Genomic DNA, 144,179 nt, shown 5'->3' with positions numbered 1-144,179 from the left:
AATGGTAATCTCGGCAGATGCACAACATGCAAAACACACCCAATGCTCTATATGCAACATACACAATCTACTCCACATGATCAAAACAAAGGTTGCTCCTCATACACTGATCCCTGGCTTTCCCTAAGATCAAATATTACAAACACAGATTTGCAGGTCCTCCACTTACATCTGGAAATACTCAATTCCAATTTGTGATCTATAATATGACTAATCTCACAAACAAAGACTCTCTGTGTCCACCAATCGATGGTGTTACGACGACCCTTTTCACTATAAAGCACTCTAGTGATCGGTGACAACAATCGTACACAAACACAACAACAAATGAACATTGCTCTTACTAACAAAACAACACACCTACACTAATATATGTGTATAAAATAAAATCTCATGTTTGTTCCATATCTCTGGACCATCCCTTGAGGGATTCAAGTCCATATGGGCTCTAATACCAAGAATGCAATTGAGAGGGAAGACATGCTTACATAAATTACACACAAAAAACAAATCTCTATTAAACTTTTGCATTGAATTACAATACCATTATATAGTCGAACTTAGATCCAACTACTTCTAGCCTTAGAGATAAGAGTTGAGAAAATATGTCAACAACCTCCTACAAATCTCGAACCAATTCCAAACTCAACATGGAAGTGATGGAAGCATTGTTTCCCAGTGTTATGGCTTTTGGGGATGTGGTATTGATAGCCTAGATCCATTTTAACTCTTGATCTACCAAATGATCAAATCTCTTTGAGCTGCAAACTTTTTTAGAGTGAAAAAAGATTTGATCCCTCTTTTTGCTTCCTAGTTAAAGATGGATGTTGTTGAGATTGCAACAAGATGATGGAGCTTAGTGAAAAGAGTCGCCTTCACTAAGTGGGCCCACAGGAAAATTATGGCGCAAGTTCTATTTTTTATCACAGTGTGGATGATCACAGTGTGGGTGACCACAGTGTGAGTGATCACAATGTGGGTGACTAAAGTGTGGGTGACCACAGTGTGGGTGATCAAAGTCTATTTTTAGACTAGCCGTCAAGAATAGAAAAGTCAAATGTTATTGTCTCATAATAATATTTGAACTATAAACTTGATCTTATTCTCTTGGAGCACTTCAGTTTGAGCTACAGATGTGGTCCATGCAGCTGTCAGAAGGAAGTACGCTTTTCTTATGAGTCAGTTGAGTTGTTGCATGCATGACTTCAGTTAGAACTCAATCAGTTGAGTTTGGTGGAGTTGATTGTGGAGTTGATGGAGTTGTGTTCAGTTTGACTTGGTTAAACTAGTTGTAGTTAGTCTAACTGCAAATAGACTAATGATGAGTTGTTAAACTAATTATTAACTCATAATACAACTATAGAATACATCAGTTAACTCAGTTGCATGTCAGTGCATGTTCAGTTCAGTAGGAACAGGTGTTAGAGAATCAGATTGCTATCAGTTGTGACTATAGTTGTGCATCAGATCTTGCACAATCAAGGGATTGAGTATGCCAATGAGTTTGCTCATTTATTTGCCCAGTTCGTAGCTTCTGCTCACATCTTACACATTGTGAGTGATTCTTTGGAGGTGAAATATGAGTTTGGTAGACCATTCTCATTCATTCTTGAGCAGGTATTGAGCAGTGGAGGCAGGCAAGCAGTGGAATAGATTTGGAGATCAGATCTTAGCTGTATTGTGTGTAACAGGTGGAGCTGGTACTGGATTGCTTGTGATAAGCATTGTACTTTGTAATGTTACATGGTCTCAATCATTAATATACAGATAGTGTGGGGTTTTTAGCGAGATGCTTTCACCGGGTTACATACTGTGTTAATGTGTGAATGCTCTTGATGTTTTATTGTTATTGATGCTGCTATATTGATGATCAACGTAGAGGAGCTTATGTATTGTGTATGTATTCCGCAATAGTACATGATTAGGATAATCTCTGTTGAATATGTGTTAAATTATTCAAAATTTCTACAGATGTTGGTTGGTCTTTACCTCTTTAAATAGGCTATATTCCACATGAATACCATGGGTCAATATATTATTTTTATTTTAATGTATGATTATTTTATTAATCTATTATTTATGTTTACATAAAAAACACGATAAGACATTACAACATGTCTTCCATTGTGGGTTGGAGAGCACCCCTTGGTACAATAGACTATTGTATTGTCCCATGGTATTGTAACAAAGACTATTTAAAAATTAAGAATCTTCACAATAAAATTGGAGTTTGATATCCATGATTAAGAATTTTTTTCTATGTTTATTTAAAAGTATATAAGTTCAACTTATATATTAATTATTTGTTATAATTAATAATAATAATAATAATAATAATAATAGAGTTACATATTATATCTATATATATATATATATATATATATATATATATATATATATATATATATATATATAATGTCAAATTTATAATAAAATAAATATTTTAATAGTTATTGTAAATAATAAATTAATTTTTATCAACATTTACTATCTATTGAATTTATTTAATTACACTAATTATATAATGTAATCTTTTATTTTCAATTTAAAAAACCAAAAATTACAATATAAAATTTTACAAATTAAAATTTACGATGCAACTTATCGTAAATAAATAAATCAGAAATATAATTCAAACTCTCACAATCTCATTCATAAACCGTAGTAAATTTAAGTGGTTGGTACATCATAAAAAAGTTTTGACTTGGGAAAATTTAAGAAAAAGAGGCTTAGCTGGTCCATCTAGATGTCAGCTATGTGGCTTGCAAGAAGAAACGATGGATCACTTACTTAACCTCTGCACTTTCACCTCTAGCTTATGGAATTTGGTAGCTTCTATTTTTAGGAAAACTGATAGGGATGAAAGCAACATCACTGGAACTCTGAAGAATTGGAGGAAAGAATTCTCAGAAAATGAGATAGTCCATAGAGCCTGGACTCTGATCCCAGGATTTTTGATCTGGGATGTTTGGAAAGAAGGAAACAATATGATTTCAAGAACAGAACGTTCTCAACCCAAAGCATCATAGCTCAAATTTTAAGACAGCTCAAAGAAATTATTAGCACCCTTATAAAGCAACCCCCCGAGAACCCTCCCTGTAACCAGGATGATCACATTCTTTTGCATTTGGGAATCCAGTCACATGTCCCCTAGGGCATAAGCAAGATAGTAAAACATATAGCAGCGGGGAAGGACTATTGGCAACCACCCCCACATGGCTTTTTGAAATTTATTATAGATGGGGCCTCTAAGGGAAACCCTAGGGTCGCTGGTTATGGAGGAGTCATTAGAGACAAAAAGGGAAGCATAAAATTTATCTTTCATAGTCATTTGGAGAATGCAACAAACAATATGGCGGAGCTCATGGCCCTAGAGTAATGCCTATAATTCTTGATTGAGTATAATTTACACAATACAATCATAGAGGCAGACTTTGAATTAACAATTAATTCGGTCAAAAAGATAGGCAATGGCTCGACACCTGAAAAAGTATCAAAACATTGGCAGTTATTGCAGTTCTATCAATGTATCAACTCCCCTTAAGAGCCCTAAGAACACTCAGATTTGTTCATGTTCGCAGAAATGCCAACAGATTATCAGATCATCTGGCAAATGAGGGTGTGCTTTGTACAAGAGATAACAGGTGCTGTGAGTGTGATGTGACTCCCTCGGTGAAACTGCGCGAGGACTGTCATAGACAGGTGACCGCAGATAGGGATTATCTTCAAAGCATGAAAGACAGGCAGTAATTCGACCTAAGGAGAAAGCAAATAGTGCACCAATGTTAGGAAAGAGGAAAGGAGTAAAGAGTGAGCAGGTTGACGGGCAAACGACATTCGATGGCAACGAGCACCAACATTCGACGGATATAGGGTGGATAGTTGCACAGAAGATAGCCCAAAAAATGGAACCGAAAAATTATAAAGGTGGTTAAGGCCACCCATTGAGTTCGTTTCAAATTTTAATGGGTGTGCATGTTGTGGGCCCAAAATATTTTTAGAATCGTCGGATCGGAGAGGTCCATATCACACAGGAGTCAGGAATTTTAACTAATTGAGAGTTAATTCAGAAAGTGGACCCGAAATTTCTTAGAAAGAAGTTTGGTTTTCATTTCTGGTTTGAATGGGTTTTAATTGGTGGGCATGTTGGTTCATCCGAAATAGTTCATAGCCATCGAATCCTCGAGGGGTAGATGGCTAGTTCTTTGGGCTGACAAGACACTCTGGGCTTTGTGGGCCATTGGATTTTTGGATTGTAGGTTTTGGTGGGCCCTCCTCATTAAGGAGTGGAGGGCTCTTTGTGGCGCGGGACTTCTGATGTATAGTAGACCCTTCAGTGCATTAGAAATTTGATTTTTTCTTTCGGGTTAAGAAGGAAAGAAGGTTTTATAGTGTGAATTTTGATGACTAAGTAGTGCATTGGTGGTGTATGAATTGGTTTTGTATTTTTTTGTTACAGATGCTGCTATGTTTTGGCACTATCTCGCAAAATGTACATTATGTAATATTTTTTCTTGATTAATGGAAGGCCCTACTTTTACTGGATCAAAAAAAATGCATCTTAATTAGTTAGAACTTCATTGCCACCGTGAAAAAAATATCAACGCAAGGAATAAAAACGGTGAATGACAGCCTATGAAACACTATAAAAGTAAATAAATATGAGGACATGATTACCGAGTCTCATTAAAGCTGGACAAGATCCTCTAAGAGCCATAGATGAGAAACAAGCAAGCTAGGTGTCTAGAGAAATGATACAAATAAGGAGGCCCTAGATACGAGAGAGATGATACAAACTAGGAGGCCACTTGAATAGAGGAGAGGGTTAAGAACAATATTTTTCTTTTCTAGTAGACTTTAAGCATGTACGACAAGGGAACCAGATTCAAGGCACAGACTAGTTGAGTAGCGAGAGCTTTACGAAAAAAAATAGAAAAATTACCACAATAAGACAGTCTACATACATGAAAAATTAAAGATCAACAACTTGACATAATCTAGGATTCAGTCCATTTTCTCGACCCACATAAAAAATTAAAGACCATGACTTTGAAATAATCACAAAATAAGTTCTCTTTCTCAACACCTCATGATACAACAAATGAGAATAACAAAACATCAAATGCTAAATGAGGAATAAGCCATAATATCATGTAATTTTAAGCTTTTTTGCTGGAACCTTTTCAGAATTGAAACGTTTGTAAACACTTTCAGTATCCCTACTATGACAAATTCCACATATGATTTTAAAAACCTTTTTAAACATTTTCAATATCCCTACCATGACAAATACCACATATGTTACTTGCACTACTATAATTCATTGTCGTGGAGGTTGCCAAAATAAAGCCTTAAACTAGCTTCATGATGGAAAAGGTTAGATTATTACTTACATGAACCATGCTTAAACCTTGTATGGATCATTAATCTATTGGTACCGTTGGCTATTGTTTTTTTTTAAGAAATGGGTAGCATTTTCATTAGATAAATTGGAAAAGGGTTAGGTCCCATATAATCTTGGAGAGCAAGCTCTGAGACCCTATTGCTACCAACCTTATTTATATATGAGCTTTGTACATAGCATATACTCTAAATTTACTAGAAAACCCCATAATATTCCATAGATTGACAAAACATAGATATAAATCAAAATAAACATCTACCCACTGCTACCAGTGTCTATCTCTCTTGATGCTTCTTCCACAGTCGTAACCAATTCTTTAACATTGAACACTCTAGGTTTCAGGTCCAGAACAAAAGCAATGTATGTAGCACCTTCAGCGTTAGGGACAGAACCGTCCCCAAATCCGAAATCTTCCTTTAACACCCCGACTGTTGCAGTTTCTACACTAATTTTAATGTTCTCCACCTTTTTTTGCAAACTCATCATGTCTATGCATAGGCTCTCCATAGTATTTTGCAGTAGTTCCATGCCTTTGCTGAGTCCCAACAACTCGATGTACAAAACCACCATGTTCTCATTGATATATTTAACAATTTCCTTTACAACCTACTTGCATGAACTCTCAACCAAGTCTTCTATATTCCTGGAGTGTCCCGACCCTATTTCGCCACCACTTCCATTGCTTGCAGAAGCCTTCTTTGTGGCGATTCTACCTTGTATTGACAAAATCCTTTGATTTACCATTCACAGCCAGTTGCTATAAACAATGTCTCAATTAATTCCAACATTCCTTCCAGTCTTGTCCTTGATAAATGCGAAGCGATTCTGCATCATGGTGTAGCAGCTACACTCCATCTTCTCCACCACCAAAACTAGCCTCGAGCGAATTATGATGGTACTTTCCCACCATAAGAGTAGCACTGTATTAAACAACCAGGTAAATAACCAAGGACGCATCACGCGTTTGTCACAACACATGACTTTTGATTTATGACCTCCACATTTGTTCCATAAGTCCTTACCAACCACCTGAGCTCCTAACACACTGCAAAGGGCCATCAAGGATATAACCTTAATAATTGTCAATTTGATGTGTTGCAGACCTGTACCCTATCTATACAACCCCGACCTAGAGTATTTAATATGAATGATGGAATGTGACATATTTTAACAGAGTGATTTATAATTAAGGAGCCTTTCTCCATGGCGTCCAAAAATTTCAATCATATTTTTCAAAAAACATGCCTAAAATACTATATTTTCAAGGAAAAATTATCACCTACTAAGACTACTCTTGAGATTCACCACCATTTTATAATGAAGAATGTTAAACTTAACTTTCTTAGAGTAGCGTTGGCCAATACCATGGTTTATTAATACTAGGTGCCCAAGAAGCCACGACACACTACATATGACACTGTTTCATATGACATTTTTTTAATTAATCAATTTAATTAAATGGAAAAAATAACATAACTATTTTGTAGACAAATCTTAACATTTGATTTGTAAATATTACTAAGAATATTCCAAAATATTGCGAGAAGTTTAAATCTCTACTATCCACCTAATAATTATTGATAATTAAATTAAAATCTTGGAAGCCCTATTACACTCCCGATAACTAGTTAACATAATAATATTAGTAAATATTGTTAAATATTGTTGCCATATGTCGATCACTTTATTTTCAATTTTTTAAAATTAATGAATCTAGCCCAAGCATCCTTTCCATAAATCATTCATTTTGTAAGGCCACATAGTCACATGTTTCCATTTGTTATATGATAATTTGCATGACAATTTCGTAATTGTATTACATAAATGTGATAAGGAAAACATATATTCACGTGATGTCATTTTTTGTTTTATAATTTTCATCGTAACTTCATAGTTGTACTACATAATTGTGAAAGGGTAAATATGTATTCACATGATGTCATTTATTATTTGATAATTTGTATGATAAATCATAATTTTATAAATGTATGAGGTAAATGTGAAATGGAAAACATAGGTTTAGAGATGAGAGAATGCTAATATTTTAAAATTTCATCCTTTGATGTGGAGAACTACTTTCATTTATAACCAGAAGATAAAGACTTTATTAAAAAAAATATTAATATGTCAACATTTAGCGAGTGACAGTTATTCACATAAATATAGGATGTTCCTTTAATGACTATTCACTTGTCACTAGGGAAACCAAACCGATAACATAGGAGGATTTCATTAGACATTATTGCTCCTAATATAAAAAAGAAAATAAGCATTTAACTTTGTCACAAGGGAAACCAAACCAATAACATAAGAGGATTGTGTTTCGCATTATTAAAAAAAATAATAATAAGGATTTAATTAAATGGAGAATCTACCTAAATAGTTCATTTATATTATCTTCAAGGAAGAATTTGAAATCAGCTACCTTCTTTCCCAGCATGAGGACCTTAGAATTGAATATCTAAGTGAAACTACACATCATTAATGTTGATTTCTTATTTATCCTTTAATATTTCCATAAGCACCTTTCGTATAGTTGTTTTTCTTTGCTTGTACAAATCTATGATTTCGTTGTATTTGGTTTTCCTTGAGGACATGTTCTCTGTATTAGGCATTCAACTGTATATATTTTCATCGACTTCAAAATCAATAAGAAATACTTTCCCTATGTCCACTTTCTATTAAAAACTATTAATTTCTTTGTGGATTTCAAGTGGAAAGGTTTTTGAAAATGTTGTGAATTTCAAGTGGAGTGATTTCCCAAAAGGCTGCACTAGAATGTTTGGTGTTTTATCTATATCTGTGTTTTATCTATATCTTAGGCGAGTTGGTTTCTAGTTACCACAACATCCTCATCACATTAAGGGGATGCTCAATAACTACATGATGGAGAACTAGATGATGGAAAAGAGAAGGGGTATAACTTTGAAAAACCTTGTGATGATCCAACCAAAGACGAAGAAAACTACTTTAGGAGATTTCCATCAATGTCAAGACCCACACAGGAAGCAGAGATAAGTTAAATGGGAACCAAATACTTGATAGAAACTAGGAAACCACAAGAGAAGAGAGAACCAAGAATGAGTTGTTCCTGATTAACTATCAGATGAGCCTTAAGCACTTACTGAGAGAGAACCAAATTTGAATAGTAGCTAGCTTAAGAATTATAGTTTTAAGATAAATCAAGAGAAAACCTATCACAATAATACCAAAAATGAGATAAATCAAAAGAAAAACTACCACAATAAGAACAAAACAAGACACATGAATTCTTTCCTGAAATGTGACACAAAAATCACTTGAATAATGAGAATCTACCAGAAGATTATTAAAAGAAAATACCAAACAAATGTAGGCCGTAGGTACGTTCTTCAAATTGGAACCTTCATAAACATTATCTGTATCCTCTATGGTCATATGGAGACCATAAGCAATATAATCTGAATTTGAAATCTATCTTTATATATATAGTAATTTATTGATTTGATATTTTTGTAAATGTTTTTAATTATTTATTTATCTACTAAATTAATAAGATTTATAAAAATTAAAATTCAATGCTAAACAACTAGAATATCAGTTTTTTTATTTATAAATTAAATAAATAATCATTTACTCATTTAATTTTTTATTATTTATTGCTCGATGAGGGTGTTAATGAGGGCAACATTGGGGCTTCTTTATATGATGTGTCTATTCTATAGGTATTTTTATTCGGTTATGCAATGGAAAAGATCCAGTGATGGAGTTGGGACCTGAACTGTAGGTTTATTTGTTATAAATGTGAGGTAAAATGTAGTGGAGGTATATGCATTGTGGGAAAAGAGGTGAAGTTCTATCATCGCTCTCTTTCACCTAGTTTAGCTTGAAGTTGTTTCTTTTGGTTTATATTTTTCATGTTCTAGGGTTTGGTTTTTTTGATGACCTTGCATCCATTCCTTCAACTTTGTCCTATTTGGATAGGTTGTTAAAGGGTGGTGAGGTATTTTGCCTGCTTCTACAACAACTATTTTAGCTTATTGATAACCAAATTCTATTTCAAGTGTCCTTGAATTCAACAAGTTTATTGGTTTGTATATCGAAGTGTTGTATTTAATAACGACTTTGTTGGGTTGTATCTATTTTTTCTTCCAAGAATACTTGGATTTCAACCTGGTTATGTTTTTGTGTTTCTTTGAATATAACAAGGTTATTTCAGAATCTTTTAAAGTTTCATTTTTGTTGAATACTTTGTTGGGTTTTATTTGGTTTATCTTCCTAGATTACTTGGACTCAATGTACTAAGGTTTCTTACAACTTATGTTAGTTGTAATTTGTTTAATTAGTTGGGTTATCACTTTGGGGAGGCCGTTGTGTGTTATGGGGCGAAGAAGTTGTTCTTGTTGAGAGGGTATTGCGATCTTTCATAGTTTGGCATGGTTTTATAGGACTGGGTTTTTTATGTCTTTTTGTTCTCCTCAATTGCGGAATTGGCTTGAATTTGGTCCTCTGGTGTGGCACTTGGGGATGATTTTTTGGTCCTTCGACCAAGGGTTCCAGGGTCAATGGTCTATTCATTTTATTGTTTTGTAGGTCATGGCTCTTGTACTTGTTTTCTGTCTCTCTTACTATAGTCATCATGCCTCCCCATGAGAGAATGATGAGTAGGAGGGGCAGTGTGGGCAATGTTGGATTCAAGAGAATTTGACCTTTTTCCTATGACTCAGTTAGAACATTTTTTGATGGTGTTGTTCTTGATGTGAGGAAATAAATTCTTTTGTTGGAGTCAAAATAGACTAGGGAACGCCCATACCATTTTGATTCAAAGGTACATGTGGCAGGCGCAGATGTGACAGAGGTTATGGATCTGAGTAGATTTCGAAATAGATGACTCCATTTCTTGTACTCTTTGGTTTGCATCAACAGATGGATATAATGTTGCACTTTGTTGTTAAAGAAAAATAAATTAAACTTATAATAATTTTTCCATGTTGGAAGACATTGAATGTATCCTATGAAATTGATGTTTCTATCTTGACATTATTGATTTTAGATTGGCTTCGGTGGAAAGTCTATTGGTGTCGAAATCATCCTCTAGAGATCCTATCAATCCTCTTAGAGATCCTACTAATCCACCAGTAGACAACGTTGAGGACATCACTTTCATCTCATCTAGTTAGGATTAGAATTTGATCTCACATGTTTTTTTGTTGACATTTTGAAAATTTCATTTCAGTGCTCTAGATGTTTCTTTCTTGGCTTTCACAACATGGAATGTGTTGGATATGTGGTGGTATTTAAGTTCTTCCTAGATACTTACATTTTTGGTGTAAGTGAAATGCGCATCATCAATTCTACCAGTTGGTTTTTTACAGTACTTGGAGCATGGTGTATGCACTTTTTCTCTATGGAACGAAGTCCTCGAATCTTGGTGTATGCACTTGTTCTCCGTGGAACGATGGTGTTATTCGTGTTCGCTTTGTGGTTGGTGTGGTTCTAGTTGCATCCTATATCTTTTGTGGGCTTTAGTGATAGCCTAATAATTGATTGTTCCCTAGAAATTCCCCTCTCTCACATTTTGGCTCATGGTTATATGATTGTTCATTGGAAATTCCCCTCTCCAACCTTTTTGGCTCATGGCTACATGTCTATATGACTGTTCCCAAGTTTTGGAGATGACTTTGGCTTGCAACTAGAAAAGCTAGGTCAGTTGGCTACACTTTTAGTAGTTGAATCGGAAATGGAAAATTGATTGCATGTTGTATTATTGTAGCCAGTGTTTTTGGATTGTAAGGAGCAATGTTTGTTTTCACTTTAGGGTTTCTGATGTCATCTCCACTAGTAGAAATTGATTCATCGTTATATGTTGTAGTGAGGAGGAGAAATCCAGTCTCCTGTCTTTGTCTTTTAGACTCTATGGTATACTTCCTTTTTTGCTAATAAAAATCAAAGTGCAACAATTCAAAAACAAAATTATATTATTTATTGTTTATTATTTTTATTTCTTTCTTTTTAAACTAATAATATTAAAAGATTAAAAATTCATACTTTAAATTAATTAATTTTTTTTAACAATTAATGTGGCATAATAAATATATATTTTTATTGATTTTTAAATTTATTGAGACTGTGAAGTGTAAATTAATTAATTTATATGATATTTAATTTCAAATTAAAGAAATATCTCCTATTTTTAGTTTGATGATGACCTCAATCTCTTAGGCCCATTCAAATACTAGAAGTGTGGGTAAGTGCTATAGTTTAAGGGGGCATAATTTTTCTTTAAAGATAACAGAAATTTTGGTAGGATTTTTAAGAAATTCAACATAATTTTTTAAAAATTCTTGTTATAGTTGTCCAGTTTAAGGATTTTTAGTGCTCTAAATTTTTTTATTAGTATTAAATCTATTTCCACCATAAAAAATAATTCAACCACTCTTAAAATTAGATTTTTTATTTTTTTTACTAGATTCTGACTAGAATTTGGCTATCCAACAAAATTGTGCCACAATAGAAAACACTGTTGAGTAAACACATAGACTTCGAGAAAGCAGGGGCATCACAGAATGAAAATGAGTGGTTTCTTAGTTGATCGGATAGGAAAATGATTACACTTTCCCGAAGGCATCGATCTTCTGCTCTCCGTAGTACGGGGTGCTATAAAAACAACCCGATGAGAACGATTAGTCGATTTAACTTTTTGTCATCCATTTTGATTTGATTTGTTGATATTTTGAAGTGTCGAAAACATTTTCTATTTGAAATCAAAAAGTGTGGTTAAGTCTTCCTTTCATTTTGAAAAATAAATTGTCGAAATGTCACTTTGAAGAAAATATTTCAGATCTATACTCAGTTTTCCTTTTTGGAATTTCTCGCATTAAGGGAACAAAAAAAAAATACATGCATTTGCATTTGCATTTAGACTGTGTGTGAAAAATGATTTAGGAAAAGAGCATTTAGTGTGTGCTCTTTTCTATCTGTTTGAAAGAATCGTAACCTTCTTTCCTTAGTAGCTAGGATTTTCATTGCTAAAAATAAACAACGATTGTTTATCATTTTAGATTGCATATTTAGGAATTTTACATCTACATCACGTGGTGAACCTTGAAAGATAAACTTCTAAGCAAGATCAACTCTAAAATAAATTTCAATGAAGTTAACAATGGTTTGGAACCTAACGCAACACATTTAGAGGTCTTGGCTAGAGACGTGTTTTGACGTCATAAAATCTAGTAACTATCGTTTTCATCAAAGGTTGGGTAATTCCTCCTCTTTGATACGACAAGTGCTAGCATAGACTTGTGCTCCCCGTACCATCGAGTATATATTGGGAGACCACAATAGGCTGATATCCTTTATCCATAGGAAGCCATGTTTGCCTCCCTATCGATCGCAATGCACTGAACATAGCATTCGGGAAGATTGACTGTAGTACATAAGTCCTTGGTAATTTCTCTTTAATTTATCACCAAGGTGTATTTTGCAGTTTTGCGATTGGTTTAGTAATCCCTCTGTCTAGATCTTCAGAGTAGTCACTTTCGTTCCTTTTCAACTCCTTAAAAGAAAAGGTCCATCTGAGCACTTGTCACTTCAAGCTCATTAAAAATCAAAGGGGACTAGAGTCATCTTTAGCTTTTCCTCGACTCTTTAAAATTGAAAAAGAAAAGTTGTGTCAAAGCATCATTAAAATCTATTAAATTCGAAATAACATCCCTATTCCTTCATTGATCTTATTTAGAGTTAATGGAGTCTACCAATCATGGAATCCCTCTTGAGGGGATTCCTGGCCCTTTTACATCTTGGGGAAATATTGGTGCACCTCATATGGCCACACTGTCTCTGCCAAGTATGACTATTGGCCTGCCAGTGTGGCTGTTGTCAACCTCTGTGGTTCAAAATAATTTGATTCCTCAGCAATCGAATCAACATCCAGATGATACTGAAGTTGACCCTTCACCTTCCTCTTCGTTTGTTTCTCCCTCCCCTTCTTCATCTTCACTTGGTGAAAACAGTGATGCTAGTAACCAAGTGCCTGAGAAGAAGAAGAAAGGAAAGGAGAAGAAAAAGAAGAAGGCAGTTAAACAAGGGGGCAACCATGAATCATCTAGTGAAAATCCACACACTAAATCTCCAAAATATCCTTGTATAATTTGGAGATAAAACCATTTTCACCGAGATTTTCCTTGCATTCCATGGATCTCGAGAGAATGGTCTCCCCGTTCGCACCATATGGTGTCATCAACCTCTAGTGATCATGTTGACAACACACCATCAACTAGTGAAAATGAAATTGCTGGGTAGAAAGGAAAGGTCAGAACTCCATATGGATTATGTGAAGGGGTTCATCATCTTCCCCATTGTCCTTTTTTGGATGAGGCCAAAAGAGTCTTGCATAACCGTTCTGCTTCACCACAATAACTTCCACCTGGATATAAGAAACTTTCCCCTAGTCCTTTACTAGTTGAAAATATGACTGACTTAACTGAACCGTTGGTTGAAAAACCTATCGTTGGAAGTAAATATTTTGAGTCCACACCGGACCAAAGTCAAAAGGTTGAGATTGCAGTCAACGTTGTCTTGACTTTAGAAGATCCACCTTCAGATGATATCATTCCCAAAGAGATGAGAACGATATTGTTCAAATTCTTTTTGTCAATTTAGAGCCCGATGAAATTGGGGGCAATCCGCCCGTTACTTCACAACAGGAAGAGAATACCCAGTTCCGCTACTCAAAGGGTTATTTCACCCATTTATTCAGTACCCCCTCCAAGCAGTCTAATCACTTTCTTTGATTGGAGTCGACTAGAAAGATATCGCCTTCCTTACAATGTACCATTCTGAATCATAGTACAAGTTTACAAAATGATCATGTCTGGCACTATCATAGATGAAGGGGCTTCAGTGAGTATCCTTTCCTCAACTGTTTGGAAAGCACTTGGTTCACCGTCGCTTATGCCCGGTAAACAAAATTTATCATGCTTTAACAAAGGAACCAGTCGACCGTTAGGGATCCTTCCTAAGTTGTCGATAACTTTGAGGAGGAAAACCGTTCACTTGAACGTGATAGTGGTCCAAGGACCTTTAGATTACAATCTACTCCTTGTATGTGACTATGTTTATAGCATCGAAGCTATTGTTTCCACACTCTTTTGAGTGATGTATTTCCTGCATGAAGGCAAAATTGTCCAGCTTATTGACCAACTTTCATTTCCCAGTTCAAACACAGCACCAAGTCAATCGTCATCCCTAAATGGTCTTTTTGAGTCAAGAGTGTCTCTTCAACCTTCATTCTATCCACCTAATTACTGCAAGTAGTTTAGTGAATGTAACGAATCTTAGGGTGTATTTACCCTTGTCTATTTTGCGGACAAACCCAGCTGTAAAGATAAGTTTCCCTGTAGGTTATGTGATCGGTCTAGGTGACCTTTCACCTTTGTCTATTTGGTGGACAAAGTGCAGGAAGTTTCTTGTCTAAGTATTGATAGAAAATCATCCTGCTTAACCACAGTAAGTTTCCATATGGTTACTAAAGACTTTTTTTTTATGTTGGGGGCATGCAAACCTTTTTATGCAAGAAAAAACGACCAATTTCATTTTTTTAGTTTTTTAGATTTTTAGCTTTCTAGTATTTCAACTTCTTAGGTTAGGTGATTGGTCTGACACACCATCCACCTTCGTCTATTTTGTGTGTGAAGGAAAGGAAGGGTTTTATCTAAACAAGTTGATAAAACCATCTTACCTAACCTCACCAGTTCCTTAGCTTTAATAGTTCTTTTTAGCTTTGTAGTTTGGTCATTCATAGCTTACATAAAAAGGAAACTGAGCATATGTTATTGTAGAGTTAAAGCTCACAAAAAATGAACCTACCAATGAAGAACATCTTTGACTAAATGAGCATACTTTCCGCAAGGTTCGAGCTCGTTAAAAAATGAACCTGCACTCCATGAGCAATGTTATCGTATGGTTCAAGCTCGTTAAAAAATAAACCTACCAATGAGCATACATTCCCCCAGAGTTCAAGCTCGTTAAAAAATGAACCCACCTTCGGTAAATAACCTTTGTGATTGCCACTACATCAGCCTTTTTAGCCTTGGTTGTGTTCCTGCCATCACCTCCATTCTTTTGGCCGATCATTACGCTTCCACTTGATTGTTTACCATTTTGAGGAACAGTTGCGATGAGTGGTCTTGTTAGCCACCCTCTTCGCATCACCATGTCTTGAGAAGTTCCAAGATTACTCAGAACTAGTTGCTACCCCGGATACCACTATTTCCTCAAAAAATGAGTCCACTTTAAACCCTTTTCAGACTCGTTAAAAATGAAAATATTGTCAAGCAATTGGCCTCTCCAGCTCACTAAAGTGATTGGAAGTGCCATCCCTCCTGTGTGTTTTAAAATTTTCAGACCTGAGGGATTATCTCATGAAAAAGTTCGAGCGCTTGTCTTTCTCGGCTCGCTAAAGTGATCGAAAAGTCATCCCTTTTGTATTATTTTAATGTTTTTCGGACTTAAGGGATTATGTTATGGAAAAAAACTACTGGAGTTCTCTTTTCACCCCTTTTCAAACTCTCTAAATATGAAAAGGACTGAGTTGTCTTTGTCGTTAAACTCGTTAAAATAATAGTGACAAAGTTGTCCACCCAGACAAGAACGAGTTTCACTGTCGCTAGGCTCACTAAAACATAGTGACAGGTTTGCCCGAAGGGTAAATTATAGAACAAGCATATGTTATCCTCCTCAAGTTGACAAAAATAAAGAGGTACTGGTCAGAAATTACTGGGAAAAAGGGAAGAAAACTTGAAGAATTTTATGGGAGCAGGTCGCTCTTGAACATGACACTTTCACTCCATCACCATGATTGAGTCGAGTTGGGTTATTCTGTTCACCGGCCATATCACCATTGGTCCTCCATACCATCCATCTTTTGGGGTTAACACTACCAATCCATCTCAGTGTCACCGATATGTTCAAGAGAAGTCACTCAGAGAATTCACCATCCAGCCAATGCCTCATCCAATGCAACACCTTCACCCTCTATTTTTCATGGCCGCCATTCCTAAACCTTGCATCACCAAATCGTTTTCACCTCCAAAAAGTCATTTGCTCTGTTTCGTGTCATAGATGTGGGATACATTAAGACCCTCCTATGATGGGTCACTTCTTGTCGACATCAGCTCATTATCCAAGAAGTTGACTTAGAAAAAACCATTTCAGTACTTTGAAGCTTGCATGCCTCAATGGCAAGTTTCTCACTTCCGGCGAAAGGTTTACATCAATGGCCTTCAACCGAAAGATTTCGCGTGGTGTTGGACATCAAATCATATATTCACACCACATGAATTGTATTGTAGTACCTTGAGGGTCATTATCATTATTGGTGATTCCTCTCATGCCTGTTAACAGCTTACATTATTGGCTGGTAATCAGGCGATGTCTTTCCATGTTCGACTTCAGAACATCTTTTCACATGGATCGACTTGTACATCGGGCGAAGATTGAACGAGTTTTGAAGACCCCGGATCTAGTTTCATCCATCCGGGCTGCGATATATTCAGGAACATAAAGACATCAAATGTACATAGAAGCTACATAGATAGTCATCTAAGCCAGGGAAGATGACTCTTCATATGAAGAATCACCAGTCTGCAATAGCAGACGATTGTTTGTCCTATGTACATGAAAATGAATTTATAAAGCTGAGCATGGGAATGCCCGCCTTAGCTAGATCATGAAAATAATATGATGATGATGTATTTTATTGTATCTTATACAGGTCACCTTCCAGTTCGAATACCTCAGATCCTCATGATAAATCATTTCACCCAACATCAAAAGATTTACGACTTCATGCTTTAGGGGGCAACTGTTATAGACATATTTGGGCACTGCAAACCCAATCTTATATGTCGATAAACCAAGGGCTCTTTAACCCCTAAAAGTGTTGCTTCATACCCTAAAAGGTCATGGTCAGCTAATTACATCATTCCCAAAAAGTTCCACCTGAAAAACCACTCGGAACTGGCCAAACTTGCACCATGCTGACTACCCCACTATCAAGGTGCCATGCATACTGACTTCAACACTAGCCAGGTGTGATGCATACTGAAGAGGCCTTCTATAGGGTGCGATGGGTGAGGATGGAAAAATGTCTAAGACAATTTGCTAAGTGGATGCTCATGGAATCTTCCAGAAACTTCTCCTATGACACTTGCATCTCTGAATTCGCCCAGGGATGAGTAAGAGATCCAAGAAATCTCCAAGTAGAACCAAGAACTTCAAGTGGAATGACACTAATCAAAAACCCAGAGATGACTCACACCCTTGCAGACATCTATAAATGGATCCCTCATCTGAGAGATATAGAGGCTAGAATTTTGTAATTTGTAAGGAAGTGCTGATAGTTTGTCTTTGAGAAAGAGCATTGTATTGTTGGGTGATCTTTCTTTTCATGAGGTGAAGAGGGCTTTGATGCTGGGGGCATGATGCTGGATCATACAACTGGGTTGTAATTCTCCCTTCTACTATTAATAAAGTTCTTTGAGTTTTCCTCCATACAATCATGTATTTGTGAATGTTGTTATTTGTGAATGCCATTGTATTTTCAATGTATTTCTGATTCTGCATTGTTTATGATATAATAGATCAAGATGCTTTGATGGTGTTTTGTTACTTTGTATCTAGAGGTATTCACCGAGCAGGATAAGTAGGAGAAGAGGTGCAAGCTCTATCAAGGGAGAGAGGAATCAAGCAAGGATTCAAGCGGAAGATCTAGGTTGGTACCTTTGCTTCTCTCCTATCTATCATACATAAAGGAAATCACAAATTGCTTTGATTTTTTGTTTCTAGGATAGCTACCAATCCTAGTGGGACTAGCAGATCGAAAAGACACTAATTTTCCTAGAAACACTTTGAGATAAGCACAAAATAAGTCCTCTTTCCCAACACCTGATGATACAACAAACGACAATAACAAAACATCAGATGCTAAATGAGGAATAAGCCAAAAAATAATATAATTGTAAACTTTCTTACTGGAACCTTTTTAAAATTGAAACCTTTCCAAACACTTTTAGTATCCCTACCATGACAAATACCACATTTGTTACTTGCACAACTATGATTCATTGTGGTGGAGGTTGCCAAACTATAGTCTTAAACTAGCCTTATGATGGAAAAGGTCATATTATTCCTTACATAAACCATGCTTAAACCTTGTATGGATTATTAATCCACCGCTTCAGTTGGATATTGTTTTTTTTAAGAAATGTGTAGCATTTTGATTAGATAGATTGGAAAAGGTTCAGGTCCCATATAATTTTGGAGAGAAAGCTCTCAGACCCTATTGTTACCAATCTTATTTACATATGAGCTTTGTACATAGCTTATACTATAAATTTTCCAAAAAACCCTGCAATATTCTATAGATCGACAAAACATAGATATAACTCAAAAGAAACATCTGTTCGCTGCTACCAGGGCCAATTTCTCCTGAAACTTCTTCCACAGTCATAACCAATTCTTCAGCATCGACCATGGTTCTAGGTCCAAAACAAAAGCAATGTATGTAGCACCTTTAGCGTTAGGGACGGAATCACCCCAAATCTGAAAACTTCCTTTAACACCCCGACTGTTACAGTCTCTACTTTAATTTCAATGTTCTCCATGTTTTCTTGAAGACTTATCATCTCTATGCACAGGCTCTCCATAGTCTTTTGTAGTACTCCCATGTCTTTGCCAAGTACGGACAAATGGATGTACAAAACCATCATGTTCTCCTTGATATATTTAAAAATTTCCTTTACAACCTACTCGCATGACTATAAACACGCCTTCTATATTCTTGGAGCATCCTGACCCTATTCTGCCACCACTTCTGTTGCATGCAGAAGCCTTCTTTGTGGTGATTCTACCCTGTATTGACAAAATCCTTTGATTTACCATTCGTAACCAATTGTTATAAACAATTGCCTGGTTAATTCCAACATTCCTTCTCGTCTTGTCATTGATAAATGTGAACCGACTCTGCATCATGGTGTAGAAGCTACCCTCCATCTCCTCCACTACAAAAACTAGCTTTTAGAGAATTGTAATGGTACTTTCCCACCATAAGAGCGGAACTATATTAAAACACAAGCTAAATAAACAAGGATGCATCACCCGCCTGTCACAACAAATGAAATTTGATTTATGACCTCCACATTTGTTCCATAACTCCTTACCAACCACCCGAGCTCCCAACACATTGCAAAGGGCCATCAGTGATATAACCTTCATAACTATCAATTTGATGTGTTGGAGACCTCTACCCCATCTGTACAATGCCAACCTGGAGTTTTTAATACGAATCAAGGAATGTGACATATTTTAATAGAGTGATTGATAATTAAGGAGCCTTTCTCCAAGGGCACCCTAACGTTGGCTTGCACGTCCGCCACCTGGTTGTTAGCCTGCAACACATGGAACATTTTAACATTTTCAAACTTTTTTAATAGATAATTTATCCTGGTAATGATTGGAGAGGATTCAACATTGAGGAGGTTCTTGTTATCACTCAGGTTGTCCCTTTTGACTCCCAAAGGGATACGGCCGAGCTAACCACAAACCAATCTTTGGACTACAGGTCCTAGCCTACCTGCAGTCAGAGAGGGCTCTCTCTTTAGGATTTAGCTTTGTTTAAGGGATGATTTTAGGCTAGATATGATGCACATGGGTTTTGTTTGAGTTTGGTGGGATGGTTGATCTATTCAAGCAGAGTTGGCATACAAAGTGTAAGAAGTACAAACCATTGGGCATGGAGTCAATGAATGTGAACTGAAGGGTGTGTTTTCCTTGGCAAAAGAGGGGAATATGGAGCAGGATAGATACGCATGGCACAATAATTAAATGCTGGAACAAGGATGAAATGGAGGTTAGGGGATGAGAGGCAATTAAGGATCTCTCATCCAACCAAAGAGGGAAAGTGGATGAAGACTATATAGGAGCAATGAAGGATTCCTAAACAACATTCAGAAATGAGAAATAGCTTAAACATGATCAATTAAGTATTCATATTTATCACTAATTCAAAGGAAAACATAGAAAAGTTACAAGAATTGAGCACAGAGGGCATGAAAGCCAGTTCTGATCTATTCCTTTTTCCTGCAACTTAGATTATGATATATAGATGACACTGATACATATAAACTGATAAACAGAGGGAGGAAAGACTTATTGGACCATGAGCAAGCACGAGAATTCCATATCAAGCTCTTCAGCCATTGAAAGCACAACCAGCCAGTTCAGATGCAAATATTCCAGCAATCTTTGATTATAGAAGTTCTTAAGCTTATAGCGCAAGTCTTGAATGAGAAATACAACCAACCCTTTACACTATCCAGAGGGTGGTATAAATAGAGAAAATATCTACAAAATATCTACAACAGCAGATCTGATAGCAGATCTGGAGAAATGAATGCTTCTAACCTAACATTTATTGCAAATAAATGAAAGAATGCCTATCTACCAGCTGCGCAGGGACAACAGCCTCAAGAATGAATTAATATGGTCCTTTGGAGCTCTGCGCTGGCAATTTGCCATAACTGCGCCTTGGGAACTTGCAGCGCTGCTCTCAGGTGTCTTTATACACTGTTCTGGCAATAACTGGGCTTTAAACACTTGAATTGCCTCTTTAGGCGGTTCTGCTACTGCAAAGTGGCTTTAATGCTGGCTTTAATGCTCATAACTGTGATCTGGTGGGCTTTGATGGCTCTGAGCTGCTTTATTGACTTTGATGGGGGCCTCTTTAATGTTCTGCTGCTTTTAGGCTGCTGATGTTTTGAACTGATACTCTTTGACTGTCAAATCGCCCCATTCTGCTCTTTGAATGCAAAATAACTGCTGCAAGTGCTTTCCGTGGCCTTTGGAATGCTATCGGCGCTCTGGCCGATCAAAACTAGCTTTAAACTTTGAAAAATGGTGCAAACAGGAGGAAAAAGTGTTGCCGACTGTGCCGAGGCCGATACTGGCCCCATGGAGCAAAAACAGGGCTTGGAGCGATCTCAAAATAGTTAAGGAAACCATCATTTCCTTTATACCTGGGCGGGCACGGGCGCCGCACACAAAACATTAAAAATGGCCCTTTTATTATGAACAGGCGGAATGCCTTTAAAACATAAATTTCATCAAAATTTGGGGCTAGGCGGACACTGTGCAAAATACTAAATCCTGGCCGTCGAATCCAGCGCGGGCCGATCCAACGGCCCAGATCTCTTCGCAATATCGGCGTCGGGGCGGATCGGGGGGCGGTAAGCGGTATTATTGGACTGCTTTTGGTACGGGCCCGGTTTGTGTCGGAAGCCTCCCGATCCAACAAGAAATTGACACGGGCCTCAGGCCCTACGCCATCCTCTGACACTTTTTGGGCGCTAAAGGACGGCGATCGGGGGCGGTCCGAAATCGCCGATGACCGTCGGATGGGAGGGCTTGGATCCGATGGATGACGGGACGTGGACATGGCAAAGCGATACGGCGTGGCCCAAACCATAATGCCTCTGATGAGCGATGAACCCCGCGGACCCGAAATGCATTATAGACTCCCTTTTGATTTACATCGGGTCCGGCCCATCGGCGAACCCAAATCGGCGGATTTTAATAAAAATGATAAGCGGACCCGAAATCCTTCAAAACTGCATTTTATTGCTTTTTGGGCCCGGTATATGGAAACTACAGTAGCGACCCCTTTCGGACCCGATATTCATTAAGCTCTGCTTTATCGCATTTCGGCTCTGGAATATCGGAGCACTCCCATTTCGTTGTACAAAGGGCTCCTTTCGGACCCGAAACTTTTATATGTCGTGCCTTATTATTATTTCGGCTCCGGAATATCAGAGACCTCCCTTTTCGCTGTGCCCGGGGACCTTACGAACCCGATAGCTTTTACAAAACCCGCCTTTATAATATTTCGGCTCCGAAATATCGAAGCCAAACATAAGGGGTGACCGCCGATTACATATGGGCCGTTGATTTGGTGAGGGTGATGGACGACAGAGATTACGTCGGCATTTCGCTATCGGTGGGGTCAAGGGGCTGCCATATAGAAACGTCAAAACCCATCGAACCCGAAATATATTTATGCCGCGCTTTATTACTTTTTGGCTCCGCTGGTCGGAGCCATATGGGAGCGATGAGATTAAATATGGGCCATTGATCTGGGGCCCAAGAATGGATGGCTGTGATTAATTCGGGACTTCAACAATCAGTGGGGTGGAGGGCACAGCCTTTACATATTGCGATCGCCGAAACACCGAGGACCGTTTGATTTGGGTGGAAAGATGGACGGCCCAGATTTGGTCGGCACTTTCGCTGCTGGAGCCATTATTTATAAAAAAATGCAAGGCAAATGAATTCGGAGGGGCAAGGTAAGTGCTTGGAATGGACTTCTAGGGCATCGGAAGGGGTTCGATGGCCAAAAAGGGAGGATTCATGCCTTGGAAGGATTCCAAAGGCACTTGGGAGGATTTCTATGTGTTTTGAGAGGGGTTTAATGGCCGAAAAGGGGTTTATGCCTTAAAATGGTAAAACAAGGCCAAAAGGATGATTTTTATACATATGAAGGGAAACTATGCAAAGGAATGAGTCCTTATGCATTTGGGAGATGGTTAGAGGGGGTATTGAGGGCTCTTGCTAAGTTTCAGATAAACTTAGCAATTCCCGAGGATGTATAAGGTTATCTTTCAACCAGGGGGAGGGGATAAGTATATAGGGGAGTAATATACATAGTTTTAGTAGGGGAAGGGGAAATAGATAGGGAGCTATGTAGTAAAGTTAATAGTTAATATGATAATGATGAGAAAAAGCGCTAAGAATGATGTCTTAGGCTATCAATGGGGGAAAATGACTGATAGAAGATGTGTGAACATTCCTTGAGTGAAGCAGATCTCCACCAAGGCAAATGATATGGAGAATGATGAAACTAAGAGGTATCAAGCAGATCTTGACTTCTTTAGGGGAAGTTAGTGAGTGACTTGGGGAAAAAGGAAGAAGGGAGGAGTTAGACATGCCTCGCTTGAAGTCCTCCAACTGAAAAGTGCCTCAAACCAAAAACGAATTGCTTATCAAAATTGGAACACAACAGTGGCACTTAGATTAGCACACTTTCAAGGACAGTTCTTTGGCCATCTGTAGCAAATATGGAGCATTGCAGCATGCATAGTACGACATATTTGGCATGCAAAAATGTCGATCATGAAAATTGATTAACCTGCTGCAGCAGGAGGCTAACAGTGGCTCCACTTGGGGATGGCTTTTCCTTGTGAAAAGCCAAGAACAGCAGGTCAGACTGCCTTGTATTCAATTGTTGCTGTGCTCTGCAAAATTCCCTTGGCTGGCTGCCTTATTGATCCTACCTACCTACCTACCCTAACCAACACTTACTTTGCTGTTAGGTGAAGTGAAATAACCAATGCAGCCATTTAAGCAAAATAGACATCAGTGAGCTTTGCTGCTTGTGCTTGCCGGTGAGAAAAACTGAGATCTTGCAATCTGATGTGGCTTTGTTAATCTTTGAGAAGATCAGGAAGCTACTGACCTCCTTTGCTGTGTTTAAACACTGTACAAAACTGTCCTGCAACATATATATACAATTGCTAGGCTGAAATAAAGAACTGTACAAAGGTTCAGGATCGCTACCATGCCTTGGAGTCGGGAGATCATCAACAACTCGATACTGAGCCTTGCAGCCTGCTAATGGAGAAAAGCGTTGATCTCTTTCATCATTCTGCCTGCCAGCAGATAGGTCATTCAAAATTTGCAGAGGTGCTTACAATTTATTACAATCTGGCTCGAATAGGACTTGACTAATCTGCGCAGGCTGCTCCTCTTCTTCTTCTTCGAATAACTCAGATGGCTGAAAACAAAGAGGCAGGGGATCCACTTGGATCATTTGATCATATGCTGCTGCTTCTAAGTCTTCCTCAATCTGATATTCGATGGCTCTTTGGGGCTGCAAAACTAGAGGCAATACCTTTGGAACAATATTTTGATTAACCTCCAGGCGGTCAATAGCAACACAAGGTGACACTTGATCATACACAACATGATGATAAATTGAAAAGACTCAAAACAAAATGGTAAAGTTCCTTCGCTGAAATCAAAATTTTTTGCGCTTTCCTCCTTTACTTCATAGCTGAACTGGGCAAGCTGATCATTACATTCAAGCTGCTGAGCTTGAACTTCGCTTCCTGCCAAAATAGGATCTGATTCCTCTGCAAGGCTGATTTGGTCATTAGGCTCATAATCATCATCATACAGATCATATTTGGGCAGACAGTTGAAAGAAGAGAAGCTATTATATTCACACAGTATATCAGGAGACTCCTCCTTCACATATGGCTCTATGAATATGTCATCTGATTTGTGGTAGGTTTGTTCGTGAATGTCACTACTTTCCTCTTGCACAATAGATGTGTCCTGGCGCTCTAAACTTTCTACTTTCATTGTGATCAACTGCATCATTTCCTCTGTCCTTTGTAACACACTATGAAGTCTCTCTTCTTGCTCTGCTTTGCGCTGTTCCTCCCTCATCTTCAGATTTGCCTCCACGTCCACTGCTATGTCCTGCATTTGTTTCAAAGTGGACGGGCATCTTTCTCTCAAACGGAATTCCATCTCTGGGTCAAAAGCTCTAGGATATTGCAATAGAGCCAAATCAGGGGGAGGTCTTATATTCAAAGGCATAGAAAGATAAACTTGATTGAATCGATCAGAAAATTGCTAAACAAATTCATTTGGACGCCTTTCTAACTGATTATATTCTTCGATGAGTGAGAGGAAATTGATTTTAATCATCCATCTATCAAGGAAGAGCTTGGAACACTGCTGAAGATTAGAGATGCTGGCCTTAGGCAATGCTTTAAACCAAGTCCTAACGTTGCCTTGCAAAGAAAGGGCAAATAGTCTAAGACTGACATCTTCATCTTCTACTTCAAATATATTAAGATAATCTTCAAAACCCTGGATATGTTTCTGGGCAGTAATACCATTTTCTCCATCAAATCTAGGGAGATACTCAGGATGATTTGCAGGCAGAGGATTGAGCACAGGAGGCAAAATGAGAGGCTTATATCTATCAGGAACTTTACGAGACACAGGAGTATATACAGGAACTGTAAGACTGTGCTCTATTTTTGGTTCCTCCTTGGCTGTATGATGATCTTCAACAGCATTTGAAGAGTTCTACTCTAATGTGCAAGGAGGCTTTTCAACAACATTTTCCAAAGGAAAATCATAAAAATCTAATATAGAATCGTCTTTAAAATACAATATACACAACAAAACTTTATGGAGAAAAAACATGACCTCTTGGATAGTAATCCAGGTCAAAAGCCTGATCTGCTCATATATCTCTTTTGGGTTCATTTCTCCAGTGGAGTCTTTATTATGAGGATAATGTGGAGTCACCAAGTGGATGAATTAACCTTGAAGTGCCTGATCTCTGTCCACCGTCACAGATCAAAGCTAAACATGAGAAGCTCTGAAGAAAAGGAAGACTTTCTCCAGAAAACAAGGCAAACTGGTCAAAATTGGGGGTTTACAGTAATAAACAAATGATTCAGGTACCTAGTGGAGTCGCCATTATGTTATCACTCAGGTTGTCCCTTTTGACTCCCAAAGGGATACGACCGAGGTAACCACAAACCAATCTTTGGACTACAGGTCCTAGCCTACCTGCAGTCATAGAGGGCTCTCTCTTTAGGATTTAGCTTTGTTTAAGGGATGATTTTAGGCTAGATATGATGCACATGGATTTTGTTTGAGTTTGGTGGGATGGTTGATCTATTCAAGCAGAGTTGGCATACAAAGTTTAAGAAGTTCAAACCATTGGGCATGGAGTCAATGAATGTGAACTGAAGGGCGTGTTTTCCTTGGCAGAAGAGGGGAATATGGAGCAGGATAGATACGCATGGCACAATGATTAAATGCTGGAACAAGGATGAAATGGAGGTTAGGGGATGAGAGGCAATTAAGGATCTCTCATCCAGCCAAAGAGGGAAAGTGGATGAAGACTATATAGGAGCAATGAAGGATTCCTAAACAACATTCAGAAATGAGAAATAGCTTAAACATGATCAATTAAGTATGCATATTTATCACTAATTCAGAGGAAAACATAGAAAAGTTACAAGAATTGAGCACAGAGGGCATGAAAGCCAGTTCTGATCTATTCCTTTTTCCTGCAACTTAGATTATGATATATAGATGACACTGATACATATAAACTGATAAACAGAGGGAGGAAAGACTTATTGGACCATGAGCAAGCACGAGAATTCCATATCAAGCTCTTCAGCCATTGAAAGCACAACCAGCCAGTTCAAATGCAAATATTCCAGCAATCTTTGATTACAGAAGTTCTTAAGCTTATAGCGCAAGTCTTGAATGAGAAATACAACCAACCCTTTACACTATCCAGAGGGTGGTATAAATAGAGAAAATATCTACAAAATATCTACAACAGCAGATCTGATAGCAGATCTGGAGATATGAATGCTTCTAACCTAACATTTATTGCAAATAAATGAAAGAATGCCTATCTACCAGCTGCGCAGGGACAGCAGCCTCAAGAATCAATTAATATGGTCCTTTGGAGCTCTGCGCTGGCAATTTGCCATAACTGCGCCTTGGGAACTTGCAGCGCTGCTCTCAGGTGTCTTTATACACTATTCTGGCAATAAATGGGCGTTAAACACTTGAATTTCCTCTTTAGGCGGTTCTGCTACTGCAAAGTGGCTTTAATGTTGGCTTTAATGCTCATAACTGTGATCTGGTGGGCTTTGATGGCTCTGAGCTGCTTTATTGACTTTGATGGGGGCCTCTTTAATGTTCTGCTGCTTTTAGGCTACTGATGTTTTGAACTGATACTCTTTAACTATCAAATCGCCCCATTCTGCTCTTTGAATGCAAAATAACTGCTGCAAGTGCTTTCGTGGCCTTTGGGATGCTATCGGCGCTTGGCCGATCAAAACTAGCCTTAAACCTTGAAAATTGGTGCAAACAGGAGGAAAAAGTGTTGCCGACTGTGCCGAGGCCGATACTGGCCCCATGGAGCAAAAACAGGGCTTGGAGCGATCTCAAAATAGTTAAGGAAACCATCATTTCCTTTATACCTGGGCGGGCACGGGCGCCGCACACAAAACATTAAAAATGGCCCTTTTATTATGAACAGGCGGAATGCCTTTAAAACATGAATTTCATCAAAGTTTGGGGCTAGGCGGACACTGTGCAAAATACTAAATCCTGGCCGTCGGATCTGGCGCGGGCTGATCCAACGGCCCAAATCTCATCGCAATATCGGCGTCGGGGCGGACCGGGGGGCGGTAAGCAGTATTATCGGACCGCTTTTGGTACGGGCCCGGTTTGTGTCGGAAGCCGCCCGATCCAACAAGAAATTGACACGCGCCTCAGGCCCTACGTCATCCTCTGACACTTTTCGGGCGCTAAAGGACGGCGATCAGGGCGATCCGAAATCGCCGATGACCGTCGGATTGGAGGGCCCGGATCCGACGGATGACAGGACGCAGACATGGCAAAGCGATACGGCGGGGCCCAAACCATAATGCCTCCGATGAGCGATGAACCCCGCGGACCCGAAATGCATTATAGGCTCCCTTTTGATTTACATCGGGTCCGACCCATCGGCGAACCCAAATCCGCGGATTTTAATAAAAATGATAAGCGGACCCGAAATCCTTCAAAACTGCATTTTATTGCTTTTCGGGCCCGGTATATGGAACCTACAGTAGCGACCCCTTTCGGACCCGATATTCAATAAGCTCTGCTTTATTGCATTTTGGCTCTGGAATATTGGAGACCTCCCTTTTCGCTGTGCCCGGGGACCTTACGGACCCGATAGCTTTTACAAAACCCGCCTTTATAATATTTCGGCTCCGGAATATCGGAGCCAAACATAAGGGGTGACCGCCGATTACATATGGGCTGTTGATTTGGTGAGGGCAATGGACGGCAGAGATTACGTCGGCATTTCGTTATTGGCGGGGTCAAGGGGCTGCCATATAGAAACGCCGAAACCCATCGGACCCGAAATATATTTATGCCGCGCTTTATTACTTTTCGGCTCCGCTGGTCGGAGCCATATGGGAGTGATGCGATTAAATATGGGCCATTGATCTGGGGCCCAAGAATGGATGGCTGTGATTAATTCGGCACTTCGGCAATCGGCGGGGTGGAGGGCATAGCCTTTACATATTGCGATCGCCGAAACGCCGAGGGCCGTTTGATTTGGGCGAAAAGATGGACGGCCCAGATTTGGTCGGCACTTTCGCTGCTGGAGCCATTATTTATAAAAAGATGCAAGGCAAATGAATTCCGAGGGGCGAGGTAAGTGCTTGGAATGGACTTCTAGGGCATCGGAAGGGGTCCGATGGCCAAAAAGGGAGGATTCATGCCTTGGAAGGATTCCAAAGGCACTTGGGAGGATTTCTATGTGTTTTGAGAGGGGTTTAATGGCCAAAAAAGGGGTTTATGCCTTAAAAAGGTAAAACAAGGCCAAAAAGATGATTTTTATACATATGAAGGGAAACTATGCAAAGGAATGAGTCCTTATGCATTTGGGAGATGGTTAGAGGGGGTATTGAGGGCTCTTGCTAAGTTTCAGATAAACTTAGCAATTCCCGAGGATGTATAAGGTTATCTTTCAACCAGGGGGAGGGAATGAGTATATAGGGGAGTAATATACATAGTTTTAGTAGGGGAAGGGGAAATAGATAGGGAGCTATGTAGTAAAGTTAATAGTTAATATGATAATGATGAGAAAAAGCGTTAAGAATGATGTCTTAGGCTATCAATGGGGGAAAATGACTAATAGAAGAAGTGTGAACATTCCTTGAGTGAAGCAGATCTCCACCAAGGCAAATGATATGGAGAATGATGAAACTAAGAGGTATCAAGCATATCTTGACCTCTTTAGGGGAAGTTAGTGAGTGACTTGGGGAAAAAGGAAGAAGGGAGGAGTTAGACATGCCTCGCTTGAAGTCCTCCAACTGAAAAATGCCTCAAACCAAAAATGAATTGCTTATCAAAATTGGAACACAGCAGTGGCACTTAGATTAGCACACTTTCAAGGACAGTTCTTTGGCCATCTGTAGCAAATATGGAGCATTGCAACATGCATAGCACGACATATTTGGCATGTAAAAATGTCGATCATGAAAGATGATTAACCTGCTGCAGCAGGAGGCTAACAGTTGTCATTCTCGGAGAGCTTTAAATATTTTTGGATTATCGTCATAGAATCACCAATGATAATCAAGTTTTTGATACCATTAGCTATGCTAATATTCAAACCATGCCAAAGAGAGAGAGCTTCCGCTTAATTGTTTGTGGCGGTGCCTACTCCCCATGCAAACTTTATTTATGTCTTTTCTTCAAGGTTTACTATTACCCCTCCTGGTCCAGCCTCCCCATTTCTATTGGCTATTGTTAGCCTTCATGATGATAAGGAGATTGTAAGCATGAATGATATCCTTCGTGATCATAAGGAAATTGTAAGGAAGAGTGTTATTCTTCATGTTTCAGATAAACATTGTAAGAAGTCTCATTTGCTGAATTTAAAATATATCAAGTTATATATGGAAATTTATTTATTTAATTTATTTATTACTTTAAATTAATAATATGTATAAAAATATTAAAATTTATTTAGTTTACATATGTATATATTTTTTAATTTAATTATTTAATTATTAACATTTATAAGAAAATAAAAATTCTTCGATTTTTTTAAATAAATATGAAATGAATTATCTTTATCAATACTTTCATTAATATTATTATTTCTTATTTTATTTTATTTTGGTTATAAGCTTGATTTATGACTTGAGAAATCACCAAACTTATGCTATCAAAATCACTACTTCAGAAACGGGGATCATGGTTTTTATGACTTGGGAAATTGCTACTCAAAGGTATCTAATTTGTTAAAATCATGACTTAAGAAACCTTGACCGAGTGGCTTCTAAGCCGTCAAAATCACTCGGCCACACCAAACCTAAACATGGTTGGATATTTGCCCATACAATTTTGAATGAGTAAACTTCACATCACAAAATGACTTAACAACACACCTTGTAAACATTATTATTTGTTAAATTACTATAAGCCAATATATTTATTGATTAATTTATTTATTTACAACCTGACATCAAAATTAATTAAGTTTTATGAGATTTAATTTCCATTAAATTAAGGGCATATGTCATCGGCTCAGTAGATGGCTCCTATCTCATCGCCTGTAGTCTAACGAGACTCCTTTCTTGCCTATGCGATCATATTTTGAAAAAATCTAGTATGGATTTTTGTAAATCCGAGTTATAGTTGTCAAACTTCAAGATTTTAGGTACCCCAAAATTTTTTGAAGGCGCTGAATCTATTTCCACCAGAAAAAATATGATTCAAACACTATCTCTACAAGATTTTTTTTTTTTTTTACCCAAATTCCAATGCATTTTACCATGTTACAATTCCTCAACCTCTATATCCAACTCTTATATCATCTTCACAGCTTAATGATTGCAAAATGATCGTGAGCTAATTCAAACCTCATAAATGCTGGATGTCGAGCAAAGTAATAGCGTACGGAAAAAGCAGGCGCATCACCCACGGACACGGTTTAATTTGACAAGCAAAATGTCCCAATGATCTGTTCGTCCATTATAATAATAAAAACGGCCATTAGAGTTGCAGGAACCATATTCACAAATACAATTTGAAATTCTTAAAATTCTTACCTTGCCCACATAGTCAAAGGCAGTGCTTTCACCCGTGAGCAGATGGGAAAATGATGGCCCATTCCCAAATGCATGGATCTTGTGGGGTCGATCGTAGGGACTGTGATTAAAAAAATCCGATGCGAACAATAGGGGGAAGGGGTGCAGCTCCGGGTAAGAGACTGTACAGATAGGAACGGTTGCATTATGTGGCAACTTCGCCTCCCAAATATTCGGTTAACATTTATTAAAAAACATCGAAACACTAACTAATTTAAATGTAATTTAATATATAAATAAAAAAACTTATAATTTGAGTATAAGGTTTGAATGTGAAAATATATAAATTTTATTTTTAATAATAGAAAATTTTATAATTTTATAATTATATAAATTAATTGACTAGTAAATATTGATAAACATCAATTCATCATAAATATTAAAATACTTATTTTATAATATATTTTCTATTTTAAAGTTAGAAAATTCATAAAAATTAATTAAATTATAATTTTATTTTAAATTATAAAGATTATTATTAATTATAAAAATAATTAATATATAAGTCTAGAGTAATAATTTCTTTGAGACAGTAATTTTTTTATCAGAATGAGTTGTTTTTTTAATTTTACAAAATCTTGATTTAGAAGTGTTCTAATCTAGATTTTGAAGGTAGAAATAGATTTAACACCCTAGAAACCCCCACCACACCTAAAATTTTATACTTTGATGATTATAAATTGGATTTCCAAAAATGTCAATCATATTTTTCCAAAAGCATGCCTAAAAATCTATAATTTCAAGGCAAAAATTGTCACCCACTTAGATATATATATATATATATATATATAACCGTTGAGATTCACCGCCATTTTACAATGAAGATTGTTAAACTTGACTTTCTTAGAGTAGTGTTGGTCAATACCATGGTTTGTCAATACCGTACGGCCAAGAAACCACAACTCATTACATATGACACTTGTTCATATGGCATTTTTTTTATGTATCAATTTAATTAAATGACAAAAATTAACATAACTATTTTGTAGACAAATCTCAACCTTTGATTTCTAAATATTACTAAGAATATTCCAAAATATTGTGAAGAGTTTAAGTCTTTACTATCCACCTAATAATTATTGATAATTAAATTAAAAATTTGGAAGCCCTATTATACTCCCTATGACTAACTAACATAATAATATTAGTAAATATTGTTAAATATTGTTGACATATGACGATCACTTCATTTTCTATTTTTTAAAATTAATGGATCTAGCTCCAGCATCCTTTTCATAAATCATTCATTTTATAAGGCCACATAGTCACATGTTGTCATTTGTTATGTGATAATTTGCATGACAATTTCATAATTTTGTTACATAAATGTGATAAGGAAAACATATATTCACACGATGTCATTTTTTATTTTATAATTTGCATCGTAATTTCATAATTGTGTAAATATGTATTCACATGATGTCATTTATTATTTGATAATTTGTATGATAAATCATTATTTTATAAATGTATTAGGTAAATGTGAAATGGTAAACATAGAATTAGAGATGAGAGAAAGCTAATGTTTTAAAATCTCATCCATTGATGTGGAGAAAAATTTTCATTTATAACCATAAGATGAACACTTTGATTAAAAAATATATTAATATGTCAACACACCTATTCACATAAATATAGGATGTTCCTTTAATGACTATTCATATATCACTAGGGAAACTAAACCAATAACATAAGAAGATTGTATTTTGCATTATTGCTCCTAATATAGAAAAAATAATAATAAGAATTTAACTAAATGGAAAATCTACCTTAGGTAGTTCACTTATGCTATTTTCAAGGAATAATTTAAAATCAGCTACCTTCTTTGCAAGCATGAGGACCTTAGAATTGAATTTCTTCAAGTAAAACTACATATCATTAATGCCAAGTATGATTTCTTATTTATCCTTTAACATTTCCATAAGCACCTTACATAAAATCTATGGTTTCGTTGTATTTGGTTTTCCTTGTGAACATGTTCTCTATATTAGGCATTCAACTATCTATATTTTCATCGACTTCAACATCAATAAGAAATATTTGCCCATGTCCACTTCCTATTCAAAATTTTTAATTTCTTTGTCGATTTCAAGTGGGAAGTTTTTTGAAAATGTTGTGAATTTCAAGTGGAGTGCTTCTCCAAAAGGCTACACTAGAATGTTTAGTTTTCTATCTATATCTTAGGCAAGGAAGGTTTCTAGTTACCACGTCATCCTCGTCACCTTAAGGGGATGCTCAATAGCTACATCATGGAAAGGAGAAGGGTATAACTTTGACGATCCTTGTGATGATCCAACCAAAGACGAAGACAAATACTTTAGGAGATTTCTAAAAATGTCAAGAACCACAAGGGAAGCAGAGATAAGTGAAATGGGAACCAAATAGTTGATAGAAACTAGTAAACCACAAGAGAAGAGAAGAGAGGACAAAGAATGAGTTGTTCCTGGTTAACTATCAGATAAGCCTTAAGCACTTAGCTTAAGAACTTTTAAGATAAATCAAGAGAAAAACTACCACAATAAAAACAAAAACAAGACACATGAATTCTTTCTGAAATGTGATAGAAAAATCACTTCAATAATGAAAAGATGCTAGAAGAGTATTAAAAGAAAATACTGAAGAAATGTAGGCCGTAGGTATCTTCTTCAAATTGGAACCTTCATAAACATTATATGTATCCTCTATGGCCATATGGAGAACATAAGCAATATAATCTGAATTTGAAATCTATCTTTATACATATAGTAATTTATTGATTGAATCTTTTTGTAAATGCTTTTAATTATTTATTTATTCACTAAATTAATAAGATTTATAAAAATAAAAATTCAATGCTAAACAATTAAAAGATCCTTTTTTTTTTATTTTTATAAATTAAATAAATAATCATTTACTTATTTAATATTTTATTATTTATTATTTATTCCTTGATGAGGGTATTAATGAGGGAAACATTGGGGCCTTTTTATATGTTGTGTCTATTCTACACGTGATTTTATTCAGTTATGGCATGGAAAAAATATAATGATGGGGTTGGGGCTTGAACTGTAGGTCTATTTGTTATAAATGTGAGGTAAAAGGTGGTGGAGGTACATGCATTGTGGGAAAAGAGGTGAGGTTCCATCATCACTATCTTTTTCCTAGTCTAGCTTGAAGTTGTTTCTTTTGGATTATCTTCTTCATATTGTAGGGTTTAGTTTTCTTGATGACCTTGCATCCATTCCTTCAACTTTGTTCTATTTGGATGGTCAGTTAAAGCATGGTGAGGTATTTCATCTCCTTCTACAACCACTGTTTTTGCTTATTGATAACCCGATTCTATTTCAAGTGTCCTTGAATTTAGCAAGTTTATTGGTTTGTATATCGAAGTGTTGTATTTCATAAGTGCTTTGTTGGGTTGTATCTGGTTTTTTCCAAGAATACTTGGATTTCAACCTTGTTATGTTTTTGTGTTTCTTTGAATATAACAAGATTATTTCTCATGAGAATACTTGGATTTCAACCTAGTTATGTTTTTTTGTTTCTTTGAATACAACAAGATTATTTCTCAGTCTTTTAAAATGTCATTTTTCTTCAAGAGTTTTTGGGTTTTATTTGGTTTATGTTCCTAGATTACTTGGACTCAATGTACTAGGGTTTCTTACATCTTATGTTAGTTCTACTTTGTTTAATTAGTTTGGTTCTCACTTTGGGGAGGCCGTTTTGTGTTATGGACGAAGGAGTTGTTCTTGTTGAGAGTTTGGGTTTTGCGATCTTTCATAGTTTGGCATGGTTTTATAGGATTGGGTTTTCTATGTCTTTGTGTTCTCCTCAATTGGGCAATTGGTTTGAATTTGGTCCTCTGGTGTGGCACTTCAGGGACGATTTGTTAGTCCTCTAACCAGTGGTTCAAGGGTCGATGTTCTATTGATTTTCTTGTTTCATAGGTCATGGTTCTTGTACCTGTTTTCCATCTCCCTTACTATAGTCATCGTGCCTCCTCATCAGAGAATAATGAGCAGGAGGGTTAGTGTGGGCAATGTTGGATTCAAGAGAATTTGAGTTTTTTCCTATGACTCAATTGGAACATTTTTTGATGTTTCTCCTCTTGATCTGAGGAAATAAATTCTTTTGTTGGAGTCAAAATAAACTATTGAATGCCCATACCATTTTGATTCAGAGTGATCCAGGAGGCTCGAGAGAGACAAAATGGAAAAAGATGGCTCAAAAATCAAAGTATTTGGATTATGCTCAAACCGGGATCAGATCGAAGACCTCGTCGTCCTGATCGTGGAGGTGCAAACAAATCATCAAACCGAGCTCGTATCCGAAAGATAGAGCTCTTTAAAGTTTGACATGACAGAGGAAAAGTGAGACCCATAGTGTGCCACATGGCATCCCAGTAGGAAAGTGGGACCCTCATGGTATCCCGTCAGCCATTGACACATGGCATTCTCTCATTTGTCTCCTAAACTTGCATAAGAGACAAAATCATGGGAAATGGTTAAATAAATAATCATATAACGAAATGTTTCAATAGTTATTAAAATAACTATATCAAACAATACAACACATGGTTTCAGGATCGGCAATAATAAACCCCACCGAACCCTTTAAAACCACCTCATCGCAGTAATAAACACATTTATTTATGGGATCGGGATCAGCGGAAATAACCCATGCTGAACCCTTCTCCACACATCCTGCACATATGTCTGACTATATATATATATATATATATATATATATATATATATATATATATATATATATATATATATATATATATATATATATATATATATATATATATATGTATGTATGTATATATATGTATATATATATGTATATATATGCACTGATTTATATGTTATATGCCACATAACATATATCGCCCCGACTCGAAATATATGTCGCCCATATAATATTGTCGATATGTATATCGGCGAAGCCCCGATAAAAGAGCCAATAATAATGTCGCGTCGATCGCCGATTGTAATATCGCTGATATAAATATTGGTGACATCTCAGGAATCGCACCGATAAACACGATCAGTGCCCATGTCAATCGTTGATACCTACTGCCGACCACCGATTGCGATAAGCGTCCAAAGGCAGACCCAATAGGGTCTGTAGGGCTGATTTAAATGTTTTGAAGTCCAGATTTTGTTAGATTTATCAGTTTTTCAGTGTATTTGTATGTTTAACATAAAAAGGCATTCTTGTGATTTTGTTACACCAGTCGATCTTTCCATTCAACAACATTCTATTCTGAACAAAACTGGCCTCCGATTTTTAAGCGCGGCTTTGATCCAAACGTGTTATAACACACGATGGTGACAGAGAGTCGGGGGGGGGGGGCGAAATTCTGTGAAACAGAGAGCGAGAGCGGTGTAACAGAGAACTAGAGAGATTGTGTGGAGAGGCTGCGTGGAGAGAGGCCCGAGAGCCTAAGTACGCAAAGAAGCATGAAGCTAGAGTAGCACTTCAAATCCACAGAGCCGCAGAGCTACATAGAAGCATGGAAGCCAGAGGGCACTTGAAATACTAATAGATCGCAGAGCTACAGTGACATAAGCTGAAGCAATACAGAGCCAAATAGCCAGCGAGCTATGTAGAAATTTTGAATAATATCACACTTATTCACAGAAATTAGCCCGATTATACACTATTGCGGAATACATGCATAATACATAACCTCCTCTACGTTGATCATCAATTTAGCAGCATTAAAATCAATGAAACATCAATCGCATGCACACATTAACACAATATGTAACCTGGGGAAAGAATATAGCTGAAAACCCCACACTATCTGTATATTATATTGATTGAGAACATGTAACAATACATAGTACAATACTCCTCACAAGTACTCAGTACTATCTCCACCTGTTACACACAAACTAGCTTAGATCTGATGCCTCAAATCTCCTCCACTGTTTGCCTACCTCCACTGCGCAATCCTGCAAGAGAATAATGATGAATGGCTGAAGAAAACTTGTATTTCCTTGGCTGAACCATGCAATCCTCATTGGCATTACTCAATCCCACTGATTGTGAAAGATCTCATGCACAACTATAGTCACAACTGATAGCAATCTCAACCTCTAACACCTGTCTCCACTGAACTGTCCATGCACTAAGTTAGTTGATGTATTCTTTAGTTGCTTTATGAATTAATAATTAGTGAATTAATTTAACAATTAATTCACATCACTCATCACTAGTGTATTCTGCAGTTAGACTAAATACAACTAGTTCAAGATAGAGAAAGATTTCGGCGAAAATCACATGGAATCTCATTTGTCGACGCGCTTCGAACCAACCAGTGTGGTTCATCGTCAGGACAAGTTGAAGAAACAGATCCAGCTTAGCATGTTAAATAGACCGAGCAGAGCCTCCAACGGCTAGTTTGACCAACCGTAAATATTGACTAATGGACCGGGATCAAAACATTTTTAATAAAAAGGAGATAAGTTATATAGGAGACCAATAAATCATTTAAATTAGTGATAATAGTTTATTAATAAATAGTTAAAAATTATAGGTTAATTATTTTTAAAAGGAAAATTAGTTGCAAAGGACCGCTTCTATGAATAAATTAAATGTGAATACGAGTTAAATGGGAATAAAAATAACTAAATGAATAAAATAAAAATAATAATAAATAAATAATAAATAAATAATAATAAAAATAATAACAAAACAAGTAACAATAAAATAAATAAATAACTAAATGAATAAAATAAATACAAATAAAAATATAAAATAAATTAAAAATAAAATAAATAAAAATAAAATAAATAAAAATAAAAATAAAAATAAATAAATAAATAAAAATAAAATAAAATGTGAATACGAGTTGAATGGGAATAAAAATAACTAAATGAATAAAAATAAAATAAAAATAATAAATAAATAAATAATAAAAATAATAACAAAATAAATAACAATGAAATAAATAAATAAATGAATAAAATCAACACAAATAAAAATATAAAATATAAAATAAAAATAAAATAAATAAATAAATAAATAAAAATAAAATAAATAAAAATAAAAATAAATAAATAAAAATAAAATAAAAATATAAATAAATAAATAAAAATAAAATAAAAATAGATAAATAAATAAATAATATATATATATATATATATATATATATATATATATATATATATATATATATATATATATATATATAATAAAATAAATAAAATAAATAAATAAAGAAAAATAATAATAATAAAGGAAAAAATAGATGTATAGAGTAATGTATAAAATTAATTTTATTTAAAAATATTATAAAAATTGTGTGTTAATAAAGGTAATAAAGAACATCAAAGGATGATATGATAGATCGGAAATTAGTTAAAAATATAAGCAGTAAAGAATTAGAAAGGAAAATAGTTATACGGAGGCCCTTAAATAAAATAATCAATAAAATAATAGGAATGGAAAAAAAGGCATCAGAAGAAATAGGTTGCTATATACACGATTAAAAAAAAAAAAAACTAGTTCAACCAAGTCAAACTGAACACAACTCCATCAACTCCACAATCAACTCCACCAAGCTCAACCACATGAGTTCTAACTAAAGCCCTGCATGCAATAGCTCAATTGACCCACAAGGAAAGCATATTTCCTTCTGACAGCTGCATGTGCCACATCTGTAGCTCAAAATGAAGTGCTCCAAGAGGATAAGATAATGTTTATAGTCCAAATATTATTATGAGCTAATAATATTTGACTATTCTATTTTTAGCCTAGCAGTCTAAAAATAGAAACCGCCCATATGTCTAAAAATAGAAGTCCATCTATTTTTACCAACATCACCAATCATCCACAAATAGCATCCTGCAACTCATAGACCATGATCCATATGTCTAAAAATAGACATAGTCTAAAAATAGACTTTGCGCCAAAAATAGTCTGTGGGCCCACTTAGTGAAGGCAACTTCTTTCCACTAAGCTCTGTCATCTTCTTGCATTCTCAACACTCCCTCTAAACAAGATATGGATTATCAGCAACCCCTATCCTGCCTCAGTGGTATTCGAGTTTGCTCTTGGTGAGCGCCTTCATCAAGATATCAGCATCCTGATCCTCCGTTGGAATGTACGAAAGTAACATGATTCTCCGCTGCACACAATCTTTGATATGATGGTACCTGATGTCAATGTGCTTAGATCTATCATGAAATACTGGATTAGCTGAGAGTTTAATGCAACTTTGGTTATCACAGTAAATCATAGTAGGCTCCAAGTATGAACCGAACAACCCGACGAGGATCTTCCTCATCCATACAGCCTCGCATGCAGCCAAACTTGTTGCCATATACTCGGCCTCTTTTGAACTGAGTGCCACGGATCTCTGCTTCCTGTTGTACCAAGAAACTGTTGTCGATCCGATACTGAAGACCCCTCCAGATGTGCCCTTTCTGTCCGTTGGGCTACCCGCCCAATCTGCATCTGTGAAGCCACATAGCTTCACCTCATCCTCCTATCTGTACCACAATCCATATCCCGATTTGCCTCTGAGAGAACGCAATACATGCTTGCTTTCCTTCCAGAAGAGCTTGGTTGGCTTAACCATAGCTTGTGAATGCCGGTTAACAGCATAGCATATAGCGGGTCGTGTATTGACCAGATACATAAGTGATCCCACAAACTGTCGATAAACAGTGGCATCCACTACTTCCGCCGACGTAGCATCCTCCTTCCTCCAACCTCCAGGAAAAGGAGTATCAACAGGCTTGCAGCCATGCATGTTGAACTTCTCCAGTATCTCCCGAGCATACTTACCCTAAGAAACAAATAGTCCATCACTGCGGTGCCAGATTTCCAATCCCAGGAAATAATGAAGGAGGCCTAAGTCCTTCATCTCAAACTCCTTATCAAGATCATCCTTGCATGAAAGTATCAACAACTCATCACCTGTTAGAATCAAATCATCTACATAAAGTACAATGATAAGCAACTTACCCTCCACCACAATCTGGTATAGGTTAGGATCAGCCTCACTCTTGGAGAATCCAAGTTCGGTGAAATAACTGTCTATCCGTGTGTACCAAGCACGTGGTGCTTGTTTCAACCCATACAACACTCTGTTGGGCCTGCACATATGTGACTTGCTGCTGAAGATCTCGAAACCTTCGGGCTGCTCTATGTACACCTCCTCCTCAATGACTCCGTTGAGGAACGCAGTCTTCACATCCATCTGATGAATGTGCCACCCCATCTACGCTGAGAGAGCAAGAATCATCTGTATAGAAGAATGCCTTGCGATAGGTGCAAAGGTCTCCTCATAATCGATCCCCTCTATCTGCGAAAAGCCTTGGGAAACAAATCTTGCCTTGTACTTCTCCACACTCCTATTATCTGCCCGCTTAACTTTGTAGATCCATCTCAAACCCACCACTGATTTCCCTTCCGGTCTTGGGACAATCTCCCATGCACTGTTTCTGACAATCGAATCATACTCTTCCACCATGGCATCTACCCATGCGGGATCCTCCACAGCTTCCTCAAAAGAGGATGGCTCAGTGACAACACATTTGCTCACAAGAGCCATGTATCAAATTTACCGATCGGGTGACTGTCTCTGTCTATGTTAAGCTGTAGGTGGTCCTACAACCTTCTCTACTTCTTGAGCCAGTCGCTCAGCTTCTGTCAAGTGCTTTCGCCCTCTGATGGCTGGTGTTGCATGAGTGGTCTCTTCCACTCCATGAACTTCGTCCTGTGGCTGATCCACGTCTTGAAGCTCATCCTTAGGAACTAATAGCTCCTCATCTACATGCAAGTGTGGCTCCCTCTCAAGCGAACACTTCATGGCTTTCTCCTCCTGAAATTTTATATCCCGTCGCACAACAATCTTGCCACTGTCTGGAAAATACACATGATAGTTGTGGGGCATATCAGTGTACCCCAAAAATATCCCAACCTCTGCAGTCGGCTCCAGCTTCTTTCTCACATCCTTCGTCACATGCATATAAATGTTAGCACCAAAAATCCTCAAATGAGAAAGATCAGGCTTCTTACCAGAATAAGCCTCCTCGGATGTACTCATGCCAAGTATCCTGTGAGGACAACGGTTATACACATATACTGCAGTATTGCATGCTTCCACCCACAAGTGAAGGGGTAGGCCCTGATCATGCAACATCACCCATGTAGCACCCACGATCGTTCTGTTCTTCTGCTCAGAAACCTCGTTCTGCTGTGGGTTATGGGGAGCTATGAGCTCTCTTCGAATCCCTTCTGCACTGCAGAAGTCCTTGAACTCACCAGAGATGTATTCACCACCATTGTCACTCCTAAGGGCCTTCTCCTTCTTCCCCGACTACTTCTCGACCAATGCTTTGAATTCACAGAACTTTGAGTATGTCTCGCTCTTCTTCTACATGAAGAAGATCCAGCACTTTCGAGAGAAATCATCAACAAAGATCACATAATACATGTGCTTTGTTGTTGAAGCTACTGAGAAAGGTCCACACATGTCTGTGTGAATTCTCTCAAGGATCATCGTGGCACGACTATCCTTCTCGTGAAAGGTGGCTTTCACAAACTTTCCCAAAGTACACCCCCTTGCACTGATCTGGTTGCGCAAGAGTGCCTTTAGGAAGCCCTGTAGTAATCTGTTGCGATATCTTCAAGGCTCCATGGTGAAGGTGACCCAATCTCCTGTGCCACAGCTCGCCATCATCCCGGCTCACCAATCCTTCTGCCTTGCAGGCCATTACTGTGCAGCCATCTACATGCAACTGATAAAGGTTCCTGACTCGAACCCCTATCTGCTGGGTTTCTCCAGTTGTCTTGCTGCGCAGGAAAGCCTTTCCCTCGCTAAAAACAACATCATATCCCTTGTCTTCTAACATCGCCACAGAGATAAGATTCTTCTTCAATCCTGGAACATGCATCACTTCCTCCAATACGAAGGGTTTACCAGACTCCCTCTCAAAGGAAATGGTATTGATACTGGTCGCATTGTATCTAACATCATCGTCCATCTCGATGTGCACTCCAAGATCTTTCTCCTCGAGATGAGAAAACAAATCTCGATCTCCTGTCATGTGAAAAGACTCACCACTGTCCAAGAACCATACCGATCCCATCACACTTGAAACCAAGCATGCGATCAATGAAAAATCAAGCTCAAACTGCAAGGTTAAGGTCTCTCCCGCTGCAGATCCAGCAGCTTGCTTATTCTTCTTCTTCTGTGGACAATTAGTGGCACAGTGTCCGTGCTGGTGACAGTGGAAGCACTTCACCTTCGACATGTCCTGCTTGTTTCCTTTCGCACAAGAATGAGAAGATTTCTTGTTCTTCCCCTTCTTTGCTTTGGCAGCTAAAGTTCAATTTTCTTCATCAGGTCCCTTTGATGAAGATTCGTCCCTGGTATTCCGCCTGATCTCCTCCTGCACAAGATCTGACCAAAGTCTCTCCCATCCTGGCAATTTCTCCCGACCATTGACAGAGTCCTAATAGGAATGCCAACTCTTTGGAAGACCAAGGAGAGTCAAGCTCACCAAGTCCTCATCATTGACAGTCACCCCCACACTTCCCAGCTCATCCCTGCACTGAGTGAGCTTCGTGACATACTTGGGCATACTATCTCCCTTCTCGCACTTAATGTTTCTGAGTTTATCCTTGAGTGCCAGCTTCCTCTGATCGCTCTTGCTTTGGAATAGATCTGTCAATGCTTTCCACATCAATTATGGAGAAGCCTTTCCATGCAGGCTGGACACAATCTGATCCTTCACGCCCTCCAACAGAATCCTTCGACACTTTTCTGTCTTCTTTTGCCAAGCATCAGCTTGCGCAGTATCAGTAGGCTTTGGGACCTCAGCCTCTATGAACTCCTTCAGCCCATTATCATTTAACACCGCCTCCATCCTGTCCTTCCATGCAATATAGTTTGAGCTGCCCTCAAGACCATACTTCAATCGCAATCCATTGAAAGACATTGTAACATTGACACCAAGAAAACACTGCTGCAAATTCGAATTCCACCAACTCAAAACTCAACTGCCTCTGATCTAAAATTCATGAGAACATATTATTTCTCATACAGAGATTGACTGTAAGGGCTTTTACCGGATATCTCACCTTCCAAAGGAAGGATGAATCCAGAGGCTACCTGGCCTGATTACAGACTATGCCTGAAGAAATAAAATGTAAACACTTTCTGAATAATAGATCTCACGATCAACTGCTCTGATACCATGTAGAAATTTTGAATCATATGACACTTATTCACAGAGATTATCCCGATTATACACTATTGCAGAATACATGCATAATACATAACCTCCTCTACGTTGATCATCAATTTAGCAGCATTAAAATCAATGAAACATCAATCGCATGCACACATTAACACAGTATGTAACCCAGGGAAAGCATACAGCTAAAAACCCCACACTATCTGTGTATTATATTGATTGAGAACATGTAACAATACATAGTACAATACTCCTCACAAGTACTCAGTACTATCTCCACTGTTACACACAAACTAGCTCAGATCTGATGCCTCAAATCTCCTCCACTGTTTGCGTACCTCCACTGCGCAATCCTGCAAGAGAATAATGATGAATGGCTGAAGCAAAATCGTATTTCCTTGGCTGAACCATGCAATCCTCATTAGAATTACCCAATCCCACTAATTGTGCAGATCTCATGCACAACTATAGTCACAACTGATAGCAATCTCAACCTCTAACACCTGTCTCCACTGAACTGTCCATGCACTGAGTTAACTGATGTATTCTTTAGTTGCTTTATGAGTTAAGAATTAGTGAATTAATTTAACAATTAATTCACATCACTCATCACTAGTATATTCTGCAGTTAGACCAAATACAACTACTTCAACCAAGTCAAACTGAACACAACTCCATCAACTCCACCAAACTCAACCACATGAGTTCTAACTGAAGTCCTGCATGCAATAGCTCAACTGACCCACAAGGAAAGCATATTTCCTTCTGACAGCTGCATGTGCCACATCTGTAGCTCAAACTGAAGTGCTCCAAGAGGATAAGATATTTTTTATAGTCCAAATATTATTATGAGATAATAATATTCGACTATTCTATTTTTAGCCTGGCAGTCTAAAAATAGAAACTGCCCATATGTCTAAAAATAGAAGTCCATCTATTTTTACTAACATGACCAATCATCCACAAATAACATCCTGCAACTCATAGACCATGATCCATATGTCTAAAAATAGACATAGTCTAAAATATACTTTGCGCCAAAAATAACCTGCTGGCCCACTTAGTGAAGGCGACTTCTTTCCACTAAGCTCGATCATCTTGTTGCATTCTCAGCAAGCTATAGAGACAAGAGTCCAAAGAAGTTATTCTATTTATGATCGATTCTTCTTCTTTGATCGATTCTTATCCTTATGATATATTCTTCTTGATCGATGTTGTGGGAATCGATGTGTTAGCAAGCTTCAGCTTTTTATTGAATAGCTATGTGTCAGATGTCCACATTCCTGTGAGAGTAGCCATCTCCTATCATCGATGCCTTAAGATTGACGATCAGAGCAGCTTCTGCAATGAGACATCCACTTCTTCAGATGGCTCGTGGTGTGAGATATATGGTTATTGTCCATGTATTTCTTCTTTTACATTATGTTGCATGGATCCTTGATTGATATTGATGCAGGATCTTGTTTTTTTCATGTTGTCATGATTACTTGCTTCATGTTATGGAGATCTTTTATATGATGTACTTGCTGTCATAAATTTTCATGTTATGCTTTGAGATTCCTTGTTGTATGTTGTTGGGATACTCTTGTTGTCGTCATGCATGTGTTTTGTTTTGACATCCCTTTTGTGCCATGTTGGGGGATGCTCACCATGCATGTTTTTGTATCATACTAATAGGAGTCTTTTGATTGAGAGTTCTAGTTGTGGAACATCTCTTAGAGCCACTCCTGTGTGAGGGCATTTTTCCTTGTATGATCGAGACATCATCTCTATGTACATCACCATTATTGATAGCACTTAATGTAGCAGCCTACACCATCTTGACACTAGAGCTTTGAGACGTAATCCCTCCTGGACAAACTCCATTATCAACGCTTATGTTTTCATGTGCCGATGATTGTTATGTTCCTCTTCTTTTCCGCATACAGATGTATTCATTAATGTTCTTTTAAAAAGAAATTTTAACACATCAGGAATGTAAAATGTCTTGGAAGGGTGCTTCTTCACACCCAGACCTAGATCAAGTGGTATCAGAGTCATCTTTACATGTATGTGAATTGCAGCATGGACAATGGAATGTGTAATGAGAGAGGATGAAAGAGCAATATGCGAGACCATGCTTGACATCTCGAAGAAAGTGGAAATTGTGTATGAAACTCTACAAAATGAAACAGAGGAAAAGGAGCGGTTATAGCTTCAGTCGAAAGCCACAGAAGAGGCCATGGAGGAACTAAAGCAAAAAAAACGTAATCTTCAAACAGAGAATGATGAATTGAATATGCGCTTACATGAAGAGAAAGAGCAAAAACAAAGTTTGCTACGACAGCTGCAAGCAAAGGACGAGGCCTTGGAAAAGCTACAGCGTAACCCATGTGAGGTAAAAAGTAGTTCTCCATCTTCATGTATGCTTCTTGATGATGATTTCGCTGTTTTTGAAAATCATACCACGGGGATTGGCTCTAATCTGTTGAAGAGAATGGGATATGAAGGAAAAGGATTGGGCGTTAATGACCAAGGCATTGTCAATCCCATCCAAGTAGAGGAATTACCATGTCGAGCAGGACTTGGGTATGTCCAGAAAGAAGTTGGGGAAGGCATTGAGATAGTTAGAAAACCACGAACAACGGATGATGAGCAGCCCTCATCAGTTCTTGCCAAATCAAAAGAGAAGGTAAAAGATGTTGATTTCCTTTTAGTTCATCTTCTCATAGTATGATGTCTGTTGGAGATTTGGAGACCCCGATTATAGGGACAAACATGAGGCTCCTTACAAAGAAAATACATGAGGAGAAAGAACTTGGTGTTAATAATCAGGGCATCACTCAACCTTTGGAGGTTTTGCATGAGCATAGATTTGCAAGCTCGAGATATTCTAGGGGATAGTGCTCAAAGGTGTCAGATTTGTCCGAGACTTCGTTGAGGAAAGAGAATGATGGGAAAGCATCCCCATCATCACATCGCAGTTTCCATTGTAGGGAGAGAGCTGAGGCAAGCTCTCATCACCATAATGACATCAGAACGAGAAAAGAAAGGTATAACCACTTTTGATTTTTGAATGTTCCTTTTGATCATGTTGTTAATAATGAACGAAGACTAAGGCATCGAAAAACATGCACCTTTTGTGGTTTATCTAACCATACCTTTTCTAAGTGTTGGAAAAGGATGGCAGAACTCATGAGGCATGAAAGACCCTCTCAACAACATGAAAAGAAACAAGTTAAGTAGGTATGGAGGAAGAAAACCTACTGCAGTCATTGCGACAGAAATGGCCATGAAAGAGCCACTTGCTGGAAGCTCCATCCATAGCAGCGCCTTAAAGACAAAGCGTCGGTGTGTGAACTAGGAAGAGCAATTGTTCAACAAGCAAAACCACCTCAGGGAGATGACCTGTTCACATTGATCAATGAAAAGTGGGTTTTTTGACATGATGTCGTTTCATGGTCATTATTTGTAAATCATTTGTTACATTTTTTAAGTGTAAAAGTGATGATGTGTTTCCCATCACTTGGTCAACAACAATGATGTCTGGTCATGTTTTGAGTCATATTTTGAGTTGCATGTTAAAACTCTGAAAGTGATGTTATGTTTCCGTCACTTGTCAAAACAATAGTGTTTGGCCTTATGTATGTAAATCACGTCTTGCAGTGATGATGTGTTTTTCCATCACTTTTTGAAGCAACCATGATAGGTTGGCCTTGTTGTCATAGCTGGGGTATTACGTCCATCTTGTTGTAAACTTGACCATTGAGTATGTGTTATAAACTCAGGGCAAGTATGAGACGTTTGGGTCTTTATTTGGGTCATGTTATTCAAAGCATGTGATTTGTAAACAATGTACTACAGGTTGCAGAAGTAGTAAGTGTCGACTCGTCACTCAAGGCTCTGAAGAACAAAGGTGAAGGAGATTGAAGCGAGACCTTTCCAGGACGCTTGTGATGTGGATAGGGTACAAATAGAGATGCAGATTTTTTTCATGCTTTTGGAGGACCAGAAGCTCCTTAGTGGGGAGGATTGATCTAGGTGGCTCCAGAGAGACACACAGGACAAAGATGGCTCAAAAATCAAAGTGTCTGGATTGAGGACGAACCAGGACCAGATCGAAGACCTCATTGTCCTAATCGTGGAGGTGTAAACGGCTCATCAAACCGAGCTCGTATGCAAAAGATAGAGCTCTTTAAATTTTGACATGACAGGGGAAAAGTGGGGCCCACAGTGTGCCACATGGCATCCCAGTAAGCAGGTGGGACCCTCATTGTATCCCATTAGCCATTGACACTTGGCATTCTCTCATTTGTCTCCTAAGCTTGCATAAGAGACAAAATCATGGGAAATGGTTAAATAAATAATCATATAATGAAATGTTTCAATAGTTATTAAAATAAATATATCAAACAATACAACACATGGTTTCGGGATCGGGCGGCAACAAATCCCGCCTAACCCTTTAAAACCACCTCATTGCAGCAATAAATGCATTTATATATGGGATAGGGATTGGCGACAATAACCCCCACCGAAACCTTCTCCACATATCCCGTATATATGTCTGACCGTGTATATATATATATATATATATATATATATATATATATATATATATATATATATATATATGCACCGATTTATATGTTATATGCCACATAACATATATCACCCGACCCGAAATATATGTCACCCATATAATATTGTCGATATGTATATCGGCGAAGCCCCGATAAAAGCACCGATAACAACGCCGCGCCGATCACCAATATAAATATCGGCGACATCCCAGGAATGGCATAGATAAACACGATCAACGCCCATGTCAATCGTCGACTGCCGACTGCCAATTCTGATAAGCGTCTAAAGAAGGACCCGATAGGGTCTGTAGGGCCGATTTAAATGTTTTGAAGTCTGGCTTTAAATGATTTTGGTCGGATTTATCAGTTTTTTAGTGTATTTGTCTGTTTAACAGAAAAAAGGCATTCCTGTGATTTTGTTAGACCAGTCGATCTTTCCATTCAACAACATTATTTTCCTGAACAAAACCGACCTTTGATTTTTAAGCGTGGCTTTGATCCAAACGTGATATAGAACATGATGGTGACAGAGAGCCCGGGGGGGGGAAGGCTGCGAAACAGAGGGCAAGAGCAATGTAACAAAGAGCCCGAGAGACTGCGTGGAGAGAGGCCCAAGAGCCTACATACACAGAGAAGAATGAAGCCAGAGCAGTGATTCAAATCCATAGAGCCACAGAGCTACAGAGAAGCATGGAAGCCAGAGGGTGCTTGAAATTATGACAGATGGCAAAGCTGCAGTGACATAAGCAAGAGCACTGCAGAGCCAAATAGCCAGCGAGCTATAGAGCCGAGAGTCTAGAGCAGTTATTCTCTTTGAGATCGATTCTTCTTCTTTGATCGATTCTTCTCCTTATGATCGATTCTTCTTGATCGATGCTGTGAGAATCGATGTGTCAGCAAGATTCAACTTTTTATTGAACTACTATGTGTCAGATGTCCACATTCTTGTGCAACCAACCATCTTCTTTCATCAATGCCTTGAGATCGATGGTTTGAGCAGCTTCTCCAGTGAGACATCCACTTCTTCAGATGGCCTGTGGTGTGAGGTATATGGTTATTGTCCATGTATTTCTTTTTTTACATTATGATGCATGGATCCTTGATTGATATTGATGCAGGATCTTGTTTTTTTCATGTTGTCATGATTCTTTGCTTCATGTTATGCGGAATCTTCTATATGATATACTTGCTGTCATAACTCTTCATGTTATGCTTTGAGATCCCTTGTTGTATGTTGCTGGGATACTCTTGTTTTCATCATACATGTGTTTTGTTTTGACATCCCTTTTGTGCCGTGTTCGGGGATGCTCACCATGCATGTTTTTGTATCATACTGATAGGAGTCTTTTGATTGAGAGTTCTAGTTGTGGAACATCTCTTAGAGCCACTCCTGTGTGAGGGAATTTTTCCTTGTATGATCAAGACATCATCTCTGTGTACAACACCATTATTAACAGTGCTTAATGCAGCAGCCTACACCATCTTGACACTAGGGCCTGGAGACATAGTCCCTCCTGGACGAACTCCATTATCAATGCTTATGTTTTCATGTGCTGATGATTGTTATGTTTCTCTTATTTTCCGCATATAGATGTATTCGTTAACATTCTTTTAAAAAGCAATTTTAACACATCACGAAAGTAAAAGGTCTTGGAAGGGTCATTCTTCACAACTGAACTTGGATCACAGAGGTACATGAGGAAGGTGCACATGTGAAAGAGGTTCTGGATCTTGATAGATTTTGAAAGAGGTGATTCCATTTCTTGTACTCTTTGGATTTTCATCAAAAAATGGATACAATGTTGCACCTTATTTTTAAAGAAAAACAAATTAATACTTATAATGTATTTTCTGGGTTGGCGTACATTAAGCGTATCCTATGAAATTAATGTTTTTTCTTGATATTATTTATTTTAGATTGTCTTCGGTGGAAAGTTGTTTTGGTGTCAAAATCATCCTCTGGAGCACTTGTCGATCCTCCTAGAGATTCTACTAATCCACTAGTAGACAATGTTGAGGACCTCACTTTCATCTCATCTAGCTAGGATTACAATTTGACCTCACATGTTTTTTATTAACATTTTGAAAATTTTGTTTCAATGTTGTAGAGGTTTCTTTCTTGTCTTTCACAGCATGGAATGTGTTGGATATGTGGTGTTCTTTATGTTCTTCCTAGATACTTACATTTTTGGTGTAAGCGAAATGGGCATCATCGATTCTACGAGTCGGTTCTCTATAGTACTCGGAGCCTGGTGTATGCACTTGTTCTCTATGGAACGATGCTGTTATTTGTGTTCACTTCATGGTTGGTGCGGTTGTAGTTACATCCTATATCTTTTGTGGGCTTTAGTGATAGCCTAACAGTTGATTATTCCCTAGAAATTACCTTTCACATTTTGGCTCATGGTTATATGATTATTCATTGGAAATTCCCCTCTCAAGCCTTTTTCGCTCATGGCTATATGATTGTTCTGAATTTTGGAGATGAATTTGGCTTGCAACTAGAAAATTTATGTCAGTTGGTTACACATTTAGTAGTTGTATCCGAAATGGAAAATTGATTGTTTTATTGTATTAGTGTAGCCCCTATTTCTAGATTGTAAGGGGCAATATTTGTTTTCACTTTAAGGTTTATGACGTTGTCTCGACTAGTGGAAATTGATTCATTGTTATATGTTGTAGTGAGGAGAAATCCACTCTCATGTCTTTGTCTTTTAGACTATATAGTATATTTCTTTTGCTAATAAAAATCAAATTGCAACCATTCAAAAACAAAATTATATTATTCACTGTTTATTATTTTCATTTCTTTATTTTTAAGCTAATAATATTAAAAAAATAAAAAAAATTATTCTTTAAATTAAATATATATTTTTTTTAACAATTAATGTGGCATAATAAATATATATTTTTATTGATTTATAAATTTGTTGACAGTATGAAGTGTAAATTAATTAATTTATATGAAATTTAATTTCAAATTAAAGACATATCTCCTATTTTCAGTTTGATGGTGACCTCATTCTCTTAGGCCCACTTAAATACTAGAAACGTGGGTAAGTGCTGCAGTTTTTTCTTTAAAGATAATAGAAATTCTGGTAGGATTTTGAAAAATCCAATATAAATTTTTAGAAATTCTGGTTATAGTTGTCAAATTTAAAGATTGTTGATATTTTAAAAAAATTTAGTGGTGTTAAATCCATTTTCATTATAAAAAAATTCAACCACTTTTAAAATGAGATTTTTAATTTAATTTTTTTTACTGGATTCTAACGAAAATTTCGTTATCCCAACAAAATTGTGGCAATGTAGACAACGCTGTTGAGTAAACACACAGACTTCCGAGAAAGCAGGGGCATGACCCACAGAATGAAAAGCATTTGAGCGGATTGGAAAATGATTGCACTTTGCCGAAGGCATGGATCTTGTGCGCTCCGTAGTATGGAGTGCAATAAAAACAAACCGATGAGAACGATTTGTCTAACGAGCGAAGCTGCGGGTAAGATTCTCAGCAAGCAATTACAGAGATTGCAGCACTGTAATATGTCGGAACATCGCATCCGCAAACAAGCCTTTGACATTAAATTTTATTGTAAAATTATATCTCAAAAAATAAAAATAAAAAAATGAAAATGAAATTAATGTATAGAGTACATAAAGGTGGACTGCGCCGCGCTTCTGAAAACTGTTTTGTTTGGTTATGGCGTTTTTTGGATTTAGGAAAATTGATCAACTATCTAATAGCCTATGCATCTGGTATGAGTAAGCTCATCCTTAAGAAGGTAATTCTAATGACATGGTTTTCAGTGATCAATATCAGTGATAGATAGTCTATATGTACAAATAAGTGAGACCTATCCTTATAAACCAGTAATTCTAATAACGTGGTTTTTTAAGTAACTATGATGAATAACTACGATAAATAACCTAAATAGCCTGTATGTACGGATAGCAGTCACTACCACCCCTAGTCACTACTGCGATAAAAGTTGACTGCAATCTAAAAACGTTTAAAATGGGTACAAATTGTCATTAATGGCCGAAACTTAAAAATCACATAATTTAAAATAAAATAAAACCAAGAGACCTTTACAATAAGTAAACGTCACCATCAAATTGCTGAAAAACATCTACAATGGGTAAACATTGCAATCGCGTTGCCGTTTTGAGAAACTGTGTTAAATATGATATATTTATTATTATAATTCCTGTTTCGTTATTGCTTCATTTTGTGTTATTTTGTGTGATTGTCGCGGGGCGTTGGTGAGATAAAATAGACAGCTTTGTGTTATTCCAATGGCTGGGAAATATTTTCTTGTTTGTTGGTTGAGTGATTGTAGATTTCTCCATGTGATTGTAGAACTGGACATAACATGTATAATCACAATGAGATGAATGACTGAACAACGACCGAACACGATGCTGACGTGGTAGGTAAGCGAAGAATATTACAGAAGTCTTTAATAGCAAGGAGAAATATGTCGGAAGGCCACACAACAATGACGCACAGTTCAGAGAAAAAGGGAGCAGAGAAAGCTAATGATTATGGAGGATTTGAGAATCATGGCGCCAAAAAAGGGAAAGTGAGACTTATTCCAATTGGTTATTTTGCTGTGCTGCGGATTCTGCGAAGTCGCTCAGAGAGCGGAGCTCAGCAATCCGCGTGGTGAAAAATGGCGTACAAACATGGCCGACTGTTAGGGTTTGAGAAACAAGCGCCCCCAACATCCTCCAAACCAAAGTTGAGAAAAGGTCGTTGGTCGCCCGAAGAAGATAGCAAACTCATCGACTACATGGCAAAAAATGGCCTCATCGGCTGCTGGAGTTATGTGGCAAAGCAGGCTGTTAAGCACAATTTCAATTTTTTTAAAGCTATCTAGAGAAAGTCTGGTTCTTCAATTCCAGTAGCTACCATTATAAACCGCTCTCGTGTATCTTGAATTTAAAAACTTCAAATCTCTTCACACATAATAATTCATTTTCTAGTGTTTCCTGAATTTAAACCTCAAATCTTTTCCCCCATATCATTCCTTTTCACGACCATTTGAATCTTTTATTCTTCCTCTTTTATCCTATTATCTTATATGCATCATGCTTCTGCATTCATTTTTTTTAGTTATCTAGAGGAATTTGTAATTTGACTGGTTCTTTAATTCTGATAACTATCTGAATTGAATATGGAATATAAACGTCAAATCTCCTCACTCATAATAATTCATTTTCACGACCGTTTGAAACATCTTATTCCTCCTCTTTTAGCCTATTCAGTTATATGCATCGCAACAATAAAACTTCTGCATTCATACAGGTCTACAGAGATGTGGAAAGAGCTGCAGGCTCAGATGGATTAACTACTTACGTCCTGGGCTTAAACGTGCTCCCTTTTCTCCTCAGGAAGAACGGCTGATTATATACTCACAATCCATGCTGGGTAACAGGTTTCTGTCATTCTCCGTTCCAGAAACTCCTCTCCGTTCTGATTTTACATGTCATTGATCATTATCTAGTCACGTACCAAGTTATCTTGATCTCTTTATGCTAATATTTAAAGATATAGTGGTCATCCTGATAGTTGGTTGTGAGATGACTAATAAAGAAACTAACACACCGTGTTAACAGATGGGCTCGGATTGCAACACAATTGCCAGGACGGACTGACGATGAGATAAAGAATTACTGGAACTCTTATCGAGTGAAGAGTCTCAAGCTGAAACACCGTCCCCCCTGCTCCTCCACCGCCAACACCAAATCGAATATCCACTCCCAAGCTAATACTACTTCAGTGCCTGCTCCCGTAGATGATGCTTCTACTTTTAGGTCTTCTTACTCTGACATGCAGTACTTGGACATTATCCCTGAAGAATCCTTTCAATCTTATAACAACACCTTCAATATAGTCACCAATGGAGGAAATCAACTCTGTCCTCCGGGTGTATTGAAATTAAAACGCGAGCATGTAAAGGATCAAAATGACGAATACTGTTCGATTCCAGACCCCACAAATAACCAACAGATTTCTACCCAGAACTCTGAAAGCTTCTTTAGCCATGCAGATTTCCGGGATGATTCCAAGGATCCTCTCCATTTAAACTTCGGCGATCCAACATATATTTATATCAATAGCATGCAGAAAAGCTATCAGTTGCCTGAGAGCGAGGGAGGAGGAGGGACACTTGGCGATTGGTCAAGAATTTCCAGTTCACAAGCGCATGCAAATCCGGTTCCTACGATAGTAAAAGGAGGAAGTGGACCTTTGGAGACTGGCTGTTACGGTGGAATAGGCCAAGTCTCAGCTTCGGCGGATGACCATATATACAATATCAATCCTGCCGTTCCTGGCGATTTGGACCGAATCTTTTCAACCGAAGAAATTATGATGGAGGACTTCGCAAGTATATATAGTCCGGCTCAGGCCTGGACCATGAAATTTGTGGAGCCAAATGTTCTTTCCTAATAGTTAGACCACATTTGTAGAACTTATCTGAATTGAATCTATTTTAGCTAGATAGTGTAATGGACAGATGAAGTTCCACTTCAACCTGATAGCTATAATACACTTATTTTATGGATATGTTAGTTCTACAAACTAGGGTTATTTACCAGTAGATTATGTAAGCTCATTTGATAGATTTAAGTTTAGATATTTTGGTGAAACTTAATTATTTTTAATACCTAAGATGAGTTTATTTTAGTTCTGTAAAAATATTCAATTTTTTTAATAATTCTATATAGTATTTTATAAAATAAGAATAAATTTTATGATAAAGTAAATCATTCTACTAAAGACATAAAAATTAGTGAATTCTTTTAGAAAAATATAAAAAAATAACCCAATCGATAAATTATATTTCTGAAACAAATTGAATTAAAACCCTATGAGAGATTTTTCAATTTTTTTTCCTTTGTTGGGTTTCTTTGCATGTAAAATCATGATCAGCTTCAGTCAGTCCATCATAGATCGTAAACCCTTGACGAGATCGTAAGCCCTTCGAGTATTCGTATAAATCTAATCTAATCTTCTTTTTGTAATGCCCAAATTTATTCGATGATCCATTGCATACTCTATCAATCAATCTTCATATGATTTGGACGATCATTAAAATTATAATTTGAGGCGAAGATCCCTACATTTATAACCACACGTGGCATGTTATATATTCTATAACTTTTATGTAAGTTTAGAAGTAGCATACCGACATAGAAAGATACAATTCCATCCGGCTTGAGTCAAATGTGTTTTCGGAGATTTTGCTACTCTTGAGCATAATCCATCGGATACGGATTTGCATAATTACCAGTTTACTTCTGTAATCATTTTTAATATCAAATTTAATGAAAGTTTTCCCAAATTTATAATACATATTAATAATTATAAAAAACTTACATTTTATTTTTAAAAATTACATTTTAACTTGGAATTCTTTTAATTTGAAAGATGGTTCCTGTTTCAGCAAAAATCTTCGGATGAGAGCTGAAAAATTACCAGTTTATTTCAGTATTTATTTATTTAGATTAATGAAAAATTAATAATACTAATAATGATGTTGTTGTTGTTCTAATAATACATATGAAATACTTTTTAAGTGAAGTAACTTTACAAATTATTGTGTTGAAAGGTATTTCAGAATTTAATAAAAGTTAATATAAGAAATATGGTTACATGATATAATTATCTAAAATTAAAAATAAGTTATAACTATAAATTTAATTTATATTTTTAATTTTTTTGATTAAGTATATTTTAGTGGTTTTTGATATAGTATTGTAAAAGTTATCTTTTTGAAAAGTTACTTTTGATTTGGTAGCTGTCGTGTTCTTGTTTATGTGATGATTTTTCCTTTTCTATCTTTTTGTGAGCTCATTTCTCTCTGCAGTAATAATTTATGATCTTTTTGCAGTAATAATTTAGGGTGATGTATTTACGACGCGGTAATAATTTAGAGTGATGTATTTACGATCCCTCTGCGGTAATAATTTAAGGTGATATATTTACGATGATTTTTCCTTTTCTATCTTTTTGTGAGCTAGTTTCTCTCTGCAGTAATAATTTACGATTTCTTTGCAGTAATAATTTAGGGTGATGTATTTACAATGCGGTAATAATTTAGAGTGATGTATTTACGATCTCTGCGGTAATAATTTAAGGTGTTTTATTTACCATCTCTCTGCGGTAATAATTTAGGGTGATGTATTTACGATCTCTTTGTAGTAATAATTTAGAGTGATGTATTTACAATCTTTCTGCGATAATAATTTACGATCTCTCTACGGTAATAATTTACGATCTCTGTGGTCATAATTTATTATCTCTGTGGTAATAATTCACGATCTCTCTGCGGTAATAGAAAAATCAATCAGGGGCACGTGCGTCTGTGATCTGGCTTCTCTCTGTCGTAATAATTCATGATTTCTCTGTGGTTATAGAATAACAATCTGGGGCACGTGCATCTGCGGTCCAACTTGTTGATATCAATTACACATATTCCTTATATCTTTTTAATACATATCTTCTCATATATTTTTAAGTATGAATAATTCACCACAATTACCAAATATTACCAAAGGTAGACCTAGCATAGTTACTCTACAGAGCCTTTATGAGTATATAAATTCTTTAGAGAAACGCAGAGAAGAAAGAGAAGTCAAGCTACAAACAGAGTTAACGGCCATGCTGGAAAGTAAATTCACATCCCTTGAAGACAAGATAAAAAAAAAATAGAAATATTCAAGAATAAGATTAAGGCAATGGATGCAATGGAGACTAGGTTGTAGGTTATAGAAAAACAAAACCAAGATATGAACCAAACATCCCACCAAGTAGATGCTGATACTTTAGAGAGTCTTAAAATGAAGGACATGATTAAAGAGTCAAGGGATCTCTACTTGAATGGTTCATGAGGCACAATACTTGCTAAGGTTTTGCAAATGTGGTAGCAAGCTAAGTGGGCCTGATTGTGGGAAAAACTCCACAGTTAAGCGCGCTTGAGCCAGAGGAGTTCTGGGATGGGTGACCTCCTGGGAAGTCCTGGTTACCGGGTGCAAGCCCCGGAAGTGATGATTGATGCTATGTGATTCGTTCTCCACATTTCACTAGTTTCAATCCCACTTCTTCACCCCTGTGAGCATCACCCGATGTAATGAGTGCTAAGTGAACTATTCAAAAATCATGAGAAATTAGTCAGTTACGACTACCTCTCATGGAAATGGTCATACATGAATGATCTTACTTAACGCAGTTGAATCCCAAAATGATATCTAATATGATTAAAGAGATAGAAGAAAAAGTTAATATGTTAGGGACCAACCCTAACCCCCTTATTTATGTAATAGGGTTGAGTCATAGTTATAGTTAGTTAAAGAATTAATAAAGCCCACATTAATAATTGTTAGTGGTTGACCCGCATTTAAAGAAGGGACCACAGTTAGTTTCAAATGGGCCATGGTATTAGATAGATGGTATTAATAAGAACCATGGTACTGACACATGGTATTACATGTATGAATCTTATATAAAGGATAGAGACTCCCCTTCAGGAGCATCGTGTCTTATTTTGTAATTGATACCAGCTCTATTGGTGGTTGCCCCCTTGAAGAGGCAAGTGAACATTGCTTTCCTTTATGAATAATAAAACACATGTTGTTATTCCTTATTATTCTATGTTCTGGGTATATTTCTTTGCATATTTGGTATTCTAGTATCTTCTCGCAGGTCAAGAGCATAACGAGTGGTATGAGAGCACTTTCCATGGCCAGTGAACTCTCCATTTTTAGCAGATTTTTCTTTTTGGCTAGGTACGTGTTCCAGCGTCTTTAAAAAATGGGATCTGTCATTGAGTGCATAAAACTACAGATTTGGGGAGGCATGCACGCAGGAAATACATGAGGTGGTCACACTTGTTAGACTCCTTTGTAACCACTGTGGGTACCCCTTTGAGTAGTAGCGCATTAGATAGAACCGTGCACGTACTGTCTTCCAAGTACCCTCTGGGTATATCGGAAGCCACCTAGACTCTCTTGAAACCTCGCCATAGATAAACTGTCGGCCGTCTTGCTATATAGTAACCGAGAATAGCACTCGAGGAAATTACTCATGCATACGATAGGGTGGTTGGGTTGTACAGCTAAGGGCATGGTTGATCCTCCTTGGTTAGTGCCCTAAAAGATTGGGTCGAGTACTACTGTCGAACCCTTATGTATATTGTGATTTATAGCACGTGACACTCCTTGAGACCATAGGTCCCTTGTCTCTCCCTAGATCACGCATCATCTTTGCCAGATCAAATCTAGTAGGTTGGTTTCTGTCGCAACTGCAAAAATCAGATCCACCAATCAAATCTATCAAATCTGTCATTCAGATCTAGCAGTAGGGGTTCGATCACTGCCACATTCCTACTCATACTCTGCAGTTGAGGGTTTTGCTGACATATCTGACTATTTGTGTGGCTCCTATACCTAGGCGTGATTCTCACAGGACATTAGGCAGAATTAACTTTTCTTGGAATTGGCTACTGTAGTATTCCTAAGCAAGTAAAACGCCTTTCGGAGTAAAAAAAAAAAAAAAGTTTGAGACCCTCCCGAGACACTTATAGTAGACTTAGCCCATAAGAATCAGGTTGATGGGCTGAACAAGGTGGTACCATTCACTTATCAGCATCAAAAATTTTGGGTGGTCCCAATTTTTTTTCACAGTAACGACAAGTGCACCGGATCTGTGCATGGTACAAACTAGAGCTCAAGCTATGGCCAATTAGAAGATAGACATCCTTGAACAAAATTTGGGGGAATTAACGAAGCATATCCAGACCTTAAATGACACAATCATAAAGGGCAAGTCGGGGGAACAATCAGAGGCATATGATTTTAATGAAAACCTTGAGGGCAAGTCTAGCCATTCTCTTCACTTCTATGGAAACCACCAACAGTCCCAGCCTTGCCCACACAAGCTAGACATGTATAAATTTGATGGCTCTCATCCAGCCATATGGCTAGCACAAATGGAGCATATTTCGCATTGAATCACATCAGAGGTGATGCGACTAAGCTAAGTGTGAGAAGCCTGTACTTGGACTAAGAAAGATGGCAGTGGTGGCAGTGGCACCATTGCTGCTATGCAAGGCGAATGACTTGGCAAATATTCTCGAAAGCCATTTCTAATCACTTTGACCATGAATCTAACTTTTTGGGTCGTCTTACTAAGCTCCGACAGACAAGCACAATGCAAGAATATATTAAAGCCTTTGAAGTATTAACCTTCCGAACAGGAGACCTAGCAAATGAATTCTACTTGGAATGTTTTATCAGTGGTCTCAAAGACGCCATACAAGCCCACATCTGACTGCAACACCTAGTCTCATGGTTAGCATCTTGCAAGACAACTCGTGAAGTATAACGCGCATTAGCAGCCAAGTTGACTCGTCGAAAGTTCATAGCCAAGGGACGCCCCACCCAGGCTACGAGCAATACCGAAACACTTAAGGTTCAAAAGGTGTCACCAATGGAAATGGTGGAAAGAAGAAAGTAAGGATTGTGTTACTACTATGATGAGAAATACTCCACGGGGCATAAATTCAAGGAACCCAAATTCTTTCAAATTTATGCTATTGATCACAGTTCATCTGAGGAAGCCCCACCATTTGAGGGACCAGAGGAGGAGGATGAGGACAACCAACCGAACAATGAGCTCCCAACTACACCTGAAAAACTTGTTATCTCGCTTCACGCTTTGGCAAGAATTTCTTCTCCCCAAACTCTCAAAATCAAAGGTTTTATTAATCATCGCTCTATATTAGTCTTGATTGATAGTGGCAGTACGCATAACTTTATCCATCAAAGGATCGGTGAAGCAGTGCATTGTTTTGTCAGAGTAGTCTCTAATTCCTAGGTCCAGATTGCTGATGGGGGAACAATGAAATGTTAAGGCCGATGTGAAAATGTCAAACTTCAAATGGGGGATTATCACCTAAATACCCACATGTTTGTCATCAACATCGGTGGCTGTGACATTGTCTTGGGTGCTGAATGGCTCCACACACTCGGCACAATAACAATGGATTTCTAGGAGTTATATATGAGCTTTAAGTAGAATAACCACACACATACCCTCTGTGTACTCCAGGCAGGTGCTTCTTCTATCATCAGCTCGCATAGGATGGAAAAATTGTTAAAAAAGGGCCACCATGGAATTATAGCCAAATTTAATGCCATCTATGCCTTCGAACCCGCATCTCTTCATATTCATCCTGAGATGCAATAGGTCTTAAACAACCATATGTAGGTCTTTGACAAGCATCATGAGATTCCACCCTCAAGAGGGGAACATGATCATAACATTACTTTGGTCCCAGGGACACAACCACTAAATGTGCACCCATATAGATATCCTTTCACCCAAAAGAATGAAATTGAAAAAATCATCAAGGAACTCTTGGAAGTTGGTGTCATTGGTCCTAACATTAGTCCTTATTCATCACCTGTGGTCATGGTGCTAAAGAAAAATGGGGAATGGAATTTGTGTCTAGACTTCAAGGTCCTCAACAAGCTGATGATCAGAGATAAATTTCCCATCCCATTTGTTGATGATTTGCTGGATGAACTAAATGGGGCTCAATTCTTTACTAAGCTCGACCTTCGCTCGGGCTATCACCAAATTCGCATGAAAGAAGTAGACATTCCAAATATTGCTTTTTGAACTCATGAAGGCCATTATGAATTCCTGGTCATGCCATTTGGTCTCTGTAATGCCCCATTCACTTTTAAGAGCCTCATGAATCACCTGCTCAAACCATATCTCAAAAAATTTGTCCTTGTTTTCTTTGATGACATCCTCATCTATAGCCTCACCTGGGAAAAACATCTTCAACATGTAGATCTGCTCTTGCAACTGCTTTGGAAGCATAAATTATTTGTTAAATTGTCCAAGTGTTCTTTTGGCATGGAAGAAGTTGAGTATTTGGGCCACATTGTGGGTCGTGAAGGTGTCAGGGTGGATCCCAAAAAGATCCAGGCAATGCAAGATTGGCCTCAACCAAAGACCTTGAAGAGTTTGAGAGAATTTTTGGGTCTCACCGACTACTATCGCAAATTTGTCTACAATTATAGTCGCATTGCTAGACTCCTCACTTACCTTCTCAAGAAAAATTCATTCCTTTGGAATGATGAAGCGCAACGGGCATTTATAGCTATCAGACATGCCATGTGTTCCACTCCCGTATTGGCACTACCTAACTTCACCAAATCTTTTGTGATTGAATGTGATGCTTCAAGTACGGGTATTGGGGCTTTCTTAATGTAGGAAGGTCGACCCTTGGCCTTCACTAGCCAACAACTAAGTGGGAAATATCTGGGACAATCTACATATGAGAAGGAGACGATGGCCATCTTACATGCATTGGATACGTGGCAACCATACTTATTGGGGCGGCGTTTCCAAATCTCCATAGACCATCAAAGCCTTAAATAATTTTTGGAGCAAAGTCTATCCTCACCACAACAAAATAAATGGCTAGCCAAAATGTTGGGATATCGTAGCAGATGCTTTATCACGCCAATTTGAGGAAGAAAGCACCCTGCTAGCAATCTCTCTTCATATTCCAGAGTGGATTGAAGAGGCTCACAAGGAATGGTTTTCACATCCTTCGCTCTCCCAACTCATTAATAAATTGCAGGAAAATCCAAATTCCACAGTGGGCTACTCTTGGTAGGATGAGATTCTTCACTACAAGGACAAAGTAGTGATATCACCAACATCCACCTCAAAAGTCGCATTTTGGCATAGTTGTACTCATCTCCCACTGCAGGCCGTTCAGGCTTTCAGAAGACTTATCCTCGCACTCGACGTTCATTCTTTTGGATAAGCATATAAAAGGACATTCTTACTTTTGTAGCTGAGTATGATGTGTGTCAGTGCCACAAAGGAGAAACAGTCAAATCCCCAGGCAGATTACAACCATTTCCCATCCCTGCCTCAATCTGGATGAAGGTTTCTATGGATTTCATTACTGGTCTTCCAAAGTCAGGTAACAAGTTAATCATCATGGTGGTTGTGGACAGACTTTCTAAGTATGCTCATTTTTGCACCCTACCCCACCCTTTTACACCACCTTTGGTGGCTCAATCTTTCATCGACCCGATCTTCAAATTCCATGGCATGCCCACTTCCATTATGTCTGATCGTGACCCGATCTTAACCAGTAAATTTTGGTAGGAACTCTTCAGGCTACAAGGTACCCAACTACAACTCAGTACTTCCTATCATCGCCAAACTGATGGTCAAACTGAAGCAGTCAACAAATGTCTAGAGACCTACCTTAGGTGTTTCACTTCTGAAAAGAAACATCTATGGGTAAAGTGGTTACCTCTAGCTGAATGGTGGTATAATAATAACTATCATGCCACCACCAAAATGACTCCAGATGAAGCCGTTTATGGTCAAATCCCTCCTTCACCTACTTCTTATATCCAGGGATGCTTGAAGATACAAGGAGTGGATCAACTCCTACAGAACCGTGCAACCATGCTGGGCCACCTCAAAGAGAATCTCCATCAAGCTTGAAATTGCATGAAGCAATAGGCAAACCAACATCGTTCAGACCAAAAATTTCAAGAAGGGGATCAGGTATTCTTGAGGCTGCAACCATATAAGCAAACATCACTAAAAGACAAGGGTTCTCAGAAATTATCTCCAAAATTCTATAGACCATATCAAATCCTTCAGCGCATTGGAGAAGTAGCCTACAAGCTAGCCTTTCCACCCATTGAAAAAATCCATCCCATCTTCTATGTCTCATGCCTCAAGAAAGTGGTTGGGAACCATTGCAGAATTCAAACTAGTCTACCGAAATCGGATTAAGAAGGTTCAATCTTGCTCCAACCTAAATAGGTTCTTGACAGGTGACAATGGCACCTGCGCGACCGCACAATCAAGGAAGTCCTCATCAAGTGGAAAGACACCTCTCCAGAAGATGTGACCTGGGAACCAACCAATGTTCTTCAGTAGTTTCCACAATTTTAGCCTTGAGGACAAGGCTAGTTTTATGGGGGAGGGCATGATAGGGTCCAACACTAACCCCCTTATTTATGTAATAGGGTTGAGTCATAGTTATAGTTAGTTAAAGAGTCAATAAAGGCCATTTATAGTTAGTTAGATTAAGTGGTTGACCCGCATTTAAAGAATGGACCATAGTTAGTTGCAAATGGGCCATGGTATTAATAAGAACCATGGTACTAACCCATGGTATTGCATATATGAATCCTATATAAAGGATAGGGAATCCCCTTGAGGAGCATCATGTCTTATTTTGTAATTGAGCCCAGCTTTATTGGAGGTTTCCCCCTCGAAGAGGTAAGTGAACATTTCTTTCATTTCTGAATAATAAAATACATGCTTTTATTTCTTATTGTTATGTGTTCTGGGTATATTTATTTGCATATTTGGTATTCTAGTATCTTCTCGCAGGTCAAGAGCATAATGTAATAGCCGCCTCACCCTAAATAGTGTGGTAGGTAACTTAGATATCAAGCCAATTAAAGATGAAATGATACATTTAATAGAATTAGACCATGAGCGTAAAAAAAGGGCCTTGAAACTTATAATCATCAGTTTGAAAAAGGAGGTAGACAAGGATACTTTAGCCATAGCCCAGACAGAATTACATAACAAATTACAAATTGAAACAATGTGTCTCACAGAAGCAACAAGGTTGGGGAAACTAACTCAAAACAAAGGAAGGCTAATCTGAATAAAGGTGAGCTCTACTGACCATAAGTATGACATACTTAGTAAAGCCTCAAGTCTAAAAGGAACAAGAATATTTATAAATGAATATCTCATTCCAGAAGATCAAGCAGAATTGAGAAGGGAGGTTCAAAAAGTAAAGGAAGCTAGGAAGGAAGGAAAATGGGGAATAATAAAAAATAGAAAAGCCGTTATTCGAGATAGAAACCAAAAAGATAATAATAAATAGCAATTCAACATGCTCCGCATCCTTTCTTGGAACTGTCGGGGCTTTCCATGGAACAAAGGCCCCAAGCTAAGCTGGATCTCGAATGATGTTGATATTATTTTGCTTGTGGAAACTTGGGAGCACGAAGAATCTAAGGTCCCTAACATAGATGGCTTTACATTATGGTCTACATGGAATAAGCGATCCTCCCGTAGAGGCATTAGGGGTATAGCTTGTTACATTAAGAAGAACATCTCTCCCCATGCTAGGATTTATAAAAACGACACTTACAACCAATATAGTTGGATAGAACTTACTAATATTTATGATAAAAAGAGCGACATAGCAAACTGTTATTTCCCCCGATCAATTCTAACTTCTATAAGAAAAAGAATCTAGATAAAAATATTCCTTACAATGGTTTAGAGAATGATATTTCTAGCCTAAGGAATGAAGGAAATATCCTTTTAATGGGTGACTTTGATGCTCGAACTTCAAGCAACCAAGCTATTCTTCTAAGCAATCATTCCAACCCTAATCCTCTTTGGTTAGAAAATCACCTTCCTCTAGCTAGCTGGTACAAAAGGAGCTCTGAAGACCTCAGGGAGAATTTGTTTGGGTCGTAGCTAGTCAAGCTCTGTAGTGCTCAAGATCTCATAATTTGCAACGGTCTAAACAAGTGGCCCAATTCTAGCCAGATGAGCTGCATCCATGGGCTTGGTAGCACCGTGGTAGACTATGTTATCTCCGACATCCCTCTACACACCAAAATAACAAATGTTGACATCAACGACCACGAGCCTGACTCTGATCATAGGCCTTTACTTATAACTCTCAATTTTGTCAAGCATAGAGATCCCATAGAAGATAATCCTTATAACCAAAAGAAGTTAATCTTTGATAGAAATAAAAAAAGATCTCTTTCTAAATGAATTAAAAACTAATTTGCTTCCTTTATCTAGTATAGACAACATAGAAGATCTATATCATAATTTTACTACAACCCTATCATATTCTATTAACAAGTTCTCAATTGAAGTTTCAAGTAATAAAAGAAATAACAAAACCAACCCATGGTATGACAAAGATTGTAAAAGTGTGAGGAGAGCAATTAAGGAATTTGTTGATGAATCTCTTAAAATTGGCAAGATAAAAATATACAAAGCCCTAACTAAAAGGAGAAAAATGTAGTATATTCATAAAAGACAAGAGAATCACTTACACCTCTCTAAGGTAGCTCCTAAGAAATTATGGAGGCAGATTCTAACTAGGAAAGCTAAAGATAATAATAAAATTGCTTTACATGACTAGAATACCTATCTTAAAAAGCTTTATGAATCTCCAAATGTCATGGATAACTTTGAAACCCTGCTCACAAGGAAAGGAGTTTTCTCATTACAAGACATTGAATTAGGGGTTAACCGCTTGGCTAATGGGAAAGCTAAGGACATTGATGGTTACCAAGCAGAAATCTTAAAAATTGGAGGTCCTGCCCTCATCCCCCACGTTCACAAGCTTTTCAATCAAGCGATCAAGCAAGGGTTCCCTAAACCATGGACTCAAAGCCTCATTATCCCTATCTTTAAAAGTGGGGATACAAATAATCCCTCTAAGTATCAGAAAATTATGATCAACCCTCTCCTAGCAGGCTAAAGGCCAAGCGGGTTTTAGAAAGCATCACTCAACAACAGACCACCTCATTACGCTTAAGATCATTGTGGAGGAATGTCGCAATGATAAATCCAATCTCCTTTGTTTCTTTGTGGACTTTAGAAAGGCTTGCAATACAGTTCCTAGAAACATCCTTTGGAACAAATTAGAAGAGCTAAAGGTTCCTTTTGAGTTGAGAGCTGCTGCTATAAGGTTATACGAGAATGTAATTGCCATGTTAAAGAGAAATGAGGGGTGGTTGAAAGATATTAAGTGTAATATCGGAGTTAAACAAGGTTGCCCCCTCGCCCTACCCTATTTGGCATTTACATCGACAAGCCAGAAGGTTGTTTAGAGGAAGCAAGATGTGCTGGCACTATCTTAGCTAGGATAGTCATTATCCTTCTTCTCTACGCTGATGATATTGTTCTTCTTGCAAGGTTCCCATCTGATCTTGATAAGCAACTTATACTTCTTAAGGAACTCTGCTCTACCATGGGTATGATTGTTAACACTGACAAAACAAAAGTTATGATTATCAAATCCAAGAATGACACTTATGCTAATTTTATGTGTGACAATAGTAACTTGGAGGAAGTGTCTTCCTACAAGTTCCTAGGAATTGATATTCATCACAATCTCAAATGGAACTATAGCATTGAGAAAAGGATTAATGGGGGATGGAAAGCTTATTTTGGTCTTCAAAATAATTTTAAAATAGCAAACCTCGTAATGTGGGATAGAAAGAAGTTCCTCTTTGAAAATTTAGTCACTCCAGTTATCTTATATGGATGTGAGGTTTGGGGTTGTAGAATCTCTAGAGGATCCTGGAGAAAGATTGACGAAATCCAAAAGCATTTTATAATGTATAACCTCAAAATTAAAAGCAACACACTCTATCCTATTCTCCTTATAGAAGTGGGTCTTTCCCATATTGAGAGCCCAACTATGACTAGGCTTCTATTGTACAAGCACAAACTCAATAATATAGAAGACCATAGACTTCCTAAGCTAGCTTTAAGTTCCAGCCAAAACCACCTGAGGCTCAAACAAGGTTGGTATAAAGACACCAGGGCTTGGCTAAACCATTGGGAGATTGACATGAATGTTGCATTGCAAAACATTAATAACATTAAAAATATTGTTACTTCTAAGTTGAATGAAAAAATGTGGTGTGAGAAAGATTTAGCAGCTAAAGGAAAATTAAGATATTATAAGGAGGTCATCAACCCCACCATAGAAGATCAAAAGTATCTCTCCGTTTTAACTAGCTCAAAGAAGAAAATTAATATAGCCAAGATTAGAACGAACTCTCATGAGCTCCATAGTGAAACGGGTCGTTGGGTAGTTCCTAAAACACCATGGATGGAAAGGTCTTGCCATCTCTGTGAGAATACGAACATCGATGATGAAAATCACTTCCTCTTAGAGTGCCCTGCATACAACCACATTAGATCTCAATTTCAAAATCTTTGTTGCAATACTAACCTTCCTAGCCTTTTACTTTGTCAAATTACAATGAGCTTGGGAGGCTTCTCTCCAAGCTTTTTGAGCATAGGAATAAAATCTTAAATCAAACTAAATAATTAATTTCTTTAGGTCTAATAGACCAAATTTTGATCTCAGTGGACGTTAACCATAATCATCATCAACAAATATCAAAAAATTTATTAATATACATTAAAACATTTATTAATATTTACTATATGAAACTTTTTACATTGTTTTAATTAAAAAGAAACTATAAATAATTAATAAATAATAACTATATTTTAAATTTATAATAATAATTAATGTAAATTAAACAAATAGATATTTTTAAAAACATGGGAGGAGATTCATAATCATAGATCAATACTACATGCCCAAAAAAGAATAAATGATCACTTCGAATGACATTTTTTCATATAACATTTTTCTTTTAATTAAACTGAATTAAAAGACAAAAAGAGTGAAACTACTTTGGAGATCAATCTTAACCTTTGATTTGTATATATTAGTATGAATAGTTTAAATTATTCCATGGAGGTTAAATATATACCATCCACTTAATAACTATTAATAATTAAATTAAAATTATGGAAGCCCTATTCCAAAATAGATATGACTATTGGAATAATTACACTGTATTTGTATTTTTCATTTTTAGATATTTATAAAATTTATTTAGCTATAGAGTATTTATTTTTTAAATTTTGCATTTGATTCCATAGTTTTTATTTACTGATAACAATAACTAGAATCACCATATAAACTAAATGACTAGAAACACTAATAACCATCAAAACACTTACCTCATGATACATTTCACATTAACAACTTAAAAACTTATCATAAAAATTAACTAAATCATAACTTACATATATATAACATGTTAAAAGATTCTTAACCAAAAAGATTCATTCTATTTTTGACTTATAAATAGGCTTTGTTATAATACCATAGACTAATACCATAGCTTAAGCCATAAACCATATTCATATCACTTTTTTGATTAATTAATTTTATTAAAAAACTTACATAACCAAATTATTTTTAAAATAAATCTCAACCTGCCATTTATATCTATAATTAAAACTTGCTCTAAAATATTTTTGCCTATAGTTAAATAAAACTAATATTTTGTGAAACTTAAATCCTCCATATTAACCTAACATCATCACAACATACCACAATACTACGGAGTATAACCCTATACATCTTTGCAAATGATCGTCCATTAGTCCCTTGCAATTGAAAATCCAAACGACACTTCATAGGGGAAAAGTGGAAGCATAAAACAAGGACAGCGAATATAAGCGGATCCAACATTTGCAATTCCTCACTAATTATAGAAACATATACATAGCACTATAGCTGGCCGAGAAGGTCATGCCCATGGTCAAATTAAAAGGGCTATGGGTTTCATTAAAGGGCGTCAAATTAAGGGGTTCACAAGGTTCATTGAGAAAAGTAGTACGATATATTTCGATCGTAATTAATAACCATTGAAAAATAAAAGGTTCCAGGGATACCATTGAAAAAAATTGGCCAACTCAAACCACAATCTGGCAACGAAAGCTGTCGAATCACGATTTTGCGTGGCATTAATCACGAATTTTTTTTCAAAATAAGTACAAAAGTGGCAGATGGTGACGGTTACTTATTTAGATTTTTTCCTAAAGAAATTGTATGGTCAAACAATTTAATAAAAATATATATTTTTCAATTATTCAATTTTTTATAATAATCACATGGTAAAATATAATTATATATTTTATGTCAGGAAGATTATAAGATTATTTTTATGTGGTATATTTCCCTTAAATGACTATATTATATAAATATTTAAATAATATAAATATTTAAATAAATTTAACAGATTTATTTTATTTAAATATATATTTAAAATTGTTTCAAAATTTATAACAAATTTTAGATTTATTATTAAGAATTAAATATGTGTATTAGTAAATATTGATTATTTTTAATTATTAAAATTTATTTTAAAAATATATAATAAATTTCATATTTTATATTTAAAATATTAATTTCATTTAATCTTAATAATTAATTAAATTTACATTAATTATGTTTATATATCTTTAAAGTATCAACACTAGTTAAATTTAATAAATCTTAACACATTATAAAATTTAAATTAAAAAGAACTGAATTTAAAAAATTGAAATTTTACATCCATATTTATTATAAGTATCAAATATAATGATTTTAAAATTTAAAAATATATAAGAAAATAATTTCAAATTTAAAAGAAAATAATTATTAATTATTATGTAAATTATAAATTTATAAATATTTATTTTATATATATATATATATATCTTCACTTTACTACTTTATTTACATCTCACTGAATTATGGTATTGACGGTTTTTAAAATATAGAAAATATTTCATTAAAGTATTCATAATATTTGAATTAACATTAACATTCACATAATACATATTATTTGTATGCAAAATTTTTAAATACAAAACTTAAATAAAATTTCATCTGATAAATAAGTTATATAGTTACGTTTATATAAACTCTCACGTATAATGGACACGTTTTGTGATTTATATGTGTGTGGATGTAAATATATAAAAATGAATTGGAATGGTTAATTTCATTCGTATTATTCACGGTTGAGTTTTTATTTAATTGTAAGTATATGATTTAAAAGAAATTTAAGTTATATATATATATATATATATATAGATAGATATAGATATAGATATATGGATGTATGTATATATGAATTTGAATGATTAATTTTATTGATATTATCTATATATATGAATTAGAATGATTAATTTTATTGGTATTATTCATGGTTGAGTTCTTTCTTACCTACAGGTACAAAATTTAAAAGAAGTTCAAATAATAGAGTTTAGGCTTCTGTGATCCATATCAAGTTAGAGAAAGATTCTTCGGCGAAAATCACATGGAATACCATTTGTCGACGCGTCTCGAACCAACTAGTGTGGTTCATCGTCAGGGCAACTAACCACACTAGTTGGTTCGAGACGCGTCGACAAATGGTATTCCATGTGATTTTCGTAGAAGTTCAAATTTTGAATAGCATCCACTCAAAGATATAAACAATCCCTTACATATTGTAATTAGAATTTTTTTTAAAACTCAACAGTTCTCTTTCCTACTACCTTGCTGCTATTAATTCTACGAAAGACATTCAAAAAAATTTGCTGGAAAAAAGCATACAAAATTATAAAGCTAAAGAACATTGATCTAACCCAGGGCTCCTGGGCTCCCCAAGTCAATACTCCAGTTAGGTCTATGTTAGGTCTATGATTAAGAATTAAATATTTGTATGAGTAAATATTAATTATTTTCAATTATTTAGATTTATTTTAAAAATATATAATAAATTTCATATTTTATATTTGAAATTATTTTATATTTGAAATATTAATTTCATTTAATCTTAATAATTAATTAAATTTACATTCATTATGTTTATATGTCTTTAAAATATCAATACTATTGAAATTTCATAAATCTCATTTCATATATATATAAAACACATTAATATCTTTTCAACTTCTTAATGGATTACATATGATGTAACATTATATAAATATATTTTCAATCTTTTAATGGATATTTAGTGTGATTAGATAATCATTGCTAACATGGTATTGTACCCAAGTTAAAGTGGTTGATGTGCTCTTATTATCACCTGTTAATATTTCTTCCTTAATTTTGTGAATTTGGCTTACTTGCTTTTGGTTGATTTGCATTATGGTGTGGTGGTTTTGTTATGCAAGTTTTTAGTTATTTCTTTAGTTGTTTTGCTTTGTTTCTATATATGGGAGCTAGCATTTGTCAATGCTAGGCCATATTTTTACTATGCGGAGGGCTTGTGAGTTGGTCGTAGCATAATTACGCCGTAAGGCGTTTCCCTCTGAAATCCATCCTCCTTTTTTCCTACCTGTCATCCTTGGACACCGTACGATTAGATGTTAGATGATTACAAAGACTTGAACCGTCGATCAAAACAGTTACAAATTCGTTGGAAGTGTTTTTTCTTTTCTTTATTGACTGGTCTTATACATACAACATATGTGAAGAGAGCTCATGAAGGGACATCGTCAACGCCGCCCATTCTAGATGCTACCGCCAGAGCTCTGCATTGCTTTTCTGGAGCAAAGGTGCCATCTCCTTCTAATTGTAATGGAAGGATTCGAAGCATTTCACCCTCCCCATCGGCGACTAAATCAGCCAAACGAATGGTCTATTTCTTTTATCTGTGAATCTACTTGGTTTCTTTGAGTTGGGATTCATAGTTTTTTGGGGAGTTGGTATTTTTTTTTTCTTGACCGTGTTTGGATTTATTGCAGAAACCCATTGGAACGAAACCCCATACTGCAAAATTTCTGAAGGTATATCGATAGTATGAGCCAACTGCTGTGGCTTATTCTAATGTGTCTATTTCCAAACGAGATTTATTATAAGCCACTGGGTTTTTCAAAAGATACCCAAAAAATGGATTCTATTTGATTGATAATTTGTTGGGATTTAAATTATGGAGGTGTTGGCAGCATTTTCAGAGCAAGAGGTCGAAGTTACGGAGGTGTTGTTTGGATTTGCAAGCCACCCAAAAAATGGATTCTATTTCATTGATAATTTGTTGGGATTTAAATTATGCAGGCGTCGGCAGCATTTTCAGAGCAAGAGGTCGAAGTTGCAGAGGTGTTGTTTGGATTTGCAAGCCAAATTACTAGTGCAGAAGAAAATTTAAATGATTTGAAGGTGGCCTCGTCATCTTCTCCTTCTTTGCCTCCAAATGTTTCATCTCCTATGCATGTATCATCTCCCATTTCTGCTTGTCCGTCTCGATTGGCTCAACCGACCGAGGGTATATTTGCCTTTCTTTTGATTGGCAGTAGTCTCATGCTTGGTATTATTTTTTCCTCATTGATTTTTTTAATTGAAATGTATGGAAATCTCTTTGCAGGTCCTAAGAAGAAAAGGCCTCGCCCCACTAAGATTGATGAAATTGGATCCCCTGCTGCTCCTGCAACTTCACTCGCTTATTGTCAATCCACGGGGATGGAGATTGGTTCTTCTGACAATGCAGATGGTGTTGGTGGGTTTACCAATGAAATTACAAATGTGTTGCCTCCTACAACTTCTGCAACTCAGAATCATACTACATCTTCGTCCTTTGGTTAGAGATATGGAGAGTTGACCAGGCAAACAGTTACAGTAAGTGAAAAGATTAGTGTTAAGTTTGAGGATTCAGATGTTGTTTCCCCCCTACCAGAGGCAAAAACGACAGATATTCTTGTAAAGGTGGAAGGCATTTCTGAATCTGAAAGAAATCAGATAGAAGCAGAGAAGATTGATAGGCAGACTGATGTATTGCCATCTGAAAATTCAATAGGGAAATTTGAATCTCCAGTGATGTAAGTCTTTCAGAACATAGATGCACATGCATGTAATTTCCTATAGTTATGATTTTTTTTTCCTCCAGTTCCTTAAGCTTCTTTGTTGGATTTTCTGTCTAGACAGCTCTCCTCCAATCGTGGATGCTAAGACTACTTCTTTAGAGAAAATGGAGATAGACATGATGGTATGTTTTTTTGTCAATTCAATCAACTTTTAATTTATGATTTTCTCGATAGATAGGGAGGAGGTATAAATAACTATATGATGGGTTTTTGTTCAGGTACCTCCACAGAAAGAAGCTAACATTTCAGAGATTGACAGTACTGTTGTTGTCGCAGACAGAGCCACTACTGAATTTCCAGCAGAAGGAACTGTAAGAGTGTTTCACTTTCTGCATCCAACGTTGTGTAGTAGTCTTTTGAAATATGGGATAAATTTCCTATAACAAGGATGAAGTATATTAGTGTATAAAATTTTATTGCAGACACTTGGGTAAGAATGCATGTCATTGCTGAAGTATTTCGTGTAAATTCTGCTTTGTGATTGTAACAGATGGGAGTCAGCAGTGCATTTGAAGGCAAATCTATATCAGTAGATAAAGTAAGAGATCATGAGAAAAGGGAAGATAGTTCAAAGTACAAAGAAGGGGAGAAGAGCTCTTGTAAGGGAGACCTCATAGAGGGAAGTGTTGTTGAAAGACATATAAAGGTGGAAAACATTAAGGAAGAAATTCAGGTAGATAGTATGCGAGGAAACGATAATGTTTCAAGCAAATTATTGCCACAGAAGCAAGAGGTAATCACCAAGACTAATTCAAGAATGTAGAAACAAGAGAAACCTGGTTAGTGAACTTACTCTTTTAGTGACAAGAGATTAATCTGAAAATTCAATTTATGGATTTTGTTTTCTTACTTGTTTTCCGTCTAAAAACCTCTTCCATTAGTCATGGTCACGTTTTCATACTAATATACATCATCATATTTCTAACTGCCGGGTTCCATCAGATGTTCCATCTCTCATCGTTTCAGCTTCATGTGCTGTTAGTTGCTCCACCAATGGAGTTGTTGGACCTTCACCCATATCCATGGCTGTAGTAGGGTGGCCTGGAGCCTTATCCAAAGGTGAGAAATCTCTTCAGAGATGACTTATTGCTTTGGCTCACTGTTTCCAATAATCCATCTTTTACAATCTTAGAAATGAACTGTGTATATAACTAAAATCATATGTTATAATGTAAAATAGAGGTCATTTTATGACAAACCAGTCGATCTGATAATTCCAATAGCGATGAAAAAGTTGTGCTCAATTTCCATAATATCACATCGAAAGTTATACTAAACACTTCATAACAATGAATTGTTGATCTAATGGATCAAATACTGAAAATTGAAATAAATTTGATGGTTGTTATTCCATATTGGAATAGAAGATGTGAGCACATTAACCCAAAGCTCTTGATCTAATAATCCAATGGTGAAAGGTGAAGAAATATCCAAATTCCATAAGACATCAGAAATTAAGTAAAGTTTAAAAGAAAGTTACACTTTCACTGGATCTGACAGCTCTCATGATCCATGATTGAAGGTCTATATTCATACCATATCGTAACATACATAGAACTTAAAGTCAACTTACACTTTTGAAATATTGAAGGGTCAGAGTGAGTTGAGGTTGATGGTGAATATTCATATTAGGTTGTACCTTGCAGAGTTTTTAACCATAAGTTACATTCCAATGAAGCTAACAATGAATATCAATAATGGTGATTGAATTTTTAAATGGGTGGAGTTAATAGAATTATAACAAGTGGGTTCCACCCAATATTCCCACTATTTGTTATTAGGTCATTTTAATTGTGGTAATTAATAGAATTTGTACTTACATTTACATTAATGGTTTAAAGTACATCATTTTAATCGTGGTAATTAGTAGAATTTATTATTAATGGTTTGAAGTACATGTTATCACTGGGAATTTTACCAGGCTATGTAAAAGAAAATCCTAAGGTAACATTGAATTAGCTTTTAGATTGGAAGTGGACCTTTCCAGCTTAGAGAGAGTTATCTCTCATAACTCAGTCACCCTGTGTCACCTCAATAACTCGTTATTTGATCAATATAATGGCTAGATATTATGTACGATAAGATTTAAAATGTTCTAAGACAAAGTGAAATATCCATTGGGCATGGAGTTATGATAATCAGCAAGAAATCCGATGGATCCATTTAAAATGTTGTAGGACAGAGTGAAATATCCATTAGGCATGGAGTCATGATAATTAGCACGAAATCTGATGGATCCTCCATTACCTGGGTATGGATATTAGGGATATTAAGGGTTAAAATGTTGTAGGACAGAGTGAAATATCCATTGAGGATGGAGTCATGATAATTAGCAAGAAATCTAATAGATCCTCCACTACCTGACTACATATATTAAAAGTAGGATAGATTAAACTTTCTTAGCTTATCAGTGTAGTTGAAAGTTGAATGGGGATGATAGTCCACTACAGTAGAGCATCCAACGAGGATGAATTCTAAAGTAGCTTTAGAAGGAAATGGAAGTATTTGATTGTAAGAAAATAAAGCATCAATGAGAAATTCTAAAATATTTGCTTTCCAAAAAATGAAAGTATTTGATTGTAAGAAAATAAGACATCAATGATAAATTTCAAAATATTTACTTTCAATAAAAGATTGAAGATTACATATAAAATAAAATCACCTAAAAAGAAAAAAATTCAACATAAAGAAACAGATAGGAAAGTAGCATCTCAAAATTCAATAGGGAAATTTGAATCTCCAGTGATGTAAGTCTTTTAGAACACAGATGTACATGCATGCAATTTCCTATAGTTAGGATTTTTTTTTCCTCCAGTTCCTTAAGCTGCTTTGTTGGATTTCTGTCTGGACAACTCTCCTTCAATCGTGGATGCTAAGACTACTTCTTTAGAGAAAATGGAGATAGACCTGATGGTATGTTTTTTTGTCAATTCAATCAACTTTTAATTTCTGATTTTCCTGATAGATAGGGAGGTGGTCTAAATAACTATATGATGGGTTTTTGTTCAGGTACCTCCAGAGAAAGAAGCTAACATTTCAGAGATTGACAGTACCGTTGTTGCGGCAGACAGAGCCACTACTGAATTGCCAGCAGAAGGAACTGTAAGAGTGCTTCACTTTCTGCATCCCACGTTGTGTAGTAGTTTTTTGAAATATGGGATAAATTGCCTATAACAAGGATGAAGTATATTAGTGTATAAAAGTTTATTGCAGACACTTAGGTAAGAATGCATGTCATTGCTGAAGTATTTCGTGTAAATTCTGCTTTGTGATTGTAACAGATGGGAGTCAACAGTGCATTTGAAGGCAAATCTATATCAGTAGATAAAGTAAGAGATCAGGAGAAAAGGGAAGATAGTTCAGAGTACAAAGAAGGGGAGAAGAGCTCTTGTAAGGGAGACCTCATAGAGGGAAGTGTTGTTGAAAGACATATAAAGGTGGAAAACATTAATGAAGAAAGTCTGGTAGAAAATATACGAGGAAACGATAATGATTCAAGCAAATTATTGCCACAGAAGCAGGAGTAATCACCAAGACTAATTCAAGAATGCAGAAACAAGAGAAACCTGGTTAGTGAACTTACTTTTAGTGACAAGAGATTAATCTGAAAATTCAATTACCTGGCTATAGATATTAAAAGAAGGATAGATGAAACTTTCTTAGATTATCGGTGTAGTTGAAAGTTGAATGGGGATGATAGTCCACTACAATAGAGCATCCAATGAGGATGAATTTTAAAGTAGCTTTAGAAGGAAATGAAAGTATTTGATTGTAAGAAAATAAAGCATCAATGAGAAATTCTAAAATATTTGCTTTCCAAAAATGAAAGTATTTGATTGTAAGAAAATAAGACATCAATGATAAATTTCAAAATATTTACTTTCAATAAAAGATTGAAGATTACATATAAAATAAAATCACCTAGAAAGAAAAAAATTCAACATAAAGAAATAGATAGGAAAGTAGCATCTCAAGAATCTTTGGACCATAAAATCAAGAATTTTTGGTCCAATCAGATTCAATTAATCTCAAATTTACACAGTAATTTTTTCTCTCTGAAACCGAACCCTTTGTCCTTTTTTCATATGTTTTATAGAGATATTACATATGTTTTTTCATCTGTTTTATAGAGATATTACATATGTTTTTTCATCTGTTTTATAGAGATATTACGTATGTTTCAGATCCAAAATCTGTGGAAAAATATTAACTACGAAATATTCAAGACAAAATTGTACACTGCTTCCTTTCTATTTTCTGAGGGGCAATGTACACCCTGAGTAGCCACTTATGATATTAAAACAGTGAGCTCTGAGGTCAATACAATGCTTAGACTTATTGAGAAACAAGAGCTGGAGATATTCAATAGAAAAAGATGGAAATGGGAGTTTCAATGGACAATCTGCGTCAAACAACTTCAGCTCATCGAATCAGGAATCGATTTCAATTATTATGCCTCTATATAATTCATTCTCTAATGAAGGATTCGTGGTAGAAGGACCTTGGAAAAGCCCTCATTCCTCAAATTTTGGAAAAGATGATTAGATTTCAGAAATGACAAATCAAACACCTGTAACCATCAGTGTTGTTAGATTTATCACCAGCAGAATCTAACACTGAAAATTCAAATTCACCAAAGGGTATTTCAGAGGAAAATCATTGTGATAATTGAGTAATATGGAGAACAACTACAGATCTGTGCTACCAGCATTTTTCCAAGGAAAATAACATTGCAAATTGAAACCCAACGACAACCTCTATGAAGAAACCAAAAACACATGAAACCGTTGTCTTCTCATCAGATCTACCAAAAGATTCATATAACCATAAGTAATTTCAATACTCTTCCACAAGAATCCTCAACAAACATATCAGTATTCAATAGTCTAAAGGTGAGAAATCTCTTTAGAGATGACTTATTGATTTGGCTCACTGTTACCAATAATCCATCTTTCACAATCTTAGAAATGAACTGTGTATGCAAATAGCCACGCTTACAAAGATAGAATTAGATAGAAATGAGGGTGATGAATATGCAATATACAACCAATCAATAGGATGCTCATTGTTGTCATTGTTATAGTCACGCATAAGTCAATGTCATGCAATCAGTGTTACTCTTACAGCATCAACAAATCGTCAAGGATCTATCACACAAGGTTTCTGTCCTGTGTCAAGGTCTTTAGCTATTAGTGCTATTGGTGAAGCTTCAGACCTAGGATCACAACTTGAAGAGAAGAAACTAGTAGAGCCTCCTAATCTGAAGATAAATACCACAGATACCCAAAGAAAAGCTCGGTATTCTCAAGTAATGGTGCTTCTAAGTTTGCTACTGAGGCATGACAACACAAAATTGTACATTGCTTCCTTTCTATTTTCTGAGGGGAAATGTACACTCTGAGTAGCCACTTGTGATATTAAAATAGTGATCTCTGAGGTCAATATAATGCTTAGACTTATTGAGAAACAAGAGCTGGAGATATTCAATAGACAAAGATGGAGATGGGAGTTTCAATGGATAATCTGCTTCAAACAATTTCAGCTCACGGAATCAGGAATCGATTTCAATTATTATGCCTCTATATAATTCATTCTCTGATGAAGGATTCGTGGTAGAAGGACCTTGAAAAAAACCTCGTTCCTCAGATTTTGGCAAAGATGATTAGATTTCAGAAATGACAAATCAAACACCTGTAACCATCAGTGTTGTTAGATTTATCACCAGCAAAATCTAACACTGAAAATTCAAATTCACCAAAGAGTATTTCAGAGGAAAATCATTGTGATAATTGTGTAATATGGAGAACAACTATAGATCCATGCTACCAGCATTTTTCCAAGGAAAATAATCTTGCAAATTGAAACCCAACGACACCCTTTATGAAGAAACCAAAAATACCAAAAACCCTTGTCTTCTCGTCAGATCTACCAAAAGATTCATATAACCGTAAGTAATTTCAATACTCTTCCACAAGAACCCTCAGAAAACATATCAGTCTTCCATAGTCCAAAGGTGAAAAATCTCTTCAGAGATGACTTATTGCTTTGGCTCATTGTTTCCAATAATCCATCTTTTACAATCTTAGAAATGAACTATGTATGCAAATAGCCACACTTACAAAGATAGAATTAGATAGAAATGATGGTGATGAATATGCAAAGATGTGGTTGAGTCAAAGATTGCAGACTCAGAGGTTTGCTTTATTTCTGGATGAAGTTTGGAGAGATGGTTCCCAGTTGATGGAAGAATTTGGTTTGTTGCTGCTAACCCACCACTCCAACTCGAGACTTGTTGTAAGTTCAAGAAATCGCAAAGTCCTGTCAGAAATTGGAGTTGTGGAGACATCTATAATAAGAATGGGGGATTTGGTAGAAGAGGAAAACTGGCAGGTATTTTTTATTCATCCTTTTTGAATTCCATGATTCAGTTGGGGATTACTCACAAGGTTCTTCTTCGGTTTTCCACACTCAGGGAAAGTGTTCAACCTTCAGCCAGCTCTTTGTTCTTGATTAGCATATTTGATTACAAGTTATTTTCTCACTGATATAAAACCAATCAATAGGATGCTCATTGCTATCATTGTTACAGTCACGCATAAGACAATGTCATGCAATCAGTGTTACTCTTACAGCATCAACAAATCGTCAAGGATCTATCACACAAGGTTTCTGTCTTGTGTCAAGGACTTTAGCTATTAGTGCTATTGGTGAAGCTTCAGTCCTAGGATCACAACTTGAAGAGAAGAAACTGGTAGAGCTTCCTAATCCAAAGATAAATATCACAGATACCCAAAGAAAAGCTCGGTCTTCTCAAGTAATGGTGCTTCTAAGTTTGCTACTGAGGCATGACAACAGAAAATTGTACATTGCTTCCTTTCTATTTTCTGAGGGGAAATGTACACTCTGAGTAGCCACTTGTGATATTAAAACAGTGAGCTCTAAGGTCAATATAATGCTTAGACTTATTGAGAAACAAGAGCTCGCGATATTCAATAGACAATGATGGAGATGGTAGTTTCAATGGACAATCTACTTCAAACAATTTTACCTCACAGAATCAGGAATCGATTTCAATTATTATGCCTCTATATAATTCATTCTCTGATGAAGGATTCGTGGTAGAAGGACCTTGAAAAAAACCTCGTTCCTCAAATTTTGGCAAAGATCAAACATATGTAACCATCAGTGTTGTTAGATTTATCACCAGCAAAATCTAACACTGAAAATTCAAATTCACCAAAGAGTATTTCAGAGGAAAATCATCGTGATAATTGACTAATATCGAGAAAAACTATAGATCCATGCTACCAGCATTTTTCCAGGGAAAATAATCTTGCAAATTGAAACCCAACGACACCCTTTATGAAGAAACCAAAAATACTAGAAACCCTTGTCTTCTCGTCAGATCTATCAAAAGATTCATATAACCGTAAGTAATTTCAATACTCTTCCACAAGAACCCTCAGCAAACATATCAGTCTTCCATAGTCCAAAGGTGAAAAATCTCTTCAGAGATGACTTATTGCTTTGGCTCATTGTTTCCAATAATCCATCTTTTACAATCTTAGAAATGAACTATGTATGAAAATAGCCACACTTAAAAAGATAGAATTAGATAGAAATGATGGTGATGAATATGCAAAGATGTGGTTGAGTCAAAGATTGTAGACTCAGAGGATTGCTTTATTTCTGGATGAAGTTTGGAGAGATGGTTGCCAGTTGATGGAAGAATTTGGTTTGTTGCTGCTAACCCACCACTCCAACTCGAGGCTTGTTGTAAGTTCAAGAAATCGCAAAGTCCTACCAGAAATTGGAGTTGCGGAGACATCTATAATAAGAATGGGGGATTTGGTAGAAGAGGAAAACTGGCAGCTATTTTTTATTCATCCTTTTTGAATTCCATGATTCAGTTGGGGCTTACTCACGAGGTTCTTCTTTGGTTTTCCACACTCATGGAAAGTGTTCAACCTTCAGCCAATTCTTTGTTCTTGATTGGCATATTTTATTACAAGTTATTTTCTCACTGATATAAAACCAATCAATAGGATGCTCATTTCTATCATTGTTACAGTCACGCATAAGACAATGTCATGCAATCAGTGTTACTCTTACAGCATCAACAAATCGTCAAGGATCTGTCACACAAGGTTTCTGTCCTGTGTCAAGGTCTTTAGCTATTAGTGCTATTGGTGAAGCTTCAAACCTAGGATCACAACTTGAAGAGAAGAAACTTGTAGAGCCTCCTAATCTGAAGATAAATATCACAGATACCTAAAGAAAAGCTCGGTCTTCTCAAGTAATGGTGCTTCTAAGTTTGCTACTGAGGCATGACAACACAAAATTGTGCATTACTTCCTTTCTATTTTCTAAGGAGAAATGTACACTTTGGGTAGCCACTTGTGATATTAAAATAGTGACCTCTGAGGTCAATATAATGCTCAGACTTATTGAGAAACAAGAGCTAGAGATATTCAATAGACAAAGATGGAGATGGGAGTTTCAATGGACAATCTGCTTCAAAAATTTCAGCTCACGGAATACAGAATCGATTTCAATTATTATGCCTCTATATAATTCATTCTCTGATGAAGGATTCATGGTAGAAGGACCTTGAAAAAAACCTCGTTCCTTAGATTTTGGCAAAGATGATTAGATTTCAGAAATGACAAATCAAACACCTGTAACCATTAGTGTTGTTAGATTTATCACCAGCAAAATCTAACACTGAAAATTCAAGTTCACCAAAGAGTATTTCAAAGGAAAATCATCGTGATAATTGAGTAATATGGAGAACAACTACAGATCCGTGCTACCAACATATTTCCAAGGAAAATAATCTTGCATATTGAAACCCAATGACACCCTTTATGAAGAAACCAAAAATACCAGAAACCCTTGTCTTATCATCAGATCTACCAAAAGATTCATATAGTCGTAAGTAGTTTCAATACTCATCCACAAGAACCCTCAGCAAACATATCAGAGCATTTGTCATTGATGAGGGCCGAAGATTTCAAAAAGGGGTTCTGGACAGCGGCTAGCACATGTGTCCTAGGAAATATGCAGATGTAATTAACTTGAGAAGTTTGATCCGCAGACATAATTCATATCAGAAGTTTGATCGACCTAGAAAAGAAGAGAGACAGTTTAACACAACATGACATAGCCTTATAAATTGTAAACCCAACAAGCCATCGAAACCCTAGTAAAAAATAAAACAAAAAACTTTCAAAACAATCGTCAATTTTCGAGAAATCCTTCAACCGCATGGAAGAATCGTGCATTTGATATGCATTTTCACCCTCACGCACACTGTGTTTTTGTATTTTCATTAATAAAACATAATATAATTATGGGTTTGGGTTTACAGATTGTCAAAAATAAAAAGTTCAGGTTACCAAGATGAAAAATAAAAGTCAACCTTAACAAATATCCCTGGACTCCTGAGCTCAATAAACTCCAACGAAAATACCTATCTTGTGTCTTAATTAGCAAGGCCCGGAATTATGTGCAATATAAATTCTCTTACCTGAATAAGGAGGAGAAAAATATAATTCCACATAAGAGACTAATTATTTTAATTAACTAAATAATAATAGAAAGTAAATTAAATCACGTTTATTTTACTAGATTATTTACAATGATTTTAAAACATACTTTGAGTGTTACAACTATTATTTTTTTATGAATATATGTGATTTATAAATAAAAAAACTCAAATTAAAACTTATTTATTATGATCTTAAAGCATACTTTCAGTGTTAAGCAACCATTAAAATTTTATGAATAAATTTGACTCCAGAAATAAATAAATTCAAATTATGAGTAGAATTTTTTTTGGGATAAGTTATCAGATGCAGAAGATTCATTGTATAATCCCAACCACGGGTATGATACAAGAGAGACTAATTATTTTTATTAATTAAATAATAATAAAAAATTAAAATTATGATTTAGTTCTAATAATCATCTTCATCTTATTGGAGAGAGACTAATTATTTTTATTAATTAAATAATAAAACAAATTAAAATTGTGATTTAATTCTAATAATCATCTTTATCTTATTAGATTGTTTACTATGATTTTAAAGCATAATTTTAGTCTTTCACAACAATTAATTAATTTTTATGAATAAAAGTGAATTTAGAAATAAATAAATTCAAATTGAAACTAAATTACTATGATTTTAAAGTAAATTCAAATTAACGCGCATGTACAATTTATAGTGTTCTTCCTACCTCTCCTCTCCTTTGGCTATAGCTTTCTCATTGAGCAACTTGGTAGCTTCATAGTCATGAACAACGATTTATATGCAATATTAATTCAATAATTAATAAAAAATAGTGTGAGGCACCCTAAATCAATTTCATTTCTACTACATCTCAACATTTCATTTAGATTTTCCCATTCCATGTCCTGATTGTTCCTCAATTTATGCCTTACGGCGTTTCCTTTGCAACATTTGGTGCAAATGCTAGTTTAAATTTATTTTAAAAATATATAATAAATTTCATATTTTATGTTTGAAATATTAATTTCCTTTAATATTAATAATTAATTAAATTTACATTCATTATGTTTATATATCTTTAAAATATCAATACTATTGAAATTTAATAAATCTCATTTCGTATATATATATATATATATATATATATATATATATATTATATATAATATATATATATATATATATATATTTATATATATATATCACATTTTAAAATGCAAATTTAAAAAAAAAAAAAAACATTTAAATTTAAAAAATTGAAGTTTTATATCAATATTTATTAAAAAGATCAAATATAATAATTTTAAGATTAAAAAATATATGAAGGAAAAAAATACTATAATTTTAAATTTAAAAAAAATGAAAAAATAAATTATTAATTACTATGTAGATTATAAATATTTTATTTTTATTTTTTTAAATCTATAAGTGTGTTTTATATATATATATATATATATATATATATATATATATATATATATTCACTTTACTACTTTATCTACATTTAACTGAATTATGGTATTAATGGTTTTTAAAATATACAAAATATTTTAATCTACATATTTTATTTTTATTTTTTAAATCTATTAGTATATTATATATATATATATATATATATATATATATATATTATATATATATATATATATATATATATATATATATAACTTCACTTTACTACTTTATCTACATTTCATCGAATTATGGTATTCATGGTTTTTAAAATATACAAAATATTTCATTAAAGTATTGATAATATCTAAATTAACATTCACATAATACATATTATTTGTATGCAATATTTTAATCTAAAAATATTTTTGAAAATTTTTAAATACAAAATTTTAATAAAATTTCATCACATTAATATTGATAAATAAGTTATAAATTTCCTGACACACTAGTATAATGGACAAGTTTATTTATTTATTTATTTATATTTATACAGATGTGTATATATAAAAATGAGTTGGAATGGTTAATTTCCTTGATATTGTTCAGGGTTGAGTTTTTATTTAATTATAAGTATATGATTTAAAAGAAATATAAATTATATATATATGGATGTATGAATTTGAATGATTAATTTTATTGATATTATTTATGATTGGGTATATCTATCTATCTATATATCTATATATAAGAATGATTAATTTCATTGGTGTTATTCATGGTTGAGTTTTTTCTTAATTGCATGTACAAGGTTTAAAAGAAGCTAATATCTTGAGTAGCATCCACTCAAAGATATAAACACCCACTTACATATTGTAATTAGAAACAAATTTAAAACCTCAACACTTCCCTTTCCTACTACCTTGATTCTATTAATTCTATAAAAGACATTCAAAAAAATTTGCTGGAAGAAAAACATACAAAATTATAAAGCTGAAGAACGTACATCTAACCCATGGACCCCCAAGTCACTACTCCGGTTAGGTATATGTTGCTTCCAAGGAGAGATTGAGAAACACCACAAAACTCCATCCTCACTAGTAGAGGCCATTCTATGTTTACTTGCTCAATTCCTATGTGCATAAAGTCGAAGAACTGTCATGGGGTCAATTTTTGTATTGCTTATGTTTCTTCTTGGACCTTCAGTTTCCTATTTCCTAGCTCCACCTCTTTAATCCTTTTTGCATAAATTACAAATCTCTCCATACTCTCCACGGACAAAGCTTGAATATTCCCCACCAATAAGTTCACCGTGTTTTGCAACTAAGACCTCAAATCTCTTCATTGGATTTGCATACACTCCGTGGTTTTTGGATTCATTGGATCTCCCCTTAATACAAGGAATTCCTCCACCTTATTGAAATATGTAAGACATAACTTGATTCATGACTATAGATCGTCAGATGGTGCAAAAGTACCAGCTTGGGATTTAAACAACTAATTAACAACTAGACATGAATCTCAAATCACCTTAACTTGCTCTGTACTTTTAGAAATTTCCAGTTTCATCCCCATCCACAGAGCCAGTTGTTCTACTGTGTTGTTAGTGTCACTTCTTAATCCCCAAGAAAATGTGAATTTTTCTTTTTTACTGGGGAAAATGATCACCCCTTATGATCCTTCAACCCATAGTATGTAGATTATTAAGAAAACATAAAGATTATCAATATCTTAATAGTAATAATCTATTTTATAAGTCACAACAAGTTAGACATCAAATTTATTTGTAATATTTTTTTTTATGACCTAGATTTATGAAGGAACAAAAATAAATATATATCTATGAAGAATACAAAGATACAACGAAAGAACAAAACTTAAATTAATTAATAATGTTTACTGAAAATGTTTACATGCACAATGGAACAAACTAGCTCAAGTGATGGTAGTTTATCTTTGAGAAGATATGTGATGGCTACATGCCTTTTAAATTGTGCTATAATAAGGCTCGAAGGCCTATTTATCATAAAGAAGAAGTGTGAAACCCTAACCCTAGGAGATGAAGTGGTGGCTCGGGTGTAGGCGTTATTGACAAAAGTTCAAAACCAGACACAATATCTTCTAATTCAGGTTGGACCCCTTCTTCACATTCTCATGGAATATTGCTCATCTATCTCTAAAGTTATCTATTCCATTAACCTAGCAAAACTGCTTAAAATTAACCCAACAGGATGAGCCTTATAAATCTATTAAAACATCGCAAAATCATAATCACTAGGCTATTAGGCAAGTTTGACTTACTTTTGACTAAAGCGATGTGAGGTTGATCAAACGGTCGGCAACCTTAGTGATCCAATGGTCACTGTCCCGCCGCTCAACAATCTGCGCGGCCTTCAACCGACCACACGGACCCGATGAGGTTTATAAACACTCGACCTATAGAAGTTTGGATTTGGCTTTTCCTATGCGCTTAATTTCTTAGGACGAACCCAATGAAGTTTATAGACTATAATATATTTGATGTTGGGTCCGGTTCATGAGTTAACGTTCGCCCAATTATTTAACCGATATTCGTCGAATAGCGATGACACTGGATCCTTTGACTTGTAGATACTTCTAATAAACCATGAATTAACACCAAGCTAACCCTGTTTTGGACTGATCGTAAGGCATTGAAATTAAGATCAACAACTTAGGATGAATGCAGTCCTTCAAGCATGATCAAGAAACCTGTATACTTTCAAACCCCGCAGTTCATAATACATGCGAAAGCGATTAATCTCAATTACACAACACTCAAACTTTTTTATAATTAAATAGGAAATTCAAGAAAACACAGTGATATTACAGAGGGAAGAAACACCTCTAGGATTGACCAAATCTACACATAATGACACAAAGAGATATTTTCTGCAACTAAATCTTATGTATGGCAAAAGAAGTTGAAGCAGTCAAAATCCCCATATTATGATTCAAAACTTAGATAAGTACTATTTCAATTAACAACTAGATCCTAAATCAAAGGACCTAACTAACTAATCCTATCTAATCTATATGATATTCTCCTCGAGAATCTCCACTACATTTAACTACTTGAATTTATTACATGATAATCTATATCTTAGGTTCTCGTCTAAATACTATCTAGAAAGCTTTGAAAATTGGCAAATAGAGGACCCCACTCCTTTACTTGTAACTTTTTTTGGATTTTTGGAATAATATGTAGTCTTTTGTCTTTAAGCCTCATGTTCCTACATTAGACTCCTAAGAACAAAATTCTTCATGGGCTCTTGCCCATGAGCTCTTCTACAAACTGCCCAATTTCTATAGTGTAGCATCTGTTACCCAGATAGCCTCAGCAATTGGCTAATCTTTCCACTTGACAAAATACTGAAAATACTCTTGTCCCTTTGTCTTCTTCAATGATTTCTTGTCCAAGATCCTCTCTGGTCATAATTCCTTTGTTGTAGGTAACTTTTTTACCCAATCAATTTCTTCTTTCTCTTGGTCTTCTGCTATGTCATCTGCATTTTCACCTTCATACTTGTACAAATCAGCAAAATTGAAAATTGGAGATATTACAATATCAGAGTGTAATTTAATTTCATATGCATTTGCAAAAATTTTTTTGAATACTCTGCATGGTCCAATTTTCTTGAACTTTAACTTGTTATACTCTCTTTTTGGAAATATTTCCTTCCTCAGGTGTGCTAGAACCAAATCTCCAACTTCAAAATTAACTTCTCTCCATCTTGTGTCTACTCTACTTTTGTACTTTATGTTTCTGTTCTATAACTTTTGTTTTACCTATTCATCTATTGCTTGCATTTCTAAAGAAAATTCTTCCCCTCCAGCACTTCTCACCTCAGCTTTTCCCAGATTTCTTAATTGAGACACTCCCCTTGGATGCATTCCATAAACTATGTAGAATGGACTTTGCCCTGTATTTCTGTTAGGAGAGTCATGATATGCATATTCAACATGTGCAAATACTTGATCCCATTGTTTTAAATGTTCACCTATAAGACTTCTCAGAAGATTACGCGAGCTTCTCTTTACAACTTCAGAATGTCCATCCATCTAAGGATGATAAGCAGAACTGAAACTTAGTTTAGTTCCAAGCTTCTTCGACAATGTCCTCAAAAAATGTCCAACAAATTTTGAGTCTCTATCTAAAACAATACTCTTAGGTAACCCATGCAATCTTACTCTCTTTAAAAAATAGATTAGCGATGTGAGTAGCATCACTGGTTTTATAACATGGAATAAAATGTGCCATTTTTTAAAATCTGTCAACTACAACATAAATTGAATCATTTCCTCTTTGAGTCTTTGGCAAGCCCAAAACAAAATCCATGCTTACCATATCCCAAGGTCTATCTGGAATAGGTAATGGAACATACAACCCTATGTTTTGGCTTCTTCCTTTTGCATACTGACAGACTTTACAATTCTTCACATACTTTTCCACTTCAGTCCTCATCTTCGGCCATAAATAAAACCTGTTCAACTGCTCATAAGTCTTATCTACACCAAAATGTCCTGCAAGTCCACCACTATGTTTCTCCTTGATTAAATTTTCTCTCATAGAACAATTTGGTATGCATAGCTGATTTCTTTTAAACAACAAGCCATCTTGGAAGGAATAATCAAGCCACCTACTTCTGTCTAATAAAATAGGATTTTTACAAGCTTCAAATGCTTCTCTAACATCTAAGTCTTTTTCATACAATTCCTTAAGAAAATCAAATCCCAAAACTTCAATTTGACTTTCTTGAAATAGTATGTTTCTTCTACTTAAGGTATCTGCTACTTTATTTGATTAGCCATTTATATGCTTCAAGAAAAAATTTAAACCTTGATGAAGCTCTACCCATTTGGCATGTTTTTGGTTAATCTTTGGCTATTGCATAATGTACTGAAATGCATGGTCATCTAAATAAAGTATAAACTCTTTAGACATCAGGTAATGTCTCGACTTCTTCAATGACTGCACAACTACATAAAAACTCTTTATCATAAGAAGAATACTTCTTCTTTGACTCATTAAGTTTCTCACTAAAACAAGCTACAGGTCTGTCCTCTTGACTTAAAACACCTCCAATGGATTCCCCACTGGTATCACATTTCACTTGGAAAGGTTTATTAAAATCAAGAAAAATCAAAATAGGTTTTTTAGTGATCTTTCTTTTCAACAGCTGAAAGTTCTTTTCTGCTTCAACAGTCCACTTAAATGGATCTCTATCTTTCTTTATAGTGTTGATAATAGGAGCATTGACCTTGCTAAAATTTCTTATGAATTTTCTATAAAAACTAGCAAGATCACGAAAACTTCTTACCTTAAAAACACTTTTTGGAGAAGGTCACTCTATGATTGCCTTGATCTTCTCTAGATCCATCTTTAAACCATCAGTAGAAACAAAAAAACCCAAATACACCAATTCTTCCTTCATGAATGAACACTTATTTAAGTTTATCAGTAGCTTCTCTTGCAGCAACCTTTGTAAGACATAATTCAAATGTCTCATGTGTTTCTCCTTAGACCTGTTGTACACTAATATATTGTCTAGATATACTATTACAAATTTACCAATAAATTCCTTCAAAACTTCATTCATAAGCCTCATGAATGTACTAGGTGCATTTGAAAACCCAAAAGGCATTACCATCCATTCATACAACCTTTCATTTGTTTTAAAATCAATTTTCCGTTCATCCCCTTCTCTAATCCTTATTTGATGACACCCACTCTTGAAATATAGCTTTGTAAAATATCTTGCTCCACCCAAACATTCGTCCAATCTTCAAATATAGGTAAAGGAAATATGTACCTGATGGTTGTTTTATTGATTGCTCTTGAATCAGTGCACATTCTCTAGCCTCCATCTTTCTTTGGGTTGAACACCATTGGTACTGCACAAGGACTCAAATTTTCTCTAATCGGTCCTTTATCTGATAGTTCCTGCACCTGTTTTCTGAATTTTTCATTCTCTCTGGGAGTCATCCTGTAAGTTGCTTTATTTGATAGATTTTCTCCTGGAATCAAATCTATATGATGACTGATTTTTCTAGTGCGTGGTAACTCATTAGGCAAGTCATCTACAACGATATCAGAATAATTGTCCAGCATCTCTTGAATCTCAATTGGTAAATCATAAACTTTTGTGGAAGTAATTATTACTTTGGGTTTACAAACCAATGCAAAACTTACCACATCTTCCTCCATCTGCTGTAAGTACTCCTTTCCACAGCGAAAGGGTCTTTTCTCTAGGTTTCTTCAATGTATCTTCTTCTTCTATTGGCGGCAATGTATGATTGACACCATCTTTGCTGAATTTGTAGGTGTTCTTCTTTCCATCATGCATAGCTCCTCTATCATATTGCCATGGTCTACCCAATAATATATGACAAACATCCATAGGCATCACATCACAAAAAATTGTATCTTTATACTTTCCTAACTACAAGTCTACTTCACATTGTTCATTTACTAACAGCTGATGTCCCTTTTATAACCATGATACCTTGTAAGGTGTTGGATGTTTCTTTCTTTTCAATTCCAATTTCTCCAACACTTCTATAGAGACCAAATTATCAGTGTTGCCACTATCAATTATCATCTGACAACATTTCCCTTGAACCTTGCACATAGTCCTGAACAAGCTTTTCCTTATTGTTGGTTCAACAACTTCCTTTTCTGGCTTTAATAATATTTTTTTTAACTACCAAGGATTCTCCTCTCTCTGGTACATTTTCTTCTTCTGCCACCATTGCTTCTTCCTCTTTAGTCTATGCAACAATTGCATTTCTATGAGGTATTCCTGTATTTTCTGGGCATTCATAAGCTCAATGTCCCAACTTGTTACATCTGTAACATTTAACTTCTCTTCCTCTACCTCTGCCTCCTCTTCCTCTAGAAAAGCTCCCTCTGCCACTTGCATCACCTCCTATGGGCTTATGCTGACTTGAGCTACTACTAGCTCCATCTCTAGGTGTTGTAGATCTTCCTCTACCACCTTGTCTTCCCCTTCCTTAAAAAGTACCTCTATTTTTGGAAGATTGTTTCCTCAAGAGTTTTTCTTCGGCTTTCAGTACCATCTGATAAGCCTCTTCCACTATTTTAAGAGACAATACACTTATATCATCTTGAATGTCCATTCGAAGACCATTCACAAATCTGGAAACTTTCTCATCTATATCTTGGACTTGTCTTGCTTTTATACTTACTTTGTATAATTCCTCTGTGTATTCCTTTACTGTCATAGACCTCTATATTAGATTTTGCATCTGTCTAAATAATGTTTGTTGATACTTACTTGGCAGAAACTTACTTTTCAATTTTGTCACCATTTTGTTCCAATTCTTAATTGGTTGTTTGCCAAGTCTTCTTCTTTCTACCTGCACTCCATCCCACCAAAGTGCTGCATATCCTTTCAACTTTGTGATAGCAAACTTTACCTTCTTTTCATCCTCTGTTTCTTCATAATCGGAGAATTTCTCCATATCATTAATCTAGTCTATCAACTCCTTAGGATTTAATCCTCCTGCATAAATTGAAACTTCAATTTTGGGCCTAGATGTGGATCTAAACACTGACTGAAAGAATCTCATCTCAGGAGTAACTTCTACAGGTTGCTCCTCTTCTGCAGCCTCCACTTCAGGATCATTGACATATGCAGTATCTATATCTCTCCATGTTTCTATAGTTTCTAATCTACCTCGCATCTATTGCATAGCTTCCATCACTTCAACATTTGCAACAAGCCTTCCTCTTCTACCACGTCCTCTCCCAACTTTGAAACCCATAGTGGATTTTCTTCTCTGACCCCTGAGATCCTGTTCAGTGTCTTTAAGCGGCTTTGATACCACAAATGGTGGCTGGGGTGCAAGCACTATTGACAAACATTCAAAATGAGACACAATCTCTTCTAATTCAGGTTGGACCCCTTCTTCACTTTCCCATGGAATATCGCTCATCTATCTCTAAAGTTATCTATTCCACTGACCTAGGGAACTGCTAAAAATTCCCCCAACAGGATGAGCCTTATAAATCTATTAAAACATCACAAAACCACAATCACCAGGCTATTAGGTAAGGTTCACTTACTTTTGACTAAAGCAATGTGAGGTTGATCGAACGGTCGACAACCTTAGTGATCCAACAGTCACCGTCTCGTCGCTCGAAAATCTGCGCAGCCTTTAACCGACCACATGGACCCGATGAGGTTTATAAACACTCGGCATATATAAGTTCCAGTCTGGCTTTTCCCATGTGCTTAATTCCTTAGGACAGACTCGATGGAGTTTATAGACTATAATATATTTGATGTCGGGTTCGGTTCATGAGTTAATGTCTGCCCAATTCTTTAGCTGATATCCATCGGATAGTGATGCCACTGGATCCTCTGACTTGCAGAGACTTCTAATAAACCATGAATTAACACCAGGCTAACCTTTCTATAGGCTTATCGTAAGGCATTGAAATTAAGATCAATGGATTAGGATGAATGCAGTCCTTCAAACTTGATCAAGAAACATGTATACCTTCAAACTCAGCTATTCATAATACACGCAAAAGAGATTAAAGTCGATTACAAAATACTCGAACTGTTTAGAATTAAATAGGAAATTCAACAAAACACAGTGATATTACAAAGGGATGAAACACCTCCAGGATTGACAAAATCTACACAAAAAGACAGAGAGATATTTTTTGCAACTAAATCTTATGTATGGAAAAACAAGTTGAATCGGTCAAAATCCCCTTATTATGATTCGAAACTTACATAAGTATTGTTTCAATTAATAGCCAGATCATAAATCAAAGGACCGAACTAACTAATCTCCACTACATTTAACTACTTGAATTTATTAAATGATAATATATATCCTAGATTCTAGTCTAAATCCTATCTAGAAAGCTTTGAAAATTGACAGCTAAAGGACCCCACTCCTTTACTTGTAACTTTTTTTGGATTTTTGGAATAATACGAAGTCTTTTGTCTTTAAGCCTCATGCTCGTGCATAATGAAGCACTAATTGCTTTCAGCCCCATTGGGCTAAGTTGGACCGCTAACTTCCTCAGGTCATAACATTGGAATATGATTTATATTTTGCTATCATAATACCTAGTTTCGAATATCTCCACGAGGAGGAATAAATGTTTCCAATCTCTCCGTTTCTCTAGAAAACGACTTTTAGGACCTTGAAATGGCTCTGGAAGTTTAGGACCTAAATAACTTCCAAAAATAGAATGTTGTGCTAAAATTAATGAACTTGAAAGAAACCAGTGTTGGGATCCAAGTGGAATATGTGGGTGGCCACCAATATCCACCTGGATTTGTCTTGCCCCCTTAGGAAGAAATGGTCCACATTGGGTTAAGTGCCTCCATGAGATTAGGAAATTTCTACTGAACTTGGTACCTGGTAAGCCAATTTCCTTAGTGCAAGAACTCATCAACTGACAACCTGATACAGTTGGATCCTCTGTTGGTGAGTGTGCTTAATCTATGTGTCCATGATTCAGTTAGTTGTCTCACGTTCAATGCAATCTGGGTTTTGCTCTATTAGTTTAACTGCTCAATAATATCTGATGTGTCCAATAATGGTGGAAAGTATGGTTGAAGGCAATCCACATTGAACACTAGGTGTACGCCAAGGATTGGGGGAATGTTCAGCTCAAAAGAATTGTCACCCACAACCTTCGAGATGGTGTAACACCCATATTGAAGTTGTCGAAGCTTCCAATTAGCTCTTGTAAGGGGTTCCTTCTGCAAATCTAACCAAACTTTAACATCAACATGAACTCTGGAACTCTAGAACTAGTCACTGCAGAAAATGAAGCTCTGGAACTGTGGAGCTAGTCACTACAGAAAATGGGTTAGCTTCCATGTAATAGATAGAAGTGTATTTTGGGAGAAACCCATGTTTATGTACAAGTACATTTTTATAACTAATATTTACATATATTACGAGGCGGAAATCTACTGCATCATTAATAATAATAGTTGGCTACATGTATAATCTTGTGATATAACTGGGTTAGATCTTGAGCCGAGTCAATGGAGGTGATAACTTAGAATCAGTCCCTTATCTCTATGGAATAGTACTCAATAGGAAATACTACTATTAAGTAGAAGCTCCATGCAATTATTAAAAATATCCAGATGAAAAAAAGGGGGTCAATAGATATGAAAGTACTAGGAACAGAAATTCCTAACTAATTTGATAAATTTATGCACATCATCGAAAACAAAATCTGGCACAATAAGGTAAAATTTATATTTGTATCAATTGCATTGTTCCCTATTAATCAGTTTCGAATGATGGTAAATCATAAAAGAAGTATCACCTGAGATAAATACTTGTGATACACAGTTTAACTAATGCATGTGTATATATAAAGAGCTATAATTTAACTTTAATATTACATATTTAGGGAAACAATGCATTATAATGTGTGATGGCACAACCTAGATTGCATTGCAATAGTATCTCTGCTACGACTAACTATCCGACATTGGACCATATATATATATATATAGATATAGATATAGATATAGATATAGATATAGATAAGCATGCAAGATTTTCACAGTAGAATGTGATATCAAAACCATTAAACAATGAATAAATGGAAGAGAACCTGATATAAAAGAAATAAATCATATTAAATAAAGTTGCTCAGGCCAAAGGTCATGACAAGTATAATAAATTTGTTTAGACCAAAGTCTATGACAAGTATCATGGAAAAAACTATAATTATTTCTCCAAAAGAAGAAGAATCATGAAACTATTAAGTCAAGGAAAAAACTATGATTATACTAAATATTTAGATTCAAAGGGTGGTGGGGAACTCCACAAATTAAATGTCATTCAAAAAATTTTAAAACCCCTAAATAAACCCTAGGGTGTTGAACACTATCTAGAATAAAAAGACAACCAAACATTTTCCCTAAATTACAAGACAGGTTGCATGGCCAATTATTGCAACCATTAATCCAAGTTGGGACTGTATTTGACTATTTTATTGAAATCCATCTTGATTAGCCAAAGATCAACATGGATTTGAAGAAAATAATTAGCAAGTGTATGAGTAAGGGAACCCATCTTGATTAGTCAAAAGTCCACATGGAATTGAAGAAAATAATTAGCAAAGGTATGAGTAAGGGAAACTGTAAGCCTCAAATGGAAATAGAGTTGCAAGTCTAATAAAGAAGTGTCATGACCAAACTTGGAAAGACAATTCCAAGCAACTATATGTTAGTACCTATTATATGCTAAGTCAAAATAGAATACAGAGTGGTAAAATATGAAATTCACTTGTAATATCCTCAGTGTAGTTGCCTTTACCAGTCTCAAAGATATTAAGTCGAATCCAAGGCTTCAACCAAAGAGAGTTCACTCAATATGATGGAAGGACCAGTAAAAAAAAAAAAACCCTCAATTCATAAGGTCAAAGGAGTTTTTCTACCTTCCATCGAGCAGTAAAGCAAGAAAACCCCAACACACCAAATGAAAGTTGGGTTCTAGCATATCAATGAAAAATGCATTCAAACATGTAATTTCATAATGTAACTATGGCAAGAAAATTGAAAGTATCTATAAAAATTAAAAGAGAGTACACAAATAGACAATGGAAATTAGATGAAAGTGTTTACTTGTCACCATTGTGGAATAGTCAGATCATTCTCATAAGTTGCGAGATGGTATTCACCGAATTGTAGCAGAGCTTGTCCGAGGGTTCACAATAAATGACAGCCTTGCTTGAGGGTTCACAATGAGCATGAATAGCTTGTCTGAGGGTTCACAATGAGTGGCATGGTGCTTAGGGATACCCGAGGACATTTCAGAAGATAGGGATATAGATGGGTGCACCACTCGAGTGAAAAAAGGGAAAGGGAATTGACAGGAGACTCACCTTAACATAAACAAACTAGGAGCTGACTGAGAGAAAAATTGAACACCCATAATCAACGCTAGATAAAGAAATTTACAAAGATATGCTCACAGATATCATGTTATAAGGTTCCAATCAGAAACAAACCATAACATGAGTTAACATTGTTAAGAAGAGTAATCTTTTGCATATGGGTTGCTTAGTTGTAGAGATGCACTGCAAGGAGCGAGGAGCCAAATGGGAACAGAGGAGTGCAAGGGGGGTGTGGGCAGTTACCATAGCCAACGCCACCTAATAGACATCTTCCAATGAGACCCAACTCTTCCTAACCATAGATTGACCATTCACACCATTTAATACAAAATTAATATCGAGACTAAGTCATCGCATACATGTAGACGGAATACCAGTGCAGGTGTAATTGCAACCTATTATTGTTTATAAATATATGTATAGCCAAATCAGTGTCACCTTGATTATAAATAGTCCTAAGTGGTATGAATTGATAGTGGTAACATTAATAATATTAATATTTACTTCCTTACCAAACAAGTTATCTAGGATAAAATTAATGGTAGTAATTTATAGGTACGTTACAAGCGTAATTTATGGGTATGTTATAGGTGGTATCAGAGCTAAAGGGTTCAACACTATGGCCTATTTAAGGTGTGATTAGTTGCAAACTGTTTTGTGTTCCTCAGAAAGGAAGAATCTCTTTTACGAACACATTGAAATAAACTCCATTACGTAAGTTAAGTTATCATATATACTAATCAAATTATTGTTGAAGTACTCTTACACTCAGGAACTGTCACCCATTACGTAAGTTAAGTTATCATATATACTAATGAAATTATTGTTGAAATACTCTCACACTCAGGAACTGTCATGTTGGGCACCTAGGAGAACAAACAAATACCTGGAACATTCATTTAGTAACACATAATGATTAGTAAATCATATCCTATCACTATTAAATAGTAAGCATGGAGAGAAAATTTTATGAGGTATGGTAATGAGGAAGTATATGCTTGAATAAACCAAGAAAGGCATATGGGAGTAAATTATGTACAGTGACATTTAATATTACAATATGTTAGAAAAGGGGCAAGGTGGTAAATTTGGAATTACCCTAACAAGTTAGGAATATCTACATAACCATTACCAGTTTTTAGTGGCAAGGCCCTCTTGCTAATTTGGAAAATTATGCCTCGATACATAATTTTATGAGATCAACAACTCTAAAGATGCTAAAATTAAAAATATACTATGAATTGTTAAAGGAGGGGACAGGCACAAAGGGGTTAAAAATAAAAATTATTATCAGTAAGTAGTAGGTACAATCGGGAAAAATTACCTGATGGGTTTAAATTACTCATCCTTTATGAAACACTCAAAATAAAAATGCAATAGAAGATATTGGAAAACTTGTAGTACATAAGGTAAAAACTTATGGTACCAAGGAGCTCTATTCGGCTACATGTAATGATAACTTTGTCAAAAATGAGTGGGATATAGAACACTTATGATTACAAAATGATTGAGTCAATTGGAATTATCTTGAGCAATTGGAACCCTTTTTACCAATTAATATTTAGTCGAAATATGGTGAACATTGGCAGTAATGACAAGATGTTATTATGTGTATAACCTAGGATTAATATAGCCTAATACAATAATACACAGCTAACGCAACCAATGATTGATGATAAACAAATTGGGATGGGAATTAATAAACCTTTTTCTCAAGAGTCTCTTCATGGAAAAAAGAAAAAATATGAGAATTGTTTCTCATTTAAATTACAGAATTGGAAGCAAGAATGATAAATTGTCATAATACCCTGTGATGGATGAAGACTAAACTAGGACTGAATGAAATGACTAATGACTATTGTATTGGAAATTTTAAGTTCTATTTGGGCTATTCTAAGAAAACCCCCAAATTTTGGAACAATGGTGTTAATGCTCCAAAGGTACCAGCGTTATACCAAATTTAACAAGTATTAAGTGAACAAGAAATTAAAAGCAAAACATGGAAAATTTTAAGCAAGGAAATGCAATGACTTCCTAGATATAGAAAAAAAATTTGGACAACTTGAATTCTGTGTACTTGATGGATAGGAGAAAGCCAAAAATTTTGAGTTAGGGATTCACAATACCAAATAATAGCATGATTTGCTAGTCGTTCTAAATTTTAATCGCTTTGTGATTGGAAGGTTGAATTAATTAAAATAAGATTAGAAAAGAAGCTTGACTTATTAGAAATAATTGATGATTGAAATTTCAATATTTAAATTGATTTGAAGTGTAATATCACCTATTGTCTTGTTGGGGCCTGACCTAGGTTCGGAAGTGTTTTAGCAAAACAAATGCCACACTACTGGCCCTTTCGACAACAGTCCGTGGAGCGCAGACTAAAGTCTCACCCGATGTAGAAGGGGAGGGTGCTGGAACCAGGTTTCTGCACCCTAGGGATGTCTAGATGGGGACTTGAAGGGTTGTGATCCGATCTATGCACTCGTGCTACTCTGCACAACAATCTGTCCTTCGTGAAGCTCAGTAATGAAGTGCCTCATAGATTTTCTTATTATCAATGTGATTATTATAGATCTGATCTAACTCTTAAGGTCTTATTAGTAATAACTAGTGCACACAATCATAATGCATAACATCAGAAACCATAACAGATGCATAAACCAAAATATAAACAGAGCTACAATATTTCAGAAGCACTTAACTTTATTAATGTCTTCAATTCAGTACAATCCTTCTCCAGCCCTATGCACACAGCTGCAGGGGTCCACGCACACAGTTGTGGACTTTACCAGGTCTTCACGCACTCAGCTGCAGAGCCTCTATCTAACCACTAACACCCTTGACTCGGACTTACAGACGCAGAGAGAATATTTCCTTCATAAACCCATAACAGTCAAGATCCTCCAAAAATATACCTCCTACACTTAGAGCCTTGCTCTATTTATGAATTTCCATGGTCCGCAAACCATGGGTAGGCTAACTCTCTTTCTATTATTTTACATCATTTTTGGGTGGAAAACCATTTGACTCAACCTATTACATTTTGATCTCCGTGCACTTTGTAGAACTTTTACAATATAATTACCCTAAATTATGGGCTTTAAGCCCCAAAACCATTATGCGAGGCCTCCACTATCCAACAGGCCCCCAACAAAATCATCATGACTTGTCCCAAGTCACTTGTTGGTGCGACGATACACGCTACGAATTCTTTGCGGTCCACCATCCTTGTGAGTGACGCACTACGTTCTGTTGCTCCCTCCTTATCTCCTGCAACTCTTATTCAAGCTCCTGCTCCATTGCCTCTACTAATTCGCATGACCGATGATTCTCATTCTGCTTTGCTTGGTTAATATAGAGCACCCCCTCATAGAATTTTAGCTCAAGTTGGGGTGCCACATGTGGGAACTCTTCGGGACCAAGTAGTAAATCTCCAATTTCTGGTCCACTATACGCACTGTCTGTTGCAGCTTGTGTTGCATTTTTGCAAGAAAGATGTTGTTGTCGACGAGGTTCCAATCTTCAAGCTACATCAAAGATGAACTGTTGACTGTAATTTCATCATTTGTCTCCATATTCATCGTTGTTTCCTTTTCTTTCAGGGGTCACCAGCCAGCTCATGGGTTAGGCAGTGGCATCCAGATTAGTTTTGCTTCATGTCTAATAATTTTCAGTACATCCCCGACCGTCGGTGCTAAACTCGGCGTGGTATCTACAGCCGTCGACACCACACTATCCAAACGGTCCTGCATCACCATTGGCCATATTACGACCCGTGGGCTTTCTCCTTTAGCATTAATGATAAATAGTTCCATATCAGTGGGAAGGCACAATAGCTCACTTCTCTGGATACCACAGAGCATTTGGTGGATGCCCCCCTACGATTTATAGACGTATTGAAATTCAAATTCAACCATTCCCTCCTTTTCTAGCACTTTAACGTTAAATCTACGGTAGATCGTTCCGAAGCTGGCATATACTTTGTATCTTAATTTTCCGCTGCCCGCTCACTTTCACCATAACTCAGGAACGTTGTCATGAATAGTGATAGCAACGGTCACCTCCACATTTATCCACGTAGCAATGCAACCCCTTCTGCACAACTGCAACCCTTGTGACATACCAATTCTACGCGCCCCCTTGTTGTCGTGCACCTCCCTAATAGACTACTTTATCATCCCTCGCTCTCTTTCTGTTAGGCCCCACTTTCAAATATCTGGAGTTGTGAGACATTATTTCAGTCAGTTAGTCAAGCAGTTGACCCACCCGTGTAGAGCTTCAAGCGACTTCCATTTACTGTGCCTAGGAAGGGCTCTCCATTAAGCTTGCCAAGCTAGACCGTACCTCCATCTATGACTTCCTTAGCTACATATGGTCCTAACCAATGCATTTGGAGCTTTCCAAGGAATTGCTTGAAATTGCTGTCATACAGCAACACTAAATCGTTTTATTTAAACGTGTGCAACCTAATATGGTGATCTTGCAAAGCCTTCTCATGCTGCTTCTATACCTGCTGATGGAATCCTGCCAAAAACCGTTCCTCCTCAAGTTCTTCTAGTTGTGCGAGCCTCTCTTCTAAAGCCCCGCGGTCTTCCATACCTGTCATCACTGCTATTCACAAACTCGGTATGATATATTCCATTGGCATAATGGCTTCAATGCCATAGACTAACCAGAAAGGTTTCTGACCCGTCAACTTCTTGCATGTGGTTCAGTATTCCCATAGCACAGCATGTATGCACAAATCCCAATCGTTTCATTGCGCATTACATACCTTGGTCAATGCAGTCTCCAAAATCTTGTTGAAAGCTTCAACGGTCCCATTGGCTTGCGAATGTTACGACATACTTTGTTTATGATATATCTAGAACTCCACAGTGAACGCGCTGATAGTCTCATTCAAGAAGTGTGTTCCGTGGTCATTCATTAGAATTTTTGGGATCCAAATTGTGTCAACACATTTTCAAACAAAAAAAATTTAGGTCTAGTGGTTGTGCAGTCCTTAACCAGTTGTGCTTCTACCCATCGAGTCAACTATTCTGTCACGGTGATGATATAGCGCACACCCATCCTTCCTTGAGGTGTAATAGGCCCCATAGAGTTGATTGCCCATTTTTCGAACGGTTGCAATGTCATCTGTGGCTTGAGTGGCATTTCATCCCTCCATGATGGTTTCCCAGTCCATTGACATATGTCATAGGCCCGATAGTACACTTTTGAGTCTTGATGTAGAGTTGGCCACCATAGTACAACGCGAAGAATCTTTTGTGTTGTCGCGCATCCCGCATAATGTCCTCCTGCAACCCCCCCATCTGCTTCGGCAAGGATCTATCCTTGCTCAAATTCAGGTACATACCTTCGTAATATTTCATCATTGCCTATTTTGTAGAGGTGCCCTGCAATAACAGTAAACTCTCTTCCGTGTATCACCAGTTCTTTCTTCTGCTGAACTGAATACCCCTGCGACATAGTCCCTGTGGTTAAGAAGTGGATTATATCCTCAAAGTGGCCATTCACAACGCGCACTACATAAAGCTATGCATCAGGTAATCCTTCTTCTAAATTTGTGGGCTCTTCACCATTCTCCATTTGGGACAAGTGATCTGGGCCCAGTAGATAGTGGCAGTATTTCTGGAGTGCATATACCATCGCCAATCCTTCATGCTCAATAGTAGAATAGTTCTTTTCAACTTTTGACAGCCACCAACTCCTAAACGCAATCGGGTGATCAATGCCTTCTACACCTTCCTGCGTAAGCACAGTGCCCACCGCAATACACGACGCATCAACATGTACATGGAATTTGATGTCCCACTTTGGAAAGAACAGAATGGGCGCGGATGCCATTTTTTCCTTGATAAGCTCCAAACTCTTCTTACATTCCTCATTCCAACAATATGTAGCATCATTTTTCAACAATTGTTCCATTGGTGCCATGATATATGCATAGCTCTTAATGAAGTTCCGGTAGTACCCAGTGTGTCCCAATGTGGCACGCAGTTGTTTGACAGTTTGCGGCGCCTCAAGATTGAGTATGACAACAACCTTCACGGGATCCACCATCAAGCCTTGTTGGCAGACCACATGATAGAGCAAGTTTCTGAAGGGGATGAGGAAAGTGCATTTCTTAAGGTTTAGCACAATCTAGTGTCATCAGAACGTATCCAACACCAACTGTAAGCTCGCGATATGTTTCTTGACTAGCCCAAATACAATCCAATCATCAAAATAAACTTTTAGAAACTTGTGGATGAATTCCTTGAACACGGCCACTACTACGCATGAGAATATCGCTAGGGCATTCTTTAACCCAAAGCACATAACCATGTACTGAAAACATCCCCATTCAGTTGCAAAGGTGGTCTTGCTTCTATCTTCCAGCATGATATCTATCTAATGGTACCCTGAGAACCCATCCATAAATGGCTATGCTTCTTATCCATGAACATTCTCCAAAAATTCATCTATAAATGGCATCGGGAACGGGTCATGAACATAGGCGTCATTCAGTTTTTGAAGGCCCATGCAGATTCAGATTTCACCATTCTGTTTCTTCTCCTGCACTATCATAGGACTCACCCAGTCAAATTCTTCCACCGGTTCAATAATTCCTGCTGCCAGCATTTTGTCCAATTCTTCGCGAACCTTTTCCTTATACTTTGGATTCAGGCAGTATGGACGCTGCTTAACTGGCATCACATCAAGTTCCAGAGTTATTTTCATCACTCCTAGATCGTCGAGGATCCCTTTTAACTTGAATAAGTCTTGATATTCTCGAAGTAACTCGGTGACCTTCTCCACCATGGCCTCATCCCAATAATCTCCCAATTTCACATACTTCAGCTCCTCATCTATACCAATATTTACCTGCTTCGTTTTTAGTGCCGTGTTGATGTCAGGGTCCTCGAACCTCGTGACTCCCCTCTGTTTCCAGAAGATTGATTTTTCTAAGGTCATCATCGTCATCTTCTACTTGCATGTTGTAACATTCTGTGGCCTGGCTCAACTGATGCGACCACTCTGGCTACACTATTTCTTCTGGTTCCAGTGGTATTTCGAAAATGGAAGCCTTCACAACTTGCAACGCATCATCGACAATATCCATCCACTCATCCTCAAATAAGAGCATTAATAAAAATCCTTAACTCAAGATATCCCATTCACCTGTACCATGTCGAGGTTTTGTTTCAGTTTATCAATTCCTTGGGATGACATTTAGGGTATGATAAAATAAGTGTACCCACTTTGGTTGGGCTTCTTCTCCATAGGCCTTAGTCCATTTGGTGAGGTGCATGCATGGGTCATCAGGGCCATCGTATTTCTCAGTTATTCATAGTTTCGGCTTCCCAAACCTTATCTGCATCATCTGCCTGCATTCGTGCCAGTATTCAAAGGTTCCTTCATGTGTTCTCCACCAACGTGTAGGTGTTGCACGCAATGCCTATTTTAATGCATCGAACCTCTGGTGCTTTGGTACTGCATTCTCAAACATGGTAAGGAATTCATCCACCGCTGTCAACCCATCATACGTCAATAGATATTGATCCTGAACTGATACGCAACACAGTAATTTAGTCATCATATTATAGTTTAGCATTGTTACTTTGTTCAACCGATTATGCCATTGTTCATCTTCTTCATCTGAATCGGAAGTGCAGGTCTCTACATGCTCCCATGATATTCTTCCTTCTACAGTCGAATTTACCCAATCTTGATCTCGCATAGTTATCCTGTAGATATGATCCAAGTCATCATCATTTTCATCGTCGCGTACAGGTTCAGTGTAGCTCGCTCCTTCAGCTGGATCTAGCAGAATAACTACACGTAGGGACTTTTTCTCAAATATCATCTTTCGCTTCTTTAAGTTAATGACTCCATTCATATTTGTGGCCCAATCTATCCCTAACAATGCGGGGTAAGGGTTGTTTTCATCCACAATTTCTATTACCTCAAAATTTGCTTGTGTGATTGCACCTTTGATGTCCACAGTTACTCCTTACAATCTCCTTATGGACAAGATATTTTGTTGGTTTACAATCCATAATTGGATCAGAGACCACTGTAGTGTGGGCCTGCCCATGCATTCCCATGTCTGTTTAGGTAGCACGTTTGCGTCTAACCCTAAGTCTAGAACGACCTAATCCATCTCATAATTGCCAATCTGCGCCATTAATCACATTTCCTGGCTAGTGTGCAGAGCATGTTTTCCCTGTTTCCTGATAATGCAATGTTCACCTGATCCTACGCACCTAGTTATCAGCTCTTGTAATCCTTTAACTGCCTTATGGTCACGTAGAAGCTTCATGCATGTCTCTAAAAAGGTAGTTAGCATAGAGTGATCCATTTCTAGCTCGAGTTGATCCTTACTACCTGACATAGAGACTTTCATGAAGCTCTTCTTAGCTTCCATAAATGTCTCCTTCGTGCATTCTAAGTCAAACTTAGGCTACTTTATAGGGGTCCTACGAACCCATATGTCTCCCTCAGTTTGTTTCCCTTTATCTTCCCCTATGGTTACACCACTTCTAAGCATCATGTTCACACTGGGGTCTTCCTCGCGGAGTTCGAATCTCATCATTTGGATGTTTTGTGTCGACGTAGGTTGTGCTGCCCTTTTCTCATGTATCTATGCTATCACCATGCGACAATATATCATTTCATGATCAAAATGCTCACAATAAGGGCACAATATTCTAGTTGGGTTGGTACAGTCACGAGCGTAGTGACCTGGCCCTCCGTAGTTATAGCAGATTAGTTGTCCACAGTTCCTTCCTGGCTCCATTCCTCTTCATCCTCGCCCACGTCCCAGGAATCCACCACGCGCCATTGTTGTAGCTAGATCCTGACCTCGCACCTCAGTCTACATCCGGTAAGTAGGTGTCCGATCCATCAGCAATTCGTAATTTTAGCGATTTTTCTCATCATGACCCATTGATCTACAAAAATTGCAAAATGGCTGCTAGGAGGTTGATGTAAACTTTTGCAACAGATGACAGTTATCCGTGGTGTGCTTTCCTCCCACTTGGTGGATCACGCACCAGAGCGTGGGTGCTGCGCTCGGTCCTACCCGCGCCTCTGTTCTCAATGGCATCAGTCCTCCCCCTGCCAAATAGTTTGCAAATACTAGACAATGATCCTTATTATGGCCATAGCCTTTACATTTTATGCACCACAGCACTTCTTACACTTCTGGCCAGAGCGTCTTTTCTTTATTTAAACTCTGCATTCCCAAGCATAGGTTTTGTAGTTGCACGTGGATTCGCTGAACTCCCAACCCTAGATCTTGGATTGGAGTTTCATGCAGCCTCATCACTATGTCTAACGCTTCAGCCTGGGTTGAGATCTCTGTTGTGACAGCATCGTCCTCAGATGCAGTGTCAAAGATGCCACAAACCACGTGCGGTGTTGTGCATCCGTCAGCATCATATTAGCCTCATGGATCGTACTCTTCAGTCTCTGATGCAAATCCTAAGGGGTTTCACCTAGTAGCATCAAGATCTCCTTGAACCTGATGATCGACTGCATCTCTTATTTTGGCCGGCTAGATTCTTTGTTCAATGCATCCTGGATCTCCATTATTCCCACATTTGGATGATCACTAGGGTGGTTGATATACCAAGTCAGCGCGCCATCCTGTAGGGCACTCACTCAGGTGGTCTTTTTGATGTTATTATCCGTAACTCCATGCGCTTCCCACACCGCTCTCACTACGAACCAATACTGATCTAGCTCTTCGCTCCCTACTCCTCTGAATATAGGCAACTTGATCGTGTTTGCCATGTTAAACTTTAGGTTTGGAGGCTATCTACGGGGTTTTGTTTTCCTGTACCACGAACTCATGTAGCTTCTGATCCAATCAATCTTCAATTTCTTTCTTCTTAGGGTTCCACCGTTCTGATATTAGACATCCCTTAGGTAGATTTCGGTCCCAACAACAGAACTATTTGTTGGCTTGTTGGGGCCTAACCCAGGTTCGGAAGTGTTTTAGCTAAACAAATCACTCACTACTGGCCCTTTCGGCAACAGTCTGTGGATCGCAGACTGAAGTCTCACCTGAGGTAGTAGGGGAGGTTGTCGGAGCCAGGTTTCCACACCCTAGGGATGTCTAGATGGGGACTGGAAGGATCGCGATCTGATCTGCGCACTCGCGCTACTCTCCATAACAATTTGTCCATCGCGAAGCTCAACAATGAAGTGCTTCTTAGATTTTCCTATTAGTAATGTGATTATTATAGATTTGATCTAACTCTTAAGGTCTTATTAGTAATAACTAGTGTGCGCAATCATAATCCATAACATCGGAAACCATAACATATGCATAAACCAAAATATAAACAAAGCCACAATATTTAAGAATCACTTAATTTTATTAATGTCTTTGATTTAGTACAATCCTTCTACAGCCCTATGCACACAGCTGCAGGGGTCCGCGTACACATCTCTGGACTTTACCAGGACTCTACGCACTCAACTGCGGAGCTTCTATCTAACCACTAACACCCTTGACTCGGACTCACAGACGTAGAGATAATATTGGCTTCATAAACCCATAATAGTCAAAATCCTCCAAAAATCTACCTCCTACCCTTGGAGCCTCACTCTACTTATACATTTCCATGGTCCACAGACCATGGGCAGGCCAACTCTCTTTCTATTATTTTACATTATTTTCAGGTGGACAACCCTTTGATTCGACCTATTACATTTCGCGGTCCACGCACTTCGCGGAACTTTTACAATATCATTGCCCTAAATTAGGGGCTTTAAGCCCCAAAACCGTTACACGGGGCCTCCGCTACCCAATAGAATGATAAACAAGAATAAAAGCATACTAGCCCTATGAACAATATAGCAGAGCTACAAGTAAGAGAGAAAAATAAATAAATAAGAGAGTGTACAGAAAACTATATATATCCATGATAAAGTACACATGATGATGGGTGTGTATATTGATACTTTGCGGAATCTATTGTCTTCACGAAATTTGAGACTATGGTAAAGGTTATGGGTACAAATTTTATTTATGTCTGTTGAAATGATAAGGTGACACATCACCAACCAAGAATGTCCTAAATAAATGTTTAAGAAAGTTTATTTTACTTTCATAAAAAAAAAGGAAGTTGGATCAAACGATTGATTGGAATGGGCATATGCTTATAAACTAGTGTCAAACCATACTCGCATGATGTGTTGAGTCTTTTGACGAGAATGGAACATGCAACGGGAAAAACCCCGTAGCTAGGGAACATATAACCCCAGAGGGTTAATCAATAATTTCCATCATGTAATGGGATGTAAAACAGATAAGTGAACTGTGAAATTATATATTTAGGAGTAACAGAAATAATACAATTGTAATATTTAGGGATTTAGTCCTCCTATTATCTTGTATCATTCATAAGCATGTCAAATTACTCCGAGTTGAGACCTAGAGTTTTCATAGTGTAAGGGAAAAGACAAAAAGGAGGGGTAATTAATAAAGGAAAAACCCTAAATTATAAACCTAGATTAAGCCTTCTACATGAAAGGGCTTAACGATAACTAATGTAACCGAGACCAGGCCCACTTGCAACAAAGACAAAGATAATGTCCACCAAAAAGGAATATGTTGAAATAATTACTTTAGAATGCTGGTAATTTTTTAATTATGGCATAAGTCATGCCAGGAAGCTATGATGTTGTTTAAGGACCAATTAGTGGTTGTGATCCATCATTTGGACCAGGTAAGAGAAATACTCCTTGAAATTAGAAGAACCCAAAATAAACATGACATATATGATTACTGTGTGACTGGTCTTGCAAGGTTAATCGATTACTCTTATGATGAAACAAAAGTACTATTTATTAGCATTCCACCAAAACTCTCAGTAGAATAATATGTTGTTTAATGAAGTAAAGAATATGTTGGGATATTATATATAGGAAAAAGATTTATTAGAGAAATTTCACAAGTACACACAAGACCAAAATATGGGTCACAGTAGCCCTTAGCATGATTGGATTTTTTCCTATAGAATTTCAAACTCGTGACCTCACATCACTGATTGACTTGACGATACACCTCATCACCATCTATTCTACTCACCATAGGCTTTATCATATTTTGAATATTCATTTTCAGTATTGAAGGTGTTGGATTTATTAAGAGTCAACGTTTCACTACAATTCCGGGGTTGTATTATTGTTACAGATTTATAGGGAGAAATAATTACATTCAAAATTATTAAAGTTTATGAGATGGTTAATTATTTGTCAAATATTGAATAATATTATTTAATTAAAAAATTATAATTTCAAAGTAAAATGTTGTGTTCAGTAGGAAATTTATAACATACAAGTATGAAATATTATGCTCAGTTCGATTTTGAAATATAGATTTTAGAATTTTAATTTAACTATAAACTATTTTTATGTGGGTGGAATGGATTTAACATCCATTGAATATTCTAAAATGTTCATATTAGTATTAGAGGTTCAGACTTATCTTCAAAATAGTTACACCCCTTTTTTTTTAATTAAATTGGTTAGTTATTCTAAGGATTTCTATTTCAACTTGAGGTGGATGAGGGTCTGTTGACTTTTTTATCTTTTAATTAATAACCTAAATTGATTTCCAAGAGAATATGCTCAGAAAATGCTTCATTAACAATTATAATGTGTTAGAAAATTTATTAAATTACCTTGAATTTTAATAAATTTAATTAAAAAATTTAATAGACCATAAGTTAGCATGGTGTCTCATCGTACTCTCACACCGCAAACCCACAACAAAACAAGAATTATAAAGTTAAGAGAGCAACCGCAGCAACAAAAAGCTTCCCTGCCATAGCCAATACTCAAATGTACTAGAAGGAAACACCAGAGGCGCAACAAATGGTACCACTTTGAGCAATCTCATGGAAAATTCCTTCGGCGTTTCTGGCTGTTGGAAAATGTCAAGATCGAAGATATGATAGAGAGCATGGAAAATGGAGTTTTGAACGATGTGTTTCATATATATTCCCATATTTTTCATGAAAATGATATAACCTTCTTATATATAACCAATATATATTCCCATATTTTTCATGATGATAATATAAATTGGTAACACTTTTATAAATACTTTATTTTTATATTTTTATAAAGCGTGGCCCAAGTGTAAGCAATAAAGTCCAGAAAATATGCAAAGTACGGTGGTTATTGCCACATATCTAAATTTTTTTTATCAAAAATCTATCGCGGGACAGGAGAATGATAAGTAGATACAAAATTACATATATGTTAAATATATATACATAGAAACATGGTTAAAAATAAAGATTGTTTAATATATGGATCATCAAAAAATCAAGGTTTGGCTGCCTCATCATGTTGTTGATCATCATATGGTATGTGAAAGTATTGGTAGATGACATGCCCTGACTACTCCTCGATCATCCAAATCCCCCAAAGCTAGAGCACGACCTCCTTGGAGAGTCTATTGGAAATCTGGTTGCACTCCCTATAGATGCGATGAAATTTGATGGTGTCAAATTATGATTTAAGTAAGAAAGTCTCATCCAAAATATTCCTAAGTGTGTGCACGTGATAAACATATTAATTATCAAACCAATTTATGATGAGTTTGGAATATCCAAAAATATGAATGTGTATACATCCCTTCTCAAGAGAAAATTATAACAAATGTCTAAAAGTAATGAGTTTTGCATAATTGTTTGTTCCATCTCCCAGGCCCATCTGAATTTTGAAAAAAACGATTACTAGTAAGGTGTAATAGCACCCCCCCACCACAACCATTATGCTTAGCTAATCCATCAAAATATATTGAGGGAATGTTTTTGTCAATAGTTTAAGCAATAATAGTGTGAGGTGGATGTGGTCGTTCATCCTCGGGGATACTATTATAAATTGATATGGGATAAGCATAAGCATGTGTCCAATGAGGATTGATGCCCTTAAAGATGAGCTTATTCCTATGCAGCCAAATGCACACGCAAATTAGGAGGGGAAGGTTCCTTATTTTGATAGGTTGTGATGCAAACCACCACAATTACCAAGCCACTTGGATATTTGCACCTTGTCATCTGTTGGATAGTTGAATAGAGGAAAAAACAAGATTCCAGAAGGAAGTGGTAATAGTGCAATGAATAAATAAATGCTCAATTGAGTCTACTCCCTATCGACAGAGGATGCACCAGGTTGTTTCTTAAAATGAGCACGTCTGTAATTTATCCCTTGTGGGGGATTTATTACGAAAGATACATCACATGAATAACTTAGCTCTAGGTGGTGCCTTCATCTTCGAAATAGCATGCCACCACGAGTTAATAACATGGGGCTTATGATCAGAAAAAAATAATGGAATAACCATCCATTTGAGAATAGGAACCTTGCTTTGCATGTGCCCAAATGAGCTCATCTTCACCATCTGTAATTCGAACATGAGGTTCAAAAGGAGAATTTGTGCAGGAGAGCCAATCATCATGCCAATTGTTTGGAATTCCTTGTTCGAAACAACAATGTGGGCAAGGTGTGGGATAACTATGCTTGAAATAAAATGTATGAGTTGTGGAGGAATATTATATGAATTCCCACATTCAGACCAAAGATCCATTCCAATGTGAACCAAGTTTCTAGATCCAATCCTCTAGTCGAATCCATCACAAATGTAGGATGTAGAGTTCAATAATGCCCACCAGATAGTGGAAATATTAGATCTGTTCCATGTGAGGCCCCTGATCCAATCAAGGAGGTGGACTGGACTGATATATTTCTGAATGAGCACCTTGGTCCATATGTTATTTACAGTGAAAATTTGACATCCCATCTTGGCAGAAAGTTCTTTTGCAAAGGCATCAAGGTTTTCCATGCCTCATCCTCCCAAAGTGATCTTAGGTAGGGAAATGTGATCCCATCTGACCCAAGTCTAAGTATGGCCTTCTTGCTTCCCCTTCCATAAAAATTTGCATCACAATTGTTGAATTTTAGATAAAATGCCCCTTGTAATCCAGGCCAGAGACATCAAATACACTGGTGTTACTTCCAGAACAGATTTAATGAGAGTGAGGGGACCTGCCCTTGATAGCCATCTTTAGTGCCATATATTGAGTCTCCTTTCTATCTTAGCCACTAGCCATATCCAATCAACAATTTTGTACAAAATGGACTTGAGTCGAAATCCCAGGTATTTGAGACCATCTTTGAAAGGTAGGAGTGTGAAAGGAAATACTTGATGGGCATAGTGTGTTTCATCTTGAGAGCATCCAACAACAGTTAGAGTTGAATTTGTTTTATTGCATTCCATTCCAGTAGCTAGGGAGAAGGACTTGTGAGCAGAAAAGAATATTGATGAATCACTAACCAATCCATTAAGGAAAATTAGGACATCATCAACAAAAAGAAGGTGTGAGATGGTAGATCTATTAGTGATTTTAATACCCTGTAGTTTTTCAAGTCTTCTTTCCTCTTCGATGAGACAACTAAATCCTTCCATGACCAACAAAAAAATAAGGGGGGAGAGAGGGAATCCTTGTCTAAGACCACGTTCAACATGAAAAAGGGGAGAGGCAGATCTGTTGATAAGGACACTATCTGAAAAATTGGATATGCATCTCATGACCCAGTTAATGAAGGCAAAAGGGAATCCTAGGTGAGTCACACGTGAGTCAACAACAATCTCAAATACAGCTAGCTGGTACAATCAAAGGCATTTGATAAATAAACCATTAGGATCATACCTTTTACCCTCTTGATCTTGATAGAGTGAGGAACCTCTTTTGCAGTTCCAATGGATGCATGGATCCAGTGATGATTAAGGAAAGAAATTTGTTGAGGAGAGATGTGACAAGATAAAATAGACTTTGGGCGGTTGGCAATGATTTTGGCGATGATCTTTTATATGAAGTTATAGAGAGATATACGTTGAGGTCATTAAATGTCTGAGGGGAATCATATTTGGGGATAAGGGTGACAAAGGTCGAGTTGAATGAATTATACATTCAACTACTAACCCTAGAATCTTCAATGAGCTGAAGCAAATCGTTGCCTAGCACTTCAAAGAAGGCTAGATAAAATTCAACCGACCACTCGTTCAACCTCAGACTCCCATCTTTCTTGAAATCCACCCATCGATACGAACTTGGTGAGATCCTCAGCAGCTTCCTGATTAACAAAACTAGGGAAAAATGTAAATACTTTGATAATCTCTGCTAAAGTAGCTTCATGAGGTGCTTTTAATAGTTGACTAAAATGTGATGTGCTGAGGGAGACTAGTTGATTGATGGATTGATACCGTTGTCTAGTTTCATTTTCCAAATTCCATAAGGTATTGATGGCATGGTGACCATTTGATGATAAAACTTAGTTTTGTCATCCCAGATTGTAACCATATGGCTCAACTCCTAAGTCTCCATGTTTCCTCTATGTCCTTAAGTGTTTCATTCCTCTCAGATTCAAGGTGAATGAGGCGGCCTTTAACTTCAACTGATTTGAACCCTCTTCCATCTTCATCTTCCAAATTAACAAGCTCATGTTCAATATTTTTGAGGTTGAGGTCATCCCTCATTCTTTTAAAATTAGCCCATTCTACTGTTTTCTGCTTAAGATAAAGATTTTTTTTAGCAAAGCATTCAGTATGAGACTAACTGGGAGCAGAGGGGTGATATTTCCAGTAATTAGAGAGCATTTGGGTCTACTCCTCATCCTTGAGCTAGGTTGAATTAAGATTAAATGGGGATTTTGGCTTGCGAGCTACACCTACAATCTCAAGGTAGATGGGAGAGTGGTTTGACAATCCTCCCAATCACACCCATTGTCTGTAAAAGAGAGGCTTCCAATAAGTGCTTATTTAATGAGGAAACAATCCAGTCTTCTAGAAAACATAGCATCCCTAGTTCTTCTGTTTCACCGGGTGGGTTGGGGCTAAGCCATGGTAATATCAATGAGGAGGTGCTCTTCCAAGAGAAGACTGATGGTATTGCATAGTGGATCAACATGTGCATTATGCCGCCATGATTTTGCATGGCCAATGGAAAAGTTGAGGTCACCCCCCATGATGATGATGTTAGCTTGCATAAAAGATAAATTGAGAAAATTGTCCCAAAATTCAGCTCTATTGTGACAGGGTCCATAAATGTTAATCAATCTCAGATCCCTCCCAAGATCAGAAGAAAATATGTCAGCCCCAATTAATCCATCACCTCCCCAAATATTGAGAAGCTTGACTGCCCTAGGATTGAAACCAAATGCAATACCACCAGATCAACCACAGACATCTAATGCATGGAATTTCCATCCAGATATAAGGGCTTCAAGGGTAGGGATAATCTAGTCAATAATTCTAAGAATTTCTTGTAAGAAGATGATGTCCACCCTCTCAATTTGAGAAGTCTCTGAAAGGCTAGTTTTTTGGCAGGACTAGCCAGCCCGTGGCAATTAAATGAGAGCCACTTCGTGGAGAAACCGAGGAAAGTGTGTTCTTTGCTCTAAGGACCCTATCAATGGATAGTTTTCCACCCTCAGCCACATCGTTTCCAAGTTGATGAATAGCCTTGGACATATAAGAGTGTCTTCCTCTTGTAGATTTGGAGGATTTTAGAAGGGGAACAATACCAAGGCCACAACATTCATCAGATGATGATTTGACTAGAGACAAAAGGTGATATGGATGCTTAGGTCAAGAATCATTCGATGCCTCAGATGAGGGAGAAGAAAGTGGAATTTCAAGGATAACATGTAGGGTATCAAAGTAGGTGGGACGAAGGGATACAGAGGGACAACTAAGAGGAGAATGAAAGAATGTAGATGATATGATGTAGTGAGATGAAGATCCAGAAAAATGTGAACTAGTAACAAAGGGAGGAGAAGTAAGGGAGGAGGAGTAAGGATTAACTAGAGGGAGGTTTGATGCTACCGCACAGGATCTGGTGATGCAATATGAGGGAGGTTGAACCGGTTCCTAGCACAATTCATGTGGTTGATATTTTGATTTTGGGGGTCGTCCAACAACTTTTGGAGGTCGCTTCTCCTATGTTACAAAAGGCACATATTCTCCATTAATTTCAGACTGAGGCTCGAATACAGAGATGGAAGCAACTAATGTACATTCCTTATATAGGTATTCGACCTTATGACAACATCGACACCTAAGAGGCACACCTTTATAACCAAGAATCTGTAGACCTGAGGTGTTTCTCCCTCGAATAGTTAGGTGTTCCTCCAAGGCTTCACGGGTGTCAAGATGGACCAGGATATGCGTCGTAGCCATGTTACTAGATATAATGTAAGATTTTTTATAGTCAAGAAATGTCCTGAGAGCATTGCCAATGTGCTTGAAAATATCCTCAGACCAGAGATGAAGCAGCAGTCCAAGCCAAAGAACCCAGATGGGGCCAACCACCAATTGTTCGCGATCCTGGTCAAATAACAAACTCCATCGCTAAAGCAATACTGGGGCCAATTCAATATGCCCAAACTTTGGCATGACCCATGAAACATATTCTAGATACTGAAATGAGAGAGTGAACCATCCGTGGGATACGGTGACCACCGAGGGTAATTCTTCTAGAACTTGAACCTGAATTTCTTTGATCCATTGCGTGAGACGAGTTGTGTTATAGGATCAACCCCGGACCCAACCGAAGAGAACTATTTCGATAGTATCAAGTACATCTCCCATTTGTAGATCGTCATCGAGGATTAGTGAGATCCTTTTGATCCCCACCTTGATGCACTTGGACTTCTTCACAACCCATGTCTCTTTACCTGTATGAGGATTGACATGGACATCAGAGGATGTGCCTTATTCTTCGCAAACCCTAGTCTCCTCACCCAAATCAGGAGGAGGTAAAGAACAGACCTCGAAACAGAATGATGAAAGGGGGAGAGACACCTAATGATTATAAGGAGGATAATGTCGAATAGATAAATAAATCGGTGCTAATGAATGTCCACTATGATGGCCCAGGTCCAGATGGGAAGTAGGTAGAGAAGCCTTAGTGGAAGGGTTACTGAGATGACCTGGCGGGATATAGGAAAGCGTCAAATCCAAATAAGAAGAAAAAAATGGTAGGGATGTTGTAGAAAGAGGGGAGTAGTCAGAAAGGAGAAGGAAGAAACAGGCATCGGGGGGTCCAAAACACAAAAATATGGATGATGATCAGCTGACCAAGAGATGAGTGCTTTGTTTCGGTGATCAAGCATAAGGAGTAACGGATAATGAGAAAACCCTAGGGTCACCCACCGGCGAAGCTGAGGGCTGTAGAATTTCTGATGATTTCAGGAGAAGTAGGTGTGGTGGAGAGACCATCTAGATGGGCACAAATGTGTAGTGGTCTTCTGAATAGTCCACCAAATCATCCTCCATCTCAGCTGGCAGATAGTGATGGTAGAACCTAATGATATTTGCACCAGCCGAAAGTTGTTGATGCTGAGTATTGTGTCTGCCATTGAGATCCCCAAGTTCTAGAGAAACTATGGAAGTGATCAGCAGAGTACACAAGTCACAAAAAATGAAATGTAGAAACCCTACCAATATTTAGTCAAGCACCTAACATTATGTAGCTATAGTGCCATCTTATTCCAATTGCCCCTTGCAAGCAGTGTTGTGGTCAAGGAAACCTTGTGTGAGTTGCCCAAACTGGCCATTGGAATCTTGCACGATGTGTCATGGAAGAATCCAATAGTAGCAATTCAAGTGCATCCATAAGCCCCAGTAACATTTTTATTCAAGCCCTTCGCGGTTTTCTAGGGCTTATAAACCCTAGATATTCAAAATTAAAAACCTTACGAGTACCTTGAACAAGGGATATATCAATCTAGGGTTTTTTCCAAAATCCCTAGTTTTTCTTGTATTATTATTTCTAGTGTTATATATTTATCAATAGTAGATACAAATGAAGCATTTGGCTATATCAACCACATTAATATTTTTAATGTTGTTGTGCTAGTTAGAAAAAAAGTCATATGATTTTTTTTTATGAAGTTAGTTATAGAAATAAATTGAGAGGGAAGCCATGTTTACATAGATTACACACAAAAATAAATCTCTATTACACTTCTTCATTCAAATTCAATACAATTATATATTTGAACTTATATCCAACCACTTCTAACCTTAGTGATAAGAGTTGAGAAAATCTCTCAATTGCCTCCTACAAATCTGAAACCACTTCCGAACTCATCATGGAAGCCATTGAAGCTTTATTTCCATGTCCTTCCCTTAATGTTTACATGGCAAACCTACACAAACACACAGAATGATTTATGTCTTATTGGTCTTTATCAACATTCACATCCACTTTGGAATATCGTAAACATTTTTCTTCGTTCACCACCTAATATTCGAGTTGTCACTTGGCCTCCATTTAAAACGTAACTGCCTATCACCGTTATTGATGAACTTGCAAGATCAACAATATTAACATCTTGGCTCGTCGGGGTTTCTGTGATAAGAGATGTTAAATAACGAAACATCCTATGGACCTACCATAATCTATTGGATATTTTTCTTTCGATTATCTGCAGTTGCTAGAATGGAGGTCTAGATACTAGATGTGTTCAAAAGTTGATCAAAAAACTTGACATTACTAACACACAAGAATTGATTTTCTTGATACCAGGGCTTCGAATTTAAGAACAACATTTTTTTTTTTACAACCAGAATTAAAATGAAATAGAAGACCATTTAACCAATATATCCCACAGTAACAAACTTAATAATCATTGACCTATCAGCTGTCATCTTGGCATAGACAAGCCTCCACAACCCTCCTAGGCACAAGTCAAGGGTTGTTCATATTGTTCAATATTTATCTCAGAGGCTTCTTTTCTTTGCAAAGAATTTTTTAGAGTTGTCAATTTCTAACAAACTTGCGCTCAAATTAACTAGACTCAATATGTTTGAAATATAAACTCCTAATAAATTTAAAACAAAAAATTAATTGCACCTTAACCAAGAAGTTTAATGACCACAATTATGTTTCTTGTACAACAATGATTTTATCAGTATGGAACTTGAGTAGAGAACACAGGCTAATCAACCATGTGCATTTTTTTGGATGAGTGTTATGACTTCCATTATACTGTTCACTAAAGAAAATGAGTTCCATCACCATCAATAAATGAACTTCCTTAGTCAATAGTATGGAGAGGAAACTAAAATAATATGTCGGTAGATCTAGTGAAATGATAGGTAGCGTGTAAACCTTTCCATCCCACATATATGAGAAGATGAGTTTGTTAAATCTGGTGGTAGTAAGGAGGATGAAAAAATGTACAGAAGGATTTCAATCCATATGTGACAAGTTGTACTGCAAAGGTCATAGCATGCTACTTCGCGAAGCATTGAGTGTAGCTGAGTGTTGACCCTTTAGGTTTGAATTTCTTACTAGTATCTGGATCGAATCACACCATGTAGACTGCCACATAATATCCTTTAAGGAACTCTGTGAAATTCTCTCTACAAGAAAACCCAATGTCACTTTTTTCATGACTCCTCTAAACATTGAATGCCTTCAGAGCAAGATGATGGTTCATGTGGCTGCTTCATCCTAGAAAATCAATGATTCCTCTTGTGTGGTGTCACTTACATGCTTTCTCTCAACTAAATCTCAAGGACAACATTCATATGATTCTATTGCAGCAATTTGATATATGTTACATGTGGGGTTGATATCTTCCACACAAAAGAAACTACGAGAAGAAGTTTCCACACAACAACATTCTACAATGGCCAAGCCATGTTGTAACCATAACAATTGCTTAATGGTAATCTCGGCAGATGCACAACATGGAAAACACACCCAATGCTCTATATGCAACATACACAATCTACTCCACATGATCAAAACAAAGGTTGCTCCTCATACACTGATCCCTGGCTTTCCCTAAGATCAAATATTACAAACATAGATTTGCAGGTCCTCCACTTACATCTGGAAATACTCAATTCCAATTTGTGATCTATAATATGACTAATCTCACAAACAAAGACTCTCTGTGTCCACCAATCGATGGTGTTATGACGACCCTTTTCACTATAAAGCACTCTAGTGATCGGTGACAACAATCGTACACAAACACAACAACAAATGAACATTGCTCTTACTAACAAAACAACACACCTACACTAATATATGTGTATAAAATAAAATCTCATGTTTGTTCCCTATCTCTGGACCATCCCTTGAGGGAGTCAAGTCCATATGGGCTCTAATACCAAGAATGCAATTGAGAGGGAAGACATGTTTACATAAATTACACACAAAAAACAAATCTCTATTAAACTTTTGCATTGAATTACAATACCATTATATAGTTGAACTTAGATCCAACTACCTCTAGCCTTAGAGATAAGAGTTGAGAAAATATGTCAACAACCTCCTACAAATCTCGAACCAATTCGAAACTCAACATGGAAGTGATGGAAGCATTGTTTCCAAGTGTTATGGCTTTTGGGGATGTGGTATTGATTAGCCTAGATCCATTTTAACTCTTGATCTACCAAATGATCAAATCTCTTTGAGATGCAAACTTTTTTAGAGTGAAAAAAGATTTGATCCCTCTTTGTGCTTCCTAATTAAAGATGGATGTTGGTTGGTCTTTACCTCTTTAAATAGGCTATATTCCACATGAATACCATGGGTCAATATATTATTTTTATTTTAATGTATGATTATTTTATTAATTTATTATTTATGTTTACATAAAAAAACACGATAAGACATTACAACATGTCTTCCATTGTGGATTGTAGAGCACCCCTTGGTACAATAGACTATTGTATTGACCCATGGTATTGTAACAAAGACTATTTAAAAATTAAGAATCTTCAGAATAAAATTGGAGTTTGTTATCCATGATTAATAATTTTTTTCTATGTTTATTTAAAAGTATATAAGTTCAACTTATATATTAATTATTTGTTATAATTAATAATAATAATAATAATAATAATAATAATAATAATAATAATAGAGTTACAATTTAATTAATTTTTATGTAATATATATATATATATATATATATATATATATATATATATATATATGTATATATATATGTATATATATATGTATATATATATGTATATATATATGTATATATATATGTATATATATATATATATATATATATATATATATATATATATAGATATATATAGATATATATATATAGTGAAATTTATAATATAATAAATATTTTAATAATTATTGTAAATAAATTAATTTTTATCAACATTTACTATCTATTGAATTTATTTAATTACACTAATTATATAATGTAATCTTTTATTTTCAATTTAAAAAACCAAAAATTACAATATAAAATTTTACAAATTAAAATTTACGAGGCAACTTATCATAAATAAATAAATCAGAAATATAATTCGAACTCTCACAATCTCATTCATAAACCGTAGTAAATTTAAGTGGTTGGTACATCATAAAAAAGTTTTGACTTGGGAAAATCTAAGAAAAAGAGGCTTAGCTGGTCCATCTAGATGTCAGTTATGTGGCTTGCAAGAAGAAACGATGGATCACTTACTTAACCTCTGCACTTTCACCTCTAGCTTATGGAATTTGGTAGCTTCTATTTTTAGGCAAACTGATAGGGACGAAAGCAACATCACTGGAACTCTGAAGAATTGGAGGAAAGAATTCTCAGAAAATGAGATAGTCCATAGAGCCTGGACTCTGATCCCAGGATTTTTGATCTGGGATGTTTGGAAAGAAAGAAACAATATGATTTTCAAGAACAGAACGTTCTCAACCCAAAGCATCATAGCTCAAATTTTAAGACAGCTCAAAGAAATTATTAGCACCCTTATAAAGCAACCCCCCAAGAACCCTCCTTGTAACCAGGATGGTCACATTCTTTTGCATTTGGGAATCCAGTCACATGTCCCCTAGGGCATAAGCAAGATAGTAAAACATATAGCAGCGGGGAAGGACTACTGGCAACCACCCCCACATGGCTTTTTGAAATTTATTATAGATGGGGCCTCTAAGGGAAACCCTAGGGTTGCTGGTTATGGAGGAGTCATTAGAGACAAAAAGGGAAGCATAAAATTTATCTTTCATAGTCATTTGGAGAATGCAACAAACAATATGGCGGAGCTCATGGCCCTAGAGTAATGCCTATAATTCTTGATTGAGTATAATTTACACAATAAATCATAGAGGCAGACTTTGAATTAACAATTAATTCGGTCAAAAAGATAGGCAATGGCCCGACACCTAAAAAAGTATCAAAACATTGGCAGTTATTGCAGTTCTATCAATGTATCAACTCCCCTTAAGAGCCCTAAGAACACTCAGATTTGTTCATGTTTGCAGAAATGCCAACAGATTATCAGATCGTCTGGCAAATGAGGGTGTGCTTTGTAAAAGAGATAACAGGTGCTATGAGTGGGATGTGACTCCCTCGGTGAAACTACACGAGGACTGTCATAGACAGGTGACTGCAGATAGGGATTATCTTCAAAGCATGAAAGACAGGCAGTAATTGGTCCTAAGGAGACAGCAAATAGTGCACCAATGTTAGGAAAGAGGAAAGGAGTAAAGAGTGAGCAGGTTGACGGGCAGACGACATTCGATGGCAACAAGCACCAACATTCGACGGATATAGGGCGGATAGTTGCACAGAAGATAGCCTAGAAAATGGAACCGAAAAATTATAAAGGTGGTTAAGGCCACCCATCGGGTTCGTTTGGAATTTTAATGGGTGTGCATGTTGTGGGCCCGAAATCTTTTTAGAACCATCGGATCAGAGAGGTCCAGATCCCACGGGAGTCGAGCATTTTAACTAATTGAGAGTTAATTCAGAAAGTGGACCCGAAATTTCCTAGAAAGAAGTTTGGTTTTCATTTCAGGTTTGAATGGGTTTTAACTGGTGGGCATGTTGGTTCATCCGAAATAGTTCATAGCCGTCGAATCCTCGAGGGGTAGATGGCTAGTTCTTTGGGCTGACAAGACACTCTGGGCTTTGTGGGCCATTGGTTTTTTTGATTGTAGGTTTTGGTGGCCCTCCTCATTAAGGAGTGGAGGGCTCTTTGTGGCGCGGGACTTCTGAAGTATAGTAGACCCGTCAGTGCATTAGAAATTTGCTTTTTTCTTTCGGGTTAAGAAGGAATGAAGGTTTTATAGTGCGAGTTTTGATGACTAAGTAGTGCATTGGTGGTGTATGAATTGGTTTTGTATTTTTTTTTGTTACAAATGCTGCTATGTTTTGGCACTATCTCGCAAAATGTACATTATGTAATATTTTTTCTTGATTAATGGAAGGCCCTACTTTTACTGGATCAAAAACAAAATGCATCTTAATTAGTTAGAACTTCATTGCCACCATGAAAAAAATATCAACGCAAGGAATAAAAACGGTGAATGACAGCTATGAAACACTATAAAGTAAATAAATATGAGGACATGATTACCGAGTCTCATTAAAGCTGGACAAGATCCTCTAAGAGCCATAGATGAGAAACAAGTAAGCTAGGTGTCTAGAGAAATGATACAAATAAGGAGGCCCTAGACACGAGAGAGATGATACAAACTAGGAGGCCACTTGAATAGAGGAGAGGGTTAAGAACAATATTTTTATTTTCTAGTAGACTTCAAGCATGTACGACAAGGGAACCAGATTCAAGGCACAGACTAGTCGAGTAGCGAGAGCTTTACGAAAAACAAATAGAAAAATTACCACAATAAGACAGTCTACATACATGAAAAATTAAAGATTAACAACTTGACATAATCTAGGATTCAGTCCATTTTCTCGACCCACATAAAAAATTAAAGACCATGACTTTGAAATAATCACAAAATAAGTTCTCTTTCTCAACACCTCATGATACAACAAATGAGAATAACAAAACATCAAATGCTAAATGAGGAATAAGCCATAATATCATGTAATTTTAAGCTTTTTTGTTGGAACCTTTTTAGAATTGAAACGTTTATAAACACTTTCAGTATCCCTACTATGACAAATTCCACATATGATTTTAAAAACCTTTTTAAAACATTTTCAGTATCCCTACCATGACAAATACCACATATGTTACTTGCACAACTATAATTCATTGTCGTGGAGGTTGCCAAAATAAAGCCTTAAACTAGCTTCATGATGGAAAAGGTTAGATTATTACTTACATGAACCATGCTTAAACCTTGTATGGATCATTAATCTACTGGTACTGTTGGCTATTGTTTTTTTTAAGAAATGGGTAGCATTTTCATTAGATAAATTGGAAAGGGTTAGGTCCCATATAATCTTGGAGAGCAAGCTCTGAGACCCTATTTCTACCAACCTTATTTATATATGAGCTTTTTACATAGCATATACTCTAAATTTACTAGAAAACCCCATAATATTCCATAGATTGACAAAACATAGATATAAATCAAAATAAACATCTACCCACTGCTACCAGTGTCTATCTCTCTTGATGCTTCTTCCACAGTCGTAACCAATTCTTTAACATCGAACACTCTAGGTTCCAGGTCCAGAACAAAAGCAATGTATGTAGCACCTTCAACGTTAGGGACAGAACCGCCCCCAAATCCGAAATCTTCCTTTAACACCCCGACTGTTGCAGTTTCTACACTAATTTCAATGTTCTCCACCTTTTTTTGCAAACTCATCATGTCTATGTATAGGCTCTCCATAGTATTTTGCAGTAGTTTCATGCCTTTGCTGAGTCCCAACAACTCGATGTACAAAACCACCATGTTCTCATTGATATCTTTAACAATTTCCTTTAATACCTACTTGCATGAACTCTCAACCAAGTCTTCTATACTCCCGGAGTGTCCCGACCCTATTTCGTCACCACTTCCATTGCTTGCAGAAGCCTTCTTTGTGGCGATTCTACCCTGTATTGACAAAATCCTTTGATTTACCATTCACAGCTAGTTGCTATAAACAATGTCTCAATTAATTCCAACATTCCTTCCAGTCTTGTCCTTGATAAATGTGAAGCGATTCTGCATCATGGTGTAGCAGCTACACTCCATCTCCTCCACCACCAAAACTAGCCTCGAGCGAATTATGATGGTACTTGCCCACCATAAGAGTAGCACTGTATTAAACAACCAGGTAAATAACCAAGGACGCATCATGCGTTTGTCACAACACATGACTTTTGATTTATGACCTCCACATTTGTTCCATAAGTCCTTACCAACCACCTGAGCTCCTAACACACTGCAAAGGGCCATCAAGGATATAACCTTAATAATTGTCAATTTGATGTGTTGCAGACCTGTACCCTATCTATACAACCCCGACCTAGAGTATTTAATATGAATGATGGAATGTGACATATTTTAACAGAGTGATTTATAATTAAGGAGCCTTTCTCCATGGCGTCCAAAAATTTCAATTTTTTCAAAAAATATGCCTAAAATACTATATTTTCAAGGAAAAATTATCACCTACTAAGACTACTCTTGAGATTCACCACCATTTTATAATGAAGAATGTTAAACTAAACTTTCTTAGAGTAGCGTTGGCCAATACCATGGTTTATTAATACTAGGTGCCCAAGAAGCCACAACACACTACATATGACACTGTTTCATATGACATTTTTTTAATTAATCAATTTAATTAAATGGAAAAAATAACATAACTATTTTGTAGACAAATCTTAACATTTGATTTGTAAATATTACTAAGAATATTCCAAAATATTGTGAGAAGTTTAAATCTCTACTATCCACCTAATAATTATTGATAATTAAATTAAAATCTTGGAAGCCCTATTACACTCTCGATAACTAGTTAACATAATAATATTAGTAAATATTGTTAAATATTGTTGACATATGTCGATCACTTTATTTTCAATTTTTTAAAATTAATGAATCTAGCCCAAGCATCCTTTTCATAAATCATTCATTTTGTAAGGCCACATAGTCACATGTTTCCATTTGTTATATGATAATTTGCATGACAATTTCGTAATTGTATTACATAAATGTGATAAGGAAAACATATATTCACGTGATGTCATTTTTTGTTTTATAATTTTCATCGTAACTTCATAGTTGTACTACATAATTGTGAAAGGGTAAATATGTATTCACATGATGTCATTTATTATTTGATAATTTGTATGATAAATCATAATTTTATAAATGTATGAGGTAAATGTGAAATGGAAAACATAGATTTAGAGATGAGAGAATGCTAATATTTTAAAATTTCATCCTTTGATGTGGAGAACTACTTTCATTTATAACCAGAAGATAAAGAGTTTATTAAAAAAATATTAATATGTCAACATTTAGCGAGTGACAATTATTCACATAAATATAGGATGTTCCTTTAATGACTATTCACTTGTCACTAGGGAAACCAAACCGATAACATAGGAGGATTGCATTAGACATTATTGCTCCTAATATAAAAAAGAAAATAAGCATTTAACTTTGTCACAAGGGAAACCAAACCAATAACATAAGAGGATTCTGTTTCGCATTATTAAAAAAAAAAATAATAAGGATTTAATTAAATGGAGAATCTACCTAAATAGTTCCTTTATATTATCTTCAAGGAAGAATTTGAAATCAGCTATCTTCTTTCCCAGCATGAGGACCTTAGAATTGAATATCTAAGTGAAACTACACATCATTAATGCTGATTTCTTATTTATCCTTTAACATTTCCATAAGCACCTTTCGTATAGTTGTTTTTCTTTGCTTGTACAAATCTATGATTTCGTTGTATTTGGTTTTCCTTGAGGACATGTTCTCTGTATTAGGCATTCAACTGTCTATATTTTCATCGACTTCAACATCAATAAGAAATACTTTCTCTATGTCCACTTTCTATTAAAAACTATTAATTTCTTTATGGATTTCAAGTGGAAAGGTTTTTGAAAATGTTGTGAATTTCAAGTGGAGTGATTTCCCAAAAGGCTACACTAGAATGTTTGGTGTTTTATCTATATCTGTGTTTTATCTATATCTTGGGCGAGTTGGTTTCTAGTTACCACAACATCCTCATCACATTAAGGGGATGCTCAATAACTGCATTATGGAGAACTAGATGATGGAAAAGAGAAGGGGTATAACTTTGAAAAAACTTGTGATGATCCAACCAAAGACGAAGACAACTACTTTAGGAGATTTCCATCAATGTCAAGACCCACACAGGAAGCAGAGATAAGTTAAATGGGAACCAAATACTTGATAGAAACTAGGAAACCACAAGAGAGGAGAGAACCAAGAATGAGTTGTTCCTGATTAACTATCAGATGAGCCTTAAGCACTTACTGAGAGAGAACCAAATTTGAATAGTATCTAGCTTAAGAATTATAGTTTTAAGATAAATCAAGAGAAAACCTATCACAATAATACCAAAAATGAGATAAATCAAAAAAAAAACTACCACAATAAGAACAAAACAAGACACATGAATTCTTTCCTGAAATGTGACACAAAAATCACTTGAATAATGAGAATCTACCAGAAGAGTATTAAAAGAAAATACCAAACAAATGTAGGCCGTAGGTACGTTCTTCAAATTGGAACCTTCATAAACATTATCTGTATCCTCTATGGTCATATGGAGACCATAAGCAATATAATCTGAATTTGAAATCTATCTTTATATATATAGTAATTTATTGATTTGATATTTTTGTAAATGTTTTTAATTATTTATTCATCTACTAAATTAATAAGATTTATAAAAATTAAAATTCAATGTTAAACAACTAGAATATCATTTCTTATTTATAAATTAAATAAATAATCATTTACTCATTTAATTTTTTATTATTTATTGCTCGATGAGGGTGTTAATGAGGGCAATGTTGGGGATTCTTTATATGATGTGTCTATTCTATAGGTATTTTTATTCGGTTATGCAATGGAAAAGATCCAGTGATGGAGTTGGGACCTGAACTGTAGGTTTATTTGTTATAAATGTGAGGTAAAAGGTAGTGGTGGTATATGCATTGTGGGACAAGAGGTGAAGTTCTATCATCGCTCTCTTTCACCTAGTTTAGCTTGAAGTTGTTTCTTTTGGTTTATATTTTTCATGTTTTAGGGTTTGGTTTTTTTGATGACCTTGCATCCATTCCTTCAACTTTGTTCTATTTGGATAGGTTGTTAAAGGGTGGTGAGGTATTTTGCCTGCTTCTACAACAACTATTTTAGCTTATTGATAACCATATTCTATTTCAAGTGTCCTTGAATTCAACAAGTTTATTGGTTTGTATATCGAAGTGTTGTATTTAATAAAGGCTTTTTCTTCCAAGAATACTTGGATTTCAACCTGGTTATGTTTTTGTGTTTCTTTGAATATAACAAGGTTATTTCAGAATCTTTTAAAGTGTCATTTTCGTTGAATACTTTGTTGGGTTTTATTTGGTTTATCTTCCTAGATTACTTGGACTCAATGTACTAAGGTTTCTTACAACTTATGTTAGTTGTAATTTGTTTAATTAGTTGGGTTATCACTTTGGGGAGGCCGTTGTGTGTTATGGGGCGAAGAAGTTGTTCTTGTTGAGAGTTTGGGTATTGCGATCTTTCATAGTTTGGCATGGTTTTATAGGACTGGGTTTTTTATGTCTTTTTTTTCTCCTCAATTGGGAATTGGCTTGAATTTGGTCCTCTGGTGTGGCACTTGGGGATGATTTTTTGGTGCTTCGACCAAGGGTTCCAGGGTCAATGGTCTATTCATTTTATTGCTTTGTAGGTCATGGCTCTTGTACTTGTTTTCCGTCTCTCTTACTATAGTCATCATGCCTCCCCATGAGAGAATGATGAGTAGGAGGGGCAGTGTGGGCAATGTTGGATTCAAGAGAATTTGACCTTTTTCCTATGACTCGGTTAGAACATTTTTTGATGGTGTTGTTCTTGATGTGAGGAAATAAATTATTTTGTTGGAGTCAAAATAGACTAGGGAAGGCCCATACCATTTTGATTCAAAGGTACATGTGGCAGGCGCAGATGTGACAGAGGTTATGGATCTGAGTAGATTTCGAAATAGGTGACTCCATTTCTTGTACTCTTTGGTTTGCATCAACAGATGGATATAATGTTGCACTTTGTTGTTAAAGAAAAATAAATTAAACTTATAATATATTTTCCATGTTGGAGGACATTGAATGTATCCTATGAAATTGATGTTTCTATCTTGACATTATTGATTTTAGATTGGCTTCGGTGGAAAGTCTATTGGTGTCGAATTCATCCTCTAGAGATCCTATCAATCCTCCTAGAGATCCTACTAATCCACCAGTAGACAACGTTGAGGACCTCACTTTCATCTCATCTAGTTAGGATTAGAATTTGATCTCACATGTTTTTTTGTTGACATTTTGAAAATTTCATTTCAGTGCTCTAGAGGTTTCTTTCTTGGCTTTCACAACATGGAATGTGTTGGATATGTGGTGGTATTTAAGTTCTTCCTAGATACTTACATTTTGGTGTAAGTGAAATGTGCATCATCAATTCTACCAGTTGGTTTTCTACAGTACTTGGAGCATGGTGTATGCACTTTTTATCTATGGAACGAAGTCTTCGAAGCTTGGTGTATGCACTTGTTCTCCATGGAACGATGGTGTTATTCGTGTTCGCTTTGTGGTTGGTGTGGTTCTAGTTGCATCCTATATATTTTGTGGGCTTTAGTGATAGCCTAACAATTGATTGTTCCATAGAAATTACCCTCTCTCACATTTTGGCTCATGGTTATATGATTGTTCATTGGAAATTCCCCTCTCCAACCTTTTTGGCTCATGGCTACATGTCTATATGACTGTTCCCAAGTTTTGGAGATGACTTTGGCTCACAACTAGAAAAGTTAGGTTAGTTGGTTACACTTTTAGTAGTTGAATCGGAAATGGAAATTTGATTGCATGTTGTATTATTGTAGCCGATGTTTTTGGATTGTAAGGAGCAATGTTTGTTTTCACTTTAGGGTTTCTGATGTCATCTCCACTAGTAGAAATTGATTCATCGTTATATGTTGTAGTGAGGAGGAGAAATCCAGTCTCCTGTCTTTGTCTTTTAGACTCTATGGTATACTTCCTTTTTTGCTAATAAAAATCAAAGTGCAACAATTCAAAAACAAAATTATATTATTTATTGTTTATTATTTTTATTTCTTTCTTTTTAAACTAATAATATTAAAAGATTAAAAATTCATACTTTAAATTAATTAATTTTTTTTAACAATTAATGTGGCATAATAAATATATATTTTTATTGATTTTTAAATTTATTGAGACTGTGAAGTGTAAATTAATTAATTTATATGATATTTAATTTCAAATTAAAGACATATCTCCTATTTTCAGTTTGATGATGACCTCAATCTCTTAGGCCCATTCAAATACTAGAAGTGTGTGTAAGTGCTATAGTTTAAGGGGGCATACTTTTTCTTTAAAGATAACAGAAATTTTGGTAGGATTTTTAAGAAATTCAACATAATTTTTTTAAAATTCTTGTTATAGTTGTCCAATTTAAGGATTTTTAGTGCTCTAAAATTTTTTATTAGTATTAAATCTATTTCCACCATAAAAAATAATTCAACCACTCTTAAAATTAGATTTTTAATTTTTTTTACTAGATTCTGACTAGAATTTGGCTATCCAACAAAATTGTGCCACAATAGAAAACATTGTTGAGTAAACACATAGACTTCGAGAAAGCAGGGGCATCACAGAATGAAAAGGAGTGGTTTCTTCCTTGAGCAGATAGGAAAATGATTACACTTTCCCGAAGGCATCGATCTTCTGCTCTCCGTAGTACGGGGTGCTATAAAAACAACCCGATGAGAACGATTAGTCGATTTAACTTTTTGTCATGCATTTTGATTTGATTTGTTGATATTTTGAAGTGTCGAAAACATTTTCTATTTGAAATCAAAAAGTGTGGTTAAGTCTTCCTTTCATTTTGAAAAAAAAATTGTCGAAATGTCACTTTGAAGAAAATATTTCAGATCTATACTCAGTTTTCCTTTTTGGAATTTCTCGCATTAAGGGAACAAAAAAAAAATACATGCATTTGCATTTGCATTTAGACTGTGTGCGAAAAATGATTTAGGAAAAGTGCATTTAGTGTGTGCTCTTTGCTATCTGTTTGAAAGAATCGTAACCTTCTTTCCTTAGTAGCTAGGATTTTCATTGCTAAAAATAAACAACGATTGTTTATCATTTTAGATTGCATATTTAGGAATTTTACATCTACATCACGTGGTGAACCTTGAAAGATAAAATTCTAAGCAAGATCAACTCTAAAATAAATTTCAATGAACTTAACAATTGTTTGGAACCTAACGCAACACATTTAGAGGTCTTGGCTAGAGACGTGTTCCGGTGTCATAAAATCTAGTAACTATCGTTTTCATCGAAGGTTGGGTAATTCCTCCTCTTTGATACGAAAAGTGCTAGCACAGACTTGTGCTCCCCGTACCATCGAGTATATATTGGGAGACCACAATAGGCTGATATCCTTTATCCATAGGAAGCCATGTTTTCCGCCCTATCGATCGCAATGCACTGAACATAGCATTCGGGAAGATTGACTATAGTACATAAGTCCTTGGTAATTTCTCTTTAATTTATCACCAAGGTGTATTTTGCAGTTTTGCGATTGGTTTGGTAATCCCTCTGTCTAGATCTTCAGAGTAGTCACTTTCGTTCCTTTTCAACTCCTTAAAAGAAAAGGTCCATCTGAGCACTTGTCACTTCAGGCTCATTAAAAATCGAAGGGGACTAGAGTCATCTTTAGCTTTTCCTCGACTCTTTAAAATTGAAAAAGCAAAGTTGTGTCAAAGCATCATTAAAATCTATTAAATTCGAAATAACATCCCTATTTCTTCATTGATCTTAGGTACAGTTAATGGAGTCTACCAATCATGGAATCCCTCTTGAGGGGATTCCTAGCCCTTTAACATCTTGGGGAAATATTGGTGCACCTCATATGGCCACACTGTCTCTGCCAAGTCTGACTATTGGCCTGCCAGTGTGCCTGTTCTCAACCTCTGTGGTTCAAAATAATTTGATTCCTCAGCAATCGAATCAGCATCCAGATGATACTGAAGTTGACCCTTCACCTTCCTCTTCGTTTGTTTCTCCCTCCCCTTCTTCATCTTCGCTTGGTGAAAACAGTGATGCTAGTAACCAAGTGCCTGAGAAGAAGAAGAAAGGAGAGGAGAAGAAAAAGAAGAAGGCAGTTAAACAAGGGGGCAACCATGAATCATCTAGTGAAAATCCACACACTAAATCTCCAAAATATCCTTGTATAATTTGCAGATAAAACCATTTTCACCGAGATTTTCCTTGCATTCCATGGATCTCGAGAGAATGGTCTCCTCGTTCGCACCATCTGGTGTCATCAACCTCTAGTGATGATGTTGACAACACACCATCAACTAGTGAAAATGAAATTCCTGGGTAGAAAGGAAAGGTTATAACTCCATATGGATTATGTGAAGGGGTTCATCATCTTCCCCATTGTCCTTTTTTGGATGAGGCCAAAAGAGTCTTACATAACCGTCCTGCTTCACCACAATAACTTCCACCTGGATATAAGAAACTTTCCCCTAGTCCTTTACTAGTTGAAAATACGACTAACTTAACTGAACCGTTGGTCGAAAAACCTATCGTTGAAAGTAAAGATTTTGAGTCCACACCAGACCAAAGTCAACAGGTTGAGATTGCAGTCAATGTGGTCTTGACTTTAGAAGATCCACCTTCAGATGATATCATTCCCAAAGAGAGTGAGAACGATACTGTTCAATTCTTTTTGTCAATTTAGAGCCCGATGAAATTGGGGGCAATCTACCCGTTCCTTCACAACGGGAAGAGAATACCCCAGTTCCTTTACTCAAAGGGTTATTTCACCCATTTATTCAGTACCCCCTCCAAGCAGTCTAATCACTTTCTTTGATTGGAATCGACTAGAAAGATATCGCCTTCCTTACAATGTACCATTCCGAATCATAGTACAAGTTTACAAAATGATCATGTCTGGCACTATCATAGATGAAGGGGCTTCAGTGAGTATCCTTTCCTCAACTATTTGGAAAGCACTTGGTTCACCATCGCTTATGCCCAGTAAACAAAATTTATCATGCTTTAACAAAGGAACCAGTCGACCGTTAGGGATCCTTCCTAAGTTGTCGATAACTTTGAGAAGGAAAATTGTTCACTTAAACGTGATAGTGGTCCAAGGACCGTTAGATTACAATCTACTCCTTGTATGTGACTATGTTTATAGCATCGAAGCTATTGTTTCCACACTCTTTCGAGTGATGTATTTCCTGCATGAAAGAAAAATTGTCTAGCTTATTGACCAACTTTCATTTCCCAGTTCAAACACAGCACCAAGTCAATCGTCATCCCTAAATGGTCTTTTTGAGTCAAGAGTGTCTCTTCAACCTTCATTCTATCCACCTAATTACTGCAAGTAGTTTGGTGAATGTAACGAATGTTAGGGTGTATTTACCGTTGTCTATTTTGTGGACAAACCCAGCTGTAAAGATTAGTTTCCCTGTAGGTTATGTGATCAGTCTAGGTGACCTTTCACCTTTGTCTATTTGGTGGAGAAAGTGTAGGAAGTGTCTTGTCTAAGTATTGATAGAAAATAATCCTGCTTAACCACAGTAACTTTCCATATGGTTACTAAAGACTTTTTTTTTATGCCGGGGGCATGCAAACCTTTTTATGCAAGAAAAAATGACCAATTTCATTTTTTTAGCTTTTTAGATTTTTAGCTTTCTAGTATTTCAACTTCTTAGGTTAGGTGATTGGTCTGACACACCATTCACCTTCATCTATTTTGCGGGTAAAGGAAAGGAAGGGTTTTATCTAAACAAGTTGATAAAACCATGTTACCTAACCTCAGCAGTTCCTTACCTTTAATAGTTCTTTTTAGCTTTGTAGTTTGGTCATTCATAGATTACATAGAAAGGAAACTGAGCATATGTTATTGTAGAGTTAAAGCTCACAAAAAATGAACCTACCAATGAAGAACATCTTTGACTAAATGAGCATACTTTCCGCAAGGTTCGAGCTCGTTAAAAAATGAACCTGCACTCCATGAGCGATGTTATCGTATGGTTCAAGCTCGTTAAAAAATAAACCTACCAATGAACATATGTTCCCCCAGAGTTCAAGCTCGTTAAAAAATGAACCCACCTTCGGTAAATAACCTTTGTGATTGCCACTACATCAGCCTTTTGAGCCTTGGTTGTGTTCCTGCCATCACCTCCATTCTTTTGGCCGATCATTACGCTTCCACTTGATTGTTTACCGTTTTGAGGAACAGTTGTGATGAGTGGTCTTGTTAGCCACCCTCTTCACATCACCATGTTTTGAGAAGTTCCAAGATTACTCAGAACTAGTTGCTACCCCAAATACCACTATTTCCTCAAAAAATGAGTCCACTTTAAACCCTTTTCAGACTCGTTAAAAATGAAAATATTGTCAAGCAATTGGCCTCTCCAGCTCACTAAAGTGATTGGAAGTGCCATCCCTCCTGTGTGTTTTAAAATTTTCAGACCTGAGGGATTATCTCATGAAAAAGTTCGAGCGCTTATCTTTTTCGGCTCGCTAAAGTGATCGAAAAGTCATCCCTTTTGTATTATTTTAATCTTTTTCAGACTTAAGGGATTATGTTATGGAAAAAAACTACTGGAGTTCTCTTTTTTCCCCTTTTCAAACTCTCTAAATATGAAAAGGACCGAGTTGTCTTTGTCGTTAAACTCGTTAAAATAATAGTGACAAAGTTTTCCACCCAAACAAGAACGAGTTTCAGTGTCGCTAGGCTCGCTAAAACATAGTGACAGGTTTTCCTGAAGGGTAAATTATAGAACAAGCATATGTTATCCTCCTCAAGCTTGACAAAAATAAAGAGGTACTGGTCAGCAATTACTGGGGAAAAAGGGAAGAAAACTTGAAGAATTTTATGGGAGCAGGTCGCTCTTGAACATGACACTTTCACTCCATCACCATGATTGAGTCGGGTTGGGTTATTCTGTTCACTGGTCATATCACCATTGGTCCTCCATACCATCCATCTTTTGGGGTTAACACTACCAATCCATCTCAGTGTCGCCGATATGTTCAAGAGAAGTCACTCAGAGAATTCACCATCCAACCAATGCCTCATCCAATGCAACACCTTCACCCTTTATTTTTCATGGCCGCCATTCCTGAACCTTGTATCACCAAATCGTTTTCACCTCCAAAATGTCATTTGCTCTGTTTTGTGTCGTAGATGTGGGATACATTAAGACCCTCCTATGATGGGTCACTTCTTGTCGACATCAGCTCATTATCCAAGAAGTTGACTTAGAAAAAACCCTTTCAGTACTTTGAAGCTTGCATGCCTTAATGGCAAGTTTCTCACTTCCGGCGAAATGTTTACATCAATGGCCTTCAACCGAAAGATTTCGCGTGGTGTTGGACATCAAATCATATATTCACACCACATGAATTTTACTGTAGTACCTTGAGGGTCATTATCATTATTGGTGATTCCTCTCATGCCTGTTAACATCTTACATTATTGGCTGGTAATCAGGCGATGTCTTTCCATGTTCGACTTCAAAACATCTTTTCACATGGATCGACTTGTACATCGGGCGAAGATTGAATGAGTTTTGAAGACCCCGGATCTAGTTTCATCCATCCGGGCTGCGATATATTCAGGAACATAAAGACATCAAATGTACATAGAAGCTACACAGATAGTCATCTAAGCCAGGGAAGATGACTCTTCATATGAAGAATCACCAGCCTGCAACAGCAGACGATTGTTTGTCCTATGCACATGAAAATGAATTTATAAAGCTGAGCATGGGAATGCCCGCCTTAGCTAGATCATGAAAATAATATGATGATGATGTATTTTATTGTATCTTATATAGGTCACCTTCCAGTTCGAATACCTCAGATCCTCATGATAAATCATTTCACCCAACATCAAAAGATTTATGACTTCATGCTTTATGGGGCAACTGTTATAGACATATTTGGGCATTGCAACCCCAATCTTATATGTCGATAAACCAAGGGCTCTTTAACCCCTAAAAGTGTTGCTTCATACCCTAAAAGGTCATGGTCAGCTAATTACATCATTCCCAAAAAGTTCCACTTGAAAAACCACTCAGAACTGGCCAAAATTGGACCATACTGACTGCCCCACTATCAAGGTGCCATGCATACTGACTTCTACACTAGCCAGGTGTGATGCATACTGAAGAGGCCTTCTATAGTGTGCGATGGGTGAGGATGGAAAAATGTTTAAGACAATTTGCTAAGTGGATGCTCATGGAATCTTCCAGAAACTTCTCCTATGACACTAGCATCTCTGAATTCGCCCACGGATGAGTAAGAGATCCAAGAAATCTCCAAGGAGAACCAAGAACTTCAAGTGGAATGACACTAATCAAAAACCTAGAGATGACTCACACCCTTGCAGACATCTATAAATGGATCCCTCATCTGAGAGATCTAGAGGCTAGAATTTTGTAATTTGTAAGGAAGTGTTGATAGTTTGTCTTTGAGAAAGAGCATTGTATTGTTGGGTGATCTTGCTTTTCACGAGGTGAAGAGGGCTTTGATGCTGGGGGCATGATGCTGGATCATACAACTGGGTTGTAATTCTCCCTTCTACTATTAATAAAGTTCTTTGAGTTTTCCTCCATACAATCATGTATTTGTGAATGTTGGTATTTGTGAATGCCATTGTATGTTCAATGTATTTTGATTCTGCATTGTTTATGATATAATAGATCAAGATGCTTTGATGGTGTTTTGTTACTTTGTATCTACAGGTATTCACCGAGCGGGATAAGTAGGAGAAGAGGTGCAAGCTCTATCAAGGGAGAGAGGAATCAAGCAAGGATTCAAGCGGAAGATCTAGGTTGGTACCTTTGCTTCTCTCCTATCTATCATACATAAAGGAAATCACAAATTGCTTTGATTTTTTGTTTCTAGGATAGCTACCAATCCTAGTGGGACTAGCAGATCGAAAAGACACTAATTTTCCTAGAAACACTTTGAGATAAGCACAAAACAAGTCCTCTTTCCCAACACCTGATGATACAACAAACGACAATAACAAAACATCAGATGCTAAATGAGGAATAAGCCAAAAAATAATATAATTGTAAACTTTCTTACTAGAACCTTTTTAAAATTGAAACCTTTCCAAACACTTTCAGTATCCCTACCATGACAAATACCACATTTGTTACTTGCACGACTATGATTCATTGTGGTGGAGGTTGCCAAACTATAGTCTTAAACTAGCTTTATGATGGAAAAGGTCATATTATTCCTTACATAAACCATGCTTAAACCTTGTATGGATTATTAATCCACCGCTTCACTTGGATATTGTTTTTTTTTAAGAAATGTGTAGCATTTTGATTAGATAGATTGGAAAAGGTTCAGGTCCCATATAATTTTGGAGAGAAAGCTCTCAGACCCTATTGTTACCAATCTTATTTACATATGAGCTTTGTACATAGCTTATACTATAAATTTTCCAAAAAACCCTGCAATATTCTATAGATCGACAAAACATAGATATAACTCAAAAAAACATCTATCCGCTGCTACTAGGGCCAATTTCTCCTGAAACTTCTTCCACAGTCATAACCAATTCTTCAGCATCTACCATGGTTCTAGGTCCAAAACAAAAGCAATGTATGTAGCACCTTTAGCGTTAGGGACGAAATCACCCCAAATCTGAAAACTTCCTTTAACACCCCGACTGTTACAGTCTCTACTTTAATTTCAATGTTCTCCACCTTTTCTTGAAGACTTATCATTTCTATGCACAGGCTCTCCATAGTCTTTTGTAGCACTTCCATGTCCTTTCCAAGTACCGACAAATGGACGTACAAAACCATCATGTTCTCATTGATATCTTTAACAATTTCCTTTACAACCTACTCGCATGACTATAAACATGCCTTCTATATTCTTGGAGCATCCTGACCCTATTCTGCCACCACTTCTGTTGCGTACAGAAGCCTTATTTGTGGTGATTCTACCCTGTATTGACAAAATCCTTTGATTTACCATTCATAACCAATTGTTATAAACAATTGCCTGGTTAATTCCAACATTTCTTCCCGTCCTGTCATTGATAAATGTGAAGCGACTCTGCATCATGGTGTAGAAGCTACCCTCCATCTCCTCCACTACAAAAACTAGCTTTTAGAGAATTGTAATGGTACTTTCCCACCATAAGAGTGGAACTATATTAAATCACCAGCTAAATAAACAAGGATGCATCACCCACCTGTCACAACAAATGAAATTTGATTTATGACCTCCACATTTGTTCCATAACTCCTTACCAACCACCCGAGCTCCCAACACATTGCAAAGGGCCATCAGCGATATAACCTTCATAACTATCAATTTGATGTGTTGGAGACCTCTACCCCATCTGTACAATGCCAACCTGGAGTTTTTAATACGAATCAAGGAATGTGACATATTTTAATAGAGTGATTGATAATTAAGGAGCCTTTCTCCAAGGGCACCCTCACGTTGGCTTGCACGTCGGCCACCTGGTTGTTAGTCTGCAACACATGGAACATTTTAACATTTTCAAACTTTTTTAATAGATAATTTATCCTGGTAATGATTGGAGAGGATTCAACATCGAGGAGGTTCTCATTCTCAGAGAGCTTCAAACATTTTTGGATTATCGTCATAGAATCACCAATGATAATCAAGTTTTTGATACCATTAGCAATGCTAATATTCAAACCCTGCCAAAGAGAGAGAGCTTCTGCTTGATTGTTTGTGGCGATGCCCACTCCCCATGCAAACTTTATTTATGTCTTTTCTTCAAGGTTCACTATTACCCCTCCTGGTCCAGCCTCCCCATTTCTATTGGCTATTGTTAGCCTTCATGATGATAAGGAGATTGTAAGCATGAATGATATCGTTCGTGATCATAAGGAAATTGTAAGGAAGAGTGTTATTCTTCATGTTTCAGGTAAACATTGTAAGAAGTCTCATTTGCTGAATTTGAAATATATCAAGTTATATATGGAAATTTATTTATTTATTTATTTATTACTCTAAATTAATAATATGTATAAAAATATTAAAATTTATTTAGTTTACATATGTATATATTTTTTAATTTAATTATTTAATTATTAACATTTATAAGAAAATAAAAATTCTTCGATTTTTTTAAATAAATATGAAATGAATTGTAGAGTTCAGGCTTCTGTGATCCATATCAAGTTTATGAGAGATTTTTTCGGCGAAAATCACATGGAATACCATTTGTCGATGTGTTTCGAACCAACTAGTGTGGTTCATCGTCAGGACAAGTTGAAGAAACAGATCCAGCTTAGCATGATAAATAGTCTGAGCAGAGTCTCCAACGGCTAAATTGACTAAAGGCTAATTTTGACCTTAGGACCCAGGACAAATTCTTATTTATTAATTTAATGTTATTATGATAATTTTTTTTTTTTCTTATGGAAATAAGTTAAATTAGGTAAAATGGTTGGTTTTAAAAATGGAATTTATTTATTTATTTAAATTAATATATATATATATATATATATATATATATATATATATATATATATATATATATATATATATATAAGGTTATTAAGGTAGGATTAATAATTTTAATGGTTGGCTTGATAATTTATTTATTTATTCAAATTATTAAATAATTATTATTGGTATTCTTCATATATATATTTTAATTAAAATCATAAATTGACTAGTATTTTCATTCAATAATAATTCAATGGTTAGTTTATTTTTATGGAAGTTAGTTAAAATATAAAAATAAAATAATTTTAAGATTAAAGATGTAATTATTTATATATTTAACTTATTTATTATCAAATATATATATTCTATAATTAAAGTTATAATATTCGGTTATTAAGGTAAAAGTTAGGATTAACGGTTAGATTAAAAAAATAATTTACTTATTTATTTAAATTATTTAATAATTATTATTAAAATTATATATATATATATATATATATATATAAATTAATCATAGGTTGAGAAAGTAATTAAATAATTTATTTATTAATAATCAAATATATATATAATTTAAAAATAATATTTAGGATCAATCCCTTAGAACATATATAAAAAATAATTTTAAAGGGTATTAAGTTCAAAAAATATTATTAAAAAATTATAAGTTAAATATTATTTAAAAGGAATTTTAGTTAAATAAAGGACCAAATAATATATAAAAAGTATTATCAAAGATTAGAAGTTAATTAATAATTAAATGGAAATTAGTTATATAAAGGATTTTATAATATCTAAATAAAATAAAGTAAAATTAGTTGGAAAATTAGTTAAAAATTATAAGTAGATTAGAATTAAAATGGAGAATTGGTTATATAAAGGACCTTCTACATATATAAAAATAATGAAATGGGAGAATTATTAAAATAATAAACTGATTAGAATTCACATGAAAAATTAGACCCAAAAGACCTTATAATCAGAAATGAAAAAATTAACTCTTTAAAAATAAATAATTAAATGAAAAAATAATGATGAGAAAACAAAAAGACATTAAAAAAAAATATAAAAATAAATAAATAAATAAATAAATAAATTGATTAATTAATTAATTAAAAAATATAAAATAAAATAAAATAAAAATAAAAATTAATTAATTAATTTAAAAATAATAATAATAATAATAATAAATAAATAAATAAAAATAATAAAAATAAAAATAAAATAAAGTAAAATAAAATAAATAAATAAAAATAATAATAAAGATGCCTTAAAGAGGAGGGCGGAAAACGACTAGGAAGAAAGTGTTGGGACCCAACACCTACAGCCATCCTCCCTATTGAGATTGCTTGGCCTCTTTTCAATCTCAAGTGCTTCCCTAAACTTTCGATGATGGAAATGCGAAACCTTAGCAATAACACTAGCCTCCTCAATAGCGCTTCCCTAAACTTTCGATGATGGAAATGCGAAACCTTAGCAATAACACTAGCCTCCTCAATACAAACATGATGATTGGTTTTCTCAGCATGTTCAGCTAAAGCGGAAGACTTAGCTCTCCTATGCTTAAGGTCTGTTGCGTCGACAAATGGTATTCCATGTGATGAAATGAATTATCTTTATCAAAACTTTCATTAATATTATTTTCTTATTTTATTTTATTTTGGTCATAAGCTTGATTTATGACTTGAGAAATCACCACACTTATGCTATCAAAGTCACTACTTCAGAAAGGAGGATCGTGGTTTTTATGACTTGGGAAATTGCTACTCAAAGATATCTTATTTGTTAAAATCATGACTTGAGAAACCTTGACCGAGTGGCTCCTAAGCCGTCAAAATCACTCGGCCACACCAAACCTAAACATGGTTGAATATTTTCCCATAAAATTTTGAATGAGTAAACTTCATATCACAAAATGACTTAACAACACACCTTGTAAACATTATTATTTGTTAAATTATTATAAACCAATATATTTATTGATTAATTTATTTATTTACAACCTGACATCAAAATTAATTAAGTTTTATGAGATTTAATTTCCATTAAATTAAGTGCATATGTCATCGGCTCAGTAGATGGCTCCTATCTCATCACCTATAGTCTAACGAGACTCCTTTTTTGCCTATGCGGTCATATTTTGAAAAAATTTAGTATGGTTTTTTGTAAATCCGAGTTATAGTTGTCAAACTTCAAGATTTTAAGTACCCCAAAAATTTTTGAAGGCGCTGAATCTATTTCCACCATCAAAAATATGATTCAAACACTATCTTTACAAAAAAAAAATTATTTTTTTTACCCAAATTCCAATCCATTTTACCGTGTTACAATTCCTCAACCTCTATAAACAACTCTTATATCATCTTCACAGCTTAATGATTGCAAAATGATCGTGAGCTAATTCAAACCTCATAAATGCTGGATGTCAAGTAAAGTAATAGCGTACGGAAAAAGCAGGCGCATCACCCACGGACATGGTTTAATTTGACAAGAAAAATGTCCCAATGATCTGTTCCTCCATTATAATAATAAAAACGGCCATTAGAGTTGCAAGAACCATATTCACAAATACAATTTGAAATTCTTAAAATTCTTACCTTGCCCACATAGTCAAAGGCAGTGCTTTCACCCGTGAGCAGATGGGAAAATGATGGCCCATTCCCGAATGCATGTGTAAGGACCTCCGGTTGCAGGTGTGACGGGCGCTGGGCGGGCGATCGTGCATGGGCACGGGCGGGCGCCCGGGTGGATGCACGGGCGCGCTGAACGACAGTTTGCGACGACACATGTGACATAAAATGTGACGATAATGTGAACACATAATACGACTAAGTGTGGAGCACATATGCGACAAGTTAAAACAATGTAATATGGAGTTTATATATAGGTGGAAATAAAATATAATATAATCAAGCCATGTGAAAGAAGTATACGAAGGTTTATACATGGTGAACGTGGAGAATAAAATATAATAAAGTCAAACACCATAAAGATATAACGTGGGGGGGCTTCATGTTATTATACATGTCGGCCCAAGATTATATCCAAAGTATGGAGCGTATATATACATGAGCATGAGAGCTCATTAAGACAAGAAATCTTCGCTCATCTCTCTTGATACGCATAGGGGTAAAACGCAGGGGTAAAGTAGACTACGCATACCTCATGCGTAGTGCTACAAAAGGTGCAGTTTTGACTTAAGTGTGGGTTGAGTGAAGCAACCATGTTTGGGGTGAGTTCTAAGGTGCAGTTCTTGGTGTAAGGCTTGGTAAGGATTCTTGGTGGCTCGGGTGAGCACCGTCCTTTGTGCAAGAAAGGCACAAGATGTTGTAAAGGCAGAATTGCCCCTCAGTTGTATTATTTGGCTAAGTGTTGGCTTGAAGTTTGTCAAGTACACTTGTATTGTAATATTGAAGAAGCTGTTATAATATATTGTTGGGCAGACTTTTCGGGGAGTTGCCCCTCCCTTTATACTTGTATTGTTCTCGGTTTATTGATGATGGTTAATGATTGAGAATGTTCTTTGTTAAAGTATAAAGGATAACACTTTATTCGGTTATAATAACACAAGTTAAGTATGTTCATGTTGGAATAGGCATAGCCCATAAACGTTAGTATTGTTAAAAAGAAAGCGTTCAGTGGTGCCGCACCTCGCTACAAGCGGTTGGAAGACCACCGCAGGTGTAGGGGCGTGACAACATGGATCTTGTGGGGTCGATCGTAGGGACGGTGATTAAAAAAATCTGATGCGAACAATAGGGGGAAGGGGTGCAGCTCCGGGTAAGAGATTGTATAGATAGGAACGGTTGCATTATGTGGCAACTTCGCCTCCAGAAATATTCGGTTAACATTTATTAAAAACCATTGAAACTGAAATCAATTGTGATGTTACACTAAGGCTGAAAGGATGTAAACACTAACTAATTTAAATGTAATTTAATATATAAATAAAAAAACTTATAATTTGATTATAAGGTTTGAATGTGAAAATATATAAACTCTATATATATTTTATGTTAGTAGAATTTTATTTTATTTAATAATAAAATTTTTATAATTATATAAATTAATTGACTAGTAAATATTGATAAACATCAATTTATTATAAATATTAAAATACTTATTTTATAATAGAAAATTTATAAATATTAAAATACTTATTTTATAATATATTTTCTATTTTAAAGTTAGAAAATTCATAAAAATTAATTAAATTATAATTTTATTTTAAATTATAAAGATTATTATTAATTATAAAAATAATTAATATATAAGTCTAGAGTAATAATTTCTTTGGGACAATAACTTTTTGATCAGAATGAGTTGTTTTTTTTATTTTGCAAACTCTTGATTTAGAAGTGTTCTAATCTAGATTTTGAATGTAGAAATAGATTCAACACCCTAGAAACCCCCACAACACCTAAAATTTTATAATTTGATGACTATAAATTGGATTTCCAAAAATTTCAATCATATTTTTCCAAAAGCATGCCTAAAAATCTATATTTTCAAGGCAAAAATTGTCACCTACTTAGACTCTATATATATATATATATATATATATATATATATATATATATATATATATAGATAGATATCTATATACATATATAGATATATAACCATTGAGATTCACTGCCATTTTACAATGAAGATTGTTAAACTTGACTTTCTTAGAGTAGTGTTGGCCAATACCATGGTTTATCAATACCGTATGGCCAAGAAACCACAGCTCATTACATATGACACTTGTTCATATGGCATTTTTTTTAATGTATCAATTTAATTAAATGACAAAAATTAACATAACTATTTTGTAGACAAATCTCAACCTTTGATTTCTAAATATTACTAAGAATATTCCAAAATATTGTGAAGAGTTTAAGTCTTTACTATCCACCTAATAATTATTGATAATTAAATTAAAAATTTGGAAGCCCTATTATACTCCCTATGACTAACTAACATAATAATATTAGTAAATATTGTTAAATATTGTTGACATATGACGATCACTTCATTTTCTTTTTTTTAAAATTAATGGATGTAGCTCCAGCATCCTTTTCATAAATCATTCATTTTATAAGGCCACATAGTCACATGTTGTCATTTGTTATGTGATAATTTGCATGACAATTTCATAATTTTATTACATAAATGTGATAAGGAAAACATATATTCACACGATGTCATTTTTTATTTTATAATTTGCATCGTAATTTCATAATTGTGTAAATATGTATTTACATGATGTCATTTATTATTTGATAATTTGTATGATAAATCATTATTTTATAAATGTATTAGGTAAATGTGAAATGGTAAACATAGAATTAGAGATGAGAGAAAGCTAATGTTTTAAAATCTCATCCATTGATGTGGAGAAAATTTTTCATTTATAACCATAAGATGAACACTTTGATTAAAAAATATATTAATATGTCAACACACCTATTCACATAAATATAGGATGTTCCTTTAATGACTATTCATATATCACTAGGGAAACTAAACCAATAACATAAGAAGATTATATTTTGCATTGTTGCTCCTAATATAGAAAAAATAATAATAAGATTTAACTAAAGAAAAATCTACCTAAATAGTTCACTTATGCTATTTTCAAGGAATAATTTGAAATCAGCTACCTTCTTTGCAAGCATGAGGACCTTAGAATTGAATTTCTTCAAGTAAAACTACATATCATTAATCCAAGTATGATTTCTTATTTATCCTTTAACATTTCCATAAGCACCTTACTTAAAATCTATGGTTTCGCTGTATTTGGTTTTCCTTGTCAACATGTTCTCTATATTAGGCATTCAACTATCTATATTTTCATCGACTTCAACATCAATAAGAAATATTTGCCCCATGCCCACTTCCTATTCAAAATTTTTAATTTCTTTGTGGATTTCAAGTGGGAAGTTTTTTGAAAATGTTCTGAATTTCAAGTGGAGTGCTTCTCCAAAAGGCTACACTAGAATGTTTAGTGTTCTATCTATATCTTAGGCAATGTGGTTTCTAGTTACCACGTCATCCTCGTCACCTTAAGGGGATGCTCAATAGCTACATCATGGAAAGGAGAAGGGTATAACTTTGACAATCCTTGTGATGATCCAACCAAAGACGAAGACAAATACTTTAGGAGATTTCTAAAAATGTCAAGAACCACAAGGGAAGCAGAGATAAGTGAAATGGGAACCAAATAGTTGATAGAAACTAGTAAACCACAAGAGAAGAGAAGAGAGGACGAAGAATGAGTTGTTCCTGGTTAACTATCAAATAAGCCTTAAGCACTTAGCTTAAGAACTAGAGTTTTAAGATAAATCAAGAGAAAAACTACCACAATAAAAACAAAAAAAAGACACAGGAATTCTTTCTGAAATGTGATACAAAAATCACTTCAATAATGAAAAGATGCCAGAAGAGTATTAAAAGAAAATACCGAAGAAATGTAGGCTGTAGGTATCTTCTTCAAATTGGAACCTTCATAAACATTATATGTATCCTCTATGGTCATATCGAGAACATAAGCAATATAATCTGAATTTGAAATCTATCTTTATACATATAGTAATTTATTGATTGAATCTTTTTGTAAATGCTTTTAATTATTTATTTATTCACTAAATTAATAAGATTTATAAAAATAAAAATTCAATGCTAAACAATTAAAAGATCCTTTTTTTATTTTTATAAATTAAATAAATAATCATTTACTTATTTAATATTTTATTATTTATTCCTTGATGAGGGTATTAATGAGGGAAACATTGGGGACTTTTTATATGTTGTGTCTATTCTACACATGATTTTATTCAGTTATGGCATGGAAAAAATATAATGATGGGGTTGGGGCTTGAACTGTAGGTCTATTTTTTATAAATGTGAGGTAAAAGGTGGTGGAGGTACATGCATTGTGGGAAAAGTGGTGAGGTTCCATCATCACTATCTTTTGCCTAGTCTAGCTTGAAGTTGTTTCTTTTGGATTATCTTCTTTATATTGTAGGGTTTAGTTTTCGTGATGACCTTGCATCCATTCCTTCAACTTTGTTCTATTTGGATGGTCAGTTAAAGCATGGTGAGGTATTTCATCTCCTTCTACAACCACTGTTTTTGCTTATTGATAACCCGATTCTATTTCAAGTGTCCTTGAATTTAGCAAGTTTATTGGTTTGTATATCGAAGTGTTGTATTTCGTAAGTGCTTTGTTGGGTTGTATCTGGTTTTCTTCCAAGAATACTTGGATTTCAACCTTGTTATGTTTTTGTGTTTCTTTGAATATAACAAGATTATTTCTCATGAGAATACTTGGATTTCAACCTAGT

Source organism: Pinus tabuliformis, chromosome 7 (assembly GCF_031772625.1).
Source record: "Pinus tabuliformis cultivar Carrire ecotype Pingquan chromosome 7, CPIR1, whole genome shotgun sequence".
NCBI classification, from domain to species: Eukaryota; Viridiplantae; Streptophyta; class Pinopsida; order Pinales; family Pinaceae; genus Pinus; species Pinus tabuliformis.
This window is presented reverse-complemented; position numbering follows the sequence as displayed.